The sequence below is a fragment of the Haliotis cracherodii genome, unplaced genomic scaffold (assembly GCF_022045235.1).
Source record: "Haliotis cracherodii isolate W230 unplaced genomic scaffold, xgHalCrac1.p SCAF_8, whole genome shotgun sequence".
Classification (NCBI taxonomy): domain Eukaryota; kingdom Metazoa; phylum Mollusca; class Gastropoda; order Lepetellida; family Haliotidae; genus Haliotis; species Haliotis cracherodii.
Genome location: NW_027266341.1, coordinates 10,722,506 through 10,828,910, shown reverse-complemented (window position 1 = coordinate 10,828,910; position 106,405 = coordinate 10,722,506). Strand labels below are relative to the sequence as shown.

The 106,405-nt window shown below is 40.9% G+C and overlaps 3 protein-coding genes across 10 annotated transcripts; 1 reads left to right on the top strand and 2 right to left on the bottom strand.

Annotated features, from left to right (window-relative positions):
• Positions 1-3,140: 3,140 nt before the first annotated feature.
• Positions 3,141-10,435, bottom strand: LOC139449821 (glyoxylate reductase/hydroxypyruvate reductase-like). The gene is made up of 4 exons (XM_071231362.1): positions 10,073-10,435; positions 8,626-8,809; positions 6,320-6,490; positions 3,141-4,839 (listed from the first exon to the last, which is right to left on the bottom strand). The coding sequence occupies exons 1-4, from the start codon at positions 10,226-10,228 to the stop codon at positions 4,244-4,246; spliced, it is 1,107 nt and encodes a 368-aa protein (XP_071087463.1). The 5' UTR covers positions 10,229-10,435; the 3' UTR covers positions 3,141-4,243.
• Positions 10,436-12,796: 2,361 nt separating this feature from the next.
• LOC139449547 (titin-like) lies at positions 12,797-85,337 on the top strand. 8 transcript variants are annotated; one of them, XM_071230991.1, is made up of 14 exons: positions 12,797-12,945; positions 20,794-21,071; positions 60,304-61,104; positions 68,591-68,703; positions 70,680-70,797; positions 71,761-71,943; positions 72,703-72,833; positions 74,445-74,517; positions 76,206-76,375; positions 76,804-76,918; positions 77,076-77,230; positions 78,711-81,430; positions 83,297-83,405; positions 83,750-85,337. In XM_071230991.1, the coding sequence occupies exons 3-14, from the start codon at positions 60,339-60,341 to the stop codon at positions 83,855-83,857; spliced, it is 4,761 nt and encodes a 1,586-aa protein (XP_071087092.1). In that variant the 5' UTR covers positions 12,797-12,945; positions 20,794-21,071; positions 60,304-60,338; the 3' UTR covers positions 83,858-85,337. The 8 variants fall into 8 exon arrangements, with proteins under 8 accessions (XP_071087092.1, XP_071087096.1, XP_071087093.1 ...); XM_071230992.1 differs by lacking the exon at positions 12,797-12,945 and adding an exon at positions 13,280-13,341; XM_071230995.1 differs by lacking the exon at positions 20,794-21,071.
• Positions 85,338-90,123: 4,786 nt separating this feature from the next.
• Positions 90,124-103,884, bottom strand: LOC139449939 (acylglycerol kinase, mitochondrial-like). The gene is made up of 14 exons (XM_071231550.1): positions 103,740-103,884; positions 103,262-103,301; positions 101,892-101,971; positions 100,680-100,755; positions 99,417-99,515; positions 98,922-98,954; positions 97,161-97,255; positions 96,489-96,558; positions 95,027-95,106; positions 93,227-93,438; positions 92,688-92,791; positions 91,828-91,898; positions 91,440-91,542; positions 90,124-90,504 (listed from the first exon to the last, which is right to left on the bottom strand). The coding sequence occupies exons 1-14, from the start codon at positions 103,847-103,849 to the stop codon at positions 90,391-90,393; spliced, it is 1,287 nt and encodes a 428-aa protein (XP_071087651.1). The 5' UTR covers positions 103,850-103,884; the 3' UTR covers positions 90,124-90,390.
• Between the last annotated feature and the right edge of the window lie 2,521 nt (positions 103,885-106,405).

Here is a 106,405-nt window from a genome sequence, read left to right as displayed (position 1 = left end):
CGCGACGGGGAAAGGAAATATTTTCACGAGTTGCATATTTTTACCTGACATGTTTTTATCATATACTTTTTGTGTAGTTGTTATCCTGAAAATTAAATTATTTCATTACAAATGGAAAATTTTCAAACGTAAATTCTCCCTACCTAACATGCAGGGACGTTTCATCAATAATTGCGACTTAAAAAGTGGTTCCTTGTTTGCAAAATTTAAAAAAAATCCGTTATCATACATCTGGATATGATCATATTCAAAATGAACTTCAACAAAAAATAAATTCTTGAAATCTAAGAGATCGTTTTTGGAAAAGACAGAATACACGCTGATAAAGTAACAAAAATGGCGCTTTGCCATCTCATCTTGATTGATGAGAAATTTACAGTTGATAACGAAACATTTTCAAGAGAATAACAAATGGCAAGAGCGACATTATCTCCATAAATGACCATCTGTCATTATTCTGCCAGGTCAATGTGGAAGAATCTTAGAATCGTTCGGCAGCCACCTATGCTGGTCGTAAGAGGCGACAAAACAGATCAGTTTGTCAGGCTCGGTGACTTGTCCCCGTCATCATACCCTGACGGCGTGGATAATTGTTAACAATATCAATCACTCGATTGTCTGGTCCATATTCGATAATTTACATGCCGTTATTTTTAGCTTGAATATTGCTGACTGCGGCAAACAGACAAGCGAGTCACTAATCATCCTGATGAATCAAAGGTATGAATGTGGATGCAAGCAGCAGTTTAGGGCTACAAGTGACATCAAATATTTATTGCTGTGTTCCAGTTCTGATACATTCAGGTCGATTCACATGGGGAGGGTTTAACATCTTTGAAAGTCACATCTTTGTTTTCATTGTACCCCCCAGTTAATAAAAACTGAATCCAAAACTTTGACAGATGATTAGGTTGACAGAACACAGAAGTGACAGGCTTGCTGACAGTTGTTGAATTACCCACTCAGCGATAGGGTCAACTATGTGATTTTATATTAATTATTTATTATTGTTCAAATATACTCTCCAAAAAAATGTATAACCGACTGCATTACAAAGAATATTGTTTCTTTCGCCAAAATGGCTCCAAACTTCTTGAAATGTGCATGGGATAATCTACATATACTACTATGGTTTTGCAAATTTGAACCCCATGCACGACTTGACTTGGATTTCACGCCTCGTTGTACGATTTCAACATTCAGAGTCAAGCAATGGCCTTCCTCGTTACGGCCGACCACGAGTCACTACACCCGGTGAAGATCGGTACATCCAGGTGCTGTATTAACCAGGACTACGAACGATATATCCGCCCAGACCTGACGGAATCGTCTTCGCCAGGTTGGATTGAGAGCAGGAGACCTTACTTTGGCTACGTGTTATGACGTCATCATCGCCTTCAACGCGTTCGTTGGTGTACTAACGTTCAGTTATGGATTCTGAGACATTGGAAACGAATATGGTTTAGTGATGAACCCGTGACATTTTCACCTACAAAGACGTTTGATGGTCGAATTCGTGTTTACAGACGTGTTAACGAACATTTTGCCCGTAATTGTGTACGTCAAGAGGAGGAAGTGTCATGATGTGGGGGAAAATATCCTACACAAAACGTACGGATATAGTTCACGTGCGGGGTAAATCTGACGGCTTTACGTTACAGGGACGAACTTTCGCAAGAACTCCTCCTTCCTGCCATTGATCCAACGTGAGATTTTCCAACATGATAACGCCAGGCCGCACACGGCTCGCGTCACGGGAGCCTTTCTAGGCTATATAAGCCAATATCAATAGCCATTCAGATCCCCATTTTTTAACCCAATAAAGGTTGGTTTGCAATTTTGGTGCCCAAAGTAATGTCTGAGACGTTTATCACTTTGGTAAAATCCATGAGCAGGGGTATGGTGTTGACAAACTTAGGAACATAATCTGACTGAACCGGTATTCAAACCCATGCTCATAGGTTTCTAGCATGCACAAGGAATGCAGCTCTGCACAACCCCACCCCCGTGCCCCCATGTTTAACATGAGCTGTAATATACTGTAGATAATGAACAATGGCGCTAAGAATCTGTTTGAGGATGTGTCAAACATTCTGAGAAGTTGTGACCCTGAAGATCTGGTTTAGAATAGGTCTTCAGCAACCCATGCTTGCCCTAAAAGGTGACAATTCATCTTGCAGGTTACTGAAAGGGGCGAGTCGCGATGAACGGGTTCAGGTATGAGGCTTCACCAGAACAGAAAGGTCATGGTTGGAGTATGATGGTACACCAGTACAGCCAGACCATGGTTGGAGTTCGATGCTACACCAGAACAGCTAGGTCATAATTGGAGTATGATGGTTTACTAAGACAGCCAGGTCATGGTATGAGTGAGTGAGTTTAATGCTGCTTTTAACAGAATTCCAGTTATATCACAGCCTATCAGCTTAATGTGTGAGGAGAGGCTTGCAGGTCTGGAGAAACCCACGAGCAGGTGATGCTGGTGCTGACATGATTGGGGCCATCCTGTAAATCCTTAATACAGGCCAGGCTTACCTGTAGTAGATAGCATGAGTTATGATCACACACGTCCCCTGATTCTCATCTGGCAAATGGGGGCACGGGGGTCAGTCGTCTAAGTCGCCGTGATTCACTGTGCAGAGTTGCGACTTTTTTGGCACGCCAGAAACCTATAATTGTGGGTTTGAATCCTGGTTCGCCCAAATTATGTTTCTAGGTTTGTCAGCACCATACCCGTGCTCATGGGTTTCACCGAAGTGGTAAACGTCTAAGACCTGCATCACTTCGGGCTTTCCTCCAACATTAAGCTGACACGCCGCGATATAACTGGAATACTGTTAAAAGTGGCGATAAACCCAACTCACTCACTCACTCACTCACTCACTCATCTGGCAAATCCTTACAGCGCTGAAGACCAGCTCCTCACAGGGCATTGTCTTCGGGAACATAGCAGGTGCCCTTTACTTCTTGAAATAAATTTACAACTTCAGTCAAACACAATTGTGTCAAAGTTGAAGGGCCCTACATAAGTACTTCCGAGTTATACAAGGTTTGACACAACCAAAAATGAATAAAAAAGGAATATGCAGGGACCCAGCTCTTACTTCAAGACAACCGTAAGTTCGACACAATGATGACTGACTGCAAAATTAATGAAATACCCTACCATCCCAAGCTGCCAAACTTGGTGATATAAAGTACCAGTATACAATACAATGCAAGTAGGTTTCACTATGTATTTCAGGAATAGTACATGTATGCTCAAGAACTCAATCTCTTAATGAATAATAATTGCATACAATAAGAACTTAATTTAATAAGGAGCACCATTAGAATTATTACTAGTAGGCTTCTGGTTGAACCTACATATATACATCAAGGATTTCTGTTTACTTGTTTTATTAAAACTCCATTTCCTGAGAAGCAATAGTAAGTATAATGTTTATACCCCATATCCGACAACATGGTGAAACATTTCTGGATATTACATCAATTTGAAGAAGATTTTACTGCAGTCAATCATATATCTGGCAGTAAGATAACAATAACAACAAGCACCATTTTTCAATGTCTTTTGGTATGCTGCTGCTAGGGGTTGAACCACCAACCTTCTGCTAGACCACAGCGGCTGTTTAGAGTCAGACTCAAATAACACAAAAATATGAATAGCGACAGAATCAAATTACACTCATAAGTAAAATAAATTAGATGTGGAAAGTTACTGAAGAGAAATGAAGACATGGATTGATAGTGAAATCTTTGTCTGAACAGAGTTATGGAAGCAAATGTGTCAGAGGTCCGTATCATAATAACATGAAGATATGGTACACTTGACAGTCAAGGATGCCCCAAACCAGAGCAACTACTTCTCTAACTTGAAACCATCTTCCTGAGTCAAGGGAGTTAACTGACTATAGAAGTCAAGTTTATAGTCTGTTAACTCCCTTGCCTCAGGAAGATGAACTTGACAGGGTTTTGATGCAGACAAATCAAATCCTACCTGAACCTGAAAATATATACCCAAATATTTCAGTTGTCAGGTAGGTGTCAGTGTCAGAAATTGAGGGAGTACATGAGTTTTCTGTTATACCCTGCTGTAGAATTTGAATCTAGGGATCTTAAAACTTCGATTTTCAACATTTAGATTGCTACACGGAACACTTGACTACATTCTGAAGTTTGAAATTGGCAAGGCAGTGCTTTACTACATAGACCATACTTCCATCCTGAAAAGAAATGTCCTTTATTTCACTTGACAGGGCATTGGCTCGCCCTTCAGACCAGTAAGGATGTTCCTAGCCGTGAGCTCGGACATGCCAGCGCGAGACTTGTCTGTGGCACTGCCAATATGTGGCAGCACCGTACAGTTGTCCAGCGAGAGAAGCAGGCTGTCAGTTGGCAGCGGTTCTGGAACGGTTACATCTAGTCCGGCTGCTAAAATTGTGCGTGACTTCAGGGCTTCATAGAGATCCTCCTGGTTCACGACTCCACCGCGGCTCGTGTTGATGAATATTGCATTCTTCTTCATCTTCGAGAAGGCAGATTTGTTAAACATACCCTTGGTTTCAGGAGTGAGCGCACAACAGGCAATGATATAGTCCGACCTTGAAAGAACTTCATCAATGGGAGCTAACTCTGCACCAACCTCACCTTCAGCAGGGTTTCGGATTGCATCGGAATACAGGATTTTTTCAATTCCAAACGGTACTAGACGCTTCGCCACAGCAAACCCTATCCTCCCGAAGCCGACAATACCAACAGTGGCGCCATCTAGGCCCGGCCCACACAGCCACAGCGGTTTCCAGGTGCCCCAGGTACCGTTCTCCACTGCACGGATGCCTGCAACACATCACACCAGGTCACACATTCTTGGGTCTCACTTTTCAGGCATGGGCATAATTCTCAAAACATCATGCTGAAACAAGTTAATTTTTTGTTGTTTATGCCACAATCAGCCATGTGCCAGCTATAGGTCAGCGGTCTGTAAATAATCGAGTCTGGATCAGACAATCCAGAGAATTACATCATGAGCATCGATCCACGCAATTGTGATACGATGACATGAATCAACCGACTCCGCGAGCCTGACCACCGATCACATTAGTCGCCAGTTACAGCAAGGATGGGTTGCTGTAGATCTAGTCTCTATCTGGATCTTCACTAGTCAGCAAATTAATGACGTCTACTACATATATACAGAAAAATTGATTTTCAAAATGTCTATTTTGTTGGGTGAGGTGAAATGGGGTTTAACTTCGCATTCCTGGCTATTTCACTCATATAGCGATGTTCATGTTCGTGTGGGTGTGTCTGCAGGTGCTAGTGCAGATTTGTGGGTTTTATAGTGCTAGCTCACTCAGATACCATGCCACAGCTTAACATGGTGGCCAACTAACACACACTATACTGAGCTGCTCAGGGTTGTATTTTCCCATAATGCCGAGCACCAGTGTGGTAACAAAAAGTACCATCTTTTAATGTCTCTTGGTATGACACAAACCACTGGCCTTCCACTCTCCAAGGCAGATCAAAACGTATATATATACACCAGGCTGTTGGAACAACATTCATGTTTATAGACTAACTGACTGCCACTCAGCGCCATAATATTTCTACAGGTAGGATTGTATAAGTATTCCATTCCACAGATTCAGAACATAGGCTGAGAAAGAACTGATAAGTGAAAAAGACAAAATTACTCTCCAAAGAGTGAGTGAGTGAGTGAGATGGGATTAATGCCGCTTTTAACAGTATTCCAATTGTATCATGGCATGTCAGTGTAATGTGGGAGGAAAGTCCGAAGTTATGCAGGTCTCAGACGATTACCACTTCGGTGAAACCCATGAGCATGGGTATGATGCTGACAAACCTGTAGCCATAATCAGGGCAAACCGGGATTTGAACCCACAACCATAGGTTTCTGGCATCCCAAGGGATGCAACTCTGCACAACACCTTAGACAACTCCCTGTCATTATATGTGAGAAATGTGATACTGTGCTTTACAGATTGTTTTCGTGAGAGAAAAAAACTGTTTGGAAATGTTGTTGACACACCAGTTAATTATCAGTATGTCATCTGAACATTTGCCATGTGTGTAGTGTTAGCTTGTCTCACTGTTGAACCTATTTGAACCTATTGTCTTGTAGATTAACCTATTACAACCATAAGTATACATAAATTTTCAGTAGGCAGAAAATTTTTTTTTTTAAATTAGATATATTTTCGGCTTTTCTTTTTTTTTAATATTTAGGATCCAAACAAGTCTCATGTTTGAATCCCTCATATCTGAGGCAATACTACCACTGATTTTCCCCTACCTTCTCTGAGCCTCCTGGAGGTCGCCAGCAGCAGGGTGACGGTCAGTTCCGCTGTGGCACTGGTCAGGACACCTGCAGTGAAGCCCACAGAGATGTTCCGCTTCCTACATGCTTCCACATCCACATGATCGTACCCCACAGACATCGTGGCCACCACCTTCAGTTGGGGGCCTGCATACCAATAGTTAGAAATTACAACTTCACAGATAGTCTGGCTACAAATTAAACGAATAAGCTTGTAATTTTCTATTATTGACAACAAAAAAGAGAGAAAAAAAATAAGAATAGTTTTCTGAAAAACACAGCACATTATGATTATCATTATTTTTTTCTCATTAATAAATTTGGGAAGTAGAAGAATCCAAAATACATTCTATTGTCTACTCTCAGACTAGTTGGCTAATGGCTGTGGCTCCCCTTTTGATATGCTTATTAAATAGATATATGACCTTGCAATATTCATCAACAAATTGTTCTAAAAGTGATAAAGAAAAAGTGATTGTCACCATATTTAAATGTCGGTGCCACCATATTGAAATGTGTTTACTGATAAATGGTCTCCACTATCTGAATGAAACAGCTGTAAAATATCTCTAACATTCCACAACTTAAGACTACAAGTCTTTTGGACAAAATCAAACTTTGTTTCACCTTGTGGATACAATGTTGAAAATAGTAACATAGATTTTGTCTCATTGTGTTCATTTATGAAGAATAATTTGTATACAAGTACTTAATATAAAATTGTTTCACATAAATGCTGGTGAATATCAGGCAATATCATAGTTATATTCCCAGGTAGATGTTTTTTCTTCAAGTCACATTAGTCCAAGCCAGTGTTTATTTAGTCCTCAATAAGCATAATAAACATAAGAAGAAATCTCTTCTCAAAGCAGTCCACTGTACGAATCTGACTATATCATAAGCATGTGTTAATGAGCTACTACTAAAAAGTCGACAAATGGGATTGGGTGGTCAGGCTCACTGACTTGGTTGATGCATGTCATCAATCCCAATTGCGTGGAAAGATGCTCATGATATCAATCACTGGATTGTCTGGTCCAGACTTGATTATTTACAGACCGCCGTTATAAAGCTGGAATATTGCTGAGGGCGGTGTTAAACAACAAACCAACTAAAAAGTGTTTGCGAATAATCAATGTCAATCACAAAAATGCAGTGTTTCTTGAATCATGTAACTGTCCTGAGTTATGTTGTGAGCAGGATAGTTCAGCTCAGCAGATGACATTAAACAACATTTTACATAACTACATGTCATGACAGAGCCTTTAAGATTAACTGACTGAGCCTTTAAGATTAACTGACTGTCTTTGTCATGACTCCATTAAGGCTACACATAATAATCATCAACTGATCGGACACAGTATCATCTACCTATAGACAGTAAAATACAGTAGAATCAGTGTATGGACAAGTGGGGTGAAACGATACAGCAAGGTCACGATACGATATGTATCATGATACATAGTTCACGATGTATGATATGTATTGCGATGTGCATATTTACGCTAAATCGCATGGAAACTACTTGACTATAAATATTTCAGAGCAAGTTTGAAAGGAAAAGCTAGCTGTAGACACATGTTCATAGCGGTTATTTTTTGTCTTGAACTTTAAATGCAATTTACAACACATTTTATTACATTCAACTCACAAAAATGCAGGAGGCATTAAATGAGAAGTAAGCAATTTATTTCACCAAAGTGTATTGTCTCTTATTATGCCTCGAAGTGAGACTGACCAATCAGAGAGCAGAACGGCTAAACCAATATGAGCCTGTTTACCGTCTCTAAAAATCCAAGATGGTTGTGACTGATCTAACATGAGACTGTATACCGTCAAGCCCCGCCTCACATATTTCACATTAAAATTCTGGGACAGAAATTTGTTGATCAACACTGTTTTGTGTTTTCACATAATTAATTGTTATGTGCAAATACATTAAAATCATGTACATGACTTTATTAATATAGCTTACAGTTCAACAAGGTTTACCTCAAAGGTTTGAATAGTAGTCACAGTCTTAAGTGTCAAGTTTTCATGTGACATGACATGTGTGATAAAGATACCAGATAGTGAAAACATTTTGGCATAATAAATTGGTTACAGTGCCTTGCCCAGTATTTTTCTGCTAATCTAAGATGCACAGTATACAGCAAGTAAGACACCATAACTAATAGTATCAAAACAGCAAAAAATGTATTGCATATTGTATCGCCACATGAAATCTCAATGCACCGGTACACCAATGTATCATTTGACCTCTAATGGATAACACTGTATACCTGCAGCATCCAACACTTCATCATCAATTTTCTCGGTGAGGAGACAGAATAGAGCATCTTTGCCAACAACCTCCTTCAGTAACTCAGCACGAGGGACAGGATCGTCCTTGTTCCATTGGGTGACGTTACATGACTCTGCCAGAAGCCTTGGGCCCACCTCTGGCACACGTCGGGTAATGTAAACCTGGACATAAAACAAGAAAACTATTATTATTTTTGTTTTCTTCCAACAGAGTTAACATGAAAACAAAATCCAAAGGTCCAAAGTGAATGGAAATTTAATCTCAAACAAAATTTGTCCTTCATTTCTCCTCTCTTCTTTCGAGAGGTCTTTCTAAAAAGTTACCTGTTTGTCCTTTATTTCTCCAAACTGTCATTTCTTTCAAAAGATCATTTTAAAAAGTTACCTGTTCCTAAGTAAGAAAAGGTCCCCAGCACTCTATTGCTTGTCATGAAAGGAGACTAAACCTATTTGGGTTTTCGGTTGATTGCATGTCATCATACCTAGATCATGTAGGATGTTGCTCATATTATCAGCCAGTGATTTGTCTGGCTCTGACTCAGATATTTAATTAAGAAATAAACGACTCGTGGTCATTGTTTATCATACAATAAAAACACTGTAGTGTGTACAAGCTTTCAAAATATTTACCTGTGTTTATACAATGATAACTCACTGAACACAATCTGACCACGACAAAAGTCCATTTTATGAACAGGGTGTTAAGTTTGGTATTTTACAAATATTCTCACAATCTTTTTTCCCAACAACGATAGTCATTTTTATCTGTTTTATCTGCATTGCCCAGCTATATCTACAAGAAACAACTCACTAGGTACTTCCCTCTAAAACATATCATTGTCCAATTGACGATGCCATCAAAGTTGCAAGCGCATGTTTGAATCTCCAGATATGACATCATGATAGAACAATGTTTAATCATGAAATAAACCCTGCTTCATTCTTCATTGTTCTTTGTGATTAATGTCATGAATATAATTACACCTTATTGGGGGGGTCATGATAATGTTTATGGTTAAAAGACTAATAATGTGTGGGATTTTCATTATTGTATTTTCTATTTTCTATCTATTCTTATTTTATTTGGGGGGGGGGGGGGGTGCAATTTTACACAGTATGAACTAAATTCACTAACAATTAGAAGGTCAAACAAATCGAATAAATAAAATTGATGAGGCAATCAATGGATACTCCACACATATATGAGAGGTCCCTTACTTAATTGCTTACATCTATAACATCTATGAGCGGTAATGTACGCAATGTCACACAGCAGTGACCCACTACCTTATATGTCTATAACCTTGTACTATATAGAGCAGAATGAAAAAATAACAGACATGCAAGGAATTCGAATCTGTTGGACTATTTCGCCAACCTTGTAACAGTTCAATTATTAGAAAGCAAAATTCCATCTCAGCTTACCTTGGGTCTCGACATAGTTGTGATATAGCGTGATAATGTTCCACCTGACCTTGTATTTATACTATAGAGTCTCGGGGATATGGACAGATAACAGCACGTTGTGGCCACGCGCACGGTACACAGCTTAGATAGCAGACGACTCAAGGACGGGTGCATGGCGTGCTTCTTGATTCAGTTTTCGTGCAGACGACAATCCGTCTTCGTTCAATTATTACGAAATGCTACTTCCACGCTTGAGATTTGATCTGCGTACAGATGGAAAATACATACAGTCTCGGCGGTACATGTATTTGCAATCGTGTGAGCCAAGGACACGAATCGTGATAATTATTTGACAATTCTAGATCGTAGAACACCCCTTGCTTGGGAAACATCAAGAAAGACAACTCTTGCATGTCAAGATGCGACGTTATCGTGTGACACGAGCAGATGGTAAAATCTGGCTGGAGTAATATTTATATAGAATACATTGTTGCACTTACATAAATTCTTTCGATAAAATACGTACTAAGAGGTAAGGTGTGAGATCAATATGCATTGTTGTTTTTTTAAATATTGTGCATATTTGTTTGTTTTTTAACGCCGCGTTCAGCAATATTCCAGCTATATGACGGCGGTCTGTAAATAATCGAGTCTGGACCAGACAATCCAGTGATTGGCATCATGAGCATCGATCCACGCAATTGGGACCGATGACATGCATCAACCAAGTCAACGAGCCTGCCCACCCGATCCCGTTAGTCGCCTCATACGACAAGCATAGTCGCCTTTTACGGCAAGCATGGGTTGCTGAACACCTTTTCTACCCCGGATCTTCACGGGTCGTTTACCATTTGAGGATAGGAGTTGACAAAATTTCATTTGAAACACACGTGCAATAATTATTTCAAGTGTTATATACAGCATGGTTGACGTAAGAGCGAGTGTTGACGTAATCACATAATACAAACATTATTTGGGCGCGGCTTAAATTTCATGACGTCATCACAGTAATGACATCACAGTGTATCACTGTTGGCTGTAAAACCATACCAGAGCTGATTCTCATAGAACAGTCATAAGAGATCATAAGAGTATTAATCTTATACACAGTAGAGTATTAATCTTATACACAGTAATGTAATCTAAATTGTCCGTGCAGCGTCAGACTGAATGTGTGATTACTGGAGGAAAACCAAACATTTATGCAGTTTGTGAATTGTGTGGTTACGTCACCACATTTTATCATCACAATTATTTAAATTGTTTGTAACACAACGTTGATGTCTCTTTTGTTCCGGTCGATATTGACACTATAGAGGACTGCGTTCCACAAAGAGGCTGTTTCTCTATATGACTGTCAGACTGAATAGAAATCAAACAAGCCTAATTGTACTTAATGTCCGGAACGATGAAAGGGTCAGTCAGTCAGTCACTGAGTTTCACTCCGCGTAAGGTGTTTGTTTGTTTGCTTGTTTGTTGTTTAACGCCGCAAAATGTTGTCCATTTTGTCGTCTCTTTCAATACGCATATATTTGTTGTTGGAGACCTATTCTCACCGGAGCGCTTTGAGAGTGAGTGAATAAAGTTTCACTCCGATTGTAGTGAGCGAGTGAGGATTGAGTGAGTAAGTCTTTAAGTGAATGAAGTTTTACGCCGCTTTCAGTGAATGTTTAACACCACTTATAGCATTAATCCAGCAATAAAAGGACGGGTGACACTAAACACCGGCTTCTGTATATTGTATAGTCATGTGGCGAATCGAACCAGATCTTCAGCCACCTAGGTACTACACCGCCACACGCCACTACCTGGAGTTGATATTCCAGCATTACTGGGAATGTTCTTCTCGCACTTTAAATAACCACGTGGCGATTCAAACCGGCGCTTCAGGGTGAAGAGCGATCGCTTTGACTGCTAGACTATCGCATGCAATGGCCCGTTGAAGAGGTCAGTGGTTGTCATAACGACATGCGTTATTAAACCCCTTTGTGAAACCTGAGTACATGAATATAGATCCCCAGCAACATGTTTAAATAAATGTTTTGGTGACATGTTCAGTTTTGTATTTGGAAGTGAAATTGTTTTTGAAAGAGGTCCGAATGGATTTTACGAAAGTCGGTCGAGTCCAAACAAGAATAGCGGTGTACAAATAATCTAATAAAAATGGTGTACAACTGACCGTAATGATTGGGTTTCTAAAGACTTTATTGCGAGTAAGGGGAGGATCAGGGGAGAGTCACCCCAAAATATTACATTCTCTGGGGTAGGGTCGTAAAAAATAATACGCATATATATTTAAGGAGGGTCCTGAAAATACAGACAGTTAATGATAAACTATAAAGTCTCTTTGCATTTTGTCTTCTCAGTGAGGGTCGTGAAAGAAATGTGCAAAGACATGGGGAGGGGCATAAAAATGTGATCCCCCACCCTGTGTAAGGAATGGCTGGCTGGTCACTAAGACCTATAAACATTATCAAGTCATACACTAAGACTTTCTATACGAACAAATCTTGCACTTCACGTTGTTTAAACCTTTCTGTTTTTATATATATTTAATTCACACTGACTAATACTGCTAGGTAAAAAATGCGAAAAACTCTTATGTTAAATATTTCTTCTTGACAACAGTCTGTACATTTATATCACTATATGTGAATGACATTGTTGAAGGATTAAGACCCCGGCTGCAAGTGTTTCCTAGTTACCTCCCATGAGCATCCGCAATTCGTGACCTCTGACCCCTGGCACGACGAAAGAAAACAACAGGTGCGATATTAAACAATGAAACGGCAATCACTCGCGTGGACAAACAACGGGAAGAGTTAGTGCGGACACTTTACTAATTGAAAAGACTAACACTGGGAGGCTCCGAATACAGGTGACCAATTCAGGTAAGTTCTGGCGAAGGTAGCTAGCGAGTTAGAACGCAGAACAACAGACAGGCAGTGGCATAGACTTGAGCGCCTTGTCGAGTTTCGTAAGTTACGCGAACAATTGCGAAGAAGAGGGCTGTTATTTTGGGACTTGTTGAATGCCAGTGGGAATAATTTCACCTACTGTGTGCTGTTGTTGAGAACGAATGTCCTGAAAAGCTGGCTTTGATACATTTGGATACAAATTTGTTCACAGTTGGTAGTGGATGTATACAGCGTTCAGCGTCTGTATATATATATATATACCATAAGCAGCGGAGAAACGTCAATGTATGATGAAAGTCCTGTACAAGTTTTCATTTAGCTGCTTGTTGTGGTGGACTTCGTTTCACCTCTTTGAATAAGTTTGTGTGGGTAAGTTGTTTTTTTCTTATGTCTTATTTATTTTACAAATTATTAATTATCAATTGTGATAACCCAAACATGATAATGATTTAAAATGCTATAACTGTTTATGTTGTGTACGTCTGTGTCATTTGCATAGGTCAGTAGGAGGGGTTGTCTCGAATTATGTCTGTTGATCTTGGTTATAACAGTAATTTATTTGAAAAGAAGAAGTTTTCTTTCATTTAGTGATGCAATAAACGAAATATAGAAAAAGGAAATTTAGACAGATGTTTTTTTTAGCTTATTTGGAAACACAACTTTTGTATGCACTTTTGTATTCCATCATATCCACTGGAACATTTTGTTATTCTTTTAACTGAGATTGAACAAAATAAGCTTTCACTTCAGAGATAACAGATATTTAAAAAAACAGCACACTTTATAGGATTCTTTAAAAATGATAATTTAATATTTATTAGATTTCAAGAAAAGATTCAAAATAAGATTTTCAGAGTTTAGTAGTGAATGAATAATCCATTACAGGGAGTCACAAGTTTTGGCAGTTAGAGACAAAAAATGCCTCATCCATGTTGTTTTTCCAAAATGACACTTAACCATCCTGAACACCAAACTTTTATAATTTTTGTCATTTTTTGTCTGTGTGTCTGCCAACAACTGATTGCCCTCATTAAAGTGAAATTACTTCCAGAATTCTTTAGGAAAATATCATGAGGGACCAGCTTTCATTCCCATCAAGCATCTTTGTGAAAGCATTATCAGATTATCGTCGCTGCTCTTCTGTTGACAAACGCTAAAAAACTAACAGAACATAAAGTACATGGAAAAGTGTAATGTATAAGTCCCATTTCAAAATGGTTTGATAAAATGATTAATTTTTAATATTACTAGTAAGTGCACATGTTGAAATCACTCCTTCGTTACTACCAGTGTTGTTTGGTAATGAGCTTGATGAGATGTGAATGACCCCCTGGAACACATTCATCTCAATGGCAGCTGTGAACATATATTTGAAAGTCAATTTGTGCTCCAGTCGTTGAACCAAGAGCAAGGTCATGCAAAAGTATAGTGCAGCATGATAAACAACAAGATAAAGCCCTGTAATGGTAAACCCGGAATGGTTGAATGAGTCAACGAATGTTTGGTGCATTGTAGTATCCTCTACCACAATATCAGTATCATATCGATGGGTCAGAAAAAGTGACAAAAACATTCAAGTAGTTATTATACACTACTGTAAAGAAGTTAAAAGAACAGCTTCTTTTGAGTCGTGTCTACCATAACATATTAAAAATAGTAGTTTCAAAGAATCTGGTGCTCTTTAACTTGTTTTTAGTAGTATATACCATTACAGATTTATTTTAGTAAGATGAAAAGATTGTTGGTTCTGTAACTTCTTTTGAGTAGTATATACCATGACATATTCTGTAATGTATTTTTTGCGTATAGAAATACAAGATCTTAAGCCACTGTTATATTTATTTACTAAAATGTACAAAAATATGTTTAGTTCAGCTACTATTTACTTCCTTAGATGAGAGAATGTTTCCTTAACATGTCAAGTATTGATTTGGACGTATCGTTCATTATGTCTCACAGCGAGATCTTACTATCAAGTTGTGCATCTGTATTGGAATGAAATGGGGTCTTTTTGGAATAGTGGACCAATTAGGCACCCTTGTCATGGAAGGTATTGTCAATGTGCCCTCCCTCGTATGTTTCTCGATTGACCGTAAACTGTAGCCCTTGACCCTTTTTTCTAGTTTCCCATTAGTTGTTCAGTAGACGTTCTCACCATCCCAGTGGTGTCTGAATTATGTGGCATTACTGTAAATGTGTTGCACTTCATTATAACAAACCAGTCATTATCTACTGAAATACTGCAAATACCCATTTATGTAGAAATTTATGAATATTCCAACCATCTGCCCTCTCTATTATGGGATGGGCTGAAATGGGAGACACACGTTTGTTTCAGCTTAAGTGCACAGATTCCTTTTTTTTCTATAACCTGGCCTTATCTTAATTAAAATATTCACAAAAAACAAACTTTATAGAAGAAGCCCCCATAACAGCACACTGCTAACCCACTACCACCTTGTTGGAGAATTACTTCAGGAAAAAGAGCCAGCCAGCTGAACCTCAATTTGAGAGTACGTTATCCGAAGTTCCGCATTATCTTTCTCAGATTGAACCATGTCGCAATCACCAGGTGCAGAAGCCACTCCTTCGAGGAAGCTTGCACCAGCATTTAGTGCCTACATTTGTTTTAATTATGTAATTACATCTGACACCTTGCCTGTTTTTCACTAAACCAGAGAAACTCTAAGATGAGGGAAGAAGTTACCACAAAGACTTGTAATGTTAAGGGAGAAACTTTATCCTGTAGGCTGTTGCTTCTGATAAAAAATAAACTTCCTATTTACAAGTAGGCTTTAGTGAAGGAGGTGTTTTAATCTTATTTTTTAGACAATTGTTGATGTTGCGTTTCTTTGATAAGGGATTATTATGGTAGAAGAGGATAGTAGTTTATTTTAAGCTCTCCTGACTGAAAGTCAAGGAAAATTATGTCATGGAGTGTTGTTTGTTGTCCGGTTGTCCGTTGACTTTCACAGTTTTATGTATCTGCTCGATATTACAAGGGATCCGTGAAGATGCGGGGTAGACTAGGTCTTCAGCAACCCATACTTGCCGTAAAAGGCGACTGTGCTTGTCGTAAGAGGCGACTAACGGGATCGGGTGGTCAGCTTGCTGACTTTGTAGATGCATGTCATCGATCCCTCATTGCGTGGATCGATGCTCATCAATGCTCATTTCACCAATTTGTCTTTAATTCACTTTAGATTTTTGTACAAAAAATTGTGTCATAAAATTATTTCTTCTTGACCAATTCCTATAATTTGCTACATTCAGCTCCCAAAACTACTATTATTATTTTGTAAGAGGAATTGCATTTTGGTTTAGAAATTTGAAATTGAAATTAAAATTAAGATCTTTACGTTTTGGTATCCATTACTCCACAAGACAATAGTTTGATGTTCAAAAGGCATGGTTTATTATTAACCCAGAAATTGCGTAATCATGATAATATTACTGTTATGTCACATATCAGTGAGACAGTTACGCTATAGTGTTATTTGCGCAAATGTTTTATTTTTATCAACAACTGAATGAGATGATTTTTTAAATGTAAACTTTTGAAGTAGAGTGGAACGATGCTCTTTACTCCTTTGTGGGCAACCGGGATCCTGTGGTCAGGCTCACTGACTTGGTTGATGCACGTCATTGTATCTCAATTACGTGGATTGATGCTCATGATGTCAGTCACTGGATTGTGCGGTCCAGACTTGATTATTTCCAGACCGTATCATATAGCTGTGATATTGCTGAGTGTGGCGTTAACAACAACAGACAAACAAACATGTATTTCTTACCACAGCAGAAATCGGCGTTCAATGTAACATGCAATTTTCAATTTTGATTAGTAATGATTATACTTGTTGCATCCCAATGACAATGTACATTATTTTGCATCCCTAAGATTTATTTAGCATTCCTGTGACTTAAAATGATTTGCATCTCTATGACTTGCAATGTAATTTATTTTGCATCTCTACGACTTGCAATGTAAATCATTTTGCATCGCTATGACTTGCAATGTAATTTATTTTGCATCGCTATGACTTGCAATGTAATTTATTTTGCATCTCTATGACTTGCAATGTAATTTATTTTGCATCTCTACGACTTGCAATGTAATTTATTTTGCATCTCTACGACTTGCAATGTAATTTATTTTGCATCTCTATGACTTGCAATGTAATTTATTTTGCATCTCTACGACTTGCAATGTAATTTATTTTGCATCTCTACGACTTGCAATGTAATTTATTTTGCATCTCTATGACTTGCAATGTAATTTATTTTGCATCTCTACGACTTGCAATGTAATATATTTTGCCTCTCTATGACTTGCAATGTAATTTATTTTGCATCTCTATGACTTCCAATGTAATTTATTTTGCATCTCTACGACTTGCAATGTAATTTATTTTGCATCTCTATGACTTGCAATGTAATTTATTTTGCATCTCTACGACTTGCAATGTAATTTATTTTGCATCTCTACGACTTGCAATGTAATTTATTTTGCATCTCTATGACTTGCAATGTAAATTATTTTGCATCTCTACGACTTGCAATGTAATTTATTTTGCATCTCTATGACTTGCAATGTAATTTATTTTGCATCTCTATGACTTGCAATGTAATTTATTTTGCATCTCTACGACTTGCAATTTAATTTATTTTGCATCTCTATGACTTGCAATGTAATTTATTTTGCATCTCTACGACTTGCAATGTAATTTATTTTGCATCTCTACGACTTGCAATGTAATTTATTTTGCATCTCTACGACTTGCAATGTAAATTATTTTGCATCTCTACGACTTGCAATGTAATTTATTTTGCATCTCTACGACTTGCAATGTAATTTATTTTGCATCTCTACGACTTGCAATGTAATTTATTTTGCATCTCTATGACTTGCAAGTAATTTATTTTGCATCTCTATGACTTGCAATGTAAATCATTTTGCATCGCTATGACTTGCAATGTAAATCATTTTGCATCGCTATGACTTGCAATGTAATTTATTTTGCATCGCTATGACTTGCAATGTAATTTATTTTGCATCTCTACGACTTGCAATGTAATTTCTTTTGCATCTCTACGACTTGCAATGTAATTTATTTTGCATCTCTACGACTTGCAATGTAATTTATTTTGCATCTCTATGACTTGCAATGTAATTTATTTTGCATCTCTACGACTTGCAATGTAATTTATTTTGCATCTCTACGACTTGCAATGTAATTTATTTTGCATCTCTATGACTTGCAATGTAATTTATTTTGCCTCTCTATGACTTGCAATGTAATTTATTTTGCATCTCTACGACTTGCAATGTAATTTATTTTGCCTCTCTACGACTTGCAATGTAATTTATTTTGCATCGCTATGACTTGCAATGTAATTTATTTTGCATCTCTACGACTTGCAATGTAATTTATTTTGCATCTCTACGACTTGCAATGTAATTTATTTTGCATCTCTACGACTTGCAATGTAATTTATTTTGCATCGCTATGACTTGCAATGTAAATCATTTTGCATCTCTACGACTTGCCATATAAATTATTTGGCGTCTGTTCTCTATTTGTATGTGTGTATACATGGTATAGGATGGAATATTTTAAATAAGGCAGCTACTGTGTCCATCCAATCCCTTGTTCTACTGGCAGACATTGGTTACTAGAGTACTGCCCATGAGGATTCCAGTTTGGAAAAGGTCCCTGGAAACCCTGGGTCATAAGAGGCTACTTAATGAATCAGGTGGTCAGACTTGGATGTTTGTATGTCATCGTACCCAGATTGTGTGAATTGTTGCTCACAATATCGACCATTGGATTGTCTGGTCCAGACCTGTATTATTTTCAGGCCGCTGTCTTATAGCTGGAATATTGCTGAGTGTGGGATTAAACAACAAACAAACTGGAGAACTGTTTTATTCTCCATTTAGGGAAGTGTAGCAAAAATGTAGGGGTTCATTACAATATCTGGATAATGAATGTGAATACTTCTTCAAAATTTGATCTGATTTATTATCAACAATGCATGGTAAAACTTCTTTCTCAAGTAAAGTTTAAAACCTTGCCACGTTTATGAAATTCAAGTATTAAGCTCCAACTATGTATAATGTCACAGGTTGATATTATGAAAATTTACTGAAAGCAGCTACACGTCTGCAGAACTCCCAGCTGTGACGTGAACTGTTTTCATGAAAAAGATAGCTACTATATTTATTTCATGATGTGAACTTGCTAACCACTTCAAATAATGAATTGCACTTGTAAGTTACAGCCCCAATAAAGTTAAACGAGGTGTTGCGTTAAGTACAGTACTTTGTAGTGGTGCATTGTAGCAGGCCATGAAACACTTTGAAGTAATTATTTCCCTTGTTGATTCGGCTAGCGCGCAGAGACATAGTGAAAACATTGGCACTGCTGATCAAATTTCTTCACTTTGGAAAAGACATTTTGTGAGTGTGCTGGCCAAATTTACTATGAGGCCGTCAAACATGGCTGAGCCTCATTTTGAAACTTGATAGTACAACAGACAAGGAGATAGAATAACAGATAGAATCTTGAAGTAGTTATTAAAGTCCTGCATGAGGAAGGGTAAAGTTGTGTTGACTGAGAGAGAGGCCTGGGCTTGTAGCAACTTGTGAGTAGATAGTCAGAAGTCAAGGAGATCGTTGTAACATTGTCTCAGATATTTTTGAAAATTTGTACACATTCACTGTTTATCAAGATTTAAGATTTGTGATTATCAATATCTTTGCTCTATTTTTTTGTTTTTTAATTTCAGTTTTGTCTCTTGTACACTTCTTATTTAAACATGCGTGGTTCTCCGCACCCGTGAAGATTCCGGGGTAGAATAGGTCTTCAGAAACCCATGCTTGCCGTAAAAGGTGACTATGCTTGTCGTAAAAGGCGACTAACGGGATCGGGTGGTCAGACTCGCTGACTTGGTTGATGCATGTCATCGGTCCCAATTGCGTGGATCAATGCTCATGATATCAATCACTGGATTGTCTGGTACAGACTCGATTATTTACAGACTGCCGTCATATAACTGGAATATTGCTGAGTGCGTTGTTAAACAACAAACCAACCAACCATGGTTCTCCGGTTAGAAATATTTCTATATTGACTTTTGTTTTGCAGATTATTTTTGCAGATAATATCAATCACTGGATTGTTTGGTCCACACTTGATTATTTACATGCCTCTGTCATATAGCTGTAATATTGCCGAGTGTGACATAGACAACAAAAATATCCAAATTAAATTATTTGTTGCATTATTTTATGTACTTTTTTACCATCTTTACTATGTTTACAGTTTGTCCTTATTTTCTCATCTAGTCAGAACAGATCAACAAATTAGTTAACAACTTTCTGAAAGGTTTCTATTTTATAGGATATACGGTACATGTCAAGTACTGTCACGTCTTACTTAGATCAAATGTAGTAGTCATCACAGAGACAATGTGTTGTACGTTGTTAGAACCACAGCTGCAAGAGAGATCATTGTGATATATAGCTTATATATCTGCCATGCAGTATACCATATATCAAACATCATACACAAACATGCATAACTCTCCCACACTGCAACCTCACACAACATAGACTCTTAATTTAGCTTATTCATCACAATATAGATCGCATATATGTAAGGCAAAACCAAATCAGCGAAAGCCCATTTGATCTCCTAATGGTTGAGTTAAACGTACATGTTCTTTCATCGCTGACATTCATCTACGACCTAATTTTAAACTTGTAACTGAAACTGCCGATAGATGTATTCTATGCAGCCCGAATGTGTTTTGCAGGCGAGGTGTCGTCAAATGTTTTCCACGAGACTGAGATGCACTTGTTCTGAGGGAGGAAGGGAAGTGTAGCATGACCCGGACTGCAAGCAGCAAGAGACAGGAAATATGTCTCCAGCACTTTCCTGTTGCCAAACAGAAGTCCAAGTGAGCTAGACCCACTTCAACAACATCTCAAACAGTGTTGGCCTGCCTATAGAAATATACAGTTCAACAGTAGGGGGAGCATATATAGTGCAGTATTTCATGGACGGAATGGATTTACCTCTGTTGATTTCAAGGTGAGGTTATTATTGATTATTTGCTTAATTACTAGCATTGAAGTATTGTGAATTTAAGTAAACGGGGAGAAATGTTGAAACCTTTTGTGAAGTTGGGATGTAATCTGTTTAGGTTGGATGGGAAATTATTTTTGTTTGTAAGTTTTCTCAGAATGAGTGTAGGGTTATTTTAAAGAATAAAATTGGAATTGTTATTATTATTGTTTTTTGTTTATTTGATAAGTGAATTATTTTTATTGCATTAATGTACTTGGGTTAATTCAAACAGAATTGGGGGTGGTGGGGTAGACTAATGGTTAAAGCACTGGCTTGTCACGCCTAAAGACCCGGGTTCAATTCTCCACATTGGTACAATGTGTGAAGTCCATTTTCAGGTGTCCCCCGCCGTGATATTGCTGAAACATTGCTAAAAGCGGCGTAAAACCATACTCACTCAAACAGAATTCTGTTTATGCACAGAGTCTTAGAAAGAGAAATAAATTCATAATCCAGAGGTTGATTTTAGGCTCCATGTTTAAGCTATATAATGATCAGGAATAAACAACAACATCAAGACAATCTTCAGGGTTGTTGATAGTTGGAAGTAATCACTTGCAAAACATGACAGTATTACATGTGAGTCACTGCAGCATGCTTGAAGTACACAAATATACAAAATCAACAGAAACCTGCTATGTAAACAGCCCATAGTTTGTAAGTACCATTTATTAAAATGATTTTAATGTGCATTTTAAAGCTCACATCCGTGTCAGGATCAATGTACATCATAAGTGACTGTTACGCATTTCAGCCATTTATTGTTGAGTCCTAGTTGTTAGAACAAACCTTGTTAGTCAAGACCCTCAATAGTCTGAAAACCCTGGTATACAGGACGATTGCAGTTCGGAACCTCTACATTCTGGAAGTCATGACTGTAAATCGCGAATCATTAAAATGTGAGTGTCCCTTTTTTTAATTAAGGTGACACATTTTTGTTTGGACATTTTGGAGTATGTTGTTATGTCAGGTTCACTGCACAGGGCGGAAACATTGACAAATGTAACAAAGATCCCACTGAACAATGTAATTGAGTGCTGGAATGCTTCTCAACAAGTTCCGCATCAAGTGTGGTCACTTTGTTTACACAAGGTGCTCCAGCTGTTGTGACAGTCGCCAACTGTGTATGATGTCTTTCTTCTCGGTAACTTGGTCAAATAATCCCTTCACCTCGTAACAACAGCCATGGTGCATACATACACTGTTCACAGGATTACGCTCACTACGTGAGGAACAACATTTACAATCTTTGTCAGTGACGAAGGCAGGGCTATTCGCTTTAATTTTATGACTCAATTTAGGCCAGGGGGGACTCTCATATCAATTTGGGGACACATTAATTTCATGATTTACGGTATTCCGTACCACAGTTTAAGTGGGAGGTCAAGATAAAGACCCTATTGTTATGACAGTTCTCAGATGCACTTTTCAACTTCCATAACAAGAATTCAAATTTCCCCATAACTTGATATTAGATATTTCTAGTGTTAGGGCCCTTGTAATACCTAGCCCTTGTCAATCCAGACACTTCACTGGGAACTCTAGTCTGGATTTACAGGTTTCACTGTATATGCTATCTTTGGCATTTAGTGGCTGTCATATAAGTGAAGACAGGGTTTAGGTTAGGGTATCTGAGAGCTCCAGGTAAGCTTTTGGTGTTGTGGGTATTTTACCCATGCATTTTAAAATCATTGGGTATCAGTAATTCTATCTGGGTATTCAAATTTCTGTTACCCACTAGTTTTTACACATGTGGGTATTTAAGTTAAATATTTAATAACACTATTCATCTAGTCCCTGCAAATTGGTTTTGTGTGGGTTCGAGAGTTTTATAGGACTCAAAAATACCACGATACTTCCACAAGAAAGTGTGATGGCAAATGATCATGATGTAACTGTCATTGTGGAGTTTCGCAAGGTTGACAGAATGCCCGTTTATTATTTCAAAATAAGTTTCTGATTTGCTAATCGAATACGCATGGTCACTTCACAAGTTTTATTTTGGTAGCGTATCTGTAATGTTCGTTGCGTATTTGATACGCTTGGATTTTATTTTACTGCATATTTCTGCATTTCTGATGTGCATTTTCCACAGATACGCAGCTTATCTGGAGCTCTGTATCTATTCTGAAATATTTCATTACTTTAATACGCTTAAAAATTCTGGGTTAGAATCGGTCCCCAGCAACCAATGCTGGTTGTAAGACGTGACCAAATGGATCAGGTTGTCAGTCAAGGTGACTTCTTTGATGGCGTTTCATTGTACACGGCACCGAAGACCCGGGTTCGATTCCCGACATGGGTACAATGTGTGAAGCCCATTTCTGGTGTTCCCTGCCATGATATGGCTGGAATATTGCTAAAAGCGGCGTAAAACCACACTCACTCACTCACTCACTAACTCATTGTACACGGGGCGTGGATTGTTGCTTGCAAAATATCAATCCCAGGATTGTCTGGGCTGGACTTGATCATTAACTGTCTACCATCAATAGCTGGATTATTGCAAACAGATAATCATTACACAATAAATTCTGTTTTATGATTGAAAAAGACTTGTAATATTGATTTTGTATGGCTAGCTCGACTTTGCTATTGGTATGAACTAGGCAGGGTTTGATTTAGATGCAGTTATATAATTACACAGGCATGGTGCAGGACTTGGTTGTCATGGCTTTCAATGTCTTTCATGCTTAATAACTGATTTATGTACTAGCATCTGTGCTGGCAACCCCTACTGATGAATAGGACTACTTACTAGCATCTGTACTGAAAACCCCTACTGATGAATAGGACTACTAGTACTGTACTTGTAGCGAGCAGCCATTACAAATCCTCCTCCTTCTCAGCCCATGGAGTCTGTTACATGTCTTAAACATCTGATGTAAACATGGCCGTATGGCTGTATAACACTACAGAGAACTTGATGGAGGAGAGGGGACTTTGTTTTATTTTCGAACATATAAACAATGATAAAGATAAATACGCAGTTTGTGAGTAACACTTCAAAGCAGTTGATCATTTCCTCATGTTGTGGTTTCTCCTTGCTTCAACATGTTTGTAAGTGCTGACTGCACAGTTCAAGTATCTGTCTTAGATCAAACAATAGTTACCATTGTTATAATTATTATCATTTGGATTTTAATTGCAAAAAAATGTCCTTTGTTTGTTTGTTTTGTTGTTTAATGCTGCACTCAGCAGTATTCCAGCTATATGAACGCGGTCTGTAAATAATCGAATCTGGACCAGACAATCCAGTGATTGACATCATGAACATTGATCTACGCATTTGGGATACGATGACATGCACCAAGTCAGCGAGCCTTACCGATCCTGTTAGTCGCCTCTTACAATAAGCGTAGTCACATTGGTTGCTGAAGACCTATTCTAACCTGGAATCTTCAGGGTCAGATAAGGTGAGACAGTGTTTTCACTGATCTCTGTATTAGAATTTTGTCTGAAATAATATTTTTGTTATAATTATATTGTTTTGTGGCATTATTGACTGAAATAATGGTTATGATGCTCATGATAATGAATGAATGTTGTTTTATACTGATTTCAGTAAAATTAAATAACCTAGCTACGTTTCTATGATTACTCCAGCCTGTAAGTATCTGAGTAGCAATTATTAAAGAATTAAATGTTCATGGTAACTGGTTTTATCAAATGATTTGCTTATTGTTAGAGGGGGTCTAGGTCGCCGGAAACAGCAGTGCTGAGTTGCATCTCTTAGGTGTTCAAGAAACCGTTGATCATGGGTTCAAATCACCTACTTATCTTAAACTTCTAAGATCTGCATCACTTCAGGATTTCCTCCCACAAGAAGCTGATCCCATGATATAACTGAAATATGTTCAAAGCCGGGTTGAACCATTTCACTCACTCACTCACTCACTCACTCTTGGCTCATGGGAGCTTGTGGAGCTGATTGGTTGGACAAGTAAACAATTAAACTGGAATAAAGAGAAGAAAATAAGCATTCCTCACAACACGTCCCACAAATACTTTCACATCTTCGTCTCCATTCACACACCACAAAAAAGTCCTGAAGTCAAGGTAGAAAGCATATCACTGGGTGATAAGGAGTGATGATTATTTTCTCATAGGAAAAAAGGAGCAACAGAGAAAATTCCCATCAGTCTCCAACATAAAGCCTGCCAACAATGCACAGGGGCCTGTTCTCGCCCACCTCAGCCTTAGCAAGAGTACAAACAATCTTTTGTGATGTCGGTGAAGTTGAAATGCATGAGGGGGCACATAGCTTGACATTGTTATTATAGAATCTGATGTTGGAATACATCCAGCATGGTGCTAATCTATTTATGGCTCTTATGGCCGAAGTGTGTTGGATAAAGATTAATCATAGATTACTGATAGAAGCTTGCAAGTGAGGTCGCTAATACAAGCTTGATGAAGTCTCCGTGAACAGGTATATCCTAGATAGAAGACTTACTGGCAAATAAGGAATATTATGACTGACCCATTTGGGATCTGCTGAAGATTGGTGGGATTCTTGTTTGGGTATGTGGTATGTTGGAAGAGTGTGTGTATTTTATGCGGTATTCAGTACTCAAGGTGAGGTTTGTAGGAAAATGTGTAAGTCTTATTAACCTCTCCTATAGCCAGATGGTGTAGGTGATGTGTCGAGCTGGTAAACCCATCCCGCCACTGCCATTGATGTGGTGTATGTATCTCTATTGAAGTACTGCAGATACATTCAGCTCTGTAGTAAAGTGTTCTGACAGCGTATCTCTCTATTTACTTCAAAGGGGACCCGTGAAGATCCGGGGTAGAATAGATATTCAGCAATCCATGCTTGCCGTAAAAGGCGACTAAAGGGATTGGGTGGTCAGACTCGCTGACTTGGTTGAAGCATGTCATCGATCCCAATTGCGGATAGATGCTCATGATGTTCATCACTGGATTGTCTGGTCCAGACTCGATTATTTACTGACCTCGTTCATATAGCTGGAATATTGCTGAGTATGGCGTAAAACAAACAAAATACAAATGTACAAATAAAATATTAAATGAAGGGTAGACAGTGATACTGTATTCTTTTGAGTAAGGATAAGAATTTATGGATGAACAACTTCTTTATTACAAAGATATATTTGTAATAAAGAAGTTGTTCATCCATAAATTGTTATGCTTACTTAGTACTCCAACTTCTAAATGCCTATAAAAAAATGACCTATATATAATATTTTGAATGCACGAAACATGTACCTATACTGGCATGTATATTTCCTGCCAGAAATCAGCATGACTAAACATGCTAAAATTGTCCATGCAATGAAATCTCACTCAGGTATTCATGCGTGTTTATTTGTTAGTTGTTTAATACTACACTCAGCAGTATTCCAGCTATATGACAGCTGTCTGTAAATAATCGAGTCTGGACCAGACAATCCAGTGATAGCATTGATCCATGCAATCGGGCTACAATGACATGTGTCAACCAAGTCACTAAGCCTGACCACCCGATCCCATTAGTCTCCTCTTACGACAAGCATAGTTTGCTAGGATGTATACTCTACATGGGGTCCCCACGAATGAAATCGTTGCACTTCTGATATGTAGTAATAACCTCCCCTTTTAGTCAGCTTTACCTTTTGTTGCTTATACTAACATATCCACAACTCAATTAGTTTTTGGTTGCTGCGTACAAAAATTACAAAAACCCATAGCATAACACGACAATGTACGCAATGTAGCCTTAACAACTAATGTACACAATTACAGATTTTTATTTACTGATGGAATACAGGCATCGGGTAAACATGGCCTCTACTGCAATTATTTTTAAAAAAGATCTACTCACCGGTTTTAAAATATTCAACAGACTAGGCCCAAGAGAGTAAAAAATATATTGTATACCTACAGAAAATTGTCAATACTCTGTGAGAATACAGTATTTTCTTGAGTATAGTGCACACCCAAGTATAATGCGCACCCCCCTCTAGCAGATTCAGTATTTTGAAAAAAAAATTGAATTTTATGCACAGAAATAAATTACACCGTACGTGAACGAACGGGAGATAAGAGACTTTGGTCAGTACAAATTTATAACATGTGAGTAAATACTGAATGGCGCCAAAAATGATCTTGAGCCATGCAAATACATGTTGATAATAAACATTATTAACGACATTGGTTTTATTAGGCCATAACAATAAGATGACCGGTCAACTATCCAAGGCTCCCTAGTCAGTGTGTAGGACATTGTCATTCACTTGATACCAGTTTTATGTTCACTTTACAACACAACGTTCACAAGGCTACAAAGCCTGCCCATACCTCCCACTGATAGGAATGCTGGGATGTAGGTACTTGTGTATGTGTCTTGTTATTGATAAGACAGGAACTTCCTCTCTCAAATATGTCAAAACTGCCATGCAACTCTTCCTCTGTGTGATAAGGATGGCCCAGTGGTTAAAGTGTTCACTCGTCACGTCCTGAGGCCTAGTAACCATAGTAACCATATGGGTACAATCAGCCTCCATCAGGCCACAATGACTAAATTATTAGATTTATGTACACGTTTGAAAAATAGGAGGGGGTGACATTTGATATTTTTTAAAACAAACTGTTCTAGGCAGTTCGAGAACTGTGTGTATGATGTTCTAAAGTTAAGGACCACCCGATTCTTTCATATTGCTAAAGTTAATCTGTCGTGCCAGTTTTAGTGCCGATAGTTTATATCACGTATGGAAAGAAGGGAACCCACAGTGTTTTACTTAATCTGTTGGTTCTTGGGAACAACAAAATTTAGACAAAGACTATGGGCGGCCATTCGGTCAAAAAATACAAAGTTGAAAAAAAGGACAAAAGTACGCAATTAAGGTCAAATATTACGAATAAAGAACTAAATGTTACTATTAAAGGTCAAAATACAAAACAAACAGACGAGGGTTAAACATACAAAGTTGAAATAAATGTCAAAAGTACGCAATATTAATAGTCAAATGTTACAAAAAGACATCATGAGAAAAGAAAGAACAATGTGTACGAAAGAACGTCAGTGAGCACGAAAGGACGTTGACAATAAAGAACGCCAGTAAGCACGAAAGGAGGTTTTTGTCCTTTGTACTTTGTATTTTTTGACCGAATGGCCGCCCATAAAAGACTAAGTCTTTTAAAACATTTATTTTGTATAATTGTGATGTAATTGTTTTCCCATTGAGGATGGAACACAGTTCCGCACTATGGCAGGTGTCAATCTCACAGGGATCGTGTCATGTGTCTCAACCAAACTAGTGGAGCACAGGTGGCCCAGTCGTCCCAAGGCACCGCGATTCGCTGTGCAGAGTTGCTATCCTTGGGCACACCAGAAACCTATGATTGTGGGTTCGAATCACTTCAGGCTTTCCTCCCACATTAAACTGACTCGCTGCAATATAACTGAAATACTGTTTATAGCAGCGTTAATGCAACCCACTCACTCACTCACTCAACCATACTATCAAGACAAATATCATATAAAGCACCATTTTCTGTTCGGAAGAAAAGATAACTCTGGCCTGGTTCATTGCATCTTATCCTGACTGTGTTATGTTATAACCACTGATTGGATTATGTTATAAACCACTAACTATAATGTTATAAACAACTGACTGTTTTATGTTATAAACCACTTACTACATTATGTTATAAACCACTTACTACATTATGTTATAAACAACTGACTGTTTTATGTTACAAACCACTGAGTGTGTTATGTTATAAACCACTGACTTTTTTATGTTATAAACAGCTTACTGTGTTATGTTATAAACCACTGACTGTTTTACCTTACAAACCACTGACTGCGTTATGTTCTTATCACTGGTGACATTATGTTGTAAACCACTGGTGAGTTGTAATATAAACCACTTATTGTGTTATGTTTAAACCACTGACTGTATTACCTTATAAACCACTGACTGCGTTATGTTTAAACCACTGACTGCGTTGTAATATAAACCACTCACTGTGTTATGTTATAAACCACTGACTGTTATGTTATAAACCACTGACTTTGTTATGTTTAAACCACTGACTGTTATGTTATAAACCGCTGACTGCATTATGTTTAAACCACTGACTGTTTTACTTTATAAACCACTCACTATGTTATGTTTAAACCACTGACTGTTATGTTATAAACCGCTGACTGCGATATGTTTAAACCACTGACTGCGTTGTAATATAAACCACTCACTGTGTTATGTCATAAACCACTGACTGCCTTATGTTATAAACCACTGACTGCGTTATGTTCTTATCACTGATGACATTATGTTGTAAACCACTGGTGGTCAAATGCACTGCTGTTTGCTGTCAAGATGTTCACCATGCCCTGAAATGATCCAAAGTCTGTAAGAAACATACTGCATGCTTTTGGGTTTCACCAGAGAGGTAAGCATTTATGACCTGTCTCACTTACCATTTTCTCCCACAGGCTGACGTGCTGTGACACAACTCCTTCACGTCTACAGCGAGTAAGATCGCGAGTGATGTCGGGATGGTCCCAGTTGATCGATCCTTGAAATTAATCAGTTACATCACTTGGCGTCAGTAAAACTTAATCAAACCTAACACAAACACATACAAATACTTACTTCGGCGCTTTATTTAAAAAAAACCCAAAACACTGGTTTTACTCTTTCTCATTTTTGGTCGGAGCGCCTCCATGGTCTAGTGGATAGAGCATCTGCCCGAATAACGGAAGGTCAGTGGTTCCATCCACAGTCACATCATGCCAAATGTTAAAAGATGGTACTTGTTGTTTCCCTGCCTGGCACTTGGCAGTAGATGGGATAAAATAAGGACTAATTGGCTTGGAGTCCGTATGGTGTGTCTGAGTCGGGTATACATGTTAAACTGTGGCATGATGTCTCAGTTGTATAGCACTAAAAAAGGGTCGTTAGTCTGGACTAGTACAAGCAGGATACATGTCACTATATAAGTGCAATAACCTAGAACATTCTATCTCATATAACTTTTTCATCAACTTGTGAGTAGTAAGTAGTGAATAGACCATAGTACTACTTTAGAGTGAGTGAGTATGGTTTTACGCCGCTTTTAGCAATATTCCAGCAATATCATGGCGGGGGACACCAGAAATGGGCTTCCCTCATTGTACCCATGTCGGGAATCAAACCCGGGTCTTCGGCGTAACAAGCGAAGGCTTTAACCACTAAGCTACCCGACCGCCCCATACTACTTTAGAGCAGTTGAGAACTTGGGAGAGGGGCAAGATCACTTGTATGTTATAATGGACAATTGCTTGACAGTCTTGGATAAATTCAATTAGACAGAACACCCATCATGGATGATTCCAGGTTAGGACAGGCAGTGACCTTCTCCTGGGTGGAGGCTGTACAGTCGGTGCGGAAATAGTCCCGGTGGGGGGGGGAGGGGAGAGGGGATGAGGTAATGATAATATGATGCTTGATAGCGCAGGGCATGTGACTCACAGCTGAACTGATAACCAGTGTGAACATCTGCAGGTTTCGCTTGCTGACAGCTGACAGACAATTCTGCTAAATGATACGGAACCTATTACAAGACAAAACTGAGATGGCTGCCCAGACAGAACCCCTGCTTTGAGAGGGATTTGTAAATCAGAAACTTTGTCTCACTGAACTTTTGTTTTGACTCATGGGGTACTCTGTACTACTTCTTTGGGGAATTCAAGCTACATTATGACAAACTGATATTGGTTTCTGCCATTTTGTTTTCATAAATGATGTGTGGTTTTGGTGGTAGGGATAACCTGAGATGAAACAAATCAATCTTTTTAGTTACTTAATTATCTATTTTGTCCTGCAGCAGAAGGTTCTTGTTTTACGTATATTCTTGATCAGTACACCATACATGCTTAGTGAGTACATGTAACGTGTCTCAGTGACGTTCTAGCTGTAAATGAATGAGTCTGGACCAGATCAGTGGTTGTCTGCATGATGTGAAATGGGGCTGAATGTCACATTCCTGTGTGCATTCACGTGTGTGCACATGCGTGTGTGTGCACATTCGTGTGTGTGCACATTTGGTATGTGGGTATGTGCGCATCTGGATGTGTGTATGTGTTAAGTGTGTGCATGTGAATGTGGGTGTGGGTGCGTGCGCATGTGTGTATGTTCATGCATGCTTGTGTGTGTGGGTGCGTTGGAGAGATCGAAACAAACCAGCAGTCGATGTATTGAGCAACATTCCATGCCATCAGGGCATGAAGACAAGCATTCAACCAAGTCACCCTAAGACAAACCCATGAAGATCCGCGGTAGAATAGGTCTCCAGCAACCCATGCTTTCCGTAAAAGGCAACTATGCTTGTCGTAAGAGGTGACTAACGGGATCGGGTGGTCAGACTCGCTGACTTGGTTGATGCATGTCATCGTATCCCAAATGTATAGATCAATGCTCATGTCAATCACTGCATTGTCTGGTCCAGACTAGATTATTTACAGACCGCCGTCAGAGCACTGGAATATTGCAGAGTGTGGCACTTACAACAAACAACAGACAAACTAACCAACTGTCAAGACATGCCGTGGAGTGCTGAGGTGCCCGGGATGTGACCATAGTGAAACCAGAATAATTCAAATACATGCTCGATATTAAATGGAGTGAATATCTTCCTTAAATTGATCTTGACCATGACTCCTGGGTCGCAGTGATAGAAATATGCACTAGTCCTATAGTCCTTGCCAAACTGCCCAATAGTCAATGTATCATAAGAACCATTAGAAATTTGCCCTTTTTAATGATTTTGCTTATGTTATCATTATAAGGACTAGGTGACTAAAACTGTTAGTTTCTATCGCTGAGTAGGCATGTTGTTGGAACGCCCTGATTCTCCATTCTCCATTTCGTAGGATAAATACACTGGACCCAGTCGTCAACACAGCTTCATTTTAAATCCAAAATAACTGGCCAATAAAATTACACTGTTCTTCTATGATTGAGACAGATGCTGATATCACAAGTACTCAACGTGGTGTACTGGGTACTGCCTCAAATACAACTGGGAATGCCGGATAGCACGAGGGCTTCCTTCCCCCTTGTCAATACCAAGGAAACAGTTTTTCTTGCTAAAAGAGCTTTTATAACAGTAATCGGATTCGATGAAATGTATCAATGATGCAGCAATTTTGAAATTAGGTCTCTGCTGAACTCTGGTTGTTGATTCAAGGCTTGAGGGAAAAAGTCTTTGCTGAGAGGGTGAAGGTGAGAAGAATATAGTGACTTCTGAAAAGAAGCGTGGGTGGTGAATAAGACCTGGGTGTTTAGTTATCAGTATAGAATGGAAATACAATACACTTGATAATCAAAGATGGGCTGTCTTGACATGTTGCTGTATTAATATACAGTAAGCATTTAAATTTTGCATTATGACAAAAAATGTCTTCATTGAATGAAAATGTTGTTTGAACCTGTGACACTTGTATGCTGACAAACTCAAATATTTTATCTTGTGAAGGAAAAAGTTGTATTTACTCACATTGCATGCACTTGACAAGAGGTAACAGAATGGCTTTCAGAGAAGCTAGTCAGCCATTGCGTTCATGATGCATGAATACATACTACAACAGAATGGAGGCCTTTCAGAGAGCTGCATCGTTCAGATTCCTCTGGAACTGTAGCCACTTCTCAGGTCAAATCATTTCAAAACACTTAGAATTTTGAAGATACCAGTCTTGGGCTGTGTGAGTTTTGAGGCTGGGTGGTCTGATGGTTAGTATGTTTGTCTGTCACACAGAAAGTCTGGGTTTGATTCCCTTAAGATGCAGACTGTGTTAAACCATTGATGTCTCTCATATGGCTGCAAACCTGAAAATACTGAACGTCTATTAAATTTCTCTTTTAAATCGCCAATCAGGCGCCATTTTTGTTACTTGACGTGTATTCTTTCACTTCCAACAGTGGTCTTGTAGCTGGGTGGTCTGATGGTTAGTGTGTTTGTCTGTCAAACAGAAAGTCTGGGTTTGATTCCCTTAAGATTCAGACTGTGTTAAACCATTGATGTCTCTGATATGGCTGCAAACCTGAAAATACTGAACGTCTATTAAATTTCTCTTTTAAATCGTCAATCAAGCGCCATTTTTGTTACTTTCACTTCCAACAGTGGTCTTGTAGATTTCATGAATATTTTTTGTTGGAGTTAATTTTGATTTAATGTACCGCGACTCATGAAAATGTCTCCTTCCCCTATCCCAAACATTCGATAAGGGAAACATGATATTTCACTCGACACATGAAATAACCTCTCTTTTCATGCTTGTTGCAGGCATAGATATTGAATGGCAAAGAGAAGAATTAACAAGATGGTATGTTCTTGTGCGAATTGTGAACAAGCCTTTGTCAGCTTATGTTCGGGTTTCTGTCATTTGTTGTCTTCTAATCCGTATGCCGTGAGCAATTACATGATTGTTTGTCTGAACCAACAAGGACTGTGAAACTGAAACTTGGCAGGAGTCTAAATGCCAGCTGTGCTGTCATCAAATACAGCTCTGTTTTAAACTTATATGATAGTAGCCATGTTGAAACTATCAGTGTGGCCAGTTATCATGATATTCTGCTGCTTAGTAATGTGAAACTGATGTGCAATGTATGTGATATGTGTGGAAACATATTTTACAATATTTTGCATATTTTTGCTTTTGAACTTTATATCACATATCCTTCGTTCTCTCATTGTCTGGTGATGCTGCAAAGCCATTTCTTCTGTATATGTTCCCCATTATCATGAAAATGATCTCTTTTTTATGTTATCTTCATTTCTATATTTAAAATGTGATTTATTTTTTTGGTGAAGAAAAATAAGGTTTTGAGATCTGCAGAAATCTTAAAGTTTGAAAATAAGTAGAAATGTCAGAAAACACCATGTTAACGAAAACTGCAAACGAAACAACATATTCAGATATCGTTTTGAAGGACAAGGTTAAAATCTCAAATGTAACAAAAATGTCTAAACCAAGACCAAAAAAAACAACCCAAAAAACATCTGATGATAAAAAAACTTGCATTCGACCTGGATAGCTTCATGGTTCTGCTTTCTCTCATGAATTCAAATTTGATCAAACTAGGAATTCATTGTTTGGAGAGTTATCAAATTTTGTGACGTTGAGCCATATTGTGAACGTGGGTACATAGCTGCATTGTGGGTCCAGATTGTCATTATTAGCCTCATGGTCAGCGCGTGTTGACTGTGTTCACATCAATGAAGACGAAGATAGTGACGAAGATGAGTTCATATATTTTGTATAGATACAAGTGTATGGTACATACCAGGGTTTTACGTGATGCACAAATGTGAGTTCAGTACTTACAAATGTTCGATTTGACACAGATAAAGAATATACTATGTCCAATACTAATACTATTGTCCAACAATAATTTTCATTGTACCTACAGCATGGACAGCACATCCAGAGCAGTTATGGGTGTCTGTTGGTCATACATCAGTCATGACCGCTGTCCACATGATCATTGATTCATTCTGGACTCTAAAGTAATTATCTAAATGTACAGTGCACTACACCATTTCATTACTTTACGAGATCATCATATTGCCTGTAAGGACCCTTAGAATTAATTATTGGGGTCCCCTTGACCCCACTTTTGTAAGTCAAGGTAAAACCCTGATATACATACCGACGTAATAAGCGCCCCGCTCTAATAAGCGCCCACGGCGATATTTGCTAATATATTGGCTAGTGAAGAATCCCAATCAACACCCCTCCGATTGATCAATGTACACAAGCCTTTTTTATTTGTGTATAATACGCACTCGTGTGTTATATGCACCCTTAATTATGGGCAATTAAATTCTGGAAAAATATATCTGTTGTATGTAAACATTTCAGGCTATCAGCATAAACCACGACTGCTACGTGTTCCCTTATCTGTCTCTCCATAGAGACACTGTTGATGTTTCGATGGCGGTGACCCGCGACACACTTCTTGTGGGCAACAAATATAGATCTTAAATGTCATTGGTTAACGTAAGTAGTAATATATAGAAAATAGTTACAATTTGTTTATTAGGTGTTTAACGACACACTCAGCAATGTTCCAGCTATATGACGGCGGTCTTTAAGTAATCGAGTCTGGACCAGACAACCCAGTGATTAACATCATGAGCAACGATCTATGCAATTGGGATACGATGACTTGCATTAACCAAGTCAGCGAGCCTGACCACTGATCCTGTTAGTAGCTGCTTACAACAAGCATAGTCGCCAAAATAGTTACAAATGAGTCATAGCAATTCAATGAGGATATATGTCACTTAATTATGGTTGTGCGGACACAGATCAAGTATAGACAATGGAATGGGGGTTAGTCAGTTCCTGCTTGAAGGGGAATTACCCAATTCCCATAAAGAGAGTTCTGTTTACAACTTGGTCATTGCTGCAGGGTGGTAGTCCATCCTCAGCAGTTATGAGGAGCAGTGGGGTAGGGAAGTGGTTGAAGCGTTGGCTCGTCATGCTGAAGACCAGGGTTCGATGCCCAACATGGGTACAATGCATGAAGACCATTTTCCAGTGTGCCTTAACATTATATTGCTAAAAACAACATAAAACCTCGCTCGCTCACTCACTCACTCACTCACTCACTCACTCACTCACCTACTAACAGTGTATTTTCTGTCATAACAATGCTTTAGTGAGCACAATGATAGATGCCTAAAATAATAAATTCCAAATGATTTGTTGTGTGAGCTACAGTCCCTACAAGACACCTAAAATAGTTCTTATGCATTAACTTGGCCATGGTATCATGGTAGGGAGGACTACTGACTGTGAACTAAGGACAAGATCATGTTCACACTGTGGCAACAAATGACAACTTTAATTTCTCAATCATGTCACTGATAAAGGGGAATGTCTTGTTCTGCGCCAAGTTTACCCATGAATAAAAAATCCCCTGAGATGCATTGTGCTTTCATTGTATATACAAGCTTCATGAGGCCCCCCTGTCAACATGGGTCTGCAAAGTGGATTTACAATGTGTGAGTTTTGAGTGCTCTGTAATTAACCATGTTCACCAGACAACAGCCACTTGTCTTCAATACCTTTTTTCAGGGAATTCTTCAGTAAAGAAGTCTCAGAACCAACACTGCTCATTTCTGAGAGAATGCAAGAAAGTTGATCGCTAATGGAGATCCTTTTCTGGGTTTGTTAGGTGGTTGTAGTTGCCATATCGAGATCCTATGTTTATCATAGGTACAAGCCTCTGGAGGAAAATTTAAAGTTTAGCAGCATGTGTTTATAGGGCTGGGATCTTTTACCAAACTTGAGACAAGATTTATTTTTGTTAGACCTAGTTTGTGCATATGTTGCAAAAAGATATCGCTACTGGGGGATATATAAATGTAAGCATTCTTGAAGGGGGGAAGAATTTGTTATGGAGTGTCACCCTACATAGACCTACAGTGTATTCAGTGGAAACCACCCCATGGTTAAGGTTTAGATAGTCAGTTTAACCAACTTTGGTGCTCGTTGCACACACCTATGTTGACTGGATTGCTGATTTAAAGGTGGGGTTGCCTCTTATTTTTAATCTGGGCCATCCATTTCTTGTGACAGAATTCACTCTTCTACCAACTCGAATCTTCATGTACTAACACTGACCTACATCTACTAACTCCGATCTTCATGTACTAACTCTGACCTACATCTAACTCCAATCTACATCTACTTACTCCGATCTACCGCTACTCCATTGTGATCTACATCTACTAACTCTAACCTACATCTACTAACTCTAATCTACATCTACTAACTCTAATCTACATCTAATAACTCTAACCTACATCTACTAACTCTGATCTACATCTACTAACTCTGATCTACATCTACTAACTCTGACCTACATCTACTAACTCTAACCTACATCTACTAACTTTGATCTACATCTACTAACTCTAATCTACATCTACTAACTCTAACCTACATCTACTAACTCCGATCTACATCTACTAACTCTAATCTACATCTACTAACTCTAACCTACATCTACTAACTCTGATCTACATCTACTAACTCTAATCTACATCTACTAACTCTAACCTACATCTACTAACTCTAAGCTACATCTACTAACTCTAACCTACATCTACTAACTCTAACCTACATCTACTAACTCTGATCTACATCTACTAACTCTGACCTACATCTACTAACTCTAACCTACATCTACTAACTCTAACCTACATCTACTAACTCTAACCTACATCTACTAACTCTGATCTACATCTACTAACTCTGATCTACATCTACTAACTCTGATCTACATCTACTAACTCTAACCTACATCTACTAACTCTAACCTACATCTACTAACTCTGATCTACATCTACTAACTCTGATCTACATCTACTAACTCTGATCTACATCTACTAACTCTGACCTACATCTACTAACTCTGATCTACATCTACAAACTCCAATATACATCTACTTACTCCGATCTACCACTACTCTTCTGTGATCTACATCTACTAACTCTGATCTACATCTACTAACTCTAACCTACATCTACTAACTCTAACCTACATCTACTAACTCCGATCTACATCTACTAACTCTAATCTACATCTACTAACTCTAACCTACATCTACTAACTCTGATCTATATCTACTAACTCTAATCTACATCTACTAACTCTAACCTACATCTACTAACTCTAATCTACATCTACTAACTCTAACCTACATCTACTAACTCTAACCTACATCTACTAACACTGATCTACATCTACTAACTCTGACCTACATCTACTAACTCTAACCTACATCTACTAACTCTAACCTACATCTACTAACTCTAACCTACATCTACTAACTCTGATCTACATCTACTAACTCTGATCTACATCTACTAACTCTGATCTACATCTACTAACTCTAACCTACATCTACTAACTCTAACCTACATCTACTAACTCTAACCTACATCTACTAACTCTAACCTACATCTACTAACTCTGATCTACATCTACTAACTCTGACCTACATCTACTAACTCTAACCTACATCTACTAACTCTGATCTACATCTACTAACTCTAACCTACATCTACTAACTCTAACCTACATCTACTAACTCTAACCTACATCTACTAACTCTAACCTACATCTACTAACTCTAACCTACATCTACTAACTCTGATCTACATCTACTAACTCTAATCTACATCTACTAACTCTAACCTACATCTACTAACTCTGATCTACATCTACTAACTCTAACCTACATCTGCTAACTCTGACCTACATCTTCTAACTCTGATCTACATCTACTAACTCTGACCGACATCTACTAACTCTGATCTACATCTACTAACTCTGGTCTACATCTATTAGGGGCAGTATGGTAGCCTAGTGTTTAAAGCGTTGGCTCGTCATGTCGAAGGCCCGGGTTCGATTCCCCACATGGGTACAATGTGTGGAGCCCATTTTCCGGGGTCCCCCATACTCACTCACTCACTCATTCTACATCTGTTAACTCTGATCTACATCTACTAACTCTGACAATCTTGTTTAGGAACTGCTAACCTTGACTTGAAGGAGACATCTATTTCAGTAATCACACCATTAAATTGATGTCATACAATCCACGATACTGAGGAGATAGTTTACAATCATCTGGGCTCACTTGCACAAAGTGATCTTAGCTCTAAGATGATATTAACCTCTTTTTAAACATAGGCTTACAATAGTCTTAGCGCTGAGATCCCTTTGTGCAAGTGGGCCCTGGACTCTACAACAGTCGTTACTCCTGTACATAAACACAGACATATGATCATAGGGGCCCTGAGATATTTTTTAACAAGACCCAAATCATAGATATATTTGATCCTTTTTAAGAAAGTCAGATTTAGTTTATGAATTTTTGAATTAGTTCTAGGCCTGTTATTACTCAGTAAGGTGACCAAGTTTTTCTGCAATTTTGATGTGGGTCTTACAGAAGGAGTATGGTCAATGGTCTAGTGGACATTTTCAATTACAATCTAGACAACGTTAGTGCTTTTCTGACATAGTGAATATAGTTATGTAAGGATTGGCTTTCAGCAGAGTGAATGTGAACACTTCTGTACACACTGTAAATCCGTGTTCAATGCAATTATGCAAGCCCCGCCCACCTTATTTATCAGCCTAATAGGAAACGGTGTTTGATCAGCCAATCAGATGACATGGATTTGCCTGCAGTATAATCAGTAAGTTCTGACATCAGTGACTGTTGTATTGTAAAAGCTATTGTTGTTCAGTTGACAATGGTTACAGTGTACCATGAAGCTGGAAATAATCAACTCTGATTATTCAATCAGAGGTTTCAAATCACAGTAACCCCTTCTGATTGACACGGTTGATTTTAAGACTGCATCAGAGCAGGATTGAGCTTATGGTGATAGAAAGGTACTGATTTCTCAACCATTGTCAGTATTTTGAAGTAATCATTGTTCAATAATGGGTAAGATATGCAGAGTTGCCTTAATTATAGTATTCAATGCATGTGTGGCCAATCATTTTTGGGGCAGTCGCGAAGAGATTGTTTCAAGTATTGAGGACAACAGAAAGCTTGACATTTGGTGCTCTTCTATATCTTTTGCATCACTATAATAGTGGCAACATAATAGTGACAATGATTGTTGAACTAAACCTTGCATGTTTTGCTCCAGTTCAGTATGAATGTATGAATGACACACATATCTCTTGGGACAGAACAAAGAATGTATGAATGACACACATATCTCTTGGGACAGAACAAATGGTAACAATCTCAGTGGAAATGTTTCCAAGAACCTCGCCTTTGAGACCGTAGTTATCGCAGGTCGGCATAAGCCTGCCATCCAGGCTGCTCAGTGGAGGAAAGGTGCACTGACAGACTGCAACAGGAAGGTCCTGTGTTGTGTTGTGTCCTCCTGCTGTTGAAGATGTACATTGAGATAACACGGCAGTCTAAACAATGTCTGTGTTTCACATGTTCCCTGTGGTGTTTGCAGTCAGCAACTGATGTTAGCAAACAGGGTCACAAGTGGAAGTGGCTGGGCAGGGCAGGACATCAGACACTGGGTGTATTGAGGCGGTGGATTTATCATGGCTTAACACATGGTACGGTTTGTTTTCAAGTTAGTTGAAGTTTTCTGATGCTGTGACAACTTATCATTGACTTGCTTGCTAATGGGCATTGTGGCAGGGAGATTAGTGTTGCATGTTTGCAGATATGTCTGTGATGTGACGTCTTGTGTGTCTCACAGGGATGTAATGGAGGTTTCTGATTTGTGATTTGTTGTTGTCATGGGAATGTTATCATCATGATGTACAGTTTGTTTGCTGAGGTTTGTTGAACAGTGAATATTTGTTTTGTGGCACATCATCAATATTCATGGCATCCTGTACACAATGACATCTGGACCAGGCAAACCAGTGGTTGATAACATTAACAATGCTACACGCAGTCACACACCAAAACCCCATGATCCTCATTTGAGCCTGTGTCAATGTAGGTGCCGGGTCAAAAGGTTTATGGAGGAAAGAATACTCATATGGGAAAATATTCCAACATTCCACACTGGCGGTGGAAATAATATCATTGGCAAACATCACCAATAGACGTTATTACTTAGGATTTTACTTTCTTCTGGAAAGAATCACCAGGTGGAATGAATATCCAATTACATTTGGCTCTTCAGACCAACAAGGGGTAATAAGGCTCTATTCTGCCCTGGATTCCATACAATGAGACCAGTAAGGCATTCTTGGGCCCTAGTCTGCCCTGGATTCCATACAAGAAGACCAATAAGGCATTCTTGGGCCCTATTCTGCCCTGGATTCCATACAAGGAGACCAGTAAGGCATTCTTGGGCCCTATTCTGCCCTGGATTCCATACAAGGAGACCAGTAAGGCATTCTTGGGCCCTATTCTGCCCTGGATTCCATACAAGGAGACCAGTAAGGCATTCTTGGGCCCTAGTCTGTCCTGAAAACCCCAACAGGAGACGAGAGAGGGGCACTTGGTACCTATTCTTCAAAGTAATTCCCACAGGGAGGCAAGCAAGGGGTATTTGAGACCTAGCCTGTCCTGGAATACCCACAGGGGGACCAGCAAGGGGCGCTTGGCACCTATTCTGACCTGGGATTGCAACAGGAAATCAATCAAGGCATTCTTGGGACCTGTTTTGCCCTGGAACCTGCCTAGGAAAATGAGCAAGGGGCACTTAGGACCTGTTCTGCCCTGGGATCCCTACAGGGGACAAGCAAACGGCACTTGAGAGGTCTTTGCCCTGGAATCCCCACAGGGAGGTGAGCAAGGTGTATAAGGGACCTGTTGTTCCCTGTAATCCCCACAGGGAAACAACTAAGGTGCTGGGGACCTATTCTGTCCCAGAATACTTTCAGGGAAATTAGCTAGGGGGGCTGGGGACCTATTCTGTCCCAGAAAACTTTCAGGGAAATTAGAAGGGGTTTCTGAGAACCTATTCTGTCCCAGAATACTTTCAGGGAAATTAGAAGGGGTTTCTGAAGACCTATTCCGTCCCAGAATACTTTCAGGGAAATTAGCAAGGGGGGCTGGGGACCTATTCTGCCCCAGAATACTTTCAGGGAAATTGGAAGGGGTTTCTTGGGACCTATTCTGTCCCAGAATACTTTCAGGGAAATTAGCTACGGGTGCTGGGGACCTATTCTGTCCCAGAATACTTTCAGGGAAATTGGAAGGGGTTTCTGGGGACCTATTCTGTCCCAGAATACTTTCAGGGAAATTAGCTAAGGGGGCTGGGGACCTATTCTGTGCCAGAATACTTTCAGGGAAATTAGCAAGGGGGGCTGAGGACCTATTCTGTGCCAGAATACTTTCAGGGAAATTAGCAAGGGGGGCTGGGGACCTATTCTGTGCCAGAATACTTTCAGGAAAATTAGCAAGGGGGGGCTGGGGACCTATTCTGCCCCAGAATACTTTCAGGGAAATTAGCTAGGGTTGCTGGTGACATATTCTGTGCCAGAATACTTTCAGGGAAATTAGCAGGGGGGGCTGGGGACCTATTCTGTCCCAGAAAACTTTCAGGGAAATTAGCAGGGGGGGCTGGGGACCTATTCTGCCTTGATGTGAATGATCAGAATTGTACATGTTTCAAACTGTTGCTGTTAGTCACTCGAGTTTATTTATATATTTGTTGATGGAGGAGTTGGTCACAGAAATGTATTTGTGTAGTAATGTTTGTTGGTGCAAGAGTTAACAGGAAGTTGGCCTGATGGGGACACATCTACAGTGTACACATCTTGATGGGAGATCAAAGGTTTTATTGATGTAGCGGAGTTGGTGAAGTTTCTTTCATCATGATCTTATGACTTATGTAAGGAGCGACATTGACACGACCTGTGACGTGAATGATATATAGTACTAAGAAGTTATAAAACGCAAAGGAAGTTAAGTTCTTTTGAGTTATATATTATGACAGGACTGCTAGCAAATAGCTAATGATAGGCACTTATTTTGTATGTCGGATTTATTAAGGACAGATGTGATGGCCTAGTGGGTACAGCGTGCGCTTGTCATGCCCCGGCCAAGGGCTCTATTCCTCATGGTTTGATATAAATTGGACAATTCATGAGATGTGTTGATTATGGTTATGGTTATGAGTTTTTCATTGAGTTTACACACTTTTTAAATTTTATGTTTCACAGGTTTACTCCAGCTTTTCCACGTAAGATCAGTTGAATTTTTTTTTTAAAAATAGCAATGTCAATCATATATTTATTTATTTATTTGAAATCATTCTGCCTTGGCTTCTTAAATCACTGATAGTGATGTTGACATGGAATTTATTTATAATTTTTTTATTGAGGGTGTATGTTACTAGCGCGATACATAATTAAATTAAAAAATTTTCAAGCTGCATTTCAGTAGGGGCGGTGGGCCCTTGAAACGAAAAATACAAAATGTGTGGCCTTATATGTTTGTGCAAGAGTAACAACGGGAGGCAGGGGGTTCCGGGGCATGCGACGTCCAGAGTACCCCATGCAGTACCACAGACCATCTTTGTAGTCTAGTGGATAGAGCATCTGCCCAGAAAACGGAAGGTTGGTGTTCAATCCCCAGCCTCATCACACCTAAAGATGTTAAAAGATGGTACTTGTCAGTTTGGGGATAAAAGAAGAACTGGTTGTCTAAGAGTCAGTATGATGTGTCCAGTAGGGTGTCCATGATAAAACTGTGGCATGGTATCTCAGTGGGCTAGCACTAGAAAACTGGCATTAGTCTGGACCAATACACATGCCCTAACACACACATGCACTCACAAACACATATGTTGCTATATAAGTTATCTTGAATGTTAAACTGTATTTCATCTCACATGAAGACCTGACCGATGAGGTTAGATGGTTACAACCTGAGTGGTTGTGTGTCAATGCACCCCAGTGGACCATTGCTCATATAGTCAAAGGGCGGTTGGGTAGCCAAGTGGTTAAAGTGTTCGCTCGTCACGCCGATGACCCGGGTTCAATTCACAACATGGGTACAATGTGTGAAGCCCATTTCTGGTGTCCACTGCCAGGATATTGCTGAAATATTGCTAAAAGCTACCATACTCAATCACTCACTCATGCAGTCGATCACTGTTTTACCTGGCTTGATTAACTCCAGCCTGCCGTGACACAGCTGGAGTATTGCTGACAGTGTCATACAACAACATTCACTCATGTCCCGGCCATTGATGTCTGGCCACAACTGCTGCACATGCCTTCATACAAAAACAAGCCATCTTTGAATGTTTTGGTATATTTGAACTCTAGAGCAAGTTGAAAACTCAACATGATGAACAATTGCGCATAAATAAAAGTGCTGGATAGAGTTTTATTGAGGTATTTGTGTCAGGTTAATCATAGATTTACACATGTTTTTCAGAGAATGTGTGTCTTTTCACAAATGTATAGCTTCAGCGTATCAATTAACTGCCTAACAGGAGTTTTTGCCATCTCTAACAGTCTGATTCTGCTGATTATAATTCTTTAGATCCTTTGAGAAATAGGATCACCACTTGCACTGGTTAATGAGGTAGTTTTTGGGGGCAGGGAAATCATGTAAAAGTGTAGATTTCAAGCAGTAGTTTCTTTATTATGACTTCTGGTTTTTTAAAATGTTGTTTTGGAATGGGAACTGTATATTCTTTCTGTAGACATATAATAACTCAGATTTTATTCCCCTATGAAAAAATGTGTTCCAGTTTGGTTTTAATGGAGAAGTATCATTTACAAGCATTAAGAAATTCATAGTCGCTCATTATTTTCTTTTGAAGAAAAACTGCCATCTGTTTCTAATTATTCCCAGACATTTGTTTTTCTATGATTTCTGAAAGGAATGGTGGGATTTGGTGAAGTCAGATAAAAGTTTGAATATAAAAATAAAATTCATGAGTTTCAACTGAAAACTTTGGCTGGTGTTCCAATGTTTCTTTTCAAAGGAGAGAATCAAATGTGTTTAATATTTGTTATCAGTTGTAACTTAATGCTTTGTGAAATGAATTCATGGAAGATTTTATAGGCCAAACCAATTCAATGTTTTGCTTTTACAGATTTAATTTGTCAGTTTGTTGAGAGTTAGGGCAAGGTTAAACAGATTATGTCAGTTGATTTGAGGTTAGAAGACTCTAGATATAAAGTTAAGTTCTCACAAAGATTAAAACAAAAGGATCTGGGGAAAAAGTACACATACACATGAAAAATATACTCACTGCCAAAAGAAACACGAACCATAGAAACAAATCGAGAAGTTAGGAAGAGATGTCCCAAAGTGTATCACTCAATGACAAAACTAACAATCACTCAAGTGTTACCACAGAGTGTATTTATCCTTATCACAATATGCTGCACGTGATTTCCAAACTTTACACGCTAATCCTCCACAAGAAAAATGGTGCACCTCAAGTCATGGATTTATGACGTCACATGTAATGCGCTCAGGAGCATCGGTTCACACAACGTAACAGTATGCTTGTTTGTGCATCAAACCAATCTAATGTCTCTTGAATATGAGTCATTCTTCATATATTAGCAACATGTATGGTATTTGTGTTTCCGTTGTTGTTGAGTATACTTTATTTACTTTGGAAAAATCTAGAGCAGAATCATGTCTGAAAAGGAAAACGCATTGTGCAGACATGAACAGTATACATTTCAACAACCATTTTTTAAATTTACGGCATTTCTTCATCTTGGTTTAAATGTGGCAACTCTGAAGCATATTGAATTTCAGGATAATCGGAAGAAATATATTTGTGGAAAATCAAGTATTCATGTGCTGCTGTAATTGTTGCCCGTCTCTTCCTCCCAGACAGCCTCCTCCCATGTGTTGGTTCTCCGACAAGGTGCTTTATCAACTTTCCACGTGAACTATGTCAAGCTGTGATCCTAACTGTGCTGTGTTGAGAGAGTGGTGGACTGTATCGCTTGTCCTGTATACAGTGTAGGGCCAAGGGTGTGAAGGCTGACAGTGTGCTCACTCACAGATTGAGGCAGGGTGGGAAGTGTAGATATGGACATGTACACAGATCTTGTGCTTCAGGACAGGGGAGCTGGTGTGTTGACAACACAGTGACTGACAGGAGGGGGGAAGGGGATACAGGAGGGGGAAGGGGATACAGGAGGGGGGGAAGGGGATACATGAGGGGGCGGAAGGGCTTGATAGGTCGTTGTGACATTCTGTATAGACACTGAGAAGAATCAGGATATATTAACAGACACAAGTCCATTTGTAATTCAGGATGTGAGCAATATTGATCATATTAATTTATGCGTATATCTCAATGCTTATTTTATCTTTTATTTAAAATGTAAACTGTCCTGGTGAAAAATGATCTATGCTTAAAAAAATAAAAATAAATTGTTTGAAAATTTCCTAGACACCATATGGTGATTAGATTTTTTGTTTTCTGTTAATTGAGACTCATTTGTTTTTTATATTGTAAATTCCTTTTGTGAAACAAATAGATTAAACATAAATATTTAAAAAAACAAAAAACCATTAAAACAATAGCTATGACATTTTAAGCAAAATCTTCATGTCATACACAATGATGACTATGATTCTGATGATGATTGTCTGTGCAACAGTGTTGAATTATTATACGGGTTACAAATTTCATAATTTAGTTTGTTATAATTAATAGTGATGAGACTGTTCCCATTCAACCTTAGAGGTATGTACAATTGTGACCTTCCCACAAATATTAATATGAACAAAAAGGAGACACACTAGCGAAACAGAAACTAACCCAGCTCTGTGAAGTACTTCCTGAACCACCGCTGGCTTGATTCACTCTAATTTGGAGTGTCTTGAAGTAAGTATAAAGCCTAGTTCTATGCTGACTGGATCAAGTGTTGTGTGGGCACAAGGAATATACAGGAGTAGCAGCAACAGCTACTCTACAGGAGTAGCAGCAACAGCTACTCGAGAGTCGTTAAAACACTTCCAGCGTTGGACGTGACAGCCTGACTTCTCTACTGTTTTACTGAGATCAGTTAGGGGATATGTTCTCAACCCTGCTGTAGAATTAATATGTTAGTATTACACTCAACTCCGTGTACTGGTTACTTTACAGGTAAGTTGACATTTTCTCCTCTTAAACTTACAGAATGAGGAAGCTGAAGTTTGCCATGTTTCTTCCAATGATAGCATCATATTTTGTTCCAATCTTTGGATTTTAGTGTCTTCAATATTTATGGAGAAAATGTTTGATATCAATGGTGACAGGTATTTCTTATGAGCATCTGTCTCTGTTGACTTTTTTACCTGTCCAGGTGAGCTACAGTGTTGCTGGCACTGTATTTAACAGATTTATCTCCCTCTTTTCTATTCAAAACTTACCGAAGCAACTTTATACGAAATAAATACTGTATTCAACGTAAGAAGCACCCTGCTCTAAAAGCGCCCACGGCGATATTTGCTAATATATTGGTTAGTGAACAATCCCAATTAGCACCCCTTCTGATGGATCAATGTACACAAGACTTATTTATTTGTGTGTAATATGCACTCGAGTGTTATATCACCCTTAATTATGGGCAATTAAATCCTGGAAAAATATATCTGTCTTATGTAAACATTTCAGGCTGTCAGCATAAACAACGAAATGTATCTTTCAACTCTGTTTTTTTCACCAAAATGATATTCTAATAAGAGCCCCCTATTTCTAATGTGCAGATAATCGATGTGAAAATTGTGAGAATACCAAACTTAACACCCCTTTACAGAAAATGGAGCTGTCCGACATTGCAGAGTTAAGGTTGTAATTAGAGAGTAATCATTATTCAAATATGGGTAAATGTTTTAAAATCTTGTACAATTTATTATCATCCTTAAAAAAACTGTACAAAATGTTGATATCTCATATAAGAAATAAACTATGGTCATGGTAATTGTTTATCGTACAATAAAACAATGCACCTCTCAAGGTTGATACTCCGTGTGGTAGTTTATTGTATGATAAATAACTCCCACTTGTTGTTTATTTCTTAAATAACACTCAGATAAGATAGATGTGTTTTTGAAGTTTAAATGAAGCAGAGCTGTATACATTTGGCCAGAGATGTACAGTATGGTAAATTTTCCTTCAGATCAATCAGCAATACAATTATTAGAAGTCACTATCACTGCATGTCACTGACTTGTGAGTGAGTGAGTGAGTTGGGTTTAACGCCGCTTTTAACACTATTACAGTTATATCACGGCGTGTCAGCTTAATGTGGGAGGAAAGCCCGAAGTGATTCAGGTCGAAGACGTTTACCACTTCGGTGAAACCCACGAGCACGGGTATGGTGCTGACAAACCAAGAAACATAATCGGGGCGAACCGGGATTCGAACCCACCATCATAGGTTTCTGGTGTACCCAAGGGACGCAACTCTGCACAGCGAATCGCGGCACCTTAGACGACTGGGCCACCCGTGCCTCCCGTCACTGACTTGTCTTTGCATGTGTTTGTGCCACGGATTTGGAGGTTAGCTCACCTTTTTGTGAACACCAGGTATCATCACTATTTACTAGTGATTGATAAACACCTGCTCATGATATAGTCAGAATCATACAATGGATTATGCTTTTAGCAGAGATTTCATATCATTACGGACAGGGTTGTGTTCTTTTTTGTTAAATGCTTATCTAAAGTTTATTTTTAAATTAGGTTGTATTGTATTGCCACAGAACAGAGAACACTCCCTGTTGTAAACCTACAATTATGTACTTCACAGCAATGAGACCCCAGAATACCATGTGAATACAAAGATAATTGCATCAGTGACTTTGCTGTATTGAAGTCATGGCTGAGTTATATTTAGAAACCTTTTGTGCTTCTTGTATTTCCTAATTATGTCAAGCATCATGAGATATGATTTTATAGGTAAATTCACCTCGCTATGAGATTATTGCCTGTAATTGTGGGAAATTTGTTGAGTATACTGACGGCATTTAGGTGAGTTATTGTCAGCTGAGGGGGCTGCCCCACGCCCATGTCCACATAGTAGTACTCTTCCAATGTCCTAATGGACATTTATGGTCAGGGGGCACAGGTGGCCCAGTCGTCTAAGGCGCCACAATTCGCTCTACAGAGTTGCGTCCCTCAGGCACGCCAGAAACCTATGATTGTAGGTTCTAATCCTGGTTCATACCAATTATGTTTCTAGGTTTGTCAGCACCATACCGTCAAGGACCTCATTAAGCTGACACGCTGTGATATAACTGGAATACTGTTAAAAGTGGCATTAAACACAACTCACTCACTCACTAACTAACTGGCCATTTGACCAGGCACCAGGTTTCTTTCCCCACACAACAACGTGCATGTTCATAATTCTCCTAATCCACAACTAAAGCATGTTTTAAGCTCTACATTATTATCTGGTCAATGGATCAGTGTGGGATTATCATTCTCAGCCCCCAGTGGCGATACAACACAAACTGTCTGTGAGGTTCTTGAACGCTAACGGAGGCACGTGTGGCCCAGTCATCTAAGGTGCCGCGATTCGCTGTGCAGAGTTGCGTCCATTGGGCACGCCAGAAACCTATGATTGTGAGTTCGAATCCTGGTTCGCCCCGATTATGTTTCTAGGTTTGTCAGCACCATACCCGTGCTCGTGGGTTTCACCAAAGTGGTAAACGTCTGAGACCTGCATCACTTCAGGCTTTCCTCCCACATTAAGCTGACACGCCGCGATATAACTGGAATACTGTTTAAAAGCGGCATTAAACCCAACTCACTCACTTGAACATTAACAGTCACTTTGCCATCTCATTCTATCTGTTACCCATTGACTGCTGTGTCACCTCACCTAAGGAGACACAGTAGGCCCAATGTGTGACATATCGCTTAACATTAAGCGAAGGAGAAATTATAAATATTGTCTCATATGTTACCACTCTTGGCCATGACAGCCAGAACTGACTGAACAGGTGATCAGTTAATGTGCGGTAGTTTTTAAGTCAGTCATGTCTATTGTAGGTGAAGGACATTGTTTTGTCACAGTACTATCAGCATATTGATTTACCCGTCAATTAAGAGAAAGACATTGTCACAAGGCCACCTTGTTTACTGCAAAGTTGTTGAGGGAAAGAGTCATGCAGACAATAAAGGATAAAACGTTGCGTTTTCAACTTCTCAAGAGTGCAGTTCATTTGCATCTGGACGGAACCATTATATTCCTGCATTGACTGTTACCTGTCATGCACTGCACGTGCATGGGCTAAAGCACTTGTTGCATTCAGGCATGTGTTTTAGGATAGTTTTTTCATCGCCTTAAACATTGCACTTTTCTTTGTTTTTAATATTTTTTTCCAGTTAAAAAAACCCCATCCAGTCAGTGTAACATAGGTATGTTCTTCAACTGTTAATCACATTAACAACATACTCCGACCTGTTGGCACATGTTCATGTTTGACAAGCTACATATGTAGGTGACCCTTCAATAATGCCGCTGAGTATACATATGTTGCTGAATAATAGTAAGGCAAGTTGTTCATCACTTATTTAGAGCAGACAGTTCATTATGCTACCCCTTAATAATGGAGCTGGGTTATATTATTCGTGAACTATACGTCTTGTTTCCTATTTTTTATATTTAAGGCTTTTTTGGGGCGGTCGGGTAGCCTAGTGGTTAAAGCGTTTGCTCGTCACACCGAAAGCCCGGGTTCGATTCCCCACATGGGCACAATGTGTGAAGCCCATTTCTGGTGTCCCCCCTCCCCCACTGTTATATTACTGGAATATTGCTAAAAGTGGCATAAAACCCAACTCAATCAAGGTTTCTTGACACACTAATTTTGTTAGGTCATGGTCATACTCAAGGTCATGTCACAAACAAGGTTTAAACAATAACTATTGTGTGTACATGGAACTTGTATATTTCACCTTCATGGCGGGAATGAAAGCTGGAAAACCTCTGCCTGACCTCCATAGGACAAAAGGCGGATGTGAAACTACAACATTTGAAATTTCACAATTCACAATCACAAAAATGAAAATGTCATTCTTCCTCCACTGAAATCATGTTGTGCAACGCCAGTCTTGAGGAAATATTTTCATGATTAAGCAAGTTCTGATTGAACCTATTGTCAGTGTGGCTAGTGTGTAACCATTGTCCAGCAACTTGGAATACAGATATGCACCATTTTTATAGTCGCACATATACCCTTTTTGGCCGATTAAATACGAAGAATGTTTTTGGGTACACATATTATGTGCATGATAGTGTACTTGTAGATTCATTTTCAGCTTTCTGCATATTAATATTTTCCATGATACTATATATAGCAAAAAGGTATAAAACTGCACTCAGACATTTGGGGCTGTAACAGCTTCTTAAGTATTCGAGCAAAGATTGGGTTTAGAGTAATCGAGTCCTACACAAGGGGAGATAACTCACACTTCACATGTTGCTGACATGGAAGAGAAAAGGTATAGTGTTTTCTCACATTTTGACATTTAGATGGTTTTAGTGTTGATTGTATGGCATGTTACCGTTGAAATAGGGTATATGAGTCTGGGCTGGCTTTTGAGATACAGGTGCTTTAGTCGTCACTCACTCACACTCACTCTCTCTCTCTCTCTCTCTCTCACTCTCTCTCACTCACTCACTCACTCACTCACTCACACTCACTCTCTCTCACTCACTCACTCCTCTCACTCACTCCTCTCTCTCTCACTCTCTCTCTCACTCACACTCACTCTTTCTCTCTCTCTCTCTCTCACTCTCTCTCTCTCTCTCTCTCACTCACTCACTCACTCACATAGTTACAGAGATATTCATTCCCCCAAATTACCTGAAGGTGTATGTTTTTTCACACACATTCATAAGGAAGTTGCCAAGTCTTGTGTTTCTGTTACACATGTTCATAGGGAAGCTACAAAGTCTCATATTTCTATTTTTAAGACAGTTGCAGCTGAATAGAAGGAAGGGTTTAGTTTACTGTGTTTTTATTTAACTTTTTTCAAAGTTATCAGCAAACTGCCAGGGGCAGTTGTTTGAATTTGTCAGTTAACGGCCTATTTTCCTTTTTTTATGGTTGTGATAGGGCACTAGAGTAAATACTGGGACACCCAGGACTGGGAGGTGTACCGGTAGGAGTGCAATTGGGGAGCGGGAATGTTGCTTGTGAAGCGGTCACCTCTTACCCTTCCCCTTTCAGACGCTTACTAAATATTTATGCATTGAGAGTTATATGTGTGATCTGGTATAAGTGTAGACATATTGCAAGACTAAGACACTTTCTCAAGCTCTAACTGATTTCATGCTGATTTCCTCTCAGTTCATATCTTCATAAGGTCAGAGGGGCCAGCCAGGCCCAGTCATCTGAGGCTTTAGAAATCGCTGTGCAGAGTTGCCTCCCTTTGGCACTTTGATTATGGGTTCAAATCCCAGTTTGTTCCAATTGTTTTTCTAGGTTTTTCAGCACCATGCCTCTGCTCGTTGGTTTCACCAAAGTGGTAAAAATCTGAAACCTAGATCTCTTCGGCCTTTCCTCCCACATTAAGCTGACATGTCGTGATATGACAATGAATACTGTTAAAAGTGGCCTTAAGGATCACTCACTCGCTCGCTCGGTCACTCACTCACTCACTCACTCACTCACTCACTCACTCACTCACTCACCCACCCAGCCAATCACTCACTCACTCACTCACTCACTCACTCACTCACTCACTCACTCACCCACCCACTCATAAAGATCAATATCCAATCAAGATAATGAACATCTTGTATAAGGCATCTGTCAAATCCTGCCAATGATATAAGTATGAATTATCGAGTACTGACAAGGGGTTTATTTGGCTAGCTGCCGCCACACTCAGCATGTGGAACTCGGGGAAGCAGATGCAGGGAGGATGTTTTGTAGATGTTCAAGTTAGTGGGAGCTAATGCACAAAAAATGTGTTTAATTTCCTGTGTGATGTGAGCACCATTCCTTGGAGCCAGTGCTCTAGTTGCAAGGAAATTATTTTGGGAAACAGATAATTAGCGCCATATAATTGCACACCCATTGGATCCTTGTTATGTGGGGCAGCCATTGCTGTGTATGTGATGTGTTTTTAGAGTCATTTCTAAAGTGAGTTAACTTTTGTGAATTATCTGAATTTAGGAATGTAGGTCCATAGATTTATGCATTGTGTAAATTAAATAGTATGGAAATAATGTAGAATTAGAGGATTGCTGAAGTTCACTAAAAGTTTTTTAAACCATATTCAGGGGTGGTCAGGTAGCCTAGTGGTCAGGTAGTGTTCGATAATTGCTTAAGGTGTTTTAAACCATAGTCACTCACTTACTCACTCACTCAGTAGAATAAAGGGCTTTGAGAACAAGTGGGTCAAGTTTGTTACTAACATGGAGACATAATACATGGGATAACCAAGGAGGATTTCAAATGTGATGTTAACATTTGCCCCACAGATCTATCCAATCTTGCTGTACTATATTATTTGTCTAATTAAATGCATGTCTTAAAAATGCCTGAGAACATAGAACCTGATAGAAAAAAAATGAATTTAATAAGAATAGTACTGATTCTCACTCTTATTTCCCAGGTAGTGGTCATTGACAGATATATTTAAGCTACTCATAGTTATAGCATCAAGAATTACCTTGCATGATAATAGTTGGTCGCGTTAATTATAGATTCCATGTCATGGTATTTTGTAGAAGAAGGCAAATGGTGCAAATCATTTTTTACATGGTTCCAGAGGGGAATACACTGGGGGTAACCCCCACGCCCTTCCACCCCCTTTTTGAACTGTTTTATGGGTGGTTTGGTTAGGGTTGCGACCGGGTACGAAAACTGAACTCGAGTACCCGGCAGATAATACCCGAACCGGACTCGAGTACCCGTAGTTCAGTGTTGTCCCACTTGTTTGTAATTCTTTTGCTAAAAAAAGCTCGTCAAACATCTATTGATCTATTCTAAGGTATTATGTTTTTTATTAAATGCCTGCATGGCTTACCTAAAACCACAAGTGACGCAGAATATCAAAGTAAATGCTCTTGTGTTTAAAACTTAGATGCTTTTTCATGGAACTCGTCGAACTACCTGCGTAGCTGATACATATGCCACAGAGATGGCATTTGGTCTTTTTCTTTGTGTCATCAAGGTCAAAATACACCCAAACATTTGAACGTTTGTCTGCTTTGTCGTCCATTTTGAAGTGACTTACGAGTTATCTCCCCTGAACGGGTACTCGAGTGCTGAAAATTGGACTCGAGTCCTAGGCTACCCGACCCGTTATTGGGTACTCAAGTACCCGTCACAACCCTATGTTTGGTATACTAATAGTAAACATGTTACAACTTTGCAACTAACTCTTTTGGTCAACACTTTCAATAAAGTTTACATGAATAGTAACCAAAATTCACAACTAATCAGTCATTTGTTTCCGGCAAGACTTTAAGAGTGCAATATTTCACTGATAAGGCTTTCACTCTCTGTTCATAAAGCGCAAGTTTCCTGTCAAATTACTTTCATTCATTTTAGTTTGAGAGGCGTTTTTTTCAATTACTTAAAAAATTCTCACTCCAAAATAGTAAGTAAAATTTGAACAACAGTCTGTCCACCAATTGTGTCTGCCTTTCATGAGTGAGAAGCATTCAAGGTAGGACTACAGGAGAAGTGTCGCTGGCACTTCTTGTTTCATTCATGCTCTCCTTTTTCTCCCAACCGCCTCCGTGGTCTAGTGGTAGAGCGTCCGCCCAGAGAGCGGAAGGTCCGGGGTTCGATCCCCGGCCGCGTCATACCAAAAGATGTGAAAAGATGGTATTTGTTGTTACCCTGTCTGGCACTCGGCATTAAGGGGTTAAAACAAGGACTGGTCGGCTCGGAGTCAGTATGCTGTGTCCGAGTGGGGTATTCATGTTAAACTGCGGCATGGTATCTCAGTGGGCTTGCACTATGAGTCGGCATCAGTCCTGACTAGTACAAGCAGCCACACACATACACGTGCATGCATGTCGCTATATAAGTGCAATAATCTTGGACGCAACGTTAAACCCAATTTCACCTCACCTCACCTTTTTCACCCAACTGACAATAGTTTTAAAAGATGACTTTGGAGAAAACATGTCTATCTTCGTTTTGAGTACTAAAAACTGCATTATGGACGAAGTACCAGGTAATGAGTAAACCATGTATTAACACAAGAAGGCTGAATTCAGTGCATTGATATCAAAATATTTGCTAGAAAATATATAACTGTCAAAATTTCAATTCACTTTCAGGGTAGCCTAGTGGGTAAAGCGTTTCATAAAAGCTTGCTGTTCCCTCCCGCCCTCCCTCACTCACTCACTCACCCACCCATCCCCCTCACTCACTCACTCACTCACTCACCCACCCAGCCACCCATCCCCCCTCACTCACACAAAACCCATCCCACTCACTCACTCACTCACTCACTCACTCACTCACTCACTCACTCACTCACTCACTCACTCACTCACAGATATGCACCATTTTTATAGTCGCACATATACCCTTTTTGGCCGATTAAATACGAAGAATGTTTTTGGGTACACATATTATGTGCATGATAGTGTACTTGTAGATTCATTTTCAGCTTTCTGCATATTAATATTTTTCATAATACTATATTTAGCAAAAAGGTATAAAACTGCACTCAGACATTTGGGGCTGTAACAGCTTCTTAAGTATTCGAGCAAAGATTGGGTTTAGAGTAATCGAGTCCTACACAAGGGGAGATAACTCACACTTCACATGTTGCTGACATGGAAGAGAAAAGGTATAGTGTCTGCTCACATTTTGACATTTAGATGGTTTTAGTGTTGATTGTATGGCATGTTACCGTTGAAATAGGGTATATGAGTCTGGCCTGGCTTTTGAGATACAGGTGCTTTAGTCGTCACTCACTCACTCACACTCTCTCTCACTCTCTCTCTCTCACTCACTCACTCACTCACACCTCTCACTCACTCACTCCTCTCTCTCTCTCTCACTCTCACTCACACTCACTCTTTCTCTCTCTCTCTCACTCTCTCACTCACTCACTCACACTCACTCTTTCTCTCTCTCTCTCACTCTCTCTCTCACTCACTCACTCACACTCACTCCTCTCTCACTCACTCACTCACTCCACTCCTCCCTCCCTCTCACACTCACTCCTCTCTCTCACTCACTCACTCCTCTCCTCCCTCCCTCACTCACTCCTCTCACTCACTCCTCTCTCTCACTCTCTCACTCCCTCACTCACTCACTCACATAGCTACAGAGATATTCACTCCCCCAAATTACCTGAAGGTTTATGTTTTTTCACACACATTCATAAGGAAGTTGCCAAGTCTTGTGTTTCTGTTACACATGTTCATAGGGAAGCTACAAAGTCTCATATTTCTATTTTTAAGACAGTTGCAGCTGAATAGAAGGAAGGGTTTAGTTTACTGTGTTTTTATTTAACTTTTTTCAAAGTTATCAGCAAACTGCCAGGGGCAGTTGTTTGAATTTGTCAGTTAACGGCCTATTTTCCTTTTTTATGGTTGTGATAGGGCACTAGAGTAAATACTGGGACACCCAGGGCTGGGAGGTGTACCGGTAGGAGTGCAATTGGGGAGCGGGAATGTTGCTTGTGAAGCGGTCACCTCTTACCCTTCCCCTTTCAGACGCTTACTAAATATTTATGCATTGAGAGTTATATGTGTGATCTGGTATAAGTGTAGACATATTGCAAGACTAAGACACTTTCTCAAGCTCTAACTGATTTCATGCTGATTTCCTCTCAGTTCATATCTTCATAAGGTCAGAGGGGCCAGCCAGGCCCAGTCATCTGAGGCTTTAGAAATCGCTGTGCAGAGTTGCCTCCCTTTGGCACTTTGATTATGGGTTCAAATCCCAGTTTGTTCCAATTGTTTTTCTAGGTTTTTCAGCACCATGCCTCTGCTCGTTGGTTTCACCAAAGTGGTAAAAATCTGAAACCTAGATCTCTTCGGCCTTTCCTCCCACATTAAGCTGACATGTCGGGATATGACAATGAATACTGTTAAAAGTGGCCTTAAGGATCACTCACTCGCTCGCTCGGTCACTCACTCACTCACTCACTCACCCACCCAGCCACTCACTCACTCACTCACTCACTCACTCACTCAAACCCATTCACTCACTCACTCACTCACTCACTCACTCACTCACTCACTCACCCACCCATTCACTCACTCACTCACTCACTCACTCACTCACTCACTCACTCACTCACTCACTCACCCACCCATTCACTCACTCACCCACCCATTCACTCACTCAGTCACTCACTCACTCACTTACTCACTCACTCACTCACCCACCCATAAAGATCAGAAGACAATATCCAATCAAGATAATGAACATCTCGTATAAGACATCTGTCAAATCCTGCCAATGATATAAGTATGAATTATCGAGTACTGACAAGGGGTTTATTTGGCTAGCTGCCGCCACACTCAGCATGTGGAACTCGGGGAAGCAGATGCAGGGAGGATGTTTTGTAGATGTTCAAGTTAGTGGGAGCTAATGCACAAAAAATGTGTTTAATTTCCTGTGTGATGTGAGCACCATTCCTTGGAGCCAGTGCTCTAGTTGCAAGGAAATTATTTTGGGAAACAGATAATTAGCGCCATATAATTGCACACCCATTGGATCCTTGTTATGTGGGGCAGCCATTGCTGTGTATGTGATGTGTTTTTAGAGTCATTTCTAAAGTGAGTTAACTTTTGTGAATTATCTGAATTTAGGAATGTAGATCTATAGATTTATGCATTGTGTAAATTAAATAGTATGGAAATAATGTAGAATTAGAGGATTGCTGAAGTTCACTAAAAGTTTTTTAAACCATATTCAGGGGCGGTCGGGTAGCCTGGTGGTTAAAGCGTTCGATCGTCACGCCGAAGACCCGGGTTCGATTCCGGACATGGGTACAATGTGTGAAGCCAATTTCTGGTGTCCCCTGCCGTGATATTGCTGGAATATTGCTTAAAGTGTTTTAAACCATACTCACTCACTTACTCACTCACTCAGTAGAATAAAGGGCTTTGAGAACAAGTGGGTCAAGTTTGTTACTAACATGGAGACATAATACATGGGATAACCAAGGAGGATTTCAAATGTGATGTTAACATTTGTCCCACAGATCTATCCAATCTTGCTGTACTATATTATTTGTCTAATTAAATGCATGTCTTAAAAATGCCTGAGAACATAGAACCTGATAGAAAAAAAATGAATTTAATAAGAATAGTACTGATTCTCACTCTTATTTCCCAGGTAGTGGTCATTGACAGATATATTCAAGCTACTCATAGTTATAGCATCAAGAATTACCTTGCATGATAATAGTTGGTCGTGTTAATTATAGATTCCGTGTCATGGTATTTTGTAGAAGAAGGCAAATGGTGCAAATCATTTTTTACATGGTTCCAGAGGGGAATACACTGGGGGTAACCCCCACGCCCTTCCACCCCCTTTTTGAAATGTTTTATGGGTGTTTGGTTAGGGTTGCGACCGGGTATGAAAACTGAACTCGAGTACCCGGCAGATAATACCCGAACCGGACTCGGGTACCCGTAGTTCAGTGTTGTCCCACTTGTTTGTAATTCTTTTGCGAAAAAAAGCTCATCAAACATCTATTGGTCTATTCTAAGGTATTATGTTTTTTATTAAATGCCTGCATGGCTTATCTAAAACCACAAGTGACGCAGAATATCAAAGTAAATGCTTTTGTGTTTGAAACTTAGATGCTTTTTCATGGAACTCGTCGAACTACCTGCGTAGCTGATACATATGCCACAGAGATGGCATTTGGTCTTTTTCTTTGTGTCATCAAGGTCAAAATACACCCAAACATTTGAACGTTTGTCTGCTTTGTCGTCCATTTTGAAGTGACTTACGAGTTATCTCCCCTGAACGGGTACTCGAGTCCTGAAAATTGGACTCTAGTCCTAGGCTACCCGACCCGTTATCGGGTACTCAAGTACCCGTCACAACCCTATGTTTGGTATACTAATAGTAAACATGTTACAACTTTGCAACTAACTCTTTTGGTCAACACTTTCAATAAAGTTTACATGAATAGTAACCAAAATTCACAACTAATCAGTCATTTGTTTCCGGCAAGACTTTAAGAGTGCAATATTTCACTGATAAGGCTTTCACTCCCTGTTCATAAAGCGCAAGTTTCCTGTCAAATTACTTTCATTCATTTTAGTTTGAGAGGCGTTTTTTTCAATTACTTAAAAAATTCTCACTCCAAAATAGTAAGTAAAATTTGAACAACAGTCTGTCCACCAATTGTGTCTGCCTTTCATGAGTGAGAAGCATTCAAGGTAGGACTACAGGAGAAGTGTCGCTGGCACTTCTTGTTTCATTCATGCTCTCCTTTTTCGCCCAACCGCCTCCGTGGTCTAGTGGTAGAGCGTCCGCCCGGAGAGCGGAAGGTCCGGGGTTCGATCCCCGGCCGCGTCATACCAAAAGATGTGAAAAGATGGTATTTGTTGTTACCCTGTCTGGCACTCGGCATTAAGGGGTTAAAACAAGGACTGGTCGGCTCGGAGTCAGTATACTGTGTCTGAGTGGGGTATTCATGTTAAACTGCGGCATGGTATCTCAGTGGGCTTGCACTATAAGTCGGCATCAGTCCTGACTAGTACAAGCAGCCACACACATACACGTGCATGCATGTCGCTATATAAGTGCAATAATCTTGGACGCAACGTTAAACCCAATTTCACCTCACCTCACCTTTTTCACCCAACTGACAATAGTTTTAAAAGATGACTTTTACCTGGTACTTTGTCCATAATGCAGTTTTTAGTACTCAAAACGAAGATAGACATGTTTTCTCCAAAGTACCAGGTAATGAGTAAACCATGTATTAACACAAGAAGGCTGAATTCAGTGCATTGATATCAAAATATTTGCTAGAAAATATATAACTGTCAAAATTTCAATTCACTTTCAGGGTAGCCTAGTGGGTAAAGCGTTTCATATAAGCTTGCTGCTCCCTCCCGCCCTCCCTCACTCACTCACTCACTCACCCACCCATCCCACTCACTCACTCACTCACCCACCCAGCCACCCATCCCCCTCACTCACTCAAAACCCATCCCACTCACTCACTCACTCACTCACACAATAACCAATCAAGTTAATGAACATTTCACTCAAGTTATAGATTAATAGAAAGTGTAAAGCATTTCATAAAAGCTTGCTTCTCCCTCCCTCTCTCACTCACCCACCCACCCACCCACCCCCCTCACTCACTCACTCACTCACTCACTCACTCACTCACTCACTCACTCACACAATAACCAATCAAGTTAATGAACATTTCACTCAAGTTATAGATTAATAGAAAGTGTAAAGCGTTTCATAAAAGCTTGCTGCTCCCTCCCTCACTCACTCACCCACCCACCCATCCCATTCACTCACTCTCACTCACTCACTCACTCACTCACTCACTCACTCACTCACTCACTCACTCACTCACTCACCCACCCACCCACCCATCCCACTCACTCACTCACTCACTCACTCAGACAATAACCAATCAAGTTAATGAACATCTCACTCAAGTTATAGATTAATAACACTGTAGTTTTCACAAATATATACATCATCATTATACAAGCAGTAAGCATGGCAGAGATACAGTGAAATGTTTATGAATCATAACAGCTTGTAATTCATTCTTGTAGGAAATGAGGGGAGCATCCTGCAATAGTTACACAAGATGACATCTGTTGGATCAAGAGGGTCAGAGGTCACGCCGACAGCTCATCTGTCTCCATCGGCCCCTGTGACCTCATCCCAGGTGCCAGCACAAAGCGATGGACTAACAAATGTCAGTCCCACTTCCTTTACGGATGTCGCGTCGACCCAGGTCCAATTTGCAGACCAGAATGCATCAAAGTTACAGTCTCCATACATCAGTATTAGAGCAACATCATCAACCTCACAGGATGAGAGTCTGTACATATCGAGGACAGGTTTGGATAGCAATGCTGTTCCTCCCTTAGCTGATGTGATTCCAACTGCCCAAAGCATGCCACCATCTTGGATGCCTTCTTCTCCTCTGAATCCAAGCACAGCATACTCATCAGGGTTTTCAAGAAGTGTATCCACTACTCCCAGCCTGCCTTTCACAGCAACTCAGTCACAGACAGATGTCACCATTCCATCGTATTCCGAACAGTCTGCGACCTCCATCATGGCATCAACATCAGCGGATGTCATCGATTCAAACAGCAACACCATCCAAACGTCCAAGTCCACACCTCTACAAGTGCCTTCGGCACCCAAAACATATTATAATGTGCCTTCAGATAATGCTGTGAAAACCCAGCCAACGAAAGTTTTGAAAACAACAACATGGTCACACATGGCAACAGCATCACCTGTGATGGCCACTAGTTCCATTGGTGCTGGGATTTTTACAGGGGAGACAACTCCAGGACATACTGGCGAAAACAAAACTGGAGCTAGGGAACCACCCCCAGGTTTGTTTGAATAATTTTCTCTTTGTTCCTATCATTATCTCTAATCATTGAGCAGAGTAGTGTCCCTTTAGCTTGCCAGGAACCTATGATCATGAGTTTGAATCCCATTTTGTCCCTATTGTGTTTCTAGATTTGTAAGCACCATACCTGTGCGCTTGGGTTTCACCAAAGTGGCATCCCACATTAAGCTGAAATGCTGTTTTATGATACTCCCAGACAATGTTATAGTCTCACACGTGGCATTTATTACTCCCAGACAATGTTACAGTCTCACACGTGGCATTTATTACTCCCAGACAATGTTACAGTCTCACACGTGGCATTTATTACTCCCAGACAATGTTACAGTCTCACACGTGGCACTTATTACTCCCAGACAATGTTACAGTCTTACACGTGGCATTTATTACTCCCAGGCAATGTTACAGTCTTACACGTGGCATTTATTACTCCCAGGCAATGTTACAGTCTCACACATGGCACTTATTACTCCCAGGCAATGTTACAGTCTCACACATGGCACTTATTACTCCCAGACAATGTTACAGTCTCACATGGCGCACTTATTACTCCCAGACAATGTTACAGTCTCACACATGGCACTTATTACTCCCAGACAATGTTACAGTCTCACACGTGGCATTTATTACTCCCAGACAATGTTACCGTCTTACACGTGGCATTTATTACTCCCAGGCAATGTTACAGTCTAACACATGGCACTTATTACTCCAAGACAATGTTACAGTCTCACACGTGGCACTTATTACTCCCAGACAATGTTACAGTCTCACACATGGCACTTATTACTCCAAGACAATGTTACAGTCTCACACGTGGCACTTATTACTCCCAGACAATGTTACAGTCTCACACATGGCACTTATTACTCCCAGACAATATTACAGTCTCACACGTGGCATTTATAACTCCCAGACAATGTTACCGTCTTACACGTGGCATTTATTACTCCCAGGCAATGTTACAGTCTAACACATGGCACTTATTACTCCCAGACAATGTTACAGTCTCACACATGGCACTTATTACTCCCAGACAATGTTACAGTCTCACATGTGGCACTTATTACTCCCAGACAATGTTACAGTCTCACACGTGGCATTTATAACTCCCAGACAATGTTACCGTCTTACACGTGGCATTTATTACTCCCAGGCAATATTACAGTCTAACACATGGCACTTATTACTCCCAGACAATGTTACAGTCTCACACATGGCACTTATTACTCCCAGACAATGTTACAGTCTCACATGTGGCACTTATTACTCCAAGACAATGTTACAGTCTCACACGTGGCACTTATTACTCCCAGACAGTGTTACAGTCTCACATGGGGCACTTATGACATGTATTACGATGGTGAGACTGGGACAGTGAATCAGCGCCAAACCATGGAGATATACCTCTTAAACACTAGGTATTATTACTTTTTGGGAAAAACAATACGTTATTGAAACATGTTGCAGTAACTTTGCAAAGTGCAAACATGTTTTTTTCACAACTGAAGCATCTTAACCTGGTCTAACATAAACCCCTTCTGTTTAAGCATTTAAGCAAACCAACATAGTCAACAACTTCCCAGAGAAGTGAAGGTCAGTGGTGCACTCCCTGGCTGTGTCATAAACCAAAAATAGAAAGATGGTACTTGTTGTTACCCTGCCTGACACTCAGCATTAAGGGACTAAAACAAGGACTGGTCGGCTTGGAGTCAGTATGCTGTGTCTGAGTGGGGTCAGCGGCATGGTATCTCAGTGGGCTAGCACTATCAAACTGGCACTAGTCCAGACTAGTACCAGTATGTACCAGTATGTACCAGTATGTACCAGTAATGTATGCAGGCATGTAGACACACACACATGCATATCGCTATATATAAGTACAATAATCATGAATGTGACGTTAAGCCTCATTTCACCTCACCTCACTTAACCTCTAAATGGTAAGTGGGGTGGTCGGGTAGCCTAGTGGTTCAAGCGTTCGCTCTTCGCGCCAAAGACCTGAGTTCGATTGCCAACATGGGTACAATGTTTAAAACCATACTCACTCACTCACTCTGAATGGTAAGTAGGGAGTAAACTGTAGTAATGCAATAGAACAGCTGAGAACTTGAAAGAGGGTCAAACTCACTTCCATATTATGATGGGCAATTGCTTGGTTGATTGGACCTCACCTCACCTCACCTCACCTCACCTCACCTCACCTCACCTCACCTGTGCGGTCTGTGAACACAACAAAGACACACATCTATTGGCAATCTAATGTGATCGAGTCTAGGACTGACATTCGTCTAAGCTTCCTCCTACATTAAGTTTAATCATTCTAATAGAACTGAAACACTGATCAAAGCAGTCTTAAATCCAACTTCTTCACTTAATCACTACATCAACCGGCACTGGTTAACCCAGCCAATGCTTATGTAGAAAAAATGACAACCACACAAACAAAAATAGCAGCCGACCCTCAGCTCCTGACAAATTTCCAAATAGATCAATTACCTAGAAATTGGCTCGAAAACACTCATAATATATTTTTGTCGTTTTATCTAATTTAATGCTACATGCTTGTAGTGCAATTCAAAGTGGAACAGTGTTCATGTGAAATCAAAGGTCTCGCCTCAGTCTGGCTTGTACCAGGGTAAAGGGTCATGGGTAATAACAGTTAAATGTGCTTGTTATCGTGTGCAATCATGAGAATCCTAAGAGGAAGTACTCGGCATTGGAAGCAGGTGGACTTTCGTAACAAAACATGGTTCTGGCCAACAGCCTGTGACATGATATACTTATATTATTCTCTGACTATAATGCTGTTCACAGCCAATGCACAGGTCCATAGTTCCCCCTGATTATGTTTCTAGGTTTGTCAGCACCATACCCATGCTCATGGGTTTCACCAATGTGGTAAATGTCGGAGACCTGTTTCACTTCCGGCTTTCCTCCCACATTAAACTGAGATGCCATGGATTACTGTCCCAATCGGAGTCAAACCCAGCTCACTCACTCACAGATTCATATTTTGATGACGCTTTTGCAGAGTTGCCTTCCATTGTGATTTCACTGTATTTATTATGTTATCATTTTAGTTTATAAATTACAGCATTATGATAATAAAGTTATCAGTTACAGAAAAAGTATAAAAATCTAATTGTTCAAAAACTGTGTAATAGGAGTTTAGCATGTAAGTTGCTCGTAGAATTACACGACATCCTGTCTTGAAGTACACTGTGTGGAGCTCATAATTAATGTTAACATGTACAGCAGTTTCCGATTTCTATCAAGTAACAGTTGAGCGAGAATGTGAAAAGTATTCTGGTACTCCTAAAAATAACGGTTATGTCAATCTCCTGTTTGATCCAAATATTACTGATAGGGCATAAATAGGGCAGGCACCTCTTCTTCTGTGTATTTTCTTCAGTGTACGGAGCCGAAAACTACAATCAGAATTATAGTAAAAATAGTTGAAAATACTATTCTTTGCCTGACAGCTATGTATGTTTACCGTATTCGACATAATAAGCGCCCCGCGCTAATAAGCACCCACGGAGATATTTGCTAATATATTGGCTAGTGAAGTTTTACCATCCGACTTTGATGCTGTTAACAACTAATTGAATTTAACTCCAACCAATTGACCTGATGCTCTGTTTAGGACCTCTTGACACTGTTGACCCGATGCTGTTTACAAGCTATTAACTATGAGACTATTTACAAGTAATTGACTCTGGTGCTGTTTACAAGCAGTTAACTGTGGGGCTGTTTAACACTAATCAACTATCCTACAACTATTTGGCTATGGTGCTGTTATCAACTATTTGGCTGTGGTGCTGTTATCAACTATTTGACTGCGGTGCTGTTATCAACTATTTGGCCATGGTGCTGTTAATTATTTGGCCATGGTGCTGTTATCAACTATTTGGCTGTGGTGCTGTTATCAACTATTTGACTATGGTGCTGTTAACTATTTGGCCATGGTTCTGTTATCAACTGTTTGGCTGTGCTGCTGTTATCAACTTTTTGGCCATGGTGCTGTTATCAACTATTTGGCTGTGGTGCTGTTATCAACTATTTCACTATGGTGCTGTTATCAACTACCGTATATCGCTGTGTATAAGGCGAGTTTTTCGTACCTAAAATGAGGGGGCTAAGAAGGGGGGTCGTCTTATACACGGAGTCGAAGATCTCACATTTTTTTCCACTGGCGATGTCAACCGGCGTCCGATAGCCAGCCCAGCATTTGACAATAAAACTTCGCATTTCGTCCTAAATAACTGTTCAAATAACTATTTCCATACATAAACATGATTTGTATCTCTTTTCCTTGAATAAAGTTTAATAATTTCTGCAAATAAAGTTGAAATGACCCTCTCCTCGATGCAGATTGTCAAACCAGCTGACACGGTAAAACAATCAACATCCGTGAGTAGAGAGCCGGAAGTACCGGTAATCATTTGCATATTGCACATGTGACCTAACATGTGATAACCGGTGAAGCTGAAATCAATTCCCGCTGTTTTTACAGTTGTATTAACAAGTGTTGGAGACGGTGTGTACAAGTGATTGTGGAATAAAAACGCTGAATGTGAAGCAAACATAAGCCTAGTTAGTTACAACATAGTTAATTGGCGATTAAATTACTCACCATTGTCTCTTATATGTTATTACTTCATAAATGAATTTTATTTTACGGGCACCAATTTGGTGTCGTACCGTTTAAACACAAAATGGCGACATGTGCCGGAGTTACACACGCGACCTATCATTGTAGAAAAAAAAACAACGCAAGATAAACATATTTTTATTGCATATATAAGGTTTGTGTGCGCACTTGTGATGTGTGCGAAATACGCATCAGTCGGAAAGCGCACATTCAATCTCCAAAGTAACTAACTAACTAATTTGTGATGTCCGTGTGCGAAATACGCTACAGTCGGCAAGAGCGCGTTAAATCTTCTACCGGTATATCAGTCAGACTTGTGATGTGTTTCATTCCAGGTCGCCTTATACACGGAGTATAGGATTTTGGGTTGATTTTTAAGGCGTGTACAGGGGGGTCGTCTTATACGTGGGGTCGCCTTATACACAGCGATATACGGTATTTGGCTATGGTGCTGTTATTGCTGTTATCAACTATTTGGCTATGGTGCTGTTATCAGCTATTTCACTTTGGTGCTGTTACCAACTATTTCACTGTGGTGATGTTAGCAACTATTTCACTATGGTGCTGTTAGCAACTATTTGGTTAAGGTTCAGCCTACAACCTATTGAATAATAGAATATAGAATTACTTAAACATTTCTGATAATATGCAATCATGATATTCTTTATTTGTTGGGTATTCCGGGTAAGAATATAGGCACAGTGCAACCAATGCTTGTCAGTAGAGGTGTCTACATGGATCAGTGGACAGAATCGGTGACCTGGTTGATTGCATGACACCGTATCCCGATTGGGTGGATCGATGCTCATGATATCAGTCTCTGGATTGTCTGGTCCAGACTCAAGTGGACACAAACAAACAAACAAACATTATTTATCACCTCTAAATATACATAAAACAAAGATGACACATTAACAGACATTCACAAATTATTTCTCAAACAGCTACAAGCAGACATTTTGCGAACTTTTCACAAGTAAAATGATTGGTTGATCACATGACTAGTGTGTGTTATGAAAGTTTGTTGTTTAATGCCACACTCCTCAACATTCCAGCTATATGACAGCAGTCTGTAAATAATTCAATCTAGACCAGACTATTAAGTGATTGATATCATGAGCACCGATCCATGCAACTGGGATACGATGACATGCATCAACCAAATCAGTGAGCCTGACCACCCGATCCCATTAGTCGCCTCTTACGACAAGCATGGGTTGCTGAAGACCTATTCTAACCCTGATCTATACGAGTGGTTATGAAAGTGTGTCACATATATATGTCTGTCTCTTGATGAGGACTCAGCAGCAGGTCACATGTGTCCTTTTGATGTGGAAACAGACTACTTCAATGAGCCGATCACAGTAGTCTCTGAGTGGGCGATCGCCCCGATTATGTTTCTAGGTTTGTCAGCACCATACCCGTGCTCGTGGGTTTCACCGAAGTGGTAAACGTCTGAGACCTGCATCACTTCGGGCTTTCCTCCCACATTAAGCTGACACGCCGCGATATAACTAGAATAATGTTAAAAGCTGCGTTACCCATTACCCACTCACTCACTACAGGCAGCAATAGCAGACTTCAGCATAAAACATCACCCACTCACTACAGGCAGCAAAAGCAGACTTCAGCATAAAACATCACCCACTCACTACAGGCAGCAATAGCAGACTTCAGCATAAAACATCACCCACTCACTACAGGCAGCAATGGCAGACTTCAGCATAAAACATTACCCACTCACTCACTACAGGCAGCAATAGCAGACTTCAGCATAAAACATCACCCACTCACTACAGGCTGCAATAGCAGACTTCAGCATAAAACATCACCCACTCACTACAGGCAGCAATAGCAGACTTCAGCATAAAACATCACCCACTCACTACAGGCTGCAATAGCAGACTTCAGCATAAAACATTACCCACTCACTCACTACAGGCAGCAATAGCAGACTTCAGCAAAAAACATCACCCACTCACTACAGGCAGCAATAGCAGACTTCAGCATAAAACATCACCCACTCACTACAGGCAGCAATGGCAGACTTCAGCATAAAACATTACCCACTCACTCACTACAGGCAGCAATAGCAGACTTCAGCAAAAAACATCACCCACTCACTACAGGCAGCAATAGCAGACTTCAGCATAAAACATCACCCACTCACTACAGGCAGCAATAGCAGACTTCAGCATAAAACATCACCCACTCACTACAGGCTGCAATAGCAGACATCAGCATAAAACATCACCCACTCACTACAGGCAGCAATAGCAGACTTCAGCATAAAACATCACCCACTCACTACAGGCTGCAATAGCAGACGTCAGCATAAAACATCACCCACTCACTTCAGGCTGCAATAGCAGACTTCAGCATAAAACATCACCCACTCACTACAGGCAGCAATAGCAGACTTCAGCATAAAACATCAATGACTCACTTACAACAGGCAGCAGTGACAGACTTCAGCATAAAACATCACCCACTCACTTACCACAGGCTGCAGGGACATAGCAGACTGTCAGACACAGAATAATTTTGTCAGCCACTGATTAAAGATATACAGGATTTTCAGGACATTTTGTGCAAAACTTCAGCTTAATGATTGTAGTTCTAAATGGTGCGTTACAATCTGTGAAGCCCATTCTTGGTGTCCTTTCATGTGATGGGTTGGAGTAGAGCTAAGCATCCTTCCCACCCACTGGAGTTTGATGAACTAGTAGTAGAGTGTTCAAGTTGACATGATGACGGACCTGACACTGAGCTGGCACACAAGTAAACACCATGTTACTTCTGCTTGCAGGGATGCCGAGGGAAACCATTCTCATCATCCTCGTACCTGTCTGTGTAGTGGTCCTGCTTATCTTGGCTATCGTCTTGGTTACCTGCATCCGACGCAGGAAGAGTGCGAAAAAGGTAAACTTGGGATCAGTTAAAAAATGGTAAAGTTTCCATGGCAACCAATGGCAACAGACAGAAATAATAATTCTGTGTTAGATTCTTCACCTTCTGAAAGTGGCGGACCTAAAGGAAGGTTATAAGGTGAATGGGTCTACTTAGCATCATGTAAATAAATTGTGTTGGGACATTTAAACAATTTATGTTTGAATAAAGTGCCCCAGCATGTCAGTCATTATCTGCTGTCTGTATGTGCCAAGGCTTCTTTGCTTCTTTTTATATATTGCTCTGGGATATGTTTTTAACACCGTTTCGCTTTTGTGTGTGTGTGTGTGTGTGTGTGTGTGTGTGTGCGTGCGTGCGTGCGTGCGTGCGTGCGTGAGTGCGTGCGTGTGTGCAGCATGCGTGCATGTGAGTGTGCAGGTTTTTTTGTGTGTGTGTGAGTGCATGCGTGCGTGTGCGTTTTTTTGTGTGTGTGTGCAGGCATGCTTGCGTGCTTGCGTGTGCGGTTGTGTGTGTGTGTTTGCGTGCGTGTTGTGTGTGTGTGCGTATGGGCGTGCTTTCCATTTCAGAAGGTTGGGTTGAATTATTGTAGTGGAGGATGTCACTGATTTCATGTAGTTGTCAGCCGTGTAGATCCAGGGTAGAATAGGTCTTGGACAACCCATGCGACTATGCTTGTCATAAGAAGTGTTTAATGGGATCGGGTGGTCAGGCTCGTTGACTTGGTTGATGCATGTCATTGTATCCCATTTGCATTGATCATGCTCATGATGACAATCACTGGATTGTCTGGTCCAGACTCGATTATTTACAGACCGCCATCATATAGCTGGAATATTGCTGAGTGCGGCGTCAAATAAATAACCAAAAAATCATATAGTTGTCAGCAGTTTCTTGGGATAATGATTAATTTAGAAGTCTGTGGTGTTATTATTGTTGTTGATTTATGTATTTGTAAGAATTTTTTTTGTTTTGGCGGATGTGCTGACTGTTGGTGGTAATCCAGGATTTGCTCTGAATAAGATCCCTGGTTCATGTGTACCAGCCTTACTGGCTTTACCAAAGTAGTTAACATCTGTCTCTGTCAGCTTGCCTCCCACATGTCGCAATATGACTTATATTTTGAATATAGTAGCAAGGGGGGAATATGAAGCTATAACGTTCTAACTCTATTCAGGAAGTGAGGTAGGCCAATGGTTAAAGTGCTCACTCATCAGGCGAATGACCCTGGTTCAATTCCCCACATGTTCAATATGTTGATCCAGTATATGGTGTCCCCTGCACTGGTACTGATGTAAAGTTGCTAAAGCGGTGTAACCGTGGTAACCACGCTCACTCATTCTGGGTAATCGGGGCGGTTGGGTAGCCTAGTGGTTAAAGCGTTCGCTCGTCACGCCGAAGACCCGGGTTCGATTCCCGACATGGGTACAATGTGTAAAGCCCATTTCTGGTGTCCCCCGCCATGATATTGCTGGAATATTGTTAAAAGCGGCGTAAAATCAAACTCACTCACTCAATGTTGAGGCCAGACTTTTTTTCTGGGTTTACCAATATTTGGGTGAAACGTATTGGTTGGTATGGGTGAAAAATAACCAATACAAAGACATTTCAGATGATTTTTGTTCTCCCAGTCATTATGTGAATGCTTTGGTATGTGTGCAGTGTCAGTTAAGCCTGTCTCATCCTTTGACCTACTGTAACCGAGTATACTGTGTTGTAACCTATTGTCTTGCAGTTTAACTGGACAGCGGATACGATAAAGTAATGTGTTTTAAAAGTCTCACCTAAACAATTGGAGATTTAGCAGTTGTCTTTTGAGCTGAACATTCAGTTGTCATAGACACATGGGTTAGACAAATCAAAGACAAATCTCCAGAAGGAAGGATGTGTGTTCATCTTTGGGATTTGAAAATGAGTGGACAACAGTATTCAGTTGAATCCATGCACTTTATACACACTTAGCAGGTTTAGTTGGTTGTATTTGTTTCCAGCAAACTGTTGCCCAGAATCCAGACCTGTGGGTGAACACACGGGCAGAGATATCCCTGGTACCCCAGACACCCTCCGTCATAGAGACGCCTACTGAGATTGTCCCTGGATTTAAGCCTGGTGAGTTATCATAATGTATCCCTGGTACCCCAGACACCCTCCATCATAGAGACGCCCACGGAGATTGTCCCTGGATTTAAGGCTGGTGAGTTATTGTACTGTGTCCCTGGTACCCCAGACGCCCTCCGTCATAGAGACGCCCACGGAGATTGTCCCTGGATTTAAGCCTGGTGAGTTATCATAATGTATCCCTGGTACCCCAGACACCCTCCATCATAGAGACGCCCACGGAGATTGTCCCTGGATTTAAGGCTGGTGAGTTATTGTACTGTGTCCCTGGTACCCCAGACGCCCTCCGTCATAGAGACGCCCACGGAGATTGTCCCTGGATTTAAGCCTGGTGAGTTATCATAATGTATCCCTGGTACCCCAGACACCCTCCATCATAGAGACGCCCACGGAGATTGTCCCTGGATTTAAGGCTGGTGAGTTATTGTACTGTGTCCCTGGTACCCCAGACGCCCTCCGTCATAGAGACGCCCTCCGTCATAGAGACTCCTAGGGAGATGGTCCCTGGGTTTAAGCCTGGTGAGTTATTGTACTGTGTCCCTGGTACCTCAGATGCTCTCCTTCATAGAGATATCTCCGTCATAGAGACGCCCACGGAGATTGTCCCTGGATTTATCCTGGTGAGTTATCACACTGTGTCCCTGGTCCAAATTCAATTTAGTGCACTTAAATCTAAGGTAACCTGGCTCTAAATTGAAAACAAAGTATGTTCATCTCGAAATATTGAACCAGAGGAAATCTGCCATCCACAAAATTTTGATTCACGACTTTAAAGCCATCTTCCAGGTACACATGATTGGAATGACACATCTCTTGAATTATTACTCTTTTTTATATTGTCAGTGTACTTTTCTTGTTTGACGTTCATGGCTGTGAATTTTGTAAAGGAATTTGAACCCTGAACACATGGAATGTTATATAGATCGAGATTAACTCTTCTTTTTCCTGAATTAGGAGACCGAGTGTATCGGGTTATATACGGCTTCACTGCACAACTGGAAGGTCAGATGACCATCGCGGAGAAGGAGCTGGTGAAGGTCACTGAGATGGCTGACAACGGATGGTGGCGGGGTGTGTCACAGAGCGGGGAGAGATCAGGCTGGTTCCCTGGGTGCTATGTGGAGGAGACTAAGAAAGGTGGGTCATCACGGTGGGTCACAATTTGGGGAGAGCCAGGATGGGTCACAGTTTGGGGAGAGCCAGAATGGGTCTTTGGGGTGGTTCACTGGGTGCTATGTGGAGGAGACAAAGAAAGGTGGGTTATCAGGGTGGGTCACAAATTGGGGAGAGCCAGGATGGGTCACAGTTTGGGGAGAGCTAGGATGGGTCTTTGGGGTGGTTCACTGGGTGCTATGTGGAGGAGAGTAAGACAGGTGGGTCAACGGGGATGGGTCACAGTTTGGGGAGACCCACGATGGGTCTTTGGGGTGGTACCCTGGGTACTATGTAGAGGAGATAAGACAGGTGGGTCATCTGGATGGGTCACAGTTTGAGGAGAGCCAGGGTGGGTCTTTGGGGTGGTTCCCTTGGTGCTGTGTGGAGGAGAGTAAGACAGGTGGGTCGTCAGAGTGGATCAGATGATAAAGATGACGTTAATGTCATGATGTGAGGTGAAATGTGGTTTAATGTTGCGTCAAAGATTATAGCACTTATGTAGCAACGTGCATGCAGGTGTGTGTGTTTGTGTTGCTGTGTGTGGCTGCTTGTACTAGTCCAGGCCAATACCTATTTTATAGGGCTAGCCCACTGAGATTTCATGTCGCAGTCTAACATGAATATCTCTGTCAGACACAGTAAACTGACTCTGAGCCGACCAGTCCTTGTCTTAGGCGGAGGTGGTCTAATGTCATGAGTTGTAAGGTGACATTAATGAGTTGTCTATGATCTTCTCTAAAGCTGGAGATGCAGAAGAAGGGCCACAGACCAAGAGGTCCCGAGTCAGCTCCTTCATGCTGAAGAAGCGTGAACGCAACCGGAAGAAGTCCGCAACAGCTGTGTCCCCCTATTGCCAGTCCCCTGATTATCCCGTGAGTAACATCGTTAACATCAGAAAATATTTTCCTGGCCACTGATTGGTTGATCAAGGTCATGAAATATTAAGGAGTTTCACTCCTAACCTTCTGTGTCCACCACTGTGGGCCCACTTGGACAATTTGTTCCAAAAAGGGCGCAGAGAAATGAATGTACATCTATTTAACAGGCTTGCCGCACATGCCAATATATCATGCCCACAAAGCCGGAATAATGACTTTCTTGATCATGTCTTGTAGGCCCAGTGCTAGATGCCGTTGTACAAAACAACCCTAGCGCTCTGACTGTCATAATTCTATGTTAAGATGTTCTATGCGAGTTACGATCTCTTTGTACATCGGTACCCTGGACCAGCAAACAATGTTTGAAAACCGTCGTTTAGCAATATTGTATCCCGTGGATACTTGGTACATGATAACACTGAAATCATAGGCAGATCCAGAGGGGAAACCAAATATAGTGTGGTGTAGGCAGTAAATTTCCTGAGAGAGGATTTTGATATTTTGGACCAACTTTCTTTTATAAATGCAGGATTTGCCCTGTGATGTGAATTTCATTACATTCGTATGTTCAGAGAATTATGTATTTAAGCCTAATGTATTCATTCTGCAACAGGTAAGCAATGACATCTTGTCCTCTGTATTTGACCTTCACATTCAAGTTTCAAATGAGAGTATCCTGATGTCCAAGATGTCCAGTTCTGACCCTTCATTAATGTTGTTGACCCTAGATTTTTGCCCTGTCTTATTGTCCCCATGCACAGAACAGGCTTTTCCAGACTTATCGACTCCATGAACTGAACAGGCTTTCCCAGTTTTATTGCCCCCATGAACAGGCTTTCCCAGACTTATTGTCTCCATGAACAGGCTTTCCCAGACTTATTGTCCCCATGCACAGAACAGGCTTTCCAGACTTATTGTCCCCATGAACAGGCTTTCCCAGACTTATTGCCCCCATGAACAGGCTTTCCAAGACTTATTGTCTCGATGCACAGGCTTTCCCAAACTTATTGTCTCGATGCACAGGCTTTCCCAGACTTATTGCCCCCATGAACAGGCTTTCCCAGACTTATTGCCCCTATGAACAGGCTTTCCCAGTCTTATCGCCACCATGAACAGGCTTTCTCAGACTTATTGCCCCCATGAACAGGCTTTCCCAGACTTATTGCCCCCATGATCAGGCTTTCCCAGACTTATTGACTCCATGAACAGGCTTTCTCAGACTTATTACCCCTATAAACAGGCTTTCTCAGACTTATTGCCCCCATGAACAGGCTTTCCCAGTCTTATTGCCCCCATGATCAGGCTTTCCCAGACTTATTGTCTCCATGAACAGGCTTTCTCAGACTTATTGCCCCCATGAACAGGCTTTCCCAATCTTATTGCCCCCATGAACAGGCTTTCCCAATCTTATTGCCCCCATGAACAGGCTTTCCAAGTCTTATTGCCCCCATGAACAGGCTTTCTCAGACTTATTGTCTCGATGCACAGGCTTTCCCAGACTTATTGTCTCGATGCACAGGCTTTCCCAGACTTATTGTCTCGATGCACAGGCTGAAAGCACCTTCCTGACTGATCCTCCCTAGTCACTGTGTCTCTCTATTGCAGGTGCCCCCTCTGTATGCCAGCACCTCAGCTCTGCCCAGCCTCAACTCAGCTGATATTAGTAGGTTCAATGATGGTGAGATATTTTTTCTGTGTAAAAGTATTGCTTGCCTTGCTGATAAATATAGAGGGAGAATGTTTATTTATGCAAATTTTGTCACCAGAATCTGTCTTAAAGAATTGAAACAAAAAGTCAAATTTCTCATTTTTGATATTAAAGACATTCAGATGGAGATCAGAAGGTCATGATGGCTGCAGAATTTAAATTTTTACTTTACATTTATGGCATATATTATTGTGTTATTGATGACTTTACGGGTAAGTTTGTTTTGTCTTGCCTTTATTATACATATCAGATTAAACTTAAGAAAAATGAGATAGAGCCGCTGCCCAGAGAGTGGAGGTCAGTCGTTTGATCTCTGTCAGCGTCATACCAACAGATGTTAAAAGATGGTACAGTACTTGTTGTTACTCTGCCTGGCACTCAGCATTTACACCATAAATCTAGGAGTCAGTATACTGTGTCTGATTGGGGTATCCATGTTAAACCCCGGCATGGCATCTCAGTGGGCTGGCACTATAAAACTGGCATTAGCCTGGAAACAACCAGTCACACATACACTCATGCATGCATGTCGCTGTATAAGCGCAATAATCTTGAATAGGACATTAAACCTGATTTCACTTCACTTAAAATTAAACCCACCCTTATTGGGGCTTTTATTTGTTAGTTGGTCTTATGAAATATTTGGCTCAAAATTCAATATATGAACATGTATGATATTTTATTGTTTCTTCTCTAGTCAACAGATCACTAATAAAAATAATGTCTTAAACATGTTAGTCATGCAGTCAATTGATTTTGGAAAACCTCTCAGTCAGGGATCCGGAAATATTTTTTTGCCAATCGGACATTTGCATTTGGCCACGCCCACCTCATATCTGAGGTGTTGAATGTTCATGCATGAATAAAAGAATAAACTCAAGAGTCACTTTCATAACATATATACATGATATACATACAATTTAGTAACAATACAATAACACAGATCTGATATATATATACAATTTCAACCTATCGTGATGTTGGTTTGACTAATTTCGCTATGGAACGGTTTCCACTGTTAAGCTGTCAGTTTCGTCTAGCCTTCCAGCGTCGCAGCGTCGGTGCAAGAGTCTCAGTAGACAAGTACTAAATATGAGAAGACGTTAAGCACTCTCCTACCCAGAGTTCCATGCGGCCGGCAGCCAGCTAGTATAGTACCTCTGCCACAGGCCAGCGCCATGTGACGATTCATCACATCTTTCACAGTCCATTCAAGATATTGCATATGCTTTTCATCCGTTTCATGTTTGACAAGTCTACACATTTTCATAAACAAATGTCAAAGAATGGTTAACTTTCATTGAGAAAGTATGCAAATACGTAAAAATTGACTTGTTTTTGCGTAGTTATCCTATGTTTACATCGAAGCCCAACGGAGAGCTAGCGACACGGTCACTTTGATGCATAAATATATATTGTCATGCAACTCACTGTCACAGTTGTAGTAGCATATCTATATAGTTATGCAAAACAATATGTAAAGCGCCCCCAAATACTTGCATTAGTCCGTTCTATACTGATTTCTGAAAAAGCGAGTTTGTTTACAAACAAGGGAAAAGTCTGGTCACGTGATATGCAAATTAGCCTGTGGCAGTGGTGTTATGCTGAGTCAGCACTGCGCCTGAGTGTGGATGTTAAGGCGTTGGCTACTGTTGCAGGGCGGCTGTACCGAGCACTGTTTGCCTACCAGGGGTCCTCCAAGGGAGAGCTCTCCATACAGGAAGGGGACATCCTGCGAGCCTGGGAGAAGGACCGCAATGGGTGGATGCATGGAAGGAAGGAAGCTGACAGGGAGGAAGGGTGGTTCCCAGCCGTCTATGTTGACGAGGTCAGTCACTACATCCTCTGTTAAGAAGTTATGTATTGGAACTGGCGTTTTCTTCAGCACATACTATAAGAGTCATAGATTGCTATTAACATGTCAGATATTATTAGGATTTAAAAAATAACTGTTTCTTATGAAATTTGTTCTTGTCTAAAGGTTGCTGTGTTTTTAAAGATAATGTTGATAAAGCTATAACCATAGCTTGTGTGGTTTGTTATTTATGTAAACTTCATTCGTTCAAGGTCCAAATAATTTTGTTTGTGTCAATATTGTTTATGTGTCATAGGCAGAAAGGCTAAGATTGGTCAGTTAATTGGGCCCTAATGCTTACCTGGTTTGTAATACGATCACATTGAGGTGTTCAGGTATAACAGCCATATCTTCACCAGTTACGCTGGTATATAACATGCTATAAATTCCTTGTCTCACAGATTCCATCTGACACGGCCTCCATATCAGGGGAGAGCACTCATTCCTGTCCCATCACTTATGATCAGTTGGCGCCAAACAAAACCAGGGCATCAGATCAGGAGTGGCTTGGAATAGGTTTGTTCACTTTATGACATGAATATCCTCGTCATGCTAATATTACTCTGGTGGAACATTTTGAGGAAATTGGTCATTCAGTCTTTATAAGTTGCAGGTTTGTTCATTACGATTTGAGAAATTTGTTTGAAATTTGATTGCATATATCTGCTTTTAGAACATCGTGCCCTTCATCCCTACCCCGGCTACTCTGAGACAGATCTGACCTTCGACACTGGCGACATCGTCATCATCTATGAGACGCTGGACAATGGCTGGTGGCTGGGAAGTCGCGGGGAGGAGGTTGGATGGCTGCCTGGGTCCTACCTCGAGGTCAGTAGGGGTCAAGCTGTGGATGACCACACTCACATGTGCAGGCAACAATAGGCTGTGACATCCAGGGCCCACTTGCACAAAGCGATCTTAGCGCTACGACTATTGTAAGTTGCGATCATCTTAGTGCTAAGATCGCTTTGCCGAAGTGGGTCCAGAACTGATTCATATGGAATGTTATGGATTATCACGTTTACGTATTGTAAAACAACAGGAAGTGTGTGCTGTAATCTGATTGGTTGAAAATGTTGGCAAATTGGATTGGATTAGACTTTTTACTGTTAATAACTTGCTTGATGCATATATTCTTTTCTCAATCACAAATTTGACCAAAAAAACATACCAGAATGGTTGTCAAAATAGATACCACACTAATACAATAGTAAGTTTCATCAATATCTATAAGAACAACTTTGATTTAGTGATTTAGTGTCAATTTTCTTGGAAACAGATAACGTCATCCACTGTCTTCCAATATATAAATGAATTTGAATGTTTAAATAACAATACGTTACTCTGTACACTGGTCACGATACGATTCATATCTTGATACTCTTTACGATACGATACTCTTCTCGAAACAATAGTCACGTATCTTGATATTAGTCATGATACAATAAACGATATGGTATTCTTCTCGATAGACTGGTCATGATACGATACATATCTCGATACACTGGTCATAATATGATACATATGTCAATACACTGGTCACAATGTGATACATATGTCAATACACTGGTCACAATGTGATACATATGTCAATACACTGGTCACAATGTGATACATATGTCAATACACTGGTCATAATATGATACATATGTCAATACACTGGTCATAATATGATACATATGTCAAAACACTGGTCACAATGTGATACATGTGTCAATACACTGGTCATAATATGATACATATGTCAATACACTGGTCATAATATGATACATATGTGAATGCACTGGTCACTATATGATACGTATCTCGATGCACTGGTCACAATGTGATAGATATGTTAATACTCTGGTCACAATACAATATGTATTTCGATACACTGGTCACAATACGATACATATGTCAATACACTGGTCACAATACAATATGTATCTCAATGCACTGGTCACAATGTGATACATATGTCAATGCACTGGTCACTATATGATACGTATCTCAATACGCTGGTCACAATGTGATACATGTGTCAATGCACTGATCACTATACGATACATATCTCGATACAATGGTCATAACATGATGCATAAGTCAATACACTGGTCAGCCTTTTCAATCCCATCTATAACATCAAGTTATAAACAGCAGTCAGCTTGTATAGCAAGATGAGGTTATTGTCTCGTTAAATAAGAACAAGACATATGTATTTTGTATTGTCATAATCACCCTTATGAATCATCATGATCCTGAAATGAAACAAGCCATTTCACAGAAGATCTTGTACAAGCCTCTCACGTTTGCCTGTGTATTTCAGATATTGGACACCAGCAGAGATGAGGACAGTAAATCAGACGTGTCTAGCGTCCTTAGCTCAGCAGAAGACCGGAGTAGAGTGATGGAGGAGGACATATCTGACATCACCAGCAACAACAGCATCAACTCCACCTTCAACTCAACCTTCGGTGATCTGAAACCAAAGCCGGCTCGGAGAGCTCCACCCCCACCAAAACCAAAACCACTTAAACCACTCAAAATACCTGATCGCCAACACAACCTCCAGACAACCTCCAGCTTCAAGAGTGAACTCCACAATGTCCTGCTGAATACTCAAGGAAAGGATCAAGCCAATCACAACAATAAGAGACTCAGTCCAGGCTTGATGGAAACACCTTCTAACCCCAGGCCTAAAAGACCAGCACCTGCTCCTCCTAAGCGTAATGACAGTCAAAAGTCTCCTGTCACAAGTCAGCCAGGTTCTCCTATGCAGGAACTGGTACCCACAACTGTTGCCACATCCTCTGCAGCTCCTTCAGAGTCTAAGCTCAAACCAGGAGAGAAACCAGTTTTACCCAGAAGGTTTGCCAAGCCTAAAGTGATCCGGATACCCCGGCAGTCCTCACGACTTCAAAACCTGGCAATAAACTCGCGACCATCGACTCGTCCTGCTCCCCCAAGGCCACCGCCTCCCAAGATTAATGCGCGTGGTAACACTGCTGGCAAAGTGCAATCATCTAACAGTATTTCAGGAAAATACCTCAAAAAGACAGATACCGATCTTAGTAGGTCCCCATCTAATTCTGTGAATATTACAAAGAGTGAGAACAGCCTTCAAACAGCTGGTATCCATCCAGGTGATCATACTCAGCACCTGACCCCAAGGAAGGTTCCACCTGTAGTGCTGCCTCCCAAAGCTATGAGTCACGGGCGCAGCCCGTCAATAGACAGGCCAGTATCATGCCCAGGAGAAATGGTGCCAAACAAACCTGCACAAACTGTTCCGAAACCGAGTCCTCTAGAAAAAACACCAGAGAGAGCACCACTGTCTGGTAGGAGCCCTCATGATCAGTCCCTAGTGCCAACCATTAATACTCGGCCAGAGGAAACTCCTAGTGCTATGTCGGACTCCAGATCTACCGCTAGTCCTACGGAGGATGGATATTCTGTACCCTTCCCAGGCAGTCCTGTGTATCATGTGGAAACAGGGCCTTCCCTTTCACCCCCTGTTGTTGATTCCCCACGTATCCCAGTTTCACCCCCAGTACAAAGACCCATGGATGATGCACCTATATACCAAGTGATTAATAAGGAGGCAAAGAATAAAGCCCCGGCTGTCCAGGCAGTGGAGGAATCAGTGGAAGAAGCTTCTTCTGTTCCAACTGTACCTGAGCAAGATAAGGATGGAGAGGCACCTGCTCACATTGTATCCACAAATCCAGAGGACAAAGACTTAGAGGACAAAGACTTGGATGCAGACAAAGTTATCAGTCCTCTTTCATCTACATCACCAACTGATAAATCAGATCCTGGTACAGATAAGGTTATTGCCAGTTCTGTTATAAGTCCAGACACATATGACTCCGATCCTGGTTCAGATAAGGTTATTATTGCCAGTCCTGTTTTAAGTCCACCCGCAAATAACTTGGATCATAATAATGACATGGATAAGGATCCAATCAACAGTCTCCTTGCCAAGAAACCTATTCCTCAAAAGCCGCAAAGAATCCCCCCTCCTACACTTCCAAAACCCAAAATAATCAGCCCACCAACAGCAATAGATGTTCCCCCTGAAGGGGTGAGTGGTAGGGTGTCTCATATCATCAAGGAGATTGATAAGTTTTCTTCTCACAAAGACATGTCAGTTCCTCCACCAGTGGCATCAGATTCTTGTAGTCCTGAAGTGCAAACAAGGCAGCAACATCCAGAAACCTTATCTGCCCCCGCTGTTGCCAGTGATAGTGTGAATGTGAGTCCTGTGTGTGATGAAAGTGATACAGGTCAAGGTGGAAGCAGCCCTGAAGAGGTTGCGGCCAATCCTGAACCTGACCGTGAGGAACACCAGCATGCTCATGATGGACAGAGTACAAATATTCCTGAGATTGGTGGAGAGAATTGTGATACCCCTCTGACAAATGGTGATATGAGTGATGATTCTGATGGTGATTCTAACTCTGGTAATATCATCTTGGGACAAGATATTGGTGAGAGTGACGACCAAGAACTTGACACAAAAACAGGTGCTAATGGAGATGTTGATGATGTGGACTCAGCTGAGGACAATCCTCTACAATCAGTAGATGCTGCTCCTGATCCAGACCTTGTCAGTGATTTGTCAGAACCCTACAATAGCCAGCTGGAGTTCATACAACCCATCAGTGGTGATACAGAGCCTTCTGCTGACCACATGGAGCCTTCTAATGGTCTGCCAGAACCTCCACCTGCTCAAACTGAACCTCTGGATAGTGAACAGGAACTGTCTGATGACTGCTCTTCTGAACCATCAGCACCTTCTAATGGTCTTCCAGAAGTTCCAAATGGTCAGTCAGAGGACTCCCCTGAGGAGTCTGTGAATACCAGCATGGATGATCAGCCTCCTGTGCCAGTGCCAGTGCCAGTGCCAGTGCCAGAAAAACCAACCCCTCCTGTTAAGAAGCCACGTTCACCGAGGAAGGAACGGTCTCCAGATCCTCCTGCAAGACCACCACCTCCCAAATCCCCACCACCCAGAACCGAGAGGCTGGTGAACCTAGATGGAGAGTAAGTGTAGTTGTTGTCTCCATATGTTCATTGGTGTCCTGTTAACTGAAACTCCTTAAGGCCACACTTAAAATATAATGTTTGTTTCATGGGCTCACCGCCCCTACTGAAAAGCAGCTGGAAAAGAAATAAATGAAACATAAAAATATTTATTTTTATTATGTCTCCCGCTGGTAATATGGACCCTTTTATACAATATAAAATGTTATATATAAATTCCATGTCTACATCAGTAATTCGAGAAGCCAGTCACGGTTTTAACTAAATGGTTAAATGACTTTTATATAAAAAATAAATGACTGACATAACTATATATTTTTATTTTTATTTTAACCGACCTTGTGTGGAAAAGCTGGAATAAATCTGTGAAACATTAAATTTAAAAGGTGTGGTCTAAGTAGGTAAAAGGTGAAATAGGTTTGAGAAAATTGCAATCTTTGCAAGTTTGATTCAAGTAGAAAAGATTACTTTCCTGCTAATTTTATGATATATGTCAACCTAACAGGTTTTGAATACCCTAATTACATGGAGACATGTCTCGGTTTCACACAGGATACCAGTGATAACACCTAGAACTAAACCTCAGATTGTATTTCAGTGTCCTTTTGCCCTGTTGGCCTGTAATCAATAATAATAGGACACCACAGTCACTTAATATTCCAGACGTCCTTGGGAATTCTGAGCTAGATTTGGTCACCAGCAGCCTATGCTTGTCATGCACATTGGTTAAGTCGATCAGGTTCGGTGACTTTATTAGTAGTATGTCAACACACCACTAAGGCATGGCCCATTGCTCATAATACCAGTCACTGGTTTGTCTATAGACTAACACTTAATCATTGAAAATATTTCTTCAAAATATTTTTTCTATTTTTTTTCTTCAAAAGAATCTTTCCTCTTCTGCTGTTTTCAAAGTGGAATCAAGGAAACTAAACTTGGTTTAGTCTGACCTAGACTTGCCTAGGCGTTTAGTAAAAAAATATTATGTATATACTGTAAACAGCTATATTTCTGTGCCGTTAAAATATTGCGAATACCACACCAAAGACAATACTGCAACGAGATATTTTTGCGAGTTGCCGTGTTGAGATGACCCCTCGATTACCAAACAATAGACAGCTTCTCTCCGAAGCTAGTTAATCTGAGTTGGCCGGAAAGTTGACCGGAAGAGATTGCAAGGGGTAACAGTGACACTAATTGGTCTGTTTACACTGTCATTTGTGATGTATTGTGTGACCATTCTGCATTCATTTGTGTTTTTAACTTATTGAGTAACTTGTGGTTTTGGTTGATGATTTCAACATTTGATGACGTGTTGCAATGAATAATGTATGTATGTATTATTTATACTTATTTTTACGTTTTTAATTTTTGCGATTGAGTCTCGTTCGCAAAACTCGCAATAATAAAACGGTCGCAAAAAATTCCCTGTTTACAGTATTTATATACATTCCACAGATGCAGGACTAGTGTGTCTAGTCCTGACTCATTGTTTACAGGCTGCCATCTTACACCAAACAAATCATGTTCTAGCAATGTCAGAATCGTACAATGGAAGGGGTTTTGTTGCTTTTATTTATCTATTCTTCATTTATTTCACTTAATGTGATTTAAAAGTACTACCATGTTTTGATATAGCATGTCTTCCAAACTAATATCCATAATGTTCTTTTGCTCCTGAGGGGCAGTCGGGTAGCCTAGTGGTTAAAGCGTTCTCTCGTCATGCCGAAGACACAGGTTCGTTTCCCCACATAGGTACTGTGTCTGAAGCTCATTTCTGGTGTCCCCTGCTGTGATATTGCTGGAATATTTCTAAAAGTTGCGTAAAACCATACTCACTCACTCACTCACTTTTGCTCCTGACAGGGGTGCCAATAAGAAGAAGACCCTGCGAAGAGCAGTGAAGAGCCATGTGCCTGAGGGCAAAGGGGAGCTAACTTTTGAAGAAGGAAGTTTTATCAAGGAAATGAGCAAAGTAAGTTACACACGAAAACCTTCGGACTCGGGGCAGACTTGGATGTTCCAGTGACCTGAAGTGCTGTAGTGTACTGTGTTCGTGGTATCAGAGTCCGCTGATAATAGATATTCAATCTATAAATAACAACCATCAAAGTACTGAATTCTTTGGCTGTGGTCAATTTGAGTGCAAGGTTAAACATTCTATCACTTTGACATCATTGCATTGCAACTTTACATGACGTTTCTTTTCATTTGTGGAGTGGTATGTGAATTTTGGTATATTCCCGAAAGATGCGACTTAGTTTTTAACCAATTTCAAATAAAATATGTAAATGTACTTATTGATCACTGTATTTGCAGGCCATAGGTCGGCCAGGCTGGTGTATTGGGATGTTAGCAGATGGTACAACCGGCCTGTACCCCCAGAGTCATGTAGAGGATGCCTCCAATCGACAGTCCATCGCTTAGTCATGTCTGCTGAATGATCCATCTTGCAGTTGTTGGAACTGAACGGTCCATCATGTAGACAGGTCTGCTGAACAGTCCATCATGTTGACAGGTCTGCTGAACGGTCCATCATGTAGACAGGTCTGCTGAACGGTCCATCATGTAGACGGGTCTGCTGAACGGTCCATCGTGTAGACGGGTCTGCTGAACGGTCCATTGCGTAGACGGGTCTGCTGAACGGTCCATCGTGTAGACAGGTCTGCTGAACGGTCCATCGTGTAGACAGGTCTGCTGAACAGTCCATCGTGTAGACGGGTCTGCTGAACGGTCCATCATGTAGACAGGTCTGCTGAACGGTCCATCGCATAGACAGGTCTGCTGAACGGTCCATCGCGTAGACGGGTCTGCTGAACGGTCCATCGTGTAGACGGGTCTGCTGAACGGTCCATCGTGTAGACGGGTCTGCTGAACGGTCCATCGTGTAGACGGGTCTGCTGAACGGTCCATCGTGTAGACGGGTCTGCTGAACGGTCCATCGTCTAGACGTGTGTACTGAATGGTCCATCATATAGACAGGTCTGCTGAATGGTCCATCGTCTAGACGTGTGTCCTGAAGGGCCCATTGTGTGAACGTGTACTGAACGGCCCATCTTATATAATGACAATGATTGTATCTTTTTGAGCCACTTTACCAGTTCTTCACTGGATATTTGAAGAAATCTTTCAGCTTGACTTTCACTGTACAATGTATCATAACATGGAACCCGAGACTCTACTGGAAGCAATATATGACCTGATGTATACTCATGTCTGTTCTAGAGTGGTATCTCCGAGACTGATGTTAGAATACATGTATGTGTATGACTGGTGCTGTAAATGGAGGGCGTTGACATTTAGCCCAGGTTACTGGAAGAAATACCGTATTCACTAAAATCAGCACACTGTGTGTTTTGAAAACTGACAAAGGGGGCACTTAATAAAACCATCCACAAGTTAAATATGTTTTCAGTAATTGTGCGGTAGCAAGTTCAAATGTGGATGAACTAAAATGTTTTCAATAATAATTCTAATGCTATTATATGCCCCAACACAAGAGTTTGCTATAACATACAAAAGGAAATATCAACTTGGATAAACTCAAATGTTTTTCGATAATTCCAAAGCTATTATATGTCCCTTTTACACTGTTTTCTATTACATACACATGATGTCTGTGAAGATCCAGGGTAGAATAGGTCTTCAGCAACCCATGCTTACCATAAAAGCATGGGTTTTCTTCACAAGACATTAAATTTTTAGGAACAATTTATCTTTTGGGGTTAAACTTGAGGACGAAATATTTATTATCTTCTGGAATAATTGTTTTTTAACCCAACTGTTGTCGCTCGGCACAAAGTATAATTGTAGACTTTGTTCTTTTCGGACCAACTTCCGTTATAAGTCGTAAAAGGCCACTAACAGGATCGGGTGGTCAGGCTCACTGACTTGTTTGATGCATGTCATCGATCCACCGTCACATAGATGGAATATTGCGGAGTGTGGAGTGCGGCGTTAAACCACAAACCAACCAACCAACATACACACGAAAATATGTAAAGCTTACTTCTTATACAGGGGCACCTACTTAGGATTCATTACAAATGATCTGGAATGTCAGGGTGTGCTTGTTGGAACAGTGTATGAAGTCACAATAGTTTGTAGCAATGACTGCTATTCACAGAGTGGACTTCAAAGCGGGTGTGGTAGTTGGGCCTCTCATGTGATCTTGCTGATCGGGTCATTATACCACATGGCAAGGCATGGCCAGTTGCTCATAATTTCAGTCACTAGTTTGTCTAGTTCAGACTCAATTATTTATAGGCTGCTGTCATATATTTGGAACGAATAAAAAGTTAAAGGTAAATTACTGTAAACAAGAAAATAATTTGGTCTGGCCTTGTACGACATCGTAGTTTTGTTTGTTTGTTTGTTTGTTGTTTGACGCCGCACTCAGAAATATTCCAGCTATATGACGGCAGTCTATATATAATAGAGTCTAGACCAGACAATCCAGTGATTGACATCATGAGCATCGATCCACGTAATTGGGATAGATGACATGCATCAACCAAGTCATGGAGCCTGACCACACGATCGTGTTAGTCGCCTCTTACGACAAGCATAGTTGCCTTTTACGGCATGCATGATTGCTGAAGACCAATTCTACCCCGGATCTTCATGGGTCGGCCTTGTACACAATGTGGATAGGTGATTATATATAAAATCATTTGATTTATTCATAAGCAGAAACCACAAGCTTCCCGACCACAAAGACACATTTTCCCAGATTATAGATTAAACACTGTCTACATTTCTGGAACTATGACAAGCATCAGTTAGATGTTTGTTGATGGCGCTGGTAGCCATGAATGTGAACCTATGATTGTGGTTTTGAATCCCGGTTCGCCCTGTTTATGTTTCTAGGTTTGTCAGCACCATACTTGTGCTTATGGGTTTCCCCAGACTGGTAAACGTTACAGATTTGCATAGACCAGTGAAGATCCGGGGTAGAATAGGTCTTCAGCAATCCATGCATGCCATGAAAGGGAACTATGCTTGTCATAAGAGGCGACTAACAGGATTGGGTGGTCAGGCTGGCTGGTGAGAAGCATGTCATCGTATCACAATTGCGGGATTGATGTTCATGATGTCAATAACTGGATTGTCTGGTCCAGACTTGATTATTTACAGTCCACCGTCATATAGCTGGAATATTACTGAGTGTGGCCTTAAACAACATGAAACTGAAACAGATCTGTATCAGTTTGGGCCGACATGCTGTGAAGCAGACATGCTGTGAGGAATCCGAACTAATGTTCAAACCCAACTCACTCACTCACTCACCCATATTGAATGTTGTTATTTGAGTGTACAGGGAGAATGTGTGTAAATACATTTATTTTTTTTGTGAAAATGTACAGTTTTAGTAGTTACACGTTTTTAACATGACATTTATGACGTTTCTTAATATAATCCGTTCAAATCCATTTTAGATCTTGGATCTGTTTTGCACCACCTTGTAACTTGTGCACACCTTGTTGCCAAAGAAATGCATTTTACCCATGTCACGTTTTGTTATGTACCTGTATATAACCTGTGCCAAACCACTGCTTTGAATGCATATATAGTACTGACAATGTTATTGTATCATCATGTGCCTAATATTTATATGTATGTCTTCCGAAGTGCCTTCATTATTTTTGTAGCAATGCTAAAACCCAGACGTGCCACCACCATATATATCCTATATATTGCACTTGTCACAACATGGTCGGGAAGACGGATTCAAACAGAACCACTGGTCTAGATAATTGAGTTGAAGATGAGTAGAGACGTAGTTGTGAAGTGAGGTGAAGGTTAACCTCACGTTAAAGATTATTGCAATCGTATAGCGACATAGATGCATGTGTGTGGCAGCTTCTACTAGCCCGGACTGATCCCGGTTTTATAGTGCTGGCCCACTGATGTACCATGTTTCAAAATGAATACCCCACTCAGACACAGTATATTGAATCGGAGCCGACCAGTCCTTGTTTTATCCCCTCAGTGTCAAACGCCAGGCAGGGAAACAGCAAGTACCATCATTTAACATCCTTTGGTATGACGTGGTCGTGGATAGAAGCCCCGACCTTCTGCTCCCGGTTGGCCATCTATCCACTACATATTTGTGAAAGTTGGGTGCTACTCATGCCAGGACCGTGTGGTACATGTACGTCCCTCGGCACTGCCTGCCGCAGGTTCTGTTCCATGGAGGACTAGGTTAGGATAGAAGGAAGCTAGTCGATGGTGTATGTAAGAGTCTGATCAACGATGGGTCTCTGAGAGTCCGATCAATGGTGGGTCCCTGAGAGTCCAATCAATGATGGGTCCCTGAGAGTCCGATCAATGGTGGGTCTCTCACAAAACATATCTTCAAATGTCCTCCAACAGAATATAGAATAGTCACACGGTAAATGGGTTACCATGGTTACCTAGACACAAATATAAAGCAGTTTAGATCAAACAAACTTACCAAATGCACTGATCAATATATTTGTGTCCACCACAACCAGCAACATCACTTAGATAACTTGAAGGCAAGACTATTTAGTCTGATGCTGTATTTATTGTTTACATTGTGATCTGGTGGAGACAAAACAAATATGTTTGTACAGTCAACGATTGTCAGCTTTGGCCCCGACTTGATTATTTTTTTACTGCCTTAAATATTGCTGATTATAGAATAACTCGTTGAAGTGAGGATAGAGAATCTACAGTAAATGCGTATCATGATATGACCGATTTGATACCTCAATTTGCAAACCATCAACTGTCACCCATAGAAAATGTAAATACTTCACAACATAATAATTTTAATCCAACAATTAATCGTGCTTATTTCTTGATAAATACAAAATTGTGTATTCATAGAGATGCAGGCTATGTATGCCTGCTAAATGTACTAATAGTCTTATCCAATATTTCTTCCTAATTTTAAACAGAGAATTTTCAAATCTTGGTTTAATTAATGATGGATTCGGACGAGTCCATTTTTTATGCGATGGATGATGATAGATCTGCACATATATACTACTCAAATGAAGTTAAGGAACACTCAATTCTTTCAAATTACTATGGTTAATCTATCATGCAATGACAGATTCACTATAATACCGTCAATATAGTGTCCTTGAACTTGTTTTGAGAAGTAGACACCAAGAGTGTAGTCTTCACTTGACGTCGATGATGTCCCAAATATGACAAAGTAGCATGACCTTGTGTATTATTTTACTGAGATGTATTTTGTATACTATGTACAAATGGTGCCTGTTGTACTCTTACCATGACGCCGACTTCCATACCAATTTGTGCAATGCTTCAAATCATACTCATATTTAATGGTTGATATTGTATACATACACAGTTTTAAAGTAAATCATTACTGAAAAGGAACGTTGTTGAGTTTTTATATTTTTTCACAGTAATCACACTAAATTATCTATGCAAATTTTTGAGGGCTACAATACACATATACCAGTATCGAGACTGCTGTTGGCCAACAGCTTGTACCTACACACACCAGTATCGAGACTGCTGTAGGCCAAACAGCTTGTACCTACACACACCAGTATCGAGACTGCTGTAGGCCAAACATCTTGTACCTACACACACCAGTATCGAGACTGCTGTAGGCCAACAGCTTGTACCTACACACACCAGTATCGAGACTGCTGTAGGCCAAACAGCTTGTACCTACACACACCAGTATCGAGACTGCTGTAGGCCAACAGCTTGTACCTACACACACCAGTATCGAGACTGCTGTAGGCCAACAGCTTGTACCTACACACCCTAGTATTGAGACTGCAGTAGGCCAACAGCTTGTACCTACACACACCAGTATCGAGACTGCTGTAGGCCAAACAGCTTGTACCTACACACACCAGTATCGAGACTGCTGTAGGCCAACAGCTTGTACCTACACACATATACCAGTATCGAGACTGCTGTAGGCCAACAGCTTGTACCTACACACACCAGTATCTAGACTGCTGTAGGCCAACAGCTTGTACCTACACACACCAGTATCGAGACTGCTGTAGGCCAAACAGCTTGTACCTACACACACCAGTATCGAGACTGCTGTTGGCCAAACAACTTGTACCTACACACACCAGTATCGAGACTGCTGTAGGCCAAACAGCTTGTACCTACACACACCAGTATCGAGACTGCTGTAGGCCAACACCTTGTACCTATACACACACCAGTATCGAGACTGCTGTAGGCCAACAGCTTGTACCTACACACACCAGTATCGAGACTGCTGTAGGCCAAACAGCTTGTACCTACACACACACACCAGTATCGAGACTGCTGTAGGCCAACAGCTTGTACCTACACACACACACCAGTATCGAGACTGCTGTAGGCCAAACAGCTTGTACCTACACACACCAGTATCGAGACTGCTGTAGGCCAACAGCTTGTACCTACACACACCAGTATCGAGACTGCTGTAGGCCAACACCTTGTACCTATACACACACCAGTATCGAGACTGCTGTAGGCCAACAGCTTGTACCTACACACACCAGTATCGAGACTGCTGTAGGCCAACAGCTTGTACCTACACACCCTAGTATTGAGACTGCTGTAGGCCAACAGCTTGTACCTACACACACCAGTATCGAGACTGCTGTAGGCCAACAGCTTGTACCTACACACACCAGTATCGAGACTGCTGTAGGCCAACAGCTTGTACCTACACACACCAGTATCGAGACGGCTGTAGGCCAAACAGCTTGTACCTACACACACCAGTATAGATAATTTATGATAATCTCTCTGCCTTCCACAACAATCCTTCATGAGATATTCTGTACAATCACATATCAACACAAGATATGCACACAGGTCTTCCTGGTGACCTCTGACATCCCCTCTGGGGCTATATTGGACGTCAGTTCTTCACATTTCAAGGTGCACCTGTTCCGTGTAATTCCGTAAGTTAGAGAACTAAGACAAGATGAACATCATGTGACTGAGACGGGTTGGGAGTAGACGCGCAGCTTGTTGCGCAGCAGGCTGATTGTGATGGGCATCGCCTCGAAGGCCTCCCCGTCGATGTTGAACCACTGACCTTCGCACTGAAAAGTAAAGGTCAAGGTGAGGGAACACGATGGGTTTAACACGGCTTATTTCAGCTTCACGTGGTAGCAAAGGCCAAAGTGACAGATTGTATATGTTTACCACTTGTGAAACTGATGCATTATACCTAGTTTCGTAATCAATGCAAATGTGGCATCAGTGGATCCTGGAACAGCTAAGGGCTGTAACTCTGCAAAGCAGATTATGGTGTCTTCAACCACACATGCCCCTAATGCTTGTATGTGTCATAATAGTTTACCTGTTGTTACATTTTCAAAATCACTGATCAGCATCAAAGATTTGTCAAAGGCATATGTGAGATTTTCACTAAGTTAGAGTTCAATACAAGAGCATTGGTATCAATGGCTAAAACTGATAGCACAAATAAGAGTATTGTATTCATTTTGTATTTCTGACTTGTTATAAAATTATTTTGGCTTACACACCAAACACTAAGATTTACTTCCAAAGGTGAGGTGAAATGGGGTTTAAAGTTGCATCCAAGATTATTGCACTCATATTGTGTGCGTACGTGCTCTTATTAGTCATGACTGATGCCGATTTATAGTGCTAACCCACTGAGTTTCCATGCCACGGTTTAACATGAATACCCCACTCAGACACAGTAAACGACCAGTCCTTGTTTTAGCCCCTTAATGCTGAATATCAGACAGGGTAACCACAAGTACCATCTTTTAACGTCTTTTGGTATGACGCGACCGTGGATCGAACCCGGGCCCTTCCGCTCTCCAGGCGGATGCTCTACCACTGGACCACGGAGGCGTTATTACTTCGAAAGATCATGTCATAATATATAATTGAACGAAACCTTGGAAACAATTAAAACACTAAAATGTCATTTGCGATCAACTTCTTTCATATATGATATTATTGTCCAATATGTCATTTAAGACCCAGATAATATACATCTTACAGTTTCTTCATCGGGTACAAGATGCAGAGATTTCACATGTATCTGTTCATTGGAGTCTGTTCCCAGGGGAAGAGTTGTGTCCCTTTCCTTCACTCTCCTCCATCTGATGAAAAACACAGAATATCATTACTATGTAGAGCTTTTAATAAACAAAAAAATATTTTCAATTATTCCCTTTGCCTCGATCTATTTTTAGTTAAGAATTCAAATACTACAAAATTGAAGTCACAGTCAATCAAAATGGAGGTTGCAGTGACGTGGCTGTGGGTGTAACTGGGCTCCGTCTTGTTAAGGTTGTTTTCTCTATCATTTACAGAATACTGGAACATGGCTGTAATTTTTGTACTCCTGCATCAAAACATTTATACAAGTATTTCAAGAGACATACCCTTCCGATATTAACTCCTGTCGGCCAGGTTCTGTAGGTCCAATGCCTACCGCTAAAGATGGGACTGCATTCTGAAACATCAATCTTGTGTATAAAAGAGCATTTTCAACAAACCAGTGACATATATCTACTCCGATCTACAGCAGGGTGCTACATGGTAGGCCACCTGACCCAGAATGTGTGGAGTTATTTCCCCTTATTACCATTGTCGCGTGATGTCCTTTACTCATCTCATGGTACATATGATAGAATGAGTGAGTGAGGTTTTACGCCATTTCGGGCTAGGCTACACACATTATACCCATATGGGTAATTGAACCTGGATCTTCTGTGTGACGAGCGAATGACACAAGGCTACCCAGCCACCCATAATTTAATAGAACGGTGTTTGGTAACACATCACTTTTCCTGCGAGCAACATACAGCATCTGTTGAAATATCAACTGATGGCAGCTCTTATAGAGACATGGAAGTACATAATTCCAGGCCTTGGCCATCTTGTTGGGCTTCTAAACCTAAGAAAAGTAAGTACATTTCTAAGAATAAGACCCGTGAAGATCCAGGGTAGAATAGGTCATCAGCAACCCATGCTTGCTTTAAAAGGCGACTATGCTTGTCGTAATGGGATTGGGTAGTCAGACTCGCTGAGTTAGTTGATGCATGGCAACATATCCCAATTGTGTGGATCAATGCTCATGATGTCAATCATTTTATATGGTCCAGAGACTCCAGACCCGATTATTTACAGAGTGTTGTCATATAGCTGGAATATTGCAGCGTTAAACAAGAAACTCTTAAACAAGAAATCTTTCTTCCAAATTTAAAAAAAAAGAAATGTTAATTTATTTTGAAGGCATTACCTCCTTCTTGTAATTGGAAGACATGATCGTAAGCTCGACTGCAGCGACATCTCTCTCCTGTTCAGCATCTGCAGAGCTGTCCATGACAAAGTCACTCGTTGCCACTGGAAAGAGAGAGAATGGACTCGGACATTGTAGTTACTATGCAGTCTAAGATTAGGTACAGCTGAACCAGAAACTTGTGTTGTAAAAGTCAATGTAAATACCGATGCTGTCCTTCCTAGGCAGACGTAGCCAACCAATAAAATCTTTGGTCTCCGTTTACAACCACACAGTCTCATCTACATCAACATATTGACAATAAAAGCAGGTTCCCATACAATAGGACTGACATATTGCAATTTTCTAATAAAAAATACTTTTTCCAAATATTTTTTTTCTCTGGAACTGATGTTATTTAATGCAAGTGAAAATTATTACAAGGACCATAATTCACTTGATATGACTTTCAGTGAATTTAAGGACAATTCTTTAAGTCTTCTCCAAATTTCAAAATTGTCAGATTTATTGGACCAATCAGCCAAAGTGACCATTGTTACCAGGAGGTTTAGGGGACTGGTTGTACAGCAAACCCAGCCAGCTCCACGTCCGGGACTTCGGAGGCGCTTCCACTTTGGGAGCCACGAGTTTGGTGTTCTCTGGTGTGGCCTCCACGTAAGTCATCTTCCCATTGAAGGTGGCAGGCCAGTCGTTCCTCAGTGTGGTCCGGATGTATGTCCAGTAGTGCTTCAGCGGACCAAAATACCAGTTCCTGGAACCCAGAGTTGATGGTGCTCTACTTCAAGTAAACATGGCATCATACCCATTTGAAAGGGCAGAAATATCGTCTGTATTAACTTACCAGTGTCCATGTGCATTTACACAAATCACAAACTGATTGGACATTCGAAACAATGGGATGTCACACTGCTTCACTGTTGAGAACAATTAGTGAGTGAGTGAGTGAGTGAATATGGTTTTACGCCGCTTTTAGCAATATTCCAGCAATATCACGGCAGGGGACACCAGAAATGGGCTTCACACAATGTACCCATGTCGGGAATCGAACCCGGGTCTTTGGCGGGACAAGCGAACGCTTTAACCCCTAGGCTACCCGACCGCCCCTTGAGAACAATTAAATAACATATGATGTCATTGTTCATGAAGTCAACAATATTGATAACACAACATCATCTAATCAATCAGATGACTTCAGGGATGTTTCTGTGTAGGGAAGACTTTATCATACATTTTTTCAGTTTCTTTCTTGAAATGCCAATAAGTAATATATAGAAGATGTTTCTGTGTAGGGTAGACATGAGTAGTATACTCACCACCAAAAGAAACGCAAACCATAAAAACACATAGAGAAGTATGTACGTTAAGAAGAGATGTTTCCAATGTGAGCCTTTTCATGGAAAAACTAACAATCGGTCAGAGGTACCACAGAGTGTCTTTATTCTTATCATGATATGCTGCACTTGATTTCCAAACTTTACATGCTAATCCTGCACGAGTGAGTGAGCATCGCTTTACGCCGCTTTTAGCAATATTCCAGCAATACCAGAAATGGGCTTCACACATTGTACCCATGTCGGGAATCGAACCCGGGTCTTCGGTGTGGCGTGCAGACGCTTTAACCACTAGGCTACCCGACTGCCCCTAATCCTGCACGAGACAAATGGTGCATCTTGAGTCATGGGTCTATGTATTCACATGTGATGCGTTCCTGAGGGTTGGTTAACACAACATTACATAATGGTCGTTTGTGCATCGAACCAATATAATATCTCCGGCATACAAGTAACTCTTCATATATTAACCAACAAGCAAGGTGTTCGCGTTTCTTTTGTCGGTGAGTATATATAGAAGACGCCATTAGAAGAGTTATGGATTATATGTCCCTTGTGAATGAGTGAGTGAGTGAGTGAGTATGTTTTCATGCGGCTTTTAGCAATATTCCAGCAATATCATGGCGGGGGACACCAGAAATGGACTTCACACATTGTACCCATGTCGCGGATCGAACCTGGGTCTTCGATGCGGCGATCAAACGCTTTAACCACTAGGGTTCCTGAAGACCTATCCTACCCCAGATCATCACAGGTTTACCACAACTGAGGAACTTGATGGCCTCTTAAACAACTCGACTATGAGAAGTCACTTTTAAACAACAGCCCTATACAATAGGAGTGTATCTTTGTGAAGAAATGGAACAATTGCTGTAGACACTTATCAATGTTTCTCTGCACTGTGAAGTGGCACTTTAGACCACTGGGCACACATCCCCCAAAGATCAGGTGAGCTAACACACTACCACACTACACTGCCTATACCACCACCACCACACAGTAACCTACTTCAGCTTCCTCTGCTCAGCATCTCGGTACAGCCCCACCTCCAGGCCGGACACAGCATACGTGGTCTTGCCCTCCTCCCCCTGTGCCACAAACAACAACACTTGATACACCACACACAACCATCGCACTGCCACCATACTGCATCATCGGTTTACAACAGTCGTAGGACAAAATATCTGCATCATATTACACTAAACATTACCACAACTTGTTAGCTTGATATTTAAAGCCACACTCAGCAATATTCCAGCTATATGATGGCAGTCTGTAAATAATCGAGTCTGGACCAGACAATCCAGTGATTGGCATCAGGAGCATCGATCCATGCAATTGGGATGACATGCATCAACAAACACAGCGAGTCTGAACACCCGATCCCGTTAGCGCCTCTTACGACAAGCACAGTCGCCTTTTACGGCAAGCATGGGTTGCTGAAGACCTTTTCTACCCCGGATCTTCAGGGGCCAGTCGCCTCTTAAGAGAAGAATACCTTATTTGACATAATAAACCCCCAGGGCGCTCTCAAAATTGGGAATAGGGGGCTCTTATTAGAATTATTATTTTGGTGAAAAAAACAGAGTTGAAAGATAAATTTTGTGGTTTATGCTGACAGCCTGAAATGTTTATGTACGACAGATGTATTTTTCCAGAATTAAATTGCCCATAATTAAGGGTGCATATGACACACGAGTGTGTATTATACGCGAATAGTCTTGTGTACATTGATCAGGTGGAAGGGGTGCTAATTGGGATTGTTCACTTGCCAATATATTAGCAAATATCACCATGCGCGCTTATTGGAGTGGGGCGCTTCTTAAGTTGAATACGGTAGTTGAACAATATTTGAAAAGAAAGTAAGAACATTTTATGCATCAGATTCACTTATTTTCACCGTTTGCATTATATGTGGCCTCATTGATACAGTAGAGTGAGATTTAACATCAGCCGAGATTTAACATAAGATATCTCACAGCCTGGGGTTAGTGAGTGAAACACTGAAACAGTGAGTGAGTGAGTTGGGTCTGATTCAGCTTTGAACAGTATTCCCATTATATCACAGTCTCTCAGCCATATGTGATTGGAAAGCCTTAAGATGTGTCCTACTTTCATGAATGAGTGAGTATGGTTTTATGCCGCTTTTAGCAATATTCCAGCAATATCACTGCGGGGGACACCACAAATGGGCTTCACACATTGTATCCATGTCGGGAATCGAACCCGGGTCTTCGGCGTGATGAGCGAACGCTTTAACCACTAGGCTACCCGACCGCCCCCCTACTTTCATGAAATAAATGAGGACAGGTATGGTGCTGACAACTAAGGGTCGTAACCAGGGCTTGTCCAGGGTTCAAACTGAGGGAAGCAACTGTGTGCACCAAATAGCAGGACCTCAGCCCACAGGACCAACCCGTGCACCGTGTGACACAGCATGTCAGATTACAATGTGGCCTTGTATGCCCACCTCTATCTTCATCACGTCAAACTGGCTGGTCTCTCCCTTGATGATCGCCATGGCAGACTCGGCAATTAGTCTGGAAAAAGAAGTATATAAGGAGAAAATACAAGGAACAGGTGAGGTGAAATGGAGAGTGACGAAGGGATGTGAGTGAGTGGGTGGGTGGGTGGGTGGGTGGGTGGGTGGGTGGGTGGATGGGTGAGTGAGTGAGTGAGTGAGTGAGTGAGTGAGTGAGTGAGTGAGTGAGTGAGTGGGTGGGTGGGTGGGTGGGTGGGTGGGTGGGTGAGTGAGTGAGTGAGTGAGTGAGTGGGTGGGTGGGTGGGTGGGTGGGTGAGTGAATGAGTGAGTGAGTGCGAAAACTTAACGTTGCATCAGCATTATTTCAGCCATACAGCATTGAGAGCCATCCGAGCATCGAGAGCAGAGAATATAGTCTAATCGTGAGAAGCTTGGTCATGAAATAGTAGACATGGCAGTTGCATACTCAACACTGAAACAACTTCTTAACTCTAAAATAGGCAATAGGTTGGTGAATGGACCAAATATTTGATTGCCTTATGATGAATAAACAATCTTCATTTCTTCGAACAGATTTGTGTTATCCCTGTTCAAGAATAACTTGAACGCTTTTGTACGTGTGAGTCCTACATTCTGGATTAAACGGGACAAGCCGCTAACCTGACTTGATTCAGATCGGTTCCAAACAGCAACTTGGCAAACCGATTTGTCTTGCCAAGGGGGATAACTCCAACAGGTATATTGCTCCGGAAGTTCTGTGAAAGGAAATGGAAGTAATTTGAGTGATTTGATATAAATTTAATGTCACATCAGTTGTTTCAACCACATAGCAATGCAATTCCAGAATTTTCACTTTTAAAGATTTAAAAACTTAATTCACAAAAAGAAGTTTAATCTTTACACATTTCTTAGAGGCCACTTAGGTGTGACACTGCTGGCACAGCGAGGCCAAGGTGCCACTTAGGCGTGACACTGTCGGCACAGCGAGGCCAAGATGCCACTTAGGCCTGACACTGCCGGCACAATGAGGCCAAGGTGCCACTTAGGCGTGACACTGCTGGCACAGCGAGGCCAAGGTGCCACTGAGACGTGACACTGCCGGCACAGCGAGGCCAAGGTGCCACTGAGGCGTGACATTGCCGGCACAGCGAGGCCAAGTTGCCACTGAGACATGACATTGCCGGCACAATGAGGCCAAACTTAATTCACAAAAAGAAGTTTAATCTTTACACATTTCTTAGAGGCCACTTAGGTGTGACACTGTCGGCACAGCGAGGCCAAGATGCCACTTAGGCGTGACACTGTCGGCACAGCGAGGCCAAGGTGCCACTGAGGCGTGACACTGCCGGCACAATGAGGCCAAGGTGCCACTTAGGTGTGACACTGCCGGCACAGCGAGGCCAAGGTGCCACTGAGACGTGACACTGCCGGCACAGCGAGGCCAAGGTGCCACTGAGGCTTGACATTGTCGGCACAGCGAGGCCAAGGTGCCACTGAGACGTGACACTGCCGGCACAGCGAGGCCAAGGTGCCACTGAGGCTTGACATTGTCGGCACAGCGAGGCCAAGATGCCACTTAGGCCTGACACTGCTGGCACAGCGAGGCCAAGGTGCCACTGAGACGTGACACTGCCGGCACAGCGAGGCCAAGGTGCCACTGAGGCTTGACATTGTCGGCACAGCGAGGCCAAGGTGCCACTGAGACATGACATTGCCGGCACAGCGAGGCCAAGGTGCCACTGAGACATGACATTGCCGGCACAATGAGGCCAAGGTGCCACTTAGGCGTGACACTGCTGGCACAGCGAGGCCAAGGTGCCACTGAGACGTGACACTGCCGGCACAGCGAGGCCAAGGTGCCACTGAGGCGTGACACTGCCGGCACAGCGAGGTCAAGTTGCCACTGAGACATGACATTGCCGGCACAATGAGGCCAAGGTGCCACTTAGGCGTGCCACTGCTGGCACAGCGAGGCCAAGGTGCCACTGAGACGTGACACTGCCGGCACAACAAGGCCAAGGTGCCACTGAGGCGTGACATTGCCAGCACAGCGAGGCCAAGTTGCCACTGAGACATGACACTGCCGGCACAGCAAGGCCAAGGTGCCACTGAGACGTGACACTGCCGGCACAGCGAGGCCAAGGTGCCACTGAGACGTGACACTGCCGGCACAGCGAGGCCAAGGTGCCACTGAGACGTGACACTGCCGGCACAGCGAGGCCAAGGTGCCACTGAGACGTGACACTGCCGGCACAGCGAGGCCAAGGTGCCACTGAGGCGTGACACTGCCGGCACAGCGAGGCCAAGTTGCCACTGAGGCTTGACATTGCCGGCACAGCAAGGCCATAAAGGTGCCACTTAGGTGTGGGTCAGCTGAAAACAGAGTTACACAAGCAGATAAGTTCTAGTGATGCCACTCACCTTGTCTTCTTTCCTCATCAAGCCTGTGACAGCCTGCCAACAGGAAGAACAAGTCAGGGAGATGGAGCAGGAACAGAATGTCTGTTTAAGTCCTTATTCCATTCTCTAGATATTACTTAACCTTTGCCAAAACTCACATCCAAACATAAATCCCAAAAGGCCTTGTCAAAACGAAGTTGATAACAATTGTCAATCTCGTTTTCATTTTGCCACCTTCCACATTTGGGAAACTTTGAACAATGATTGGTTAAATTGGCTAGATCACTCGTTCAACAGCAAATATAAAACAAAAAGTACCACTCTGACATTGGCATGCAGTTCAAAGCAAACAATCATGAACTGCGATCTATGAAAGAGCACATGTTGTTTATTCATTTTGTTCCTATATTATTTAGTTCATTTATTATTGAGGATACAGAGATTTAAAAGGTCAAACAATAAATCTGTTGAGATCAAAGAAACAAATGGATGTTTAACCAATACAGATGCACGTACCTCCAACAGAGTGCCATCGCCACCGGCAATGACGATGGCGTCGGTGTCCTGGGACTCCAAGACCTTGATAAACTCCTTTACTTGACCTTCATACTCCGTCTAGAAACACATGATGTCAGCCATGTAGAACAAATGGAAAAGGTTAACCTGTCACAAAGCAACAATAATTTGCCACCAGATCTTAAAACATCTATTGAACCTTACTCATGTGGTACCCATCCTGACACCACTTTCTGAAGGAGCAGTTCTATCAAATTGCAAATGATCTCCAATCTTACTGAACTTAATATTAAAAAGAAAACCACAAAGGCATTTACAAGCACGAACAGAAGCATCCACTTACCCACTTTGGGTCGGGTAGCCTAGTGGTTAAAGCGGTCGCTCGTCACGCCGAAGACCCAGGTTCGAATCCCGACTATAAATAGTTGAAGCTCATTTCTGGTGTCCCAGAATATTGCTAAAAGTGGCGTAAAACCAAAATCACTCACTCACTCATGAACCAGTTTAACTTTAACATCTCATGTGATAATACGGACAGTCGACCTCACACATGCCCAGTGCCGTATAACTGTGAGACAGACAGTCCCATGCCTCTAGCTACCTTAATTACAAAACTATCAGAATTCTGGTTTAATAAACACACTGGAATTAATGAAGTTTCTTGAAATTTGAACCTTGTTTCATAATTTGACACTTAGTGACCTTGACCATATATGGAAGTCACTGGAAAGTTGATTTGACTGAGTCCCCACCTCAGAGATCACGCATACTAAGTTTCACTGTCATCCAATCATATGTCAGAAGTATTCCCCAGGAGTAAACAGGAATTATATCAGGTATATTCATATACACAACTCGTGAAGATCCGGGGTAGAATAGATCTTCAGCAAACCACGCTTGCCATAAATGGCAACTATGCTTGTCGGAAGAGGCGACTAATGGGATCAGGTGATCAGGCTCGCTGTCAGTCATCTTATCACAATTATGTAGATCGATGCTCATGATGCCAATCACTGGATCATCTGGTCCATACTTGATTATTTACAGGCCGCCGTCGTATAGCTGGCATATTGCTGAGTGCGGCATTAAACAAACAAACAAATCCTATACATACATATCTAATAAGCATGTGATTAGAAAACCAATTAGGGCAGGGGCAGAGTTCTCATTTGAACGAAACATCTACTGATTTAGCAGCCTCCTGTTTAATGTGAACCCTTGAAGATGCAGAAGATGTGACAGCCCATGGATGAAGCACAATACCTTGACAACATTCACCTCCATCCCAGCCAGATACAAGATGGGGGCAGCAGTCTTGGTGAACAGTTTGGTCCCCTTTCTGTATGAAAACACATTGAGAAAAGCAGATACACAGGAGGACATATACCAGACAGACATGTTAACATCACAGTAACTGAGAAACTTGGGTTTACACTTCCTGAACAGTTTTTCAGTTGTACCACAGGGTGTCAGCTAATTTGAGAGAGGAACGCCCCAAACCCATTCACAGATGTTCCTCAGCTTGGTGCAATCCGTGAGTGAGTGAGTGAGTGAGTTGGGTTTAACGCCGCTTTTAACAGTATTCCAGTTATATCGCGGCGTGTCAGCTTAATGTGGGAGGAAAGCCCGAAGTGATGCAGGTCTCTGACGTTGACCACTTTGGTGAAACCCACGAGCACCGGTATGGTGCTGACAAACCTAGAAACATTATCGGGGTGAACTGGGATTCGAACCCACAATCATAGGTTTCTGATGTGCCCAAGGGACGCAACTCTGCACAGCGAATCACGGCGCCTTAGACGACTGGGCCACCCATGCCCCCTGCAATCCATGAACATGGGTGCGGTTGTGGCAGACCAACCACATCATAACTGCAGCAGTGATCTGGGCCCCGTTCCACAAACCGATCTTAGCACAACGACTCTCGTAAGCCAGTGTTAAAGTATGGTAGTTACGATCACCTTAGCGCTAAGACGGCTTTGTGGAATGGCAAACTGAACCTACATCCAGGAGATCCTGACATATCTAAGGGATCCAATATGTTGCACCTCAGACCACTAGGCCGCCGATCAACAGAATGGCAGTCTGGCTTTCATAAACAGTTTCCTGGGTGAACACACAATGCCATTTAGAAAGTGGTCAAATGTAACAAATGTTATATTTGGGATAACACTTTTGGGTTAAGTCCCATCTGGGATTCGAACCCACACTGCCAGAGTGAGGCACCTAATCAGCCATGGGAGCTGTGCCAATTTACACTTGTCAGAGGGGTACACAAAGTATGTGATCTAGACTACCAGTTGTCGGACTTTCATTTTTGTGGAAGCCTCGGTGCCTGAGTGGGTTAGATCGCTGGTGATTAGTGTCTCACTCAGGCAGTGTGGGTTCAAAAACAAAGTACTAGAATCTGTACTTTACTGAGAAAGTGTTATCCCAAATATAACATTTGTTCCAGTTTCCTGTGTGTCTACGTACCCTCCTTTCACTGCAGGGTTGAGGAAGACAGTCACTCGACGTGGTTTCTCGTTAAATCCTAGGATTTTACTGCCATATTCCTAGACAAAAAGAATCAGTAGTTTTATTGATTTTTTAATCATGTTATTATTTCTCCTAAGCATAAGCATGAGATCACCACTCTTAATACTTTCCACTCACAATACGGCGGGGGACACCAGAAATGGGCTTCACACATTGTTCATATGAGGAATTGAACCTCGTCTGTGGCAACAAGTCAACACTTAAACTGCTAGGCTAACCCACTTCATAAACACACACAAACACACCTTCATTGGCCAGCTCTTACACCAACTGTTGGGTGGAGGGAACCATTTCTGCCCTGGAATCCCCACTTAGGAGATATTCTGTAATCATGGTCACTATGGTTACATGTAGTGTATTCAGCTTTTTACAATAATCATGACTGGATAAAAGACTAAAAATAAGGGAGCCCATAGCAACACAGCATCACCCATAGCAACACAGCATCACCCATAGCAACACAGCATTTCATCTGCATTCAATATCTCATCTATCAACTCCACCCCTTCCGAATGATATAAAACTACAATTATTAACTTGTCAAGTTAAGCAAGTTTAGCAAGGTTTCATGATACTTAAGGACTGAAGTTGTATAAATTTGTTGACATTCATCATCAGCTGATGAAGACAGTGCCTCAGATGAGCAAATTCCATGATGCACGAGGTCACTGGCTACCATGGCTACTAGTCATGCATTTGCTCGAGTTATAGCTGAAACGTCAACTCAGCAAAACTTAACTGAGCGAAAACGGCACCGATTGGCGAAAACCTCACCTCGACTAAATCGAAAAAGGCTACAATTGCCTGGCGAAAACGGCACCTTATTTTGTTTTAACCTTGGTACTGAAATACTCGCTGACTCTGATAGGGAGGCGCAACTAAACTTATTTGAAAACATCACATGCTTTCATTATCTTTACTCAAATAAACTCCATGTCAAGGTGATACCGAGTCTGGCGGAAATGTCAAGAAATTGGACTACAGGTATACTTTATTTGATATTTAATATTTATTTTAGTAAGTAGGAAATAAATAGTAATTTTATGGAAATTTCATTAATATCTCCCATTTCTGCCGGCAGATAAGGTGCCGTTTTTGCCCGAGAAATCGGTGACATTTTGCTGAGGTGCCATTTTAGCCTGCATCCTATTTAAAACATTTCATGTTACGGAGTTCTAAAAACATATATTTGGCATAACAATTATTATAATGATAATAATGTTGATGTCTCATTTTAATCATCAATTATTACTATTTATATAATTAAGATTGGTAATAATTCAAAGTATATATATCAGATATATTACCACTGCCTCTGCACAGAATGCCCTCCTAATCAACTCCTCCCTGAAGAAAATAAACAACAAATACTGACGATAATGATATAAACTTTTACCTTAGAACGAATGTCTAAAGTACAGATCCAGAGAGAGTGAGACTGGCTTATCATGCTACCAACTGAACGTAGTGAAGGTTGTGGAGCTTCATATTTGCAACTACAATTTGCTGCACTGCCACTGCTTTAGCATGTTTAGTGGTTGTCCAACCAGCTACTCATCAAATACAGATATTGGGACAGTTCAGTTGACAGTACGTGAATAATACAGAACAGGTGATGTAAAGGAGACGCACCAATGTCACACCATTAACAGCTAGTTACAAACACGCAACGTTTGAAATCGGTATGACTTCTAAAGGTTACGAATAGTGCGAACTCGCATGATCGAAAACCGAACAAAATGCAACGTAATCATGGTAATGTTTTGTGTTCATAGCAGTACTTACGCCCTTTTTTCTTTAGCAAATTGAACTCCATACACAAACAGACATGCAGCAAATGTTGATTTCTTCCAGTGGGTCCGTATAGTTTTCGCTGACTTAATGATGAAAGCCATGTCATTTTTCAGTTACTGCTCTCGCGCATGTAATTTCAAGGTAGATAACTCAAGGAAACTATGTGAAAATACCGCTAAAATGATCAAACTTTAGTTTCAGGATCACATGAAGAAATAAATTCAGTAAACTTTAACTTTCTGGTATAGTTCCTAGTATTCTGTATGTGCTGTACATGGCAGAAATGTTAATGTGTGAAAGTATGCAAAATTTTAATTCATTTTAATTTTGGGGGGTATGTTTCTAATTAGGTGGTTTCTGGAAAGCTATTATAGCTTTAAAGTAAGGTTCACAAATACACATTTTGTAGTATGTCAGTCAGAAGGCTTGGCCACTTCTTATGGCTTGACAATCATCATACCCAACAAATTGGAAGCTTGACAGTCATAACCTTGACTAATGTATGGTTCGACAGTCATGAAGCATGTCCCATTTGTGACTTGACAGTCATCATGCATGTCCAATTCATCCCTTGACAGTCATCATGCATGTCCAATTCATCACTTGACAGCCATCAAGCATGCCCAACTCATCACTTGACAGTCATCACGCATGCCCAACTCATCACTTGACAGTCATCATGCATGCCCAATTTATCACTTGACAGTCATCAAGCATGCCCAATTCATCACTTGACAGCCATCAAGCATGCCCAACTCATCACTTGACAGCCATCAAGCATGCCCAATTCATCACTTGACAGTCATCATGCATGTCCAATTCATCACTTGACAGTCATCAAGCATGCCCAATTCATCACTTGACAGTCATCAAGCATGCCCAATTCATCACTTGACAGCCATCACGCATGCCCAATTCATCACTTGACAGCCATGAAGCATGCCCAACTCATCACTTGACAGTCATCAAGCATGCCCAGCTCATCACTTGACAGTCATCATGCATGTCCAATTCATCACTTGCCAGTCATCAAGCATGTCCAATTCATCACTTGACAGTCATCAAGCATGTCCAATTCATCACTTGACAGTCATCAAGCATGCCTAATTTATCACTTGACAGTCATCATGCATGCCCAATTCATCACTTGACAGCCATCAAGCATGTCCAATTCATCACTTGACAGTCATCAAGCATGCCTAATGTATCACTTGACAGTCATCATGCATGTCCAATTCATCACTTGACAGCCATCAAGTATTCCCAACTCATCACTTGAAGCCATCAAACATGCCTAATTCATCACTTGACAGTCATCAAGCATGCCTAATTCATCACTTGACAGTCATCGTAGCATGCCCAACTCATCACTTGACAGCCATCAAGTATTCCCAACTCATCACTTGACAGTCATCGTAGCATGCCCAACTCATCACTTGACAGCCATCAAGTATTCCCAACTCATCACTTGACAGCCATCAAGCATGCCTAATTCATCACTTGACAGTCATCAAGCATGCCTAATTCATCACTTGACAGTCATCGTAGCATGCCCAACTCATCACTTGACAGTCATTAAGCATGCCCAACTCATCACTTGACAGTCATCATGCATGCCCAATTCATCACTTGACAGTCATCAAGCATGCCCAATTCATCATTTGACAGTCATCAAGCATGCCCAATTCATCACTTGACAGTCATCAAGCATGCCCAATTCATCACTTAACAGTCATCATGCATGCCCAACTCATCACTTGACAGTCATCAAGCATACCAAATTCATCACTTGACAGTCATCATGCATGCCCAATTCATCACTTTACAGTCATCATGCATGCCCAATTCATCACTTGCCAGTCATCATGCATGCCCAACTCATCACTTGACAGTCATCATGCATGCCCAATTCATCACTTGCCAGTCATCATGCATGCCCAACTCATCACTTGACAGTCATCATGCATGCCCAATTCATCACTTGACAGTCATCAAGCATGCCCAATTCATCACTTGACAGTCATCATGCATGCCCTGATAGGTTTATTCTCGTACAGTGTTTTATTGAATGTTATATGACCACGTGTAGTCTCCGTGCAGTGTTTTATTGTACGATAAATGATGAGCCGTTTATTTCTTAATTATAAGCTTGAGTCATCTTGTATGCCTAGTTAAGGCTTGACAGTCATCTTGTATGCAACAGTTATCATGCGTTCCCAATTAAAGGCTTGAGTCATCCTGCATGCCCAATTTGTGTCTTGACAATCATCCTGCATGTCAAATTTGTGTCTTGACAATCATCCTGCATGTCCAATTTGTGTCTTGACAATCATCCTGCATGCCCAATTTGTGCCTTGACAATCATCCTGCATGTCCAATTTGTGTCTTGACAATCATCCTGCATGCCCAATTTGTGCCTTGACAATCATCCTGCATGCCCAATTTGTGTCTTGACAATCATCCTGCATGCCCAATTTGTTACATTAGTTACATTTGACCACTTTCTAAATGGCATTGTGTATTCATAGCTTTCGGCTATGGGAGCCGTGCCAATTTACACTTGTCAGGGGAGTACTCGTGATCTAGACTACCAGTTGTCGGACTTTCATTTTAGTGGAAGGCTCGGTGGCTGAGTGGGTTACATCGCTGACTTTGTG

Excerpts from the sequence above, each read along its gene's own strand:
- LOC139449821 (XM_071231362.1), bottom strand. The coding sequence starts at position 10,228 with ATGCACCCGTCCTTGAGTCGTCTGCTATCTAAGCTGTGTACCGTGCGC. Across the intron at positions 8,810-10,072 it reads CAACTATGTCGAGACCCAAG|GTTTACATTACCCGACGTGT; the intron begins GTAAGCTGAGAT and ends TTTTATGTCCAG. Across the intron at positions 4,840-6,319 it reads CTCCAGGAGGCTCAGAGAAG|GCATCCGTGCAGTGGAGAAC; the intron begins GTAGGGGAAAAT and ends GATGTGTTGCAG.
- LOC139449547 (XM_071230995.1), top strand. The coding sequence starts at position 60,339 with ATGACATCTGTTGGATCAAGAGGGTCAGAGGTCACGCCGACAGCTCAT. Across the intron at positions 61,105-68,590 it reads AGCTAGGGAACCACCCCCAG|GGATGCCGAGGGAAACCATT; the intron begins GTTTGTTTGAAT and ends TTCTGCTTGCAG. Across the intron at positions 68,704-70,679 it reads GCAGGAAGAGTGCGAAAAAG|CAAACTGTTGCCCAGAATCC; the intron begins GTAAACTTGGGA and ends ATTTGTTTCCAG.
- LOC139449939 (XM_071231550.1), bottom strand. The coding sequence starts at position 103,849 with ATGGCTTTCATCATTAAGTCAGCGAAAACTATACGGACCCACTGGAAG. Across the intron at positions 101,972-103,261 it reads CATTCTGTGCAGAGGCAGTG|GAATATGGCAGTAAAATCCT; the intron begins GTAATATATCTG and ends CTTTTTGTCTAG. Across the intron at positions 91,899-92,687 it reads CTTCCAATTACAAGAAGGAG|AATGCAGTCCCATCTTTAGC; the intron begins GTAATGCCTTCA and ends TTGATGTTTCAG.